Raw genomic sequence first — 143,647 nt, 5'->3', positions numbered from 1 at the left:
GCATATTGCCGTCTTTGGAATGTCTTCAGGAGCTACTGGAATTTGGTGATAAGCCTTGGTTAAGTCCAAGGTCGAAAAGATGCGGCAATTCGCGAGGTGATGCGCAAAGTCATGGATGAGTGGAATTGGATATCGGTCAGGAACAGTCTGTGCATTTAGTCTTCTGTAATCCCCACATGGGCGCCATTCGCCGTTTGGCTTAGGGACCATATGCAGTGGGGAAGACCAACAGCTGTTTGAGGGCCTGCAGATACCCTGTTGAACGAGTTGTTCAAACTCTTTCCGTGCAATTGCCAGTTTCTGAGATGGTAGAGGACGCACCTTCGAGAAGATCGGGGAACCAGTAGTGATAATGTGGTGCTGCACATTGTGCTTCACTGGTTTGGAGAGACTACAGTTGGTAGTAATCTGGCTGAACTTTTGGAGAAGTGCCCGAACACGAGAGTCGGTAATGTCTTCTAAAAGAACGGAAAGATTATTGCCTGGGTGAGATACCATATGTCCCGACGTATTAAGGTTGGTCGTGGAATCTATAAGAGACTTGTTTTGCAAGTCCACCAGCAATCCATAGTGACACAGGAAGTCTGCGCCTAGTATGGGGAAGCTGACATCCGCCAGGATGAAACGCCACGAAAACGTCCTACGCAAGCCAAGACTCACGTCCACTTGCCTATACCCGTACGTGTTTATGCGGGAGGAATTTGCTGCCGCAAGTTTGAGCGGTTGAGGGAAAAGTTGATGATGCTGGGGTACGGGAAGAACCGAAACCTCCGCACCCGTGTCGACGAGGTAGTTGCGCCTGCTGAGGGGGTCAAAAATAGTTAGGCGACGTGGTGCTGCGTTCTGGGTGGCCGCCGCCAAAACCCCCCGCGGACCTAGTTTTTTGCGGTAGAAGAGAATCTACACGGTAGCGTACATCTTGTCGCTTTATCCCCGAATCTGCGGTGGTACCAGCAAATCCCTGGGTCCGTGGACTGTCTTGACGACCTGCTACCTGATCGCCCTTTTCGGATGGCAGACCGCGAGCGTGCTCGCGATCTGGCGCCCGAACGCTGAGCGTCCAACGTCGCCCTCATCTCGGCCATACTGGCTGTTAATGCAGCAATCTCGCGCCTCAATTCACCCACCTCATCCGACGGTGGTTGAACGGCCGCCAAGGTTGGGCGTACGTACACCTCCTGAACCTGGTCGGCCGTCGCTGCCAGTTCCTCCAAGGAACCGGAGACGCAAGCGAGGATCGCCTGGGTGCCCTCCGGGAGCCGACGCAGCCAGAGCGACTTGATCAGGTCTTCGCCGATCTTACTCCCACCCAATTGCCTCATTTCACGAAGCAATTGGCTGGGAGTTCGATCACCTAAGGTTAAACCTGCCAGCAAGTGGTCTAATTTTGCCGACTCGCTTGCCGACAGGCGCCTGATCAACTCGCTCTTGAGCTGCACATACGATGTCGACTTCACCACGTCGGACACCAGAAGTATGGACTCTTCGTCCAGGCCGACCACCGCGTAGTTGAAGCGGGTCGCGTCCGATGTGATGCCGGACATTTGGAATTGTGCTTCCAAATGCACGAACCACAGTTCGGGGTTCCGCCGCCAAAACGGAGGAACGCGTACGGCGAAGGCGGTCACTTGCGGGTTCGATGGGCCCGCCGCGTCCCTATTGTCAAAAGACATCTTGTTTCACGAAAAGTACGAGATTGAAATGCAAACGCGGTGAGTTTATTCTGAAACGCGGTGGACTTTACACCGACACGGCAGGCCGCACCCACAAATGCACGCACGAAACGAAAAAAAAAACGAAGCGGACGCTATCCAGCGCAGACCAAAAACACCGCCAATGAGAATGGAGGACTCGCGATGTTAAACACCTGCACGCCGTCTCTTGCAGCGATTTCAATTTTTTTTTATTACTATTATTTTTTTTTTTTTTAAACTGAATCAATAATTTCACTTAAATATAAATGAATAATAACTTCTCTTAAGAATAACTCCTCGTTGTTTGTCGGCTGTAGCTGCAGCGTTGGCGGTGCTGGGGACGTCCGTTTGTTGCTGTTGTTGATTGTTGTGGCAATGATGACTAGTCCGGTGCGTGAAAGGTGTTGTGCAGGAGGGCGTGCGTACGGGAAGTCGCGTGAAAATCCACTTCTGGTGATGGTCCGACGTGTGTCGCGCAGTACACTGTGTAGAGAAGGTTTGTTGATGGGGATGATGATGTGCTTGAGTTTTTCAATTATATGACACCTCGTGCACAGCATTGAGGAATTGAGACTTCTGCATTTGGAGCATATCGATCTTCTCGATTTGTTCTTGGACGTAATCCACTTTCCGTTTGAAGTAGTCTTTGGAGTCTTGTAGAATTTGTAGGCCACGAAGGAGATGGCTAGCAGGCCAATGGTAAGGACGATTCCTCCGATGAACGAGGGTCCATCGAAGTGGCGGCAATTCGGAGGAGGCTTGACCGTGGTTGTTGTGCTGGGACTAGGAGGCGTCATTGGGGTTCTTGGAATTGGCGTTGTTGAAGTTGAGGTGGTCGAAGTGCTAGATGAACTTGAGGTAGTTGAACGTTAGGAAGTTCCGGGGTCACCAATTAAGTAATCCAATTACTTTTTATTTTAATAATTTATTTACCGTTAAGTAATTAACACCACTTCTCATTTCAACAAATCTTTATAAATATTTAAGATATTTTAAATTAACAATTCATATGTTATTTTCATTAATGTACACTTAACATTACTTTTTAATTCAACGAACTCAAAAAGACTTCTCTGTTCAATTCCCAACTTGATATCTATAATTTGTGACAGGTCTCCTAAAACAAAATCATTCATCGCACACTTTTTTGAGATCTTCCACTCCCTTGGCGTGCCACGCAAAGTGGATAGATCCGCGCCATCTATTTGCTCGCACTCGCAACATTCGAAATAAATTTCGAATGCTGCGAATCCTGCCGCGCCACATGATCATGGCGTGTTATGTGTTAGTCTAACGCGATATATCATATTTACCTTCATTGCCGGGAGCCGCTGGTTTATGGTCTTTTGTAGTCGGCCAGCACTCAGAACCGTAGAGGCAACAGGGCGAACGGCACTGCGGTAAATTTAGGACTTGGGACGTTCATTGATGTGCCAGTCACAAAGAACGCCACATCATCAAAGTTGCACTGGTACATGCAAAAATTTCACAACACAGTTCACCATTGGTAGAAAACATTCTTCTTTTTCTTCAGCCTTTGTCCCGTTCACAAGCGCGGTCGGCTCGTCGTGATCGGTTTCGCCATTTGGCTCTATCGACTGCCTGATCTGGGTGCAATCTCGAGGCTTTTGAATCCCCATCCAGCGTATCAAACCACCGTTGTTTCGGTCGTTTACCATCGACTTCGATGTTCAGAACAATCTTGGCAAGTGAATTCTCGTTAGCACGAATTGTGTGACCATACCATCGTAGACGCCTCTCTCGCAACTTTTCCACGATCGGTGCAACTCCATAGCGATCGCGGATATCCTCATTTCCGATGTGATCAAAACGTGTGAAGCCACTAGTCCAACGAACATCTTCGTCTCCGAGGTATATAAATCGCTCAGTTCTAACTAGGTTGCTGTCACTGACAATGATAGTGCCAGTTTCATTGGGGTCGGCCATCAAAAATTCTGCTTTCTTCAAATTCAATCGTAGACTGCGCTGCATCTGGCGATTATTCGCCTATTGGACATATTGCTTGAAATAAACTTTACTGAGACGCTAGAAAAACATAATCGGCATAAAGCAATGTGAAGGGTGCGGGACGTTGGATGTCCTATGTGACAGAAATAAAGAGGAATGGCAAGGGCGCGCTTCCTTAATGAACACTGACGGAGACACCAAGCAGCTTTGATATACCTGCTCCACTTCGAACTTTACTCTTAGGATTGTGATAGTTTGTGATGAACTTGTGTGGAACACGATTGAGCAATCTTCTCCAGATTCAGAAACCCAATGCAATGCTGATCGTGATGTGTTTCAGTGGATAAGCGTGCAGCGTATATAGCGTCAATAGTTCCACAGTTTTTGATAAAGTTGGCTTGGTTCACCGTTATTTAAACGATGTCGCAAAAAGGGTTTTCAAGAACGCATTATTGCCCTACCTGTTAGACCCAAACGCGGAGCCTTTGGATCAGAAAGTGAAAGTTAGTTTGTTCCAATTGATCCAGTTCGCCATCAAGTGGATGGCGGACTCAGGGCTCCCTCAATTCCAAACAAACATTATTTCAGCTTCGGCCGGCTTATACCAGAAATATTAGTCAATTTTTGCTATGGATATAATTCGTACCCATAACGTATTTACAGATTAATATAAGAGAATAAACAGCATCTAGTAACCACTTCGGTCGCTTTGTGGATTCTATGTTTCTTGAATGTTCATAATGGTCGACAATCGCGTAAGTAGATCACTTCTTTTCTTTTCTAAAAAAATCACCATTATTGGCTTTGTGGCGGACTAGTGCATTGTTGTTATTTCAAGGGTTGTTTGATTCGCAAGACAATGGTCGATATTGAGGTGCAAAGACCACATAGAAAAGGGCTTTGCTATTACCGGCGAGGAGAAAATAATAACATCTTATGAGAGTATAGTCGATTTGTATTTTACTGCTCCTATTATAAAATGTAAGTGAATCATGAAAGTAGTGCAACACACTTCCCTGTTAGCATTGATACGGAATGCTTAAACCACTAAATTTTTGGGCGAGTTGCTATCAATGGCATTCCAAAAACGCTGTTTTATTCAGATTCAGAGACAGATCGCGTTACATGAGGTAATCATGCTAGTTTGAATGAGTTGCTCGAAATCAGCTTCGTTATGGGGAGCTAGGAAAATATCGTCTGCATAAAGCGTATAAAGTGCTGGATTTTCAATGTCCAGTGTGACAAGTGACAAGTGTGTGTGACAAGTCGATAAAGGCATGGACCGCACCACATTAACTAACCATCTCCACAAGTTTCACATTCGCCAAAAGAATCAACAAAATCTCGCCGTAGACGAGTGATCGTGTCTCTAGACCAATATAAAGCAAAACAAGTCGGGAAATCGGAACAGTTTTGTGTATTTCTTTTTTAAAGACAATTGAGTGTGCATTTGTCCCATTATCACGTAGCACTAGCATATGTGAGAATATCCACTTTCAGGTGATATTGATATTCAAAGTCTTGAATTTGCAAAGGAGCGACAACTTTGACCTATTATAACTTTATTAGTAATAGTGCGATTTCCAACAAACTTACTGCAAAATTTAATGGTGCTAGGCTAAACTTAAGGGGGGCTGGCTTTACAGCCAATTACTAAAAACTATAGTAATACACTATTAACTTTATTTGGACAGATATCAGTATGGAGGGTATTTCGGAGCCTAGACACTATATAGTGGTAGCCTCCTAATTTTTTTTTCAGATTTTCTGGTTTGGTAGTTTCTAAGAATGGGTTCATTAAAGAAATTATCACTTTCGTCCCCCTGCATTCTTCACCTTTCCAAAAAATTTTGTCCGGCTTGGGAAAGTACTAATCGAGATCTTTCATTTGATACCCCACATGACTATATTTGGTGAGAAAAAATTGACACCTCCCTTTTGCCAGCTAGGAAAGTTTTTGGCCAACAATTTACTTCAATATTATCAAAAGTTGACTAGAATATATCTTCGTAAATTCATTTTTGGATTCTCTTGTATAGCCTGTAAGACCGCGTTTTGTTCTTTGATGCTGATTAGTTCTTTTCATCCTTGAAAAGTCGTTCTTTGGTGACGCGATAGTTTATTTGCAAGTGCGAAGATCAATGATAGGTCTTAGGGAGACAGTTCTACTTTCTTTGAAGATTACGGTTTTGGATTTTCACAAATTAAAGGATAGTTTGAGATTTTTGCGCTCCCATGGATTATTGATTCAAGACCCACTCTGCGTTCTTCTCTGTATAACCTGTCGCTATGACCAAAGAGTCATCAGCCTACTGGTGCATACTGATGTCAACTGAAGAGTTGACATTTCCCCTATTAAAACTTGGATTGCTCATACGCGTTCTTTACATCCAAGACCGCCACCGACCAAAATGTGTTTCTTATTGGCCTTGGCAATCGAGATATAAAGAAGAGCTTCATTTAAATAGGGAGATGAACGAGCGCGCTTGCCTGTACACGTGGTTGAATTTGGGTAAGGAATTTAAGCCCTCAATAAAGGCTATTATTCTGGTCTTAACCATTTCGGTTAAGATTTTAACAAATATGATGATCGTTTAGATATTTTTCATTTTGGGAATGGAAACAACCCTTGTGTCTACCCATCCCATGGGCGATTTCAATGCATCCAGACGTTATTGAAAGCTTGCAGGAGGACTTTTTTGGTCTAAGGCTTAAATCAGTGGAGGTGTTGATAAGTGATATAATCTATACCAGATAATGATTGTTTTGTGCAAGACAGCATTGAACTCTGCACTTGTGAAAGAGATCTGAACAGACAGTGCCCGAAAGGTACATGCACGAGTACCTGAAGTGCTATTGGAGTAAGATATCCCTTGTTGTTTTGGTTCTTTTCTTCTTCTTTTTCTTCAGCCTTTGTCCCGTTCACAAGCGGGGTCGGCTCGTCGTGATCGGCTTCGCCATTTGGCTCTATCGAATGCCTGATCTGGGTGCAATCTCGAGGCTTTCAAATCCCCATCCAGCGTATCAAGCCACCGTTGCTTAGGTCTGCCTTTTGGTCGTTTACCATCGACTTCGATGTTCAGACCAATCTTTGCAAGTGAATTCTCGTTTGCACGAATTGCGTGACCATACCATCGAAGACGCCTCTCTCGCAACTTTTCCACGATCGGTGCAACCCCATAACGATCGCGGATATCCTCATTTCGGATGTGATCTAAACGTGTGACGCCACTAGTCCAACGTAGCATCTTCGTCTCCATTACCGCGAGACGCCGTTCATTGTCTTTTATGGTCGGCCAACACTCAGAACCATAGAGAGCGACTGGACGGACAACATTGCGGTAAATTTTAGATTTGAGACGTCGATCACAAAGGACACCAGTTGTGGAACGCCACTTCATCCAGATTGCGTTAATGCGTGAAGCAATTTCATAACGCAGCTCTCCATTGGCTGATAGTGTTGACCCGAGGTATTTAAATCGCTCAGATCTGGGCAGATCACTGCCGCTGACAGTGATTGTGCCTGTTTCATGGGGATCGGTCGTCAAAAATTCAGTTTTGTTTAAATTCAATCTGAGACCGTGTTGCATGAGGCGATCATTCCATTTTTGAACAAGTTGCTCGAAATCATTTTTGCTATCAGATGCTAGGAAAACATCATCTGCATAAAACAGTGTGTAGGGCGCTGGACGTTGGATATCCCGTGTGACGGTGTCCATAACAAGGACAAAGAGGAGTAGTGAGAGGGCACTTCCTTGATGAACTCCAACAGAGACACGAAGCGGTTTTGATACACCCGCCATACTTCGAACTTTACTTTTCGGATCGTGGTAGAGCAATTGAACCCAGCGCACGAGTTCTTCTGGCACGAAGTGTTGTCGTAAAGCATACCAGATGAGTTCGTGTGGTACACGGTCAAACGCTTTCTCTAGATCCAGAAAGGCAATGTAAAGAGGGCGATGCTTCTCACGGTGTTTCTCCATGAGTAACCGCGCAGCGTGTATTGCGTCAGTAGTTCCGCAGTTCTTGACAAATCCGGCTTGATTCACGGTTATTTCAACGATTTCGCGAATACGGTTGTCAAGAATGCGTTCAAAAATCTTCATGGTATGGGAAAGTAACCGGATCGGACGGTAATTTGAACATTCTGCTGGACTACCTTTCTTTTTCCATATTGGTTATCCCAAACATTCTCCACTGGTGCCCTCCTGCTGCTCAAATCTCTCACATTACAGACCTATCACAAAGAACGCCTTGCTTTTAGGCACTTTTCCCTCTTTATTCAGTTGTCCCGCACCAAGGCAAAATACTGTTTGGCTCTGAAAATGGATTTCAATTCCGCACTCCACTATGCCCTATGGAGGGATCTTCTGTCGCTAATGTTGAAAGCAGACCGAGAGATTTGCTTTTGGATGCAAAGGGTCAGATTTTCTAGATTTGATTAAAATTGGAGAAAAAAATATATCGGCTCGACTGCGCATGTTGGAGCCGTAATCCGAGTGGCGCAATGAAGAGGAAAAAGCCACGACGGATCGCATACTCAAGTTAGAAGTTTAGGATTTCAGGATTCAACCTTTCCTTCGCATCTTTAAGGCGATATTAGTTGAGGATGCCTCTTTTATTGTGGGCGAGTCCTACGGAGCATTCAAAAGAACATCAAAATATCAAAATAGGGATTTCTAGCAAAAAATGTATAGGAATTAAAATTCAACAGCGTCTCCACCGTTAGTAGAATTTTTTTTTCTTATTCAGCAAATAGCGATATTTCAAGAACAACGGGTTCCCTTCTTCAGTGCTGGGTATATAACAAGTTGATATTTGCTGAATAAAAACAAAAAAAATCATTCTTCTTTGTTTGGAATTTGACAACGAAATGAGAGAGCTACTTTGGAAGCAGCCGAAGTTCCAACCTCAACTATCCAACCAAATGATGCATATCTATTCGTTCTGCTTTCCTACAAAGAAGACGATGACTGAATCACGACAAAATTCGCGCAAATCTAGTCTTCACTGTTTGAAATCAGAAGTTGACGAGGTATTGCGGGCAACCAGGCACAGCCTCACACTACAAAATCCTCGTTCGAATTGAATACCCGCCACCAAACAACATCCTTCCAACAATGAAAAAAAGACGTCTCTTCAATTCATCATGAGTTTCGAAACGCCAACACCTTAACTTTCATGTATGACGCTAGCAGCGAGGACGGGCACGCAAAGCACCAAGCAGCAGTCCTCTGTTGCCGGCCTGATATGCACTCTCTTCGCTTCTTCAATCCGACACAGAAATAAAAATGTTTTATTTTCTCTACTCTTTTCAAGATTTTGTGTAAAACAAAACCCTATTAAAATCGACTTACTATTTGTCTGCCTATCACACGCATTTCTCTCTAAAATGGCTACACCGATTCAAATGAAATTTAGTGGATATATGGGAGCTATGAAATCCCACACATACAGTGAGAACATAAATTTGCGTGTAGTTTAAAGGGGAGTTCCCATACATGCAAAGGGTGAAATTTAAAATCTTTTTTCAACCCAATGTTCCTGAGTGGGGTATCAAATGAAATAGCTCAATTACTACTTCCACAAGTAGATTTTAGTTTCAACGTAAATTGCAAAATGCGCAAGGAGGGGAACAAAATTTGCACATTTGAGGTGTGGCAAGACACATTTTCGAAAACTGCTCAACTCGAAAATCTAAAAACAAGTCGGAATACCGGAAGCTCGCGCTAATAATAGCTGGGTTTTCTTCAAACTTAGCCAAATTGTGCCTTATATTAGCCTTTACTCCCATGCCAAATTTTCTACCTCTACGATGGACATAAGGGGCCTGCCGGGTAAATTTCTAAAATGTGGAAACATACTATTAACTTTATTTGTGCAGATATCGGAACCGGATATATTTTGAGGCCTAGATTTCGCAGAGATGCATCACCGCGATTTTTTTTTTCCAAATTTTTCGGTTGGATAGGTTCTGAGAACGAGACCTGTTACACTTTTCGGGAGTCATATTTTGAACTGTCACTCCTCTACGCATAATCCGATATCAACAATTTCGAAAAGTACTAATGTAGCCCTTTCATTTGATAATTCACTTGGCCACATTCTGTGAAAAAAAATGTCCACCCTCCATTCACATGTATGGAGAGCCCCCTTAAACTTAACACAAAATGGCGCCACTTGCTATATCTAAAGGGGACAACAGACCAAACGCTCTCACCATTTTTCGTGACAATCGATGCAGCCGTTTCCGAATAAATCGAGTGTGACAGACATACAAACAGACAGACAGACAAAGAAACATCGAATCGATTCTAATAAGGCTTTGTTTCACAAAAAAACTTTAATAAATTCGAGAAGATGCGTTTATGTGAAATCTAGGCCTCAAAATGTATTCCACTTCGACATCTACTCAAATAAACTTAGTAATAGTACATTACCACCTTGAAGTTGACTGAAAAATCCCCCTTAAGTTCATCCTGGGATTACCAGCATGCAACAGCTTAGAAGACAGTATCGTGCACAATACTGTAAAGTTTCATAGAAATCTGGCTATCAATATGGCTATTATCGAAATTATAGCATTCCAAACTTATCAATTTAGCGCGATTTAACTGCATCTTAATCATCATAATTAACGAGAATAATTGACATTCAACTGAAATATTGAAGTTCCATTTATGAAGAACGTAAGAATCACATTTGCTAAAAATGTTTAACTCCTAGTGTATTCGTGAAATCGTTGAAATAACCGTGAATCAAGCGGAATTTGTCAAGAACTGCGGATCTACTGACGCAATACACGCTGCACGGTTACTCCTGGAGAAACACGGTGAGAAGCATCGTCCTCTTTACATTGCATTTCTGGATCTGGAGAAAGCGTTTGACCGTGTGCCACACCAACTCATCCGGTACGCTCTACGACAACACTTAGTGCCAGAAGAACTCGTGCGCTTGGTTCAATTGCTCGACCACGATCCGAAAAATAAAGTTAGAAGTGTGGCGGGGGTATCAAAACCGCTTCGTGTTTCTGTTGGTGTTCATCAAGGAAGTGCGCTCTCACCACTCCTCTTTGTTCTTGTTCACACGTTCCCGTCAAACGAGACGTCCATCGTCCAGCGCCCTATACACTGCTTTATGCAGAATATGTTTTTCTAGCGTCTAATAGCAAAAATCATCGCGAGCAATTTGTCCAAAAATGGAATGATCGCTTGATGCAACACGGTCTCAGATTGAATCTGAATAAGACTTAATTTTTGACAACCGATCCCCATGAACAGAACATCTACGGGGACCAATATAGACTCGGACCACTATCTCGTTGGCTGGTGCTCCGAGCTCGAATTACGACATCACCTACAATCCCCTCTGACAATCAGGTGAGAGTGAATACTGAAGCCATCCACAACACAGCCCTCCGCGACACTTGTAAGAGGGAAATGGATGCCGCAATAACCGCAGTCAACAGAGGACCTGGAGATGAAGCATCAACAAATGATCTTCACAATCACCTGAAGAACGTTATCATTAATACGGCCAGAAAGACACTTGGCCCCAGTCGCAAGAAAAGTCGAAAACGGCTGGTTTGACGATGAATGTAAGCTGGCAACGGAACAGAAGAATGCTGCACACCGAGTAATGTTGCATTCCCAAAGAACGCGGGCACGCGCAGAGATTTATCACAAACTCCGTCGAGCGGAGAAGCGACTTCACAGACAGAAAAAGGAAACCTGGGAGAACCAACATGTTTGTGAACTAGAAAAATACAGGGAGCAACCGCCCCAGGCGCGGAAATTTTACCGACAAGTCAGCAGGATGAAACCTTATACACTTCGATGGTCATCCTGCCGAGACAAACCTGGAAATCTGATTTCCGACATAATGAGCATATTGGAGCGATGGGTTTAGTATTTTGATGAACTGCTCAACTAACCAAAATATCGGCGAGTTGGAGGTCCAACCAACTGAAGACGACGGACGAATGCTGCCACCACCAAGCATAGAAGAGACAGTTCATGCAACTCATCGGCTTAAAACCCATAAGTCGCCAGGAGCCGATGGAATTACAGCGGAATTGGTTAAATATCGACCATCTGCAAGCCGCCTATGACGCCTATGTACAAGGCCATGAGAGAATTCGGTATCCCAACAAAATTGATAAGACTGACTAAACTGACCCTGACCAATGTGCGAGACCAGATAAAAGCAGCAGAATCACTCTCGAGACCATTCAACATCAACAAGGGGATACCCAATCATGCGTCCTCTTTAACCTGGCCCTGGAGAAAGTGATTCACGATGCCAATGTAAATGCGAGAGGCACCATCGTCTTCAAGTTCACCTAACTACTGACCTACGCTGACAATATTGACATCACGGGAAGAACAACCCGAAGTGTACAGTCTACCTTCATCCAAATCGAGCAGGCGGCGATTGTCGCCAGATCTTGGGCTGCACATTAATGAAGGCAAGACGAAGTACATGGTGGCAACGTCAGGGCCAAAACCAAAAGAACGAACAACATCGAATCGCACTGGTCAAACGAAAACAATGAAGATAGGAGACTACAACTTTGAGACCGTTAAAAATTTCTCTTATCTAGGGTCGAAAATCACAACCGATAACAGCTATGACGATGAAATCCGCGCACGATTGTTGGCTGCCAACAGAGTCTATTTCACCTTACAAAATCAGTTTCGGTCGAAACGTCTTGCCATAGTGTCAAAGCTCTTACTTTGCAAGACTATGGATCTTGCCAGTCCTTATGTATTCCTCGGAGACTTTGGTTCTTAGCAAGAAAAATTGCGAACTCTAGGCCGCGTTCGAGAGAAGAATCCTCCGAAAAATTTTTGGCCCCCTACATGAGCGTGGACGATTCCGTAGTCTACCTAACGACGAAATCTATGAGCGGTACGACGACCGTCTAGTTGTGGATAAAATCCGACTCAACAGGTTGCGGTGGGCGGGTCACTTAATTGGTATGGATGAGGATGATCCACCCCGGAAAGTCTATAAGGGCAATATTTATGCTCGAAACTGAGCGATTTAAATATCTTGAGTCAATGCTATCAACCAATGGAGAACTGTGTCATGAAAGTGCTTCAGGCATTAGCGCAACCTGAATGAAGTGGCGTTCCACAACTGGTGTTCTTTGTAATCGACGCATGATCGTACGAACGTCTTAAATTTACCTCAATGTCGTCCGTCATGTCGCTCTCTATGGTTCTAAGTGTTAACCGACTATAAAAGACAATGAACTGCGTCTTGCGCTAATGGAGACGAATATGTTGCGTTCTACTAATGGCGTGGCACGCTTTAATCACATCCGAAATGAGAAAATTCACGATCAATATGGGGTTGCACCGATCGTAGAAAAATTGCGATAGAGGTGTCCTCGATGGTATGGTCACGTAATTTGTGCTAACGAGAAGTCATTTGACAAGATTGGTCTGAACATCGAAATCGATGGTAAGTGATCAAAACGGCGGTCTAAACAACGGTGACTTGATACGCTGGATGGGGATTTGAAAGCCTCAGGATTGTATCCAGATCAGGCTTTTGATAGTACCAAATGGCAAAACCGATCACGACGAGCCGACCCCGTATGTATGTACATACGAAACTGTCATGCGCCCATCGCTCCTCAGATAGGGAAACACAAAACCTCTTATAGCTTCCGGTTTCCCCGACTTGTTTCTTGCTTGGAGTCAGAGTACTTGCAGAATGCAGAATGTATTGGGGACGGCCAGGCATAACACCTCACTACATTCCTCAGCTTCTACCAAATTGTCGTAAAATATCATGGTCTTCCTCGCCACAAGAGAGAGAAAAAATGAGTTTTCGAACGTCGAAAGCTAAGAGAAGAATAATAATTCACGTATAAATGCAAAGAGAGACAATTCCCAAAAGTTAGGCACGGCCTTTTAGCCTCCAACCAATTAGATGCGTATTCCGAATGTTAAGATCTTAAGCGAAGCTCTCTTGCGAGACCTAAAGCCTCAAGCAACAACTCGAAGGTAGTTTATTTCCCAGACAGCGCCTGGACACATCTCCAACGATATCTGAGAGGCCTTTCTGATGAAGTCCATATTTCAACCTCAAAACAATACCAAACACACAAGAATTACTAGTCTTTCATGGGATACTACTCAGGAAAGGATAGGAAATTCTACTCTACAAGGTAGGATGGAAATGAGACTAAGAAACGTTTGTTTCTGGGAAAAAAGCTTGGAATCTAAGGTTTCAAAGGTCAAATGTATCTGCAGTCTAACCGGGAGCAAAATTAAGAAATGAATTTGCCTCTAAATAGCACAAAAAGTCCAATGCCGGAGAAGGATATCTTCAAGAGGTTCTATTAATTCGAACTAGCCTAAAACTGACGAATGTTCGGACCTACATTGGGCGCCATTTATGAAATTGCAAGATTTTTAAAAAGACCACCAAAAGTCGGCCGAAGTCAACTAAAATGGCAGAGCTGGAATTGATTGTGAAAGTCGGCCCACTACTAATGCACCCCTCCCCCCATTTGTGTGCCTAGCTAACACGGCTAGGCGGCAGCTAACCCGGTAGGCGTGCAAGTTCGTATTGACGAGCCACTTCAGTGGAGAAGCAGCTCCACCACATTTTTGGGCGAACCTTCTCACTCAATTTCGCCATTTCTTTTGATTTTTGGAATAGCTCTGACCTCTTTGTGGGCTTCAGACAACCCGAATGGCATTTTAGTCACTACGCAGTTTCACAATTACCTTAAAGACGTTACTCTAGGGGAAGCTCACTAAATTATCAAGAAATTACTATCCTCAGAACAGCTCCGAAGAGTCAGATGACAGCAACTACAGAACGACAAGTAACGTAGGAAGAAATACTCATCAGGAGATAGCAAATAGCGACCATTGTGCAGGAAATTTGTCTTCCCTGGCTTTTTATGTACCAAAAAAAATAGAATGGAAACAAGTCGAATAGGAATATGAAGAACAGTCGTAGGGGCTGTACTCGAAGAAAATCTCGATCCAATAAGATGGGGTGATACCTGGAAAACTGCATATACCGTTCCTTATTTTGTTTCTGTGCGGAACAATTGGATTAGTGAGCTCTCCAGGGCAGAGCTAGCATTGAAGCAGCTCCCAGATGACTGGTAAACCTCCGAAAAGTAGATAATTATTCAATTTTTGGTTGCAACTGTTCTAATTTCTACAAAATAGGGAACTCGAAAAACTGCGAAGCTACGTATCACCACTTTATCGAAACAATATCGCAACAGGGGACCCCAAATCATGCCTTCCACCATTGCAAAAGGATACCACCGCGATGAAAGTAGGAAAACAGATCATAAACCTCTACTTACCTCTAATTCCTCGATTACTCGTTCAAACTGGCCCTCGGAGATTGCCGGTACACCGCTCAGTAATCGTTCACTGTTCACCAGCTTCAGCCAGACCTCATCGACCTGATCAAGATCGTAAGAGCACGCCGACTCCGCCAGTGCAGGTGCATTCGACAGAAAGTGTTGTTCGGACGAGAAGTTCTCGTCCTTCGTGATTCTTAGGTATTTATTTTTCGGACTGCAAGCGAAAGGGAAAACACAGTTGAGAGCGACTTGAACCACTGACAAGTGGCATAGGCATAACTTACAGCTTGAAATCGTGGCGCGTGACGGCAATTGGGCTAGAAAGTTGCTTCACGCTCGGCTCTGGAAGCGAGTCCGGGTTGACGGGCACTTGCACGCCTCGCTCCCACTCTTGCTTCCATTGGTCTACGATCACCCAGTACTCGTCCGTTGATAGGGGCTCCGAGTCGGGAAGCTTCATAGCACTAATAAGGTCTTTCCTGTAGATAGACGACGGGGTTAGGACCAATTGGCGCAATTCGTGTGGCAGACGTGGCCAGCTGGGGGAACCACAGTGGATTCGGAACTTACCTGAACAACTCGGCGGGAGCCTCGGACGAGTTGCGGTTGTAGATTTGGGGCCCGGTAATGGGGCGCGCTTGCCACATGGTAGACGACGATGAGGAGGCCGCCGAAGACAGGTTGGGCTGGACACCAGCCGACACGACGGGGATCGTCGTCGCGCTCGTCGGCACTTCTTGGTCCGCGTCGCCGTTGGACGTGGTCGGCGGCCGGCCCTTGCGGCGCTTCGAAGGCGGCTGTTGCGTCTGTTGGTGCGCATTATTCTCGTTATCCAAACGATTTCCTCTCTTACCCCGTTGTGACATTTCAGTAAAACAAACGCATCAAAACGCTCCTTTGGCTTAATTCATCCGTTCAGAACGAAACGAAAAACTGTAAACAGCAGCACCACCGTTCGCTTTAAACATAACAAATAGGCATGTGTCGTAAATATAGTGTCATTCTCCCGCGATTCGCGGAACGCACCGTCACTTGCATCAACCTCCGCGGTGATCCCGATTCCCAGCACTCTCGACGCAGCGTGAAATGTTTTCGGTCACGATCACAACACCAACCGCGGATTTCGCGCAATTGACCCGCAGGAGCATCGGAACATCCAGCACCGAGCAGTGCCCAACAAGGTCCTGCCCACTTTGGCCGTAAGGTCGTCGCCGTTCAGCCACCGAAATGTCTTCAACAAGGCGACGTCGGACGACACAGAAACAGAATCCCCCCGTGCAAGTTTCACCCACTGTCAAAACTTCTCCGCTTAAATTCTCTCAATCAGTTTGTAAATTCCTTAAGTAAATGTTCGCAAAACCTTTTCCAGGCGTCTAATTTCCTTAATATCGTCTTGCAAAATGCACACATAGCTGTCAAACTTTTTGTTCAACAAATATAAATGGTACGGAGTAAACAACTCAGAACTCAAGTGATCCCCGCCATAGTTCGTATCAATTTCTAATCCGTTTCCGTACGTTTCCCGTGTAAATCATAACGAATGGTGTTCCGAGCGCCTTTAACTGAACGGTTTTCACGTTTCCAATGCACAATTTGCCCTAATACTTTTTTTAAACTTGTTGTTATCTTATTTTTAATATTTACTTTACAAGACATAGACGACCGCCATTATTAATTCGACTCCATCTTTGCTCTCGACTTTTGCTCAGTACGATTGCATGCACAGAGGTGGCGCCCGTGTCGTCGGTTGGTAAATTGTCGGGGCAGTTCTAAATTTTTCATAAATTAATTTCAAAAAAAATTAAGCAAATCAATATTGCTTTGATCTCTCACAACAAAGCAGATCAAAGCTAATTTTTTCCAACAGCATGGATTCGGTTAGAATACGGCTCAGCGGGTACGTGGATCGGAATAATTCCCATTATAAAGAATTTATCTCCCACCACACTGAATTTGGTTCAAAGATATTTTCATGTTTTTTTCAATCAAAGCAACTGCATGCATTTTCATTGAAAATTGCATTTTCCAAAATTAAAACGTAGATTCCTTTCCCTTGCCACTACACATTCCTTCACTCATGCCGTCACTTTGCCGGTAGATGTCGCTTAGTGAAACGAATGATTTCTAATTCCTATTGGAAAGAAGAAGATCGAACGTCAAAGCAAACTGCACAAAGCGCTGTGGGGGTTCTTAGATTTGTCTGTGTTTTATTTTGATTGCGAAACCAAGTGCAAGTGCGAAAATTCCACTCAAACACTGGGTGCCTCGACACAGCTCGGGAGTCTGGTATTGCTTGCGAACGTGCAGGATGACATCGGCCCAGAAAGGTAATTCCGATTGCTCGTACAGTAGCAGCAGCAGCATCGAAGAGTACAATGACTGTGACGACAGGCGGAGGCGAATATTCAAGAATAGATCAAGGTAACGTCTGGCTGCCCGTCCTACTTTTTTTTCCGTGCCCGACCACTGCAATCTGCCAGTCTGACCTCTGTTAACGTCCACAGGAGCTACGTTCAGCAAAAAAACAGCGCATCGGCCTCGTCATCGCTTAAGCCGCAGTCGAGTCAACGGTCAATGAACTTTGGGGCCGGGTCGTCGCAGGCCGACAACGAGGCTGCAGCCTCGACGTCATCAACGAAAATGCATGCCTCTTGCAGTAGTACACAGCAGCTGATTGGCGATCGAATAAACCTGCTGGTTGATAACACGCGATTTGTGATAGATCCAGCCTTGTTCACCGCCCACCCCAACACCATGCTCGGCCGGATGTTCAGCTCCGGCCTGGAGTTTACGCACCCCAACGAGCGCGGCGAGTACGAGGTGGCCGAGGGCATTTCCCAGTCTGTTTTCCGGGCAATTCTCGAGTATTACAAGAATGGCGTAATCAAGTGTCCCCCAACCGTGTCCGTGCCCGAACTAAAGGAAGCCTGCGACTACCTTCTGATCCCCTTCGACGCGACCACAGTCCGCTGCCAGAATCTCAGTAAGTGTGCAGATATCCAATTGTGCTTCGATATTTTTCTACTGACTTGTATTCCCAAGGAGGACTTCTACATGAACTAAGCAACGAAGGTGCTCGTCGTCAATTCGAAGTTTTCCTGGAGGACTTGATTCTGCCGTTGATGGTGGCATCCGCGCAGCGAGGCGACCGCGAGTGTCATGTCGTAGTTCTGCTGGATGACGACGTCGTCGACTGGGATGAGGAATATCCGCCTCAGATGGGGGAGGAATATTGTCAAAGTGAGTTTCAAGTTGATTGATTGTATGTCGGACGTGTGGGTGGTTCCTCAAGTTGTCAAAGTTGTCACAAGAACTGTGTCAAGTCGCGAGAAGTTATTTGAACGTCGCCGATCAATTTTCGCATTAAGAAGTCTTTCAAAGTGATACTGGGGCGCGCTTTGATGAGAGTGTTGAAGGCTGGGCGCAACTAAATTTCAAATAAAATGTTTCAAAATTGCTAGTTACACGTAGGACTAAAATCAGAGATCCTGTGATGAAACAATTGGACTAGAAATGATGAATAATCTGAAGATTTACTGAATACTGGGTTTGAATAAAATAAATACGTTGCAGCGTGCAGCGCCGTCAGGCTACGTGAATCCGGATGCTGGACAGGAACATCCTAGACGAAGTACCTCGGGACATCTAAGCATTCCCCTCGGACTATGCCACACGCAAGCTGAACTTCACGACAAACTTTGCTGTGGATTTTCCAACCAGGGCAAAGTTTGAGACCGGCGGCGTGTTACAGGGTTATGACTCAGTATTCTTTACCGATGGATCAAAGATGGGCTGTGGATTCGGCGCGGGGGTTTTCTCGAATACACACAGTGTATCCAAGTCGTATGGTCTGCCAGGTTTCGCCAGTGTATTCCAAGCGAAAATACTGGCGATATTGGAAGTCTGTCGATGGCTGGAGCGAAATGCGAGCCCCAAGCGTAACATAGCCATTATGACCGACGCCAAGCGGCATGTCAGTGAGGACTATACTCACAGCGACCACCAGGCAATCTGCATAGAGATCAAGGGCGGATCGAGCTCGAAAAAGAGTTTTCGCAGAATGCCGGGTGGTATGCTTGGCTGGACAGTGAAAGCTTTCGAGGGGGACACGTTTTCCGCGGTGCTCAAATCCGACATATCCCTGAATGGTACCGCTGGAGAGAAAGCCACCCAGATCACTCGATGGGTGACGGAAGCATGCGATGCTACTATGCCCAGAAGGCGATTGCTCCCCAGGAGGCAACCCAACTACTGGTGAAACAACGAAATCGCAAGTTTGCGAGCCGCATGTTTTCGGGCAAGGAGGCTTTGCCAGAGGCTCAGGGGAAAACCCGGTGGCGACGGTCGAGAGGAGGCCCACAAGCAATTGCGTGGCCGCCTAAAGGAAGCCATTCGGAGGAGCAAAAATGAACTGCTTCAAACAGCTGTGCGACCATGCCGACATAAACCCTTGGGGCGAGGCTTACAGAGTGGTGATGAAAAGGCTGCGGAAATCACCCCAGGTGACCTGTCCGCGCCTCCTGAAACAGATTGTTACCACTCTGTTCCCTCACCACGAAAATAGGGAAAACCAATTTTCGTCCAGCTAAATGACGGCATAATATCGCCTGTAACTGTGCAGGAGCTGCGGGAAATATGTGGTAGGTTCGGTGACAACAAGGCCCCAGGTTTGGATGGCATCCCCAACCGAGCTTTGAAACTGGCAGTGAAGACTAGGCCCGACCTTTTCGCCAACACCTTGGAGGCGTGCCTAAAAGAAGGAATATCCCTGCCCAGTGGAAAAAGCAAAAGTTGGTGTTGCTTCCGAAGCCTGGCAAGCCACCTGGAAACCCGGCGTCGTATCGTCCTATCTGCCTGTTGGATACAATGGGGAAGATGATGGAGAGAGTCATCTATGCACTATCTAGCAATGGTTTGTCGGAACGCCAGTTTGGTTTCCGACGCGCCCACTCTACGGTGGACGCAATTGGCATGGTGGTAAACCTGGCAAAAGGTGATTTCTGGCGGCTGCTGTGCCGTGGTGGCGTTGGATGTGAAAAACGCATTCAACTCGGCCAACTGGAATAGAATTAAAGGGGCGTTGGCTGACATAGGTGTCCCCGGATACTTAGCGAACGCTGTCTCACCTCTGCCTTGGGAGCAGTGTGACGGAAACGACTCACAGGTGTTGTACGTTCGCTCTTATAATTCGTAAAACACAACAACGGTACGAATTATATTCAGCGTAAATCCGCCCATAGTTCGGGCCAAAACTTGGCCGGAGCTAGACAATTTCTTTTTAGGGATTGAAGAGTCCTAAGTCCGCATCCATTTAATGTCGGACCGGACCCTGGTAAGAAACCGTAGCCGTCTTCGTCCTAAAAAGAGGAGTCCGTGGACCATTTGGTCCGGTCCGGCAGTAAATGGAGGCGGACTTAGGACCCAGTATTCTGCCATGGGACTGAAGGAGCTCTCGTTTGTGGTCGAACCGCAACAACTGAGGAGGAAGTGAAAACTAATTTCTTGTGTAGAACACCTCATTTATCCAAAAAGCATTAAACATTTTTAAGGAATGCTGCATACCATTCACTACTGGGGCAGAGAAGGATTACAGCAGAGTTGTCACGGGCCTTCTCTCCACTCTTATATATCAAAGGCCGGCATTATTTGAGAAAACCTTCATGCAGGAAAAACCATGATTTTTGTAAACCCCAGGACCGTAATTTTAAACGTCAGAGATGCGATTTTGTTTTGCTGGCGTTTTATAGTCTCTCGCTCCTTACTAACTGCTACATCCCGGTAGCCTATGATCAAAACTGCACCCGTGCTGAAGACAATTGAGAGATACATATTTGATACCCAATTTCACCGCCCCCTTGACAATGATGAGAATCACCACTGGTGCCAGCTTAAGCTTTTCTTGTTCTACCTACTGCGATATAAATTCTAGGTCAGCCATCATTTTGGTTCCTCACACCGAATCTGTCAACCAACAGTATGACTTGGATGAAAAAAGAAGTAAGCATAATGGTAGAGCTACTTCAGCCAGCAATCTTCCCCCCGCTTTTACAACGGAACAAGTTCTATGGTGGCCTTGGGCACCTCCATTATCGCTGTACGCTCGACTGGCGTTCTTCCAAGCTCTCTACCGCATTCCTGGTTGGGTTCCCCCTTTTTTAAAAGGAATGCAACCAATTAACGCATTGTTCGGTGGACACTATCCCTGCTTGCTATTCTAAGTCTAACTTGCCTACAAACCCCACGGGATCGGAGAAGGTCCCGATTATCCTCCGGTTCAGCGAACTGTGATCCTTTTCCTTAATTAGGACCAGGTCTGTTTGCAAAAGTGCCACCCTTGTCTCTTCCATCTACATCATTTTTTTTCAAATACTGAAGAGGTACTCACTTTTAAATTTCACCCGAAATTGAGTCTGCAGAGCCTGCGCCTAAAACCACCGTTTTGTCGCAGGTAAGTTCTCCTTTCCGTCCACATTGCGTGCAATTGAATCGCTTAGGTTATCACTTTTTAATTTGGAAGCTTGTTCCACTACTGTTACGTGCAATACCGTGCAACTGACGAGTGGAACATTCGCTTAAACAGCCATCGATTGTAGTGCCGACCCAACATTCACTATTCTATGAGCTAGGGGGCTTCGATGTATAGGCAGGATACAACTGAGAAAACCTTCTCCTTTTTAAACAGACCTGGTCAATACTCTCTGGCAAATTTAAAAACGGACGCCTTTTTGAACTGGACAAAGAACCCGAGGAACCTATTGTGCTGAGATCTTTGAGAATCCAAATTTCTCCCTGTTGATGGAATGTGTACTCCCGTGACTGGGACTTACTGAAGAAGCTATTTGATCGAAGGTTAAGTCCTCCTCCAAAATCTGCTTAACTGTATCGTCTGTAATAGAAGTTCAGGAACGAAGATCGTGACACTGATTCTCTATTATTTGACGTCTTTCAAAAACGTTTATGCCACTCTTACATCTGAGTTTTAAAGAGTTTCAGCCTCGAATGGTGTTGAATTTCTGAAAGTTTGACTCCTTCTTAGGTCAAAAATTTTATAGTAATCCGTTGCACAACAGAACTAAGTGGGCATCATTAAGAATTGGTAGTGGACCGGAACAATTAGAGAAAAGCTTCTCCGGTTATTTTGGTTCACGACCCTTCCTTTTGGACTAAGCTCCTAACTTTTTAAAGAGACGACTTGCGGTTTCATTCAAGACAGAAGACAGGTCAACATCTGGGAACTACTTTGGCCATGCTGCTCCCAGGGCAGAGATGAGCAAGCTTCTGATGAGTTTTTTGAGCCTCTTTCCTGCATTAAGTTGATGCGGACTTAGGACCCCATCATTCTCAAAACGAATATTGTTGGAGTTTTTTTTTGGTCCACGTTAATTCAGAGAGAGCTGCGTTGATTAGTCGAAAGTGGCACTGTGTAGGTCATAAACTAAGGAAAGAAGAAGGCCCATTTTTAGGGAGGGTCTCAAGTGTTAATCAGGACTACTTCCTTCTGTATCTCTGGTTAGGACTTTCTTGGTGTTAAAAATTATCTGAAGTTCAGAAAGCTGTGAATTGAATTTTGAATAGGAGTAGTAACTGTAGCCAAATTAATTGAGATAAAAGGAATAAGTCACAGAAAATATAAACTAGAAGTTCAATTTTGCAGAAACATTCCATTCGCCACGAATAAAACCCCCGCACCAAACATTAAAAATCTAGTTGTACCATAAACGTCCTAAACTGCTTCCAAGACAAAATTGACTTTCCTTAATCTCTTCCATTGTATACTCAATGAAAATCCCTAGACGATTTACACTTCACCATCAACACGTCTCGTTCCCATTAACAGTAATTAAGTTGTACCGAATACGTGGCCAACCTGCTGTTTACAACAAGATGTATCTTTAGCACCAACATCAGATACGAAGCCATTGTCAAAGTACATCCTGCCAACCTGCCATGACACTCTCTCACATCCATTTCCCAAGACAATTTTTAGTGGTGGTCACACTTTAGGACGGTGAATAATTGATGACTGCAACTAATAATAATAATAATCGTTGGCACAACAATCCATATTGGATCAGGGCCTTGAAGTGTGTTAGAGCACTTCATTCAAGACCGTAACGGTACACTAGGAGGCAATGTGGTCAGCATTACGCTCGCCCGAGATTATTACCCTGATTTGACTCAGGTACTCATTCACAGCTGAGTCGACTGGTATCCGACGTCAAATCACGATACAAATCCCACTGTCGCCAGTGAGATTTGAACCGCGATCTTCCGTACGATAGCCTTGTGCTCTAACCACTCAGCTATCCGGACTGCAACTACGTGAGCAATTAATCATCGAACTCCCACTCAACACGGTGACTGCCATCGTTTGTCCTAGTCCCACTGAATGGTACCCTTGACAGGTTTCTATGGTCGAAACTAGAGGCTGTTTTTACCAATGTGCATATATACTTCAGGTATTATAACCAGAGTTTTTTGTCCTTTCCCTGGAAAACTCTACTTCCCACTGAAAATCACTCGTATCGTGTCGTTGGACTGGAGAAAAAAGAACGTTTACATGACCACCATCAAATCGATTTCCATATCGAGCCATTTCCAACAGCACCAATCTAAAGGCTATCCCGGCAGTCAGGGACTAGACCGAGGGACTCGGTGGAGAGTAGATGATATATATTTACCTTGAGTGGTAGTGAAATGGCCGATTCAATGGGAAAATAGTCTTTAACAAACTCCCTCGTCCATGTGGGCCCCAAGTATTCCCTTTACAACTGCATGGTCATGCTCGGTAGACGCATACTGTTGAAAACCGGTAGGAGCTCGAATATATTGAACTTTATGTGATCCTTTCTGATAGAATAGAGAATTCATTCAAGAGCACATAAACGTAAATAAATTTGTAGCGAAGTAAGAGTCATTTCAGTTTACAAAGTAATTGGGTCTGATTAGGATCAAATGGTCATTGGTGGAAAACCACCTCTCAGAGAGGACTCTCTGGTACGGGACGGATGAGGGCCCCAAAGAGTACATTGTCACAACCGGGGTACCACAGGGATCGGTACTTGGTCCCCTGTTGTGGAATATCATGTATAATGGGGTGCTTGCTCTTCCCGTCCCAGAGGGGACTACGATTGTCGGCTTTGCTGATGACCTAGCTGTGGTTGTTGCAGCAAAACACCCAGAAGATGTGGAGGTTTACGCAATGGAAACAGTGAGAGCGGTAAAGTCCTGGCTAGAAAAGGCCGGGCTGACCTTGGCGGACGCGAAAACGGAAGCGGTCTTAATAACGAAACGCAGGAAAAATAACACTGTAAAAGTGGAGGTCGGTGGACATACGGTCGTATCAAAGCCGGCTATCAAATACCTGGGGGTAATAATTGACACCAAATTGAGTTTTAGGAAACACCTAGAGTATGCATGCCAAAAGGCAGCCAGTGCCACCACGGCACTTGCAAAAATGTTGCCAAATATTGGTAGACCGAAACATTGCCGGAGGTTGGTGCTAGCCGGAGTGGTGCGCTCCATCCTGCTCTACTCGTCGCCTGTGTGGGCAGAGGCGCTGGCAAACTCTCAGAGACGGAAGCAGGTGAACTCGGTTTACCAGCGGATGGCTTTGAGGGTTTGCAGTGCTTTTAGAACCACATCAGATGAGGCAGTATTGGTGGTGGCAGGCATGATCCCGGTTGACATTCTGGCCAAAGAAATGAGTGTCCTGTACAATGCAAGACATGGAGGGGCATGCACAGCGTAGAAATGCGGCAAGGTCAGAGTCGCTTGATATCTGGCAACGCAGATGGGACGAGTCTACGAAAGGTCGGTGGACGCACAGGCTCATTCCCAATGTTAGGGTGTGGCTTGAGCGAAAACACGGGGAAACCAACTACCACATTACCCAGTTCCTCACGGGACACGGTGGTTGCTACAGGCAGTATCTGCACCGCTTTGGGTTGGATGATTCTCCGAACTGTCCCAGATGCGATGGCATACCGGAGGATCCAGAGCATGTGATGTTCCACTGCCCACAATTTGCGATGGAGAGAAGGAGCTTAAACCAGGTGCTGGGCAAGAGCGGGACTCCGGAGAGCTTGGTTACTGAGATGCTGGAGTCCGAGGAGAAGTGGCTTGCGGTTGGCTCCGAAATCATCCAAATGCAGGAGGAGTTGCTGAAGGAACAAAGAAGGAGGAAAGCTGCAAATAGGAGAATTTGGCCCGCTTATAATATAGCCCGATCACGAGAACTCCTGTGTCAGACACGTGCAAATGCACTCAAGATTATGGCGGTCTGCAAGGGGCACTGGCCCATAAGGGACCATGCCGCCAGGCTCGGCATACACTACAATTCACATTGCCGAAGCTGCGGAGAAGGAAGGGAAACCCTGTGCACTTTCTCTGCGATTGCCCAGCTCTAGCTATATTCAGGCTACGGACACTGGGCAAACCATTCTTTCGGGACCTCAGAGAGATTTCTGACTGCAGAGTGGGAGAGCTGCTTTCCTTCGTGAATGATACGGGCTGGCTGTGAAGATCCGAGCTGGCTAAACTCTGCCTCTCTGCTCTCATAACAGCACTCGCGATCTTAGGAGTTCGTGGTGTCAACACGGTGCACCACAGCGCTAATTGAGCCCCTCGGAGCGGCCATTGATATATATAGTGCACGAACTAAGGTTAGCCGCACTTACCATATTCTAAGATTTTGAGAAAAAACAAAAGACTATATGTCCGGATAGCTACGTGGTTAGAGCACAAGGCTATCATACGGAAGGTCGCGATTCGAATCTCACTGGTGGCAGTCAGATTTGTATCGTGATTTGACGTCGGATACCAGTCGACTCAGCTGTGAATGAGTATCTGAGTCAAATCAGGGTAATAATCTCGGGCGAGCGCAATTCTGACCACATTGCCTCCTAGCTACCATTACGGTCTTGAATGAAGTGCTCTAACACACTTCAAGGCCCTGATCCAATATGGATTGTTGCGCCAACGATTACTTTTTCCGAGTTATCACAACCTCGGCAGATTCCGGATTTTACCTAATACTAGCACTAAGTGCCAAGCATTTAGGCTCGGACGATCCTACCTATTTAAAAACTAAAGGGACGCTGGTGGCCGGTGGTAGGTTAATGGGAGAATCCGTCGAGAACTCTCCGTCACATCGAGCACGTATCCAGAATGGTGTACTTCTGCATGGTTTGAACCAGACTGTGCGAAAGTCCCAGAAAACCAAGGGAAGCCGTGAAGGATTTAGGTGCAACACCTGTATCTGACAATATTATGGAAACTACAACCACCCGCTCGAGACGCCAAATTTCTTTGATTTCCCGAACCAATGGCTCATTGTTCATCTTCTTCTCCACGTATTTCCGTTCAATGTTGCTATTATGGGGGATACCAACTTCTTTCGCTTATGTCACCGAAAACTGCACTGTCTGGACGCTCTGTTGGAGTTCGTTGAGAGATCTGAAAAAGCTCCGCTGGTTCCTCGCGTATATTGCATTCTGGATACGTCTGGAATAACTTTCGCCATACCGTCGTAACCGACTGCAGATAACAGAAAGTTTCTGCTTTAGTGTGTCCAGAATTTGAACTACGGGTGTCTCACTGGGGATGGCATAGTTCCGGTAAATCCCGTGCACTTCATTTCTCACCCGTCTGCTGGCATTGTCAGTGCTGATTTGAATCAGTCTAGCGATGTCCTGCCTTAGTGAGTCCCGCCGACGTGCCAGACGAATTTTCCATGGTGGATCTCTTTCGTCACTCAAACCAATGATACGAAAGCGAATCTTCTGACCGTGCAATCTGATAGCCGCAACTGCACCACAATACACAAGTGATTGATGATTGTGAACTATTATGACAAGGAGCCTAATCGTCCTGAAACATTACTTCATCAAAGTGCTCCTGCAGTGCTTCTACCGTCTGAACAAAGCAATCATCGATAACTTCTTTGTACTTTTCTGTGTTGACAGCACCGCCTTGAAATGAAAAACTGCCGATTCCTTTGGATGTTATGCATCCCCACATCATTACTGAGGGAGAATGGCATGAAGTTCGTACAACACACTGGAGGTCAAATCTCTCTCCTTTTCTTCTTCGCACTGGCGACGGAACTGTCGAATCCCAGCAAATTGAATTTAGACTCATCAAAGAACACAACTCGCCTCCACAGTCCAATCACGTCATTCCAATGCCCAATTCATTTTTTCGAGCATAGCCTTCGCTAAAATCGGCTTTTTTGCTAGTGTTCGAGCTCTGAGTCCTAATTTATTCAATCGTCGCTGCACTGTTCTCACACTAACACATTTTCCCCTTCCAGCAATTCAGTCCTGACCTCCGCCATCGTTCCATCTCAGGCAGGGTCTGCCTCGTCTTCTTTTTCTACCATAGATATTACCGTTAAGTGACCCATCCAAAGCCAAAATAGGCTCTGTTGGCAGCCAACAACCGCGCATGGATTTCATCGTTGTAGCTGTTATCAGTTGTGATTTTCGACCCTAGGTAGGAGAAATTATCAACGATCTCAATGGTTGGTTGGTTCTAATGGAGACGAGGATCTCCCAAATCACCATCTAGAGTATAACGTCATCGCTGTCTGGGTCGTTCGGTTCTCCGCATGTTGCTGCTGGTGATGGTGCTAGCGCCTTCTCTGTTGGGGTACGGTCATCAAAAACAAGCTGCTCGAGATCAGCTTTTTTTGTGAAATGTCAGGGAATCATCCTCTTTATAGAGTAATGTATAAGGTGTTGATGCACCGTGTAAAGCTCTATTCATACGATCCAGCAGCTAGCGTGTCCAGCACTGCACACTACAGACACAAAAAAAGTCTCATAAAAAATGGTTCATACATTTACTCTGAGAGTATTCATACGGCCATCAGGCGGATCCAGCACAGAGGGTGTCCACCATAGCATAAAACAAAAATATTCATTCGATCCAGCAGTCGGATCCGCAAAGACACAGCACAGGTCAGAATTCTTGCAAATAATATTTTTCCCCGGTGATAAAAAAATCGAAAAGTCATTCCATTGGTAGCGAAAAAGCATAGACATGTGCATCAGTTTTTTTAGTTGTTCCGTCGGAGATCAATCTATATCAAAATGAACCTGTAAAGAATTCAAGCATAATCTTCGCAAATACAAAGTGATTCCATCTATAGAGTGCAATGCAAACTTCGTCATAAAATTAAAGCCGGGAAATAAGTATTCTTGAAATAATAAGCAAAGATGGCTTTACGGTTTCTTACCAGGCCAGACGCTACCTCACCTCTGCCCTAAATTGACCGTAAATTTGCCCATACTTTAGGCCAAAGCGAATTTACGCTCAATATAATTCACAGTCGACATGACTGTTCTGCGAATTATTTAAAAGAGCATTTAACATCTCAGGGGTCGTTAGCGATTTTTAAACGGGTCGCTTACGATACGGGGTGTGACGTCCCCGAGGTGCCCGAGTAAGTAGTTTTGCCCCCTAGCTGGCAGCATACCTGCGTCCTAGGTAGTAGCCTCGAGAAAGCTTCTCGGTGAAGAGCGAACCGCGAATGACCGGTACACGTCGGGACACACTGGGAGTCTCCGGAGCCGTCGACAACTCTCTGTCGGCGTCGACGGGGTGATGTGAGCGTAGCTCTGCCAAGGTGGTAGTTGCGATGTGTATCAGGAGCCAGCCCCTTCGGGACCCTGGTCGGGAAGTGTGCATTGAACCGGTGTTAGTAGACCGCGTTGCCCCGAGCGAGCGCTGATCCGTCCGTGAATTCCGGGATCAGCTAAGCGTAGGTCAGGCCTCAGGGAACTGGGGTAGGGGCTGTGTCCCCGAGGGTATACCCGTTCTTGACTATTGCGGCCCGCTCCCTTGCACACGATGCGCTGGTAACTTTTTCATGGAGAATATTCTGAAAATTATAAAAAAAAAAGACGAAACAACAGACAAGGAGGAAGAGCTGGGTGCGTTTGGGCGGAGCACAAAGATGCGTCGCTCACCACAGCGACCAGTGAAAGAGGCAACGAGGGCTGATATACCCGATGAGACACCGGGGCGCCCAAATAAAGAGGAAGCCTCATCAAGTGGTGCGACTGACCGTGCGGGGATGGCAACTCCACTACCTTGCAGTGCCCCTGTCCTGGAAGTAAGCTCAGTGAGAAACGCTAGTCCTGAGCAGATGGATTTGGGCACAAATCGAGTGGAAATGCATTCGACCGTCCTCGCTAGAGCCGAAGAGGAAAGGCTCATCCGAAAGTGCGCAGCAGTGGTGAAGCGTATGCGGTCGGCAACGTTCCTTCAGAGAAACGTCAGCAAAGGCGTCAAAAACGGGCTGATGGAACTGGAGGAACTACTGGACCGCGTTTCCTTTTGTAGACGCACGTGGAGAGCAGCGGAAGACGATTGTAGAGCAGAAACAGTCGCATTCCCCGCTGAGAATGCTGCTTGCGTCAAACGGACCGCAGATAGCCCTCTGCAAAGTGAACAGGGGAAAAAGCGGAAAGAGGACGATGTGCCTGAAGGAGACTTTATCGAAGTAGTCTCCAAGGCCCAAAAAAAAAAGGCGAAAAAGGATAAAAAGAAACAACGGACTCCAGCGCCAGAGACACGTCTGTCCAAAAACAAGGAGGCTGCCAATCCAAAGCCAGTAGCGGAAAAAACGACGAAACGAAGAAGGACTAGACCGTCGGCTCTGCTCATTAAGCCGACGGAAGGCAAGACATTTGCGGAAGTCCTTAGTGAAATCCACTACAGGATGAAACCCGAGGAGAACGGAGCAGAGGTGTCCTCGATACGGAAAACGAGGAGTGGTGGAGTTCTCGTCGAACTGGGCCCAAAGACGACCAACAAGAGCACGTTCTGCGAAGCGGTCAAGGGGCTATTGGGAGAGAAGGCCCTTGTTTCTAGCCTAGAACCCATGTGCTCTCTGGAAATACGGGATCTTGACTGCCTCACAGAAAAGGTCGAAGTAGAGGAGGCGCTAAAGCGTGAATGTCCAGAGGTAACCAATGCCCGGGTAGCTATTACCTCTGTAAATGCTCGAGGCCAAAAACTTGCCGTGGTGGATGTCCCCGAGCAATATGCGAGCAAACTCCTTAACAGCGGGAGAATCAAAATCGGATGGGTAGTATGCAGGGTACGAATGCGGATAGTCCCCACCAAGTGCTACAGGTGTCTGGACTATGGACACACGTCAGCAGCTTGCAAGGGTCCGGACAGGAGGACAGCATGCCGGAGATGCGGCCAAGCGGGTCATCAAGCGAAGACTTGCAAGGAAAGCGAGAGTTGTGTTCTCTGCAGGGATCGTGGTGCGTCTGGCGAAAGCGTCGCACACACTGCGGGCTCGGGACGGTGTCCGATCTTCAGGGCGGAATTGGAGAGGGCTAGGGTGCGAACGCCATGATCCGCATTTTGCAAATTAACATGCACCGGAGTGCAACCGCTCACCAGTTGCTAGCGCAGTTCGCTGCGGAAGTAAATGCTGATCTAGTGCTGATTAGCGAGCAATACCGAAACAAGGACCCGTCCTCATGGTATCTCGACTTATCGGGCACCGCTGCTATCTGGGTTCGGGACGACGTTCGACTTCGTGTTCTTGCCGAAGGCCGGGGGGACGGATTTGCCTGGATCCGGTGTTTAGGGATAACGCTTTTTAGCGTTTACCTGACGCCGAATGAGTCGATTCCGGACTTTCAACGCCGGCTTGATGCTCTGGAGAACGCCGTTTCGAGCACGGAGGGACGAATCCTGGTTGGCGGTGATTTTAATGCCAGGGCTCTTGAATGGGGCATGCCTCAATCAGACTCCAGAGGGAAACGGATTCTGGAAATGGCGGCGAGAACCGGACTCGTAATTTTAAACACCGGATCCACGCCAACGTTTCGGCGCTCAGGTTGTGAAGGAAGCATTCCCGACATCACTTTTGCGTCGGAATCTCTGGCATCATCGGTGGACGGGTGGCGAGTCCTAGAAGACTTCTCGGCAAGTGATCATCAGTACATTGCGTTCGAAGTGTTTGACGCTACTTGCCGGCGAGCACCAACACGACGTTCCCCCTGCGTGTGGAATGTCGCGAAGGTGAACATCGGAAGGTTCGTCGAAGCTCTTGGAGCAGGTAGGGCCGCACTGGGGGCACTCCGGGGGTGGTGGTGTCGCAGCTGACACCGTCGTAAATTCAGTGATGCACCTGATAACGACGGCGTGTGAGGCTTCCATGCCCCGGAGAGGCCCCAGGCGCGACAAGCCTTCTATGTACTGGTGGACGGCGGAAATTGCCGACCTACGGAAGGAGTGTCATAAGCTCCGCCGTTTGGCACAACGTTTGTACGCCAACGAGGAGGCATGTGCCATAAAGGCACAATATAGATCAGCAAAAAGGAGACTCCGCAGCGCTATAAATAAAAGCAAAGCTCGCGGCTGGCAAAATCTCGTTAATGAGGTGAATGATGACCCGTGGGGACTTGGCTATAAGCTTGTCACTCGGAAAATCGGGGCTCTGCGGAAGCCCTGCATACTGAGCACCGACCAGATGGACCGCATTGTGCGGGCATTGTTCCCCAGACACCCTGTACGGGTTGATGTAAACAGCGCGGAAAGCCTCGTGGATTGCCCCCTTTTCACAATGGGAGAACTCGAAGAAGCGGTTCTCACTATGAAAAACAGGAAGGCGCCAGGCCCTGATGGCATCCCGGCGGAAGTTTACAAACTGGTGTTCCGCCAACGGCCAGAATTGCTGCTCGAAGCGTTCAACGCGTGCTTGAAGGAGGGCATTTTTCCTTCTCGCTGGAAAGTGGCCAGACTCGCGTTAATCCGTAAGGGTAAAGGAGATCCGGAGCTCCCGTCTGCATACCGACCGCTGTGTATGCTTGACACGGCCGGAAAAGTGCTCGAGAAGCTCATCAGGGGTAGACTCGCTGAAGCGATCCGTGCTGCCGGGGACTTATCCGCAAGGCAGTTCGGGTTTAGAACAGGGAAATCTACAGTGGATGCTGTTATGGAGGTCGTAGATGCGTTTAATCGAGCCGGGGCGCACAGCCGCCGATCTCGACGGATAGTGCTCCTCATAACGCTTGACGTCAGAAATGCCTTCAATTCCGTAAGATGGACACATATGCTGGGCACACTAGAGAACTCCTTTCACGTGCCAAGCTATCTCTTGCGGATATTGAGGGATTATCTGAAAGACCGCTCCCTGTTCTATGAGACGCTAGAGGGCCAGAGGAGGATGGAAATCACGTCGGGAGTAGCGCAGGGATCCATCCTAGGGCCGGACCTCTGGAACGCATCCTACGATAGTCTGCTGAGACTCGATATGCCTGAAGAGTCGCGCCTGGTCGGTTATGCAGACGACGTTGCGGCACTTGTTGCCGGACGCACTGTTGAACAGGCGCAAAGCAGACTTGGCATATTGATGCGACGGGTAAGCGGATGGATGACTGCTCACGGTTTCAACCTTGCGCTGGAGAAAACCGAAGTAGTCATCCTGACCAGAAGGAGAATCCCGACCTTGCGTCCCATATCGATCGGCGAGTTGACTATAGAGTCAAAACCAGCGGTTAAATACCTTGGTTTAATGCTCGACTCGAAGATGAGCTTCTTCGAGCAAATCAAAGCAGCCGCGGACAGGGCTGCAGCAGGAGTCGCGGCCTTGAGTCGGCTAATGGCGAATGTGGGCGGCCCTATATCAACTAGGAGACGTCTCCTCATGGGAGCAACGCAGTCCGTCCTTCTCTATGGTGCGGAGGTATGGGCTGATGCCCTTGACAAGGAGGTGCATCGTAAACGCCTAGCTCAAGTGCAGAGGCGGGGAGCTTTGCGAGTGGCGTCTGCTTATCGCACTGTCTCCGAACCGGCTGTGATGGTGATTGCGGGAGTGATCCCCGTTGCCCTCCTTGCCAAGGAGCGCAAAGCTATCTATCGCCGTAAGGGCGAAAACTTACGAGAAGTGGTTGCCCGTGAAGAACATCAACGCACCCTTAATGAATGGCAAGTTTCTTGGCAAAATGAGCCAAGGGGCAAGTGGACTGCGCGGCTCATCGACAAATTAGACCCATGGTTGAACAGAAAGCACGGTGAGATTGATTACTTCCTTACCCAACTTCTAAGTGGGCATGGAGGTTTTCAGTCTTACCTGCACAGGGTTGGGAAGGCGCGATCTCCTGATTGTGTGTTCTGCAATAGAGTGCCGGATGACGCTGAACACATCTTTTTCTCTTGCGAGAGGTGGGATGGCCTCCGCCAGCAGCTTTATGCAGACACAGGGGGGCTCTCTCCAGACAACATTGTCAGAGAGATGCTGAAGAGCGCTGGCAGCTGGAATCGTATTGCGCATTATGTTCGGGCTCTTCTTACAACGAAGAAGATTGAACTCGACCGGCAGAGGGATCGGACGGTAAGGGGTTCCCTGAACTAACAACTCCCTTCCTCCCCTCCCCTCCCGTTGGTGAAAGGAATTCCCTGACTTGAAGGCTCCCAAAGCCGGGAGAGCGGGAGGGCTAGCCCGAAGTAATGTGTCAAACGGTTCCAGGCTAGTTCTCTGATGACAGGGAGGTGTTTAGTTGGTAGTCCGCCAGCGTGCTTTTGCGGGAGTCCAACACTCTGTGCGTAAACGCATTCACCTACCCTACTCCAAAAAAAAACATCTGCAAACCGCTTCGGTGACGCTGCTCCCAGGGCAGAGGTGAGGCGACGTCTGACGAGTTGCCTCTGCCCTGGTAAGAAACCGTAAAATCATCTTCGATTATTATTTTTTGAAGCTTGGGTACTAAGCACAAAAATGGGGGTTCGTGGATCAGAAAAAGAGGGGATAAATTGCTCCCCATTTAGATAGGTTCGGCTTCAAGTGGATGCAGACTTCATCATCATTAATGGCGCAACAACCGGTATCTGGTCTAGGCCTGCCTTAATAAGGAACTCCAGACATCCCGGTTTTGTTCCGAGGTCCACCAATTTGATATACCTAAAAGCTGTCTGGCGTCCTGATCTACGCCATCGCTCCATCTTAGGCAGGGTCTGCCTCGACTTCTTTTTCTACCATAGATATTGCCCTTATAGACTTTCCGGGCGGGATCATCCTCATCCATACGGATTAAGTGATCCGCCCACCGTAACCTATTGAGCCGGATTTTATCCACAACCGGACGGTCATGGTATCGCTCATAGATTTCGTCGTTATGTAGGCTACGGAATCGTCCATCCTCATGTAGGGGGCCAAAAATTCTTCGGAGGATTCTTCTCTCAAACGCGGCCAAGTGTTCGCAATTCTTCTTGCTAAGAACCCAAGTCTCCGAGGAATACATGAGGACTGGCAAGATCATTGTCTTGTACAGTAAGATGCGGATGCGGACTTAGGATCCCTCAATCCTTAAACAGAGTATTCTTTGTTTCTACAATACATGTCTGACACGCTCCCTGCTGGGTCATATGAATACTCTCATAGTAAATGTATGGAACTATTATTTTGGATCGTTAGCTTAAGTGTCCAAAACAAAACAAAAAGAAAAGACGAAAGCGCGCTTCCTTTATCACCAACAGAGACGTACGATTTCCCTCTGGCACTGGGTGTTATCGCAGTGCCTGCCAGATGAGTTTGTGGTGCGCTGGTAAAATTGAAGAGCGAGAAAAAGTACGATCCCCGTCCTTTTGTACTTCCTTTGCTGGTTGGGTGGAATCAATTTAATATTTCCGATTCTGATGCAATGCCAGATAAGAAACGTGAAATTCCCTACATGGAGTGAGAGGGACTAAAACGTCCAGAATCCTGAGCCTGCATGGTCAACTTTTTTAAGATGGCAATTTTAACCCATCCCAAGTCACTACAAGGCGCCTAGCATCATCTCCCTGGGTATTTACTTCCATTTTGGCGAACAAAAGAGTTTTTACCGGCAAATTGAAAGGCTCTATCTAAACGGATGACGACGAGTAGTTGCATTTCATCAAATTCCCTGCTCTCTAACTCCTAACGTAAGCTTTGCGCGGCTTACAATGGAAAATATTTATAAACTTAAGATGTAAAAAATGTAAATGCGCTAAGCGCTACACAATTTTTAATACAAGTATGAAGACTTCAGTCAACACTTTTAAACCCAGAAATCGTACCTGAAGCTGCCTTAGTAACATAAAACCGCATTAATAATTTTTTTTTAAATTTTCTAGCGGTAACAAGTACGGCAATGCATCGCTTTTTCAAATACATCGAAAACCGCGATGTAGCCAAGCAAGTGATGAAAGATCGTGGACTAAAGAAGATCCGATGTGGAATAGAAGGATATCCAACGCATAAAGAAAAGATCCGAAAGCGACCAGGTGGCAGAGCTGAGGTAATTTCCAACGACAAAACACCCATTTTCCATTCACTTGTTACATCTCAATTTCAGGTAATTTACAGCTACGTGCAAAGGCCCTTCATACACATGTCTTGGGAGAAGGAGGAGGCTAAGAGTCGGCATGTGGATTTCCAGTGTGTTAAATCGAAATCAGTAACTAATTTAGCAGAGGCAAATGCAGATCCCCCTCTAGTTCTGGATGCAAGTATGATAGCGACTCACCCCTAAATTTTAAACCATGGATTCTAGGAAAGTTTTCTACTCTAGGTGGCAATCCCATACCGCCGCCTCCAATTCCCATTGAACAAGAAATTCGACCCGCTATTGGCAACAATGATATCGAGGAAAATGCAATCAATGGAATTTTAAATGATCTCGAACCAAACGCACAAGCGGAGGAGTGAACCCAAGAATAATAAGAAATATCGCAATTAAAAAATCGAGCCCCCACATTCTAGGTTGAAGACTTCCGCCATTTCCGAATTTTTATATTTCTTTTATTAGCTTTTTTCTTTTTTTATTTGATTGACGATAAAAAATGAACAACAAAATAAGAGAAAACGATCAATCACTCAAAGAGAACATTTGAACATTTCACGGTGATAGTAAATTTCGATGATCGGATGTCGATGTGTCCCATCCAAGTGATCGCTCAACTGCCATCTTCCACTTTGTATATCTCATATCGCGTTCATCTTCAGTTATCTGCGGTTCGTAAACCAAATCCATTTCGGAACCAATCAACGATTCTAAATTGAAATTCGATATCGCATAATACGCTGCTATTGCTGCTCCCTGTTTTCCGTGTGTTGTGTGGATGTATATTATTGGATAAAATTGATATATGATATTTTAATAAAAACGATTTAAATAAATTATACCAAACAAATAAAACATACCAGCGCTGTCGTTTCAACCATTGCAGGCTTGATCACACTCAATCCGATAAGGTCCGCTTGCAGTTGCAAGAGCAGCCGATTGGCGGTCATACCGCCGTCAACTTTGAGCTTCGCCAGGGGAACGCCGCAGTCACTGTGCATTGCCTCGAGAATGTCGCGAACCTGGAAGCAAACTGCCTCGAGAGCGGCACGAACTATGTGGCCTTTTTGCACTTCTTCCGTGAGACCACATAAAATTCTGGAAAGTAAAATATTAATTGTAATCGAACGAAATCCGTTAATATATAGCTTACCCTCTGGCTTCCTGATTCCAATAAGGTGCGTATAAACCACTGAAGGCCGGAACGAAGTAAACATCTCCACAGTTCTCTACGGTTTTCGCGATCTCCTCGGCTTCACCGGATGAATCAATGAGGCTCATGTTGTTTTTCAACCACCTACGAAAAATTCACGTGCGGATCATTTTAATAACGACTTTTTCTAGCAATATCTACCCAATTGCCGCCCCAGCTATCGCTACACTGCCCTCCAAAGCATAAACTGGATTAGCATCCTTCCCGAATTGATATGCGACCGTAGAGAGCAATCCGTGTGACGAGCTAACAGGGACATTGCCCGCGTTGTACAATAGAAAACAACCCGTTCCGAATGTAGCCTTTGCACAACCGGCGGTGAAGCACTTTTGACCAACTAAAGCTGCTTGTTGATCGCCGATGCAACTGCAGATTGGAACACCCTATTAGGACTTTCAATTAATTACTATTTCTCTATCATTTGTATTTGCCAACCTTCAACGATGTCACTTCCATGTAACCATAAACCTCCGCACTCGATTTCACTTGTGGCAAAATGTGTCTAGGCAAAGCGAAAAACTTCAGAAGATGCACGTCCCATTGAAGTGTTTCGATGTTAAGTAACATTGTCCTGGATGCATTCGTCACATCTGTTACATGGACACCGCCATTTGGTCCACCAGTTAAATTCCAAATAAGCCAACTATCTACGGTTCCGAAAAGGCACGTTCCCTCTTCCATCGCCTCTTTAATGTCTGGTATATTGTCCTTAAGCCAGCGTAATTTCAGAGCTGAAAAATATGGTGATAGCGGCAATCCACAAAGAGGTTTCAAGTAGTTTTTGTTTCGTGAGTGATTTGGAACATTGTCCAACAACTGATCAACAGTTGTCGATGTGCGCATATCCAGCCAAATGATTGCATTGTGCAGTGGCTTTCCTGTATTTTTGTCCCATACGATTGATGATTCGCGTTGGTTTGTTATTCCGATCGCGCAAATATCCTACGATAAATAATTATATTTTCTGTTACTATTGGGGATGATGTTAGCATGTTTTTATTATGAGAGGCGTCTACTCTAACACATCGTTCAATAAGTCCCGGGACTAGCGTAGAAATGACGCTAATAATGCCCTTTATATACCAAGGTTCAGAAGTACCAACCTTCAGATAAGATGTGTCAAAATTTGATGTAATTCGAAACATAACCAAGAAAGCTATAGTGGTTGAACTGACGCTACCTTTGCAATCGTGAAAAAATGGACCAAAACGAGTTTCGTGTGTTGATAAAACATTGTTTTCTAATGGGGGAAAAACACTGTTCAAGCTCAGCAATGGCTTGAAAAACGTTATCCGGACTCTACTCCATCGAAAACAACCATTTGTCGGTGATTTTCGACGTGAAACGCGGTTGTGCTGATACAAATGATGCGGAACGTTCGGGTCGGCCAAACGAGGGAGTAACTCCCGAAAACACCAAGCAAGTGTTGAAAATCGTGATGGGTGACCGCAAAATGAAAGTGCGCAAGATAGCTAAGATGATGAACATATCAACTGGTAGTGCATTTACTATTTTGCACCAAAAATTGGCTATGAAAAAGGTTTTTTTTCAAATGGCTGCCGCGTTTGCTCACAATGGAACAAAAGCAATAACGTATCAATGATTCGAAGAGGTGTTTGGCACTGTTTACTCGCAATAAACAGGAGTTTTTGCGTCGATATGTGACAGTGGACGAAACATGGATTCACCATTTCACTCCGGAGTCAAGTCGGCAGTCAGCTGAATGGCGTACGACCGGTAAAAGCCGCCCGAAGCGTCCAAAAACACAACAGTCGACCGGCAAAGTGATGCGAATGGTATAATTTTCCTTGACTACCTCGAAAAAGGAAAAACCATCAATAGCGACTACATGAAGAAGAAGAAAGTCATCTTTCATCAAGACAACGCACCGTGCCACAAGTCAATCAAAACGATGACCAAATTCAACGAATTAGGCTTCCAACTGCTTCCTCATCCTCTGTACTCGCCGGATCTGGCCCCCAGCGACTGCTGGCTCTTTGCGGATCTCAAAAAGATGCTCCAGCGAAAAAGATTTGGCTCAAATGAGGAGGTGATCGCTGCTACTGAGGCTCATTTTGAGCCAAAAGACAAATCGTTCTACAAACATGGCATTGAAAGATTAGAGAAGCGTTGGAATGATTGTATAACCCTTGAAGGAGATTATGTTGATGAATAATAAAGAATTTTGCCGATGAAATGTTGTTTTCATAGTTAGTCCCGGGACTCATTGAACGATGTGTTAGCATTGAAAGTTAAGAAAAAAACATCGGTTTTCTGAAGAAAGTCGATAAAACTTTACTGAAGACATCAGGCCCAACATATTAATGCTTGGTAACGTGGACCCTGGGGTAAGTAAGGTAAAGTATAAGTGGCCACTCCCAGGAGCCCAATGAGCGGTGTGTCGTTTTAATGCTACAAACTCCCTAACACTGCAGCTATGGGACGGATAAGAGGAACAGAATCTAGTCGTATCAAATCTCCAGAGCCAACCTATGGCTAAGAAAGTATCTAAGAGTATAGGAAAGTATCTAAGAGTATTCGGCCCACGGGAGCCTAACGCTCTGAGGAGCTGCCAAAGTGAAGCGCGGCCTAACCAGTCCGACTGCCCGCTCAATCTCTTCTAAATTTGTATGCCGGGGAACTCAGAGAAGGGTGACTTTAAGTGTGACGTCCAGGCTGTTCAGCGCATCTCTACATTGCCCAACCAACCTAAAGAATAAATCCACTGAGAACTAGGTCTTAATGATGATGTCGGCCAGAACGACCGGATTTGGCTCCAGCTATCAACAGGTCTCCAATATCGCCAAGATCCCTACTTCCTATTCACTAGTATATCCTGGAAGCCCGTGACACTCGGGTATATTATGCATATCCGAGAATACTCATTGGGTAAAGAACGCCTTACTGCAACTTCATAACACATGACGACCTTCCACTCTGCATAGCTAGTTAGTTAGTTAGTTGAGTTAACTGGAGGGAGCCGCAACTCCGAGCACTCAGGCCATTATTAGGCCCATTGTACTATCCCCGTAGTTGCCTATTCAATGGTTTCCCGCCTACGGTGTTCGCAGGCTTTAGCGAGTCTAAGAACATTCTCCAGAGGCAGAGAGTGTGCAGATTCTTCATTGAAGAAAACCTTGCCGAGGTATCTTCGTCTGAGATCTGAGGATGCCGGGCAGCTGCATAAAAAGTGCAGGGCCGTCTCCTCCTCCTCCTCACATTGGCTGCACACAGCCGAAACCACTACCCCAATCTTTTCCATATGGTAGTTTAAGGGGCAGTGTCCCGTCAAAAGCCCTACTAGGGTTTTCATGTCGGACTTCTTAAGAGACAACAAAAATGGCGCTCTAGTGGCCCTAGGCTTCTTCACAAGGATTTTCGCTTGCCGGCAAGAGTCCAAATTTTTCCACTCGGTTGCGTGAATCCTTGCAATTTCACCCTTCAGAGTAGACTTGACAGTAGATAGTCGGATTCCTAGAGCCGGTTCTGGCCCCACCATTGTGGATCCAGACCCTCGGCAAGCTAGTCTGTCAGTCACCTCATTGCCGGCGATGTTAGAGTGCCCCGGCACCCACATCAGGAATGTTTCGTTCAGTCGGTTGTTGCCATTTAGCGCTGATAATGCCGCCCGACTGTCGGAACAGATTCGAATGGTGCGACCCCTCCATTTTTGTCGCAGACATTCTTCTGCTGCCAATGAAATGGCATATATCTCCGCCTGGAATATGGTCGTCATTTTTCCGAGGGGTCGGGCCAGTTCTATAATCGGATTCTCCGAGAACACCCCTGCACCTGATCCATCCTCCATGACTGACCCGTCGGTGAAGTTTATTAGGTCTATAATCTGAAAAGACTCATGGCCACTTGCCGACCATTCTTCTCTTTCGGTGATTACGACAGTGTATGTCTTTTCAAAGGCTTCAATAGACTTCTGGCCGACCGATATGTGGATTTTTCTCCTCTCCAGCATGTGAAGGATCCAACTGATTAGCAGCGGTTCGATTCCATGCTGTCCCGCCGCATCACAAATTGCCGCAAATGAGGCATAATTGAAGGCACCTTCGATGTCCATGAATGCGCCTAAGGCGTATTCTTTTTCAGACATCGCCTTTTCAATTTTTGCCGTAAGTTCATGGAGTGCTGTCTCCGTGGATTTGCCTTTCTGGTAGGCGTGTTGCCTATGGTGAAGTGGCCACTTGGGAATGTGTGTATCCCTTATGAACCGATCTACTACTACTACTAGTCCTTTTAAAAGAAAGGACGTTAGGCTGATCGGTCGAAAGCTTTTTGCGTCTGTGTAAGTGGGTTTTCCTGGTTTGGGAATGAACAACACCTTCACATCCCGCCATTTAATTGGAATATAAGCGTGTGCTAGGCATGCGCGATATATATTCCGAATATGTAGACCCAGGGCATCCATTCCTTCTATTACTTTACTAGCGCAGGGATGATGCCATCCGGACCTGCAGACTTGTATCTATGGAACAAGTTAAATGCCCATTTCACTCGCTCCAGTGATACTACTTTGCATGCCAGATTCCAGTCTCTCGGTTGAGGGCTGTATGCACCTGTTGGCCCCGAGATTAGATTTTGGATGCTGCCTGGGAAGTGTACTTCAAGCAAATGATTTGCCGTTTCTTCATCGCTTTCTGTGTACTTCCCATTCTGTAAACGTAAATAACCCAGTTTCTGGCTACGTTCTTTGACCAGAATCCGCTTCAGCTTTAAGGTTGCCTCAAGAGAATTAGTCTCTTCGCAAAAGCGTCTCCAAGATGATCGTTTGGCCAATCTTATGCTCTTCTTTAGAGCCTTCTGTGCCTCTTTATAGCGATTCCAGCTTGTGCTTGATTCACCCTTCAGATCACGATTGAGGAGCATCCTTGTCGTTCTCCTCTGTTTTTCCAAATCCGAGTTCCACCATGGTGTTTTACCCTTCTTTGGCATCTTGAGTGGACAGCTTTCTTTGAAAGCTTCTCTCATGCTAGTTGTGATCATCTGGGTTGTCTTCTCAATTCCAGCAATGGATTTGATGCGCTTCCCAGGGATCGTGATTCGGGCGCTCAATTCTGTTTGATACATTACCCCATCTGTCTTCCTCGGATTCCGAAATGGAGTGGGTGGAGGTGGATCCATGCCCATAACGAAATCAATGCGTCGGTGATCCGAGAGTGTGATATCGTTTGATACTCTCCACTCTCCGATCAGAGCCGCGATGTCAGGAGATGCCACCGTGATGTCGATGACCTCTCGCCTGACCACTTTGAAGAAAGTGGGTTCATTACCCACATTTAGGATCTGCAAATCAGTTCCTACTAGATACTTCAGTAGTCTCGATCCTCTTGCATTGATGTTCGAACTTCCCCAGCATATGTGGTGAGCGTTGACATCACATCCTGCTATTACCCCCATGCCTCTACTTTTGGCATATTGGATAGCTCTGATGAATGTTCCACTGGGAACGTCTTCTGCGTCGTAGGGGAAATATGCAGAGCACCATAGTATCTCTTTATCTCCCTGTTGACTTTTTATGGTTAGCTTAGCCGATGTGGTGTCGCCATCACATAGATCGTTAACCAGGTTAGCCTGGAAGTGCGGGGTCGATCGCTTCCATTGGCATACAATAGGTCAGCATGTTGGAAGTTTATATATAGCTAAATTCGCTTCAGGGTTCAGGTTGCGTCTTAGATAATGTGTTGGAAACACCGATAGTTTCCGTGATACTTCACCTAGACTGTTACTATGACTTTACTGCCCAGCACTCACGGGGTCTGATCACAATAAACGATTGATTGTATTTAATATGAAGTTCCAAGGAGAGGGAGTATAGGAGTGCATTAAGGGCATCTGTCGGATAGGATTACAGAGCCTCAGTAGCATTAAAATATCTAACTAGTTCCAATGATACTTTCTGTTCGGTACCGACCACCACTTAATATAATTGTACGTTAAGATGAACCGTGAATGTGTACAGTTTCTCGGACTGGAGACCCCATTCCCTTATGATGGCCTAGTAGGCTATGCTTAATATCCAATTTAACTTAGGGTCCAAAATGACACCCCACACCACAGATGCTTTACATTAAAGTGTGACAATATTTGTCCGTTTAGAAAATCGAGCTGGAATTCAGATACCTTTATCTCGATAGAAATTAGCTTTAGCTTCGTTTTGGTTGGATTTACGTATCGTGATGCCACCAAGCAGGGAAACATCCCTGACATCAATATCACCAAGTTGTCACCGCGCTCTTGTCCAGTATCCGTAGAATTTCATCCATCACTATTTACTACCCTACACGGAAAACAACTTGTTACGAAGCCACAACAGGAGCCTCGGACAGGACGAATTTTAAAACGACGGACCCGGCAACGACAACGGAATAACGATTTGCGCATTTTCTCAAGGAACGTGCGCTCCCTGTACAGAGATGAAGCTGCTGAGCAGCTAGCCGATACCCTGTCCCAATATAGGGCTGATATAACAGCGTTGTAAGAGATGAGATGGACAGGGACCGGTTTCCTGGAGAAGAGCCACTACACCATATATTATAGCGGTCATTCAGTAAACCATGTGCTCGGAGTAGATTTCTTAGTCAGACAAAAAATGAAACCTACTGTTATCGGCTTTGAACACATAAGCGAAAGGCTATGCACTCTGCGCTTGCGAGGCAAGTTTAGAAATATAAGCCTCATTAACGTTCCCGCCCCTACAGAGGAGACTGCAGAGTCGGAGAAGGATACCTTCTACGAGGCAGTAGAACGAACCCTCGAAGCCTGTCCCAGATATGATATCAAAATACTTGGGGATTTTAACAGCCAAGTAGGGAAGGAGCCCGTATTCAGGCGATACGTTGGCTCCCATAGCTTACACGAAAAAACAAATGATAACGGACTGCGGACTATTCAATTAGCAGGGTCACACGAAATGGTTGTTGGAAATACCTGGTTTGCGCGGAAAGCGTTCCACAAACATACGTGGGCCTCTCCAGACGGGACCACTTTCAACAAATTGACCACGTGTTGATCCAACGCCGCCACCTCTCAGCCTGATGAATGTCAGAACATATAGGGGGCCAATGTAGACTCGGATCACTATCTCGTTGGCATGGTGCTCCGAGCTCGAATAACAATACCACCTGGAATCCCCCCTGACAATCAGGTGAGAGTGAACACTGAAGCCATCCACAACACAACCCTCCGCGACATATAAGAGGGAAATGGATGCCGCAATAAGTGCAATCAACAGAGGAGCTGGAGATGAAGCGTCAACAAATGATCTTCACAATCACCTGAAGAACGTGATCATGAATACGGCCACAAACATACTTGGCCCCAGCCGCAAAATGAGTCGGAACGGCTGGTTTCACGATGAATGTAAGCTAGCAACGGAACGGAAGAATGCCGCATATCGAGTAATGTTGCATTCTCAAAGAACGCGGGCACGCGCAGAGACTTATCACGAACTCCGTCGAGCGGAGAAGCGACTTCACAGACGGAAAAACGAAGCCTGGGAGAAACAACAAGTCTGTGAACTAGAAAAGTACAGGGAGCAACCGCACCAGGCGCGCAAGTTTTACCAACAAGTCAGCAGGATGAAGCCTTATACACCTCGATGCTCCTCCTGCCGAGACAAAGAGGGAAATCTGATTTCCGAAAGAATGGGCATATTACAGCGATGGGTTGAGTACTTTGATGAGCTACTGAACAACCAGAACATCGGCGAGTTGGAGGTCCCGCCAACTGAAGACGACGGACAAATACTGCCACCACCAAGTTTAGGAGAAACAGTCCGTGCAATTCATCGGCTAAAAAATCATAAGTCGCCAGGAGCCGATGGAATTACAGCCGAATTGGTTAAATATGGAGGCGACTAGTTACACCAAGTGGTTCATCAACTTGTGCTCAAGGTATGGGACAGCGAATCAATGCCTGACGATTGACAACGAGGCATTATCTGTCTCATACATAAAAAGGGAGATATCACACAGTGCAGCAATTATAGAGGTATCACGTTGCTGAGTACCATATATAAGATATTCTCCACTATCTTGCTAGGCCGGATAGTCCCATACGCCCAGAACATCCTTGGCCCATACCAAAGAGGCTTCACTCCAGGCAAATCAGCAACAGATCAGATTTTCTGTCTGCGGCAAGCGATGGAAAAACTGTTGGAATATGGACAACAGTTACACCATCTGTTCATCGACTTTAAAGCCGCCTATGATAGCATAGCCAGGGTAAAACTGTACACGGCCATGAGAGAATTCGGTATCCCGACGAAATTAATAAGACTGACTAGGCTGACCCAGACCAATGTGCGAGGCCAGATAAAAGCAGCAGGATCACTCTCAAGACCATTCGACATCAACAACGGTCTACGACAAGGGGATGCCCTATCATGCGTTCTTTTTAACCTGGCCCTCGAGAAAGTGATCCGTGATGCTGAGGTGAATGCAAGAGTTACGATCCTCTTCAAGTCCACCCAACTACTGGCCTATGCTGACGATATCGACATCATGGGAAGAACCAGGGTCGAAAATCACAACCGATAACAACTACGATGATGAAATCCGCGCACGGTTGTTGTCAGCCAACAGAGCCTATTTCAGCTTACAAAGACTGTTCCGCTCGAAACGTCTCACCATAGGGTCAAAGCTCTTACTGTACAAGACTATGATCTTGCCAGTCTTCATGTATTCCTCGGAAACTTGGGTTCTTAGCAAAAAAAATTCCGAACTCTTGGCCGCGTTCGAGAAAAGAATCCTGCAAAGAATTTTTGGGCCCCTACATGAGGATAGACGATTCCGTAGCCTACATAACGACGAATGAGCGATACCATGACCGTCCGATTGTGGATAAAATCCAGCTCAATAGGTTACGGTGGGCGGGTCACTTAATCCGTATGGATGAAGATGATCCCACCCGGAAAGTCTATAAGGGCAATATATATGGTAGAAAAATAATACGAGGCAGACCCTGCCTAAGATGGAGCGATGGCATAGGTCAGGACGCCAGACAGCTTTTAGGGATATCGAATTGGTGGACCTCGGCGCAAAACCGGGATGTCTGGAGTTCCTTATTAAGACCGGATACCGGTTGTTGCGCCGTTGATGATGATGAGTTCCGCAGTTCTTGACAAATCCGGCTTGATTCACGGTTATTTCAACGATTTCGCGAATACGGTTGTCAAGAATGCGTTCAAAAATCTTCATGGTATGGGAAAGTAACCGGATCGGACGGTAATTTGAACATTCTGCTGGGCTACCTTTCTTTTTCCACATTGGAACAGTGGTACTTTCTTGCCAGTCAGATGGTGTTCTTCCTTCCTGAATAACCCGGTTAAAGAATTCACTGAGCCACAGTGTTGGGTCCCAGCTCTTCGCTTTCCAGAGCTCAGATGCGATGTCGTCAGGTCCTGTTGCTTTCCCCGATTTCATTTGTTTTATTGCCTCCTCGACTTCAGTTGCGCTGACTGGTGGAACTGCTCCAAATGTCGGCAATGATTGTGGAAGTGGAGGATGAGCAAATTCTTCAGTTGAAATCTGCTCGAAGTGCGGCTCGACGGTTGGTAAGCAAAGTACCGTTCTTGGCAATAACACAACAGAAGTGTTCGATATCCTGTGTGCGTTCATCACGGCTTTTAGCAAGTCGATACAGATCTCTCTCGCCATCCCGAGTGTCCAGTTTATGGTAAAGATTTTTGAAATGATTCGCTCGGGAGACAGCGACCGCTTTCTTTGCTTCCCGATTGGCATTCTTATAAACTTGCCAATTAGCAGGCGTTTTATCGTCGAGAAATTTGTGGTAGAGGCGTTTCTTTTCACGGACCTTCATTTCAACATCATCATTCCAAAGCCTCGGTTGATGTACCGCTTACCCGGCTTGGTGACCCCGAGGGTTGCAGAGGCCGCTTTGTGGATCGTGTCTTTCATTTGGTTCCATGATTCTTCCACATTCGTAATGGTTGGCAATCGTATGAGTGAGATCGTTTCTTCTTTCTTCTCACCAAATCGCCACCATTTAATGCGCGGCGGGCCAGTGCGTTCCTCACGCCGCTTTATCGGTGGCTTAATTCGCAGGACAGCAATCAACGGCCGATGTTGAGGTACGATGGTCTCATAGGGAACGACTTTGCAATCAGTGACAGTGGTAAAATGTTGGCGTCTTATGAGAATATAGTCGATTTGCGTTTTATTGTTCCCACTATAAAATGTGGGAAGATGAGACAATCGTTTGATGAACCATGTATTCATAAGTACAAGGTCACAGGTGTCCGCAAAATCGATTATACGCTCGCCACCTTCATTGCGCGCTCCGAACCCCTTTCCTCCATGGCACCTGTTACCGTTTACCTTTTCACCCACATGACCATTAAGGTCGCCGGCAATGATTATGTAATCGTCAGTAGGCACGTGACAAGTCTTTTCATCGAGAAGTTGCCAGAAGGCATCTTTTTCGGCATCAGGTCGGCCTGTCTGTGGTGCATACGCGGTGAAGAAGTGAATAGTGCGATCAGCTGATATAATGGTGAGCTTCATCAGTCGATCATCAAATCGTTCGGCTTCTTTAATGGCATCACGGAAACCCTCTGAGATGGCAATGCCAACACCATATTGAGTGTGTGGGTTACCAAAATAGAGAAGTTTGTAGCCATTTTTACCGCGTTCGCATTCAATGTCGCAGCTTTTGGCACCAGACCATCGGGTTTCTTGCAGAGCGCAGATGTCAATGCACCTTTCCCGAAGGGCTCTTGCGAGTTCCTCGGCCTTTCCAGTTAGGGTACCAACATTTAGCGTGCAGACACGTATTTGTTTTGTGCGTTATGTGCGGACTAACTTGCTTACGTCCTGACGCCATCCATGCGTCAAGAACCCTTGCCCATTTCTCGACAGGACCGAGGCCCGTTCTGCCGCGTCGACTGAGGTGGACGCCCTAGCATTTCTCCGAGGCTTGTAACTCAATCCGATCATCATGTTTGTAACGACATTCTATGCATTTTCTTGGTCGACCTGTCGCGGGGCCTGTCACCAATTTGTAGTAATGAAGCGTGAGGGATCAAAGCGCTCAAAGGACCCCCCCCCCCCACATTCCCGAGCCTGGCTAGCACAGAGGCATGCAAGAACGTGTCGACCTAGCACTTTGAGGGAGCTTCAATCTTTGTGGGCGGACCTTCACGGTCAACTTAGCCAATTTGTTTAGATTTCTGGGATAGCTCTGCCCTCTAGGTCGTTATCGGTCACTCAGGATGATCGACCTGATCTTCCTATTTCCACTCAACCATTACAAATGGTAGTTGTGGTTGCGGAGGCCTTGTGGGCTCAATCGTGGGATCGCGCCGTACAACTCGGGTTCCGTATCCCTTAATAGCGGCATAAGTGTTAGGCAGGCTTCTCATCCACTGGTGTGAATGCTGAACCTGCACTCAACATAAGCCAGTACCGCTGTGCTGATTGTGGTCATCAAATCAATCCGTGTCCAAATGAGGACCATGGGATTATGACTACACGACAGCTACCCACGTTAAATCCCCAGGACCTAGATGGCTTTGTACACCTACAAAGCAGCCTCTACGATCTTCAACGCACCTTCGGCGAACAGAACAAAACCGTCCGATCGTAAGGACCATAATCACGTTTGCGTTTCAATAGCATTTCGGTTAGCTAAGCGGAAAGGAATTAGGGCGAATGAATTAAACTTTTACGAATTTTAGTGACCAATTTCTTCCTTGATGGAAGAGTTAAATGTGAGCATTCCAATTTGCAATTCCTGAATTTAACAAGAAATTGTAAACGGGAAAGTAATTTTTTGGACAATTTTTAGGAACACACGGGAGCCAGTTCACCAGCAAAATCATCTGCTTGAAGTAACTGCCGTCAAAGAACCCAAATGGACTTTAGACAGTCTTCTGACTAGCCCACGAATCAGAGCGTGAGAATCAAGTCAAAATTCGGAAACTTCGCAATTAAAAATTATTGCGTGGGATAAAGGGCGTAGCGAAGAACAATCAATTGAAAACTATATCACACAGAAAGTCTGCTGTCTAAAAATAACCAGAGTCACGTATGCCTGCCGCCAATCTATATGTGAATGAAAATCTAAGAGATGTGATGTGATGATGGGAAAATGTGATTCCGATGTTGCTTATTTCGTGGAAGGTTGTCCCGGAACACTTGACTGGCCATTTTATCAGTGATATTCACCCTAAATGGAGATCGTATTTTAACGCAGAGTTGGCGGAAATAAATGAAAAGTAAATCATGAAAGAAATTACCTCTTTCCGGCCGCCCAATTCTTCCAGTTTCCTCAAAGCGCCTTCTATGCAGTTCAGAACAACGGTCAGAATCTTTTCCGGGTCCTGTTCGACCCAACCTTCTTGTGGATAGATCTGCGGAACTTCCTCTTGATGATGGCACACCACTTCGAAACTTTGGGCTTTGAATATCATAAACCGTGCGGAAGATGTGCCCTCGTCGATTGCACCAACAAGTGGCCCGAATTTACCTTTTCCCGCCGTCATAGCTCAAAGAATTCCAAACCGTCTCACTGTACGCTTGAATAGGCAATTATGGTGGACAACACTCAAAACTCGAAACTCAAAGGTCCAATGGTCTCTATTCGTCAAATAGTTAAAATCCGATTAGCTGCGCCGATTAACTTTATCATACAAATTGCTGGCTTATCTACGAATGCAGGTGAGTCGTATTATCAACACGGAGAGGGCAAAGATGCAATTTCCCCTCTCCAATTTCCAAGTCCGAAAATTGCGTAAAGAGGAATGTCAAAATAAGAACGCAACACGTTCGCACAGCACACAGTGATCAGCTCATAGAGACGTGAACAGACCTTTGCCGAATGGTGTCGGTGGAAAATTCCCAAAACAGTTCCCCAAGGGAAACTCTGTGCGATTAAAGTGTCACGCTGTCTGGGGAAATTTACAGTATGTGAGTAAAGAGTGATTTGAACGTGAGAAATGTATGAAAAGAGAAATTTTTCTTTTCCAAACAAAAAGAATTCTTCATTTTTCGCTCATTTTGCTTTACTTCCGGAAGCTAGTTTCCACTTTTATAAAAAAAGATTGAGGAATAGCACCACGAAAAATTGGAACCTAATAATAATATCTTCGCCGTAGCCTGCCGTAATCCTGGCTGTGAAAGAAGCAAGGGTAGATAGCTATAGTACAGGGTGCGGTAGCATAACTTCCTTTTTTCAAAACTCAATAAAAACTATTGTATGCATCGGAAAATATTTATTTATTTTTTATAATGTAGGTACATGTCTAAAGTTTTTATTTACATTGTTTTGAAGATCAAATCTGTTAGGTGACGTCCCCCATTCCCCATACATTGCGTAAACCGATTTCTGGCGTTTGTCATGACTCTTGTTAGCATAGCAGGTGTTATGTTGGCAATTTCTTCTTGGATGTTGGTCTTCAAATCTTGTAGGGTTTTTGGACGGTTCACATAAACACGGGATTTCAAAAAACCCCATAGAAAAAAATCATAGGGGGACAGACCGGGGAGCGTACCGGCCATTCCAAATCGCCTCTAATTGAGATAAGGCGCTCTGGAAAGTGTTCCCTCAAAACAGCCATAGATGCTCTTGAAGTGTGTGCTGTTGCACCGTCTTGTTGGAACCAAGTGTCCCCTAAATCCAAATTTTCTAGCCGTGGGAAAAAAAATTCTGTAGCATGTTTACATACCGGTCCGAATTCACTGTCACTGTAACCTCATTTTCCTCAAAAACCCAGGGACCAATAATTTCAGCTGACGAAATTACACACCACACTGTGACTTTGGGTGAATGCAAAGGCTTTTGATGCAATTCTCGAGGGTTGGTGTCAGCCCAGTAGCGCATGTTTTGTTTGTTAACCGACCCACACAAATGAAAATGGGCTTCATCGCTAAAAAAAACAATAGCGCCCTCGGGAACGACATCAAGAAGAAGCTCACACGCGTTCATCCGAGAATTGAAGTGACGTTCTGAAAGTTCCTGCACTATCGCCATCTTATAGGGATGAAAATGAAGATCATCACGAAGAATTCTTCTTACAGAACGATCGGATAGTCCAAGGGCAGATGCGTGTTTGCACGCAGAACGCCGTGGCGATCGCAACATTGACGCTCTCACTGCTTCAATGTTCTCAGGTGATCTAACGGGCCGAGGGACTCCAGTTCTTCCTTTTGTCGCACTTGCAGTTTGTCTGAATGTAGTGACCCATGTAACAATTGATTTGCGGTCTGGGACGGGAGCCAACGGGACTAAATTAAAGCGATTCCGAAATGCACGCTGTTTTGCAATAACCGAACATCCGCTTGAAAAGTAAACCTCAACGGCAAAGGCACGCTCCTCACTATTCCAACGCATGATGGCGACTGAACCGTGTCGGGACAAAACTTTACAGTATCCCCTCTTGAACGAGACCACTAGCGCTCCGCTATGACATCAACTAACTGAGTGGCGCGGATTTTAAAAAAGGAAGTTATGCTGCCGCACCCTGTATAAATGGCTGAAGGCCACCGCAGCGTCTCAGGTACAAGCTGAGAAAAATGTAAGAACTTTATATTCTTCCAGGTTACTCACTGAGGAGTCTATTACAACAATTAGTAGTAGTTAAGTGTAAATTGCACACCCATTAAAAAAGGAGACGCCTAGGCTTACGACAACCAGGAATATAGCTCCACCTGCTTCGACATAGTCTATGGCGATCACTTCAGCAAGTTTGCATAGGCAGCAGATGAAATGAACTGAGGAAACCACAATGGTAGGGGCAGGTACAACATCACACCGCTCCTTGTTGCACCAGAGATTCAGCAAGCATTTTCGTAAGTACGCGCACATGGCTATGTGCCGCATTTAGAAAAGTGGCAAAATTGGTCGTGCGGTTGGTCTGCTCCTAAATACAACTTTATTGAAGTAGGACGTCTGTACTAGTCAGATTAGGAATGTAAGAAAAGGGATCTTTGGACACTTCAGTCCCTCTTACGACATTACTAAAGTATCTCACATGCTCTTTAGGGAGTTCATAAGGGCGCACAAGAGCTTGAAATACAAAACGGTGATATACCCGTGAAATTGACACGAATACAAAGCTGGAACATTGGAAATTAAAATAAAAAAGCACGACCACGTACATGGAGCTAAAAGACTCGTGGCGAATGTGCTGTAGTCTGTATAGCGAAAGTCACTCTAGATGTGTTCAGAATGTAACGTATATAATGCCACTAGGCTGGGCCTGAATTTTGCGGAAGTTATTGAGGAAGAGGCTCGATGAGGAGCAAACAGCTCGAAGAACTGGAGAGGTCTTCATCTGAATCACCAATACACACGGTCGGTTGGCACATAACATAAATCAGGTTATTAGTCCGACGGAGAAATTTCAATCCTTCCTTACTGCGGGGATTACCTATCTTCTCCCTAAAATGACACGGCATAGGATCCAGCAGACACAAGACCGATTACTTCATTACCAACCCTCTACAAATTCATAACGTCCGTTATAAGTGGAAGGGTAAATGTGCATCGCGGCACCAACAACATACTGTCCGGAGATCAGAAGGGCTACTGAGTTGAATTAAGGGGTTGTAAAAAGCATTTCATTATCGACTCGGTAGTTGAAGGGTGGCAACTACAATATAATATATAGTCGTTGGAGTGACAATCCAATTGGATCTGGGCCTTGAAATGTGTTAAAGCACTGCATTCAAGACCGTAGCGGTACACTGCAAGATTACAGTACCCTGTAGGATGTAATGTGATCAGCATTCCGTTCGGTCTTGATTATTACCATAATTTGACTCAGGTACTCATTCACAGCTGAGTCGACTGGTATCGGACATCCATTCCACCGCCACTAGCATTCCATATGACCGGCAACTAAAGGCCAAAAAATCTCTTTAGTCGTTATGTCGATTACGTAAAGGCTTTTGATAGCGGCCCTCATCGATGTCCTACACCGCATTGATCCCAAACTAATAAAGAGGCGACTGTCATGAATGGCGACATACCACCTTGCCAATATGTTCAGCTGAGGGTTCGAACACCTCAGAGCGCACCCCCATACGGATAGAAATTTCCAAGCGGGCTCATAGCTTCTTCTTTGGTCTAATATGGCACTGAACCTCCTTTCACGGCTTCTGAATGGTGCTAGTGAGTATGGCTACGCAGTCAAATATAGCCTACGTGCTAAACACAGGCTGACGCAATTAATGTATTTATATAACATCAAGTTGTATGCTGATATTGATGTGAATCTTAAGAGTTTGTTACGAATAGTGTGCTGCGCTGTGCTGTGGTTTTCGGATGGGATTCGGTCTAGAAAAAGTGACATACCACGTTATCAGTGCGTACATCTGAGGGTGTTAATACCTCAGAGGCCATCCGTATACGGAGGGGCATCTTCCAGGGGGATTCGTCGAGTCCCCTTTGGTTTTGTATGGCACTGAACCCCCTTTCATGGCTACTTAATGATGCTAAAAGGCATGGTTTTGCAATTAAATACGTGCTAAGTGCGAACTGACACACTTGATGTACTTGATGACATCAACCTGTATGCTGGTACTGACGACCATCTTAGAAGTCTGTTGCGAATAGTTGAAATGTTCAGCCGTGATATTCGGATGGAGTTTGGATTAGACAAGTGTCGAATCCAAGCGATCCGCAAAGGTCATCACAAGCCGCATGTCGGACATAACATTGATGACCTCCACATCGAAACTATGACTGAGACAGACTTCTAAAAGTACCTAGGAATTCTGCAAGGAACCTGCTCGAGTTGGTGATCTGAGGGATTCTCTGTTGTCCGAATTCCTGCAACGTGTAAAGCTGGTACTGAAATCGCATCTCTCGGGGAAGAATAAAATAAACGCATTGAGTGCATACGCTATCCCTTCACTGGCTTATACATTCGGAATATTGCCGTGGTCGAAGACCGATCTGGAAAACGTTCATCGGTGGATACGGACTACTATGTTCTAATTTCGAATGTATCATCTAAAGTCTGCCGTGGAGCGGATGAACCTGCCTCGTGATAAGGGCGTGGTTGACGTGGCGGCACAACATCATCGCCAAGTCGACTCGCTGCGCGCTTATTTTTACAGCAAACAGCAGGCGAGTCTCTTGCATGCGGCTGTTTGTGGGCTGAATCCACTTAACTTGAAGGATCGATCTTTCAATCCTCTGAGTGGGGAGTCAGACCAAAAGAGGATCGATGAATGGAAGTCGAAGGCAATGCACGGTAAACATATGAATTGTCTTTGGCAGCCATTTGCTGATTTGCATTTGTCGAACAGATGGATGTGTGCTTGGGAGCTCTTTGCTGAGACGGAGGGGTTCATGTGTGCCATTCAGGATAGCGTGGTTGCCACCCGAACTTATAAAAAGCTCATCATGAAAGAACGGGTGGAGAATGACCAGTACAGAATGTGTGGTTCGGCGTTAAAGACGTTGGACCATCACATTTTTGGCTGTACTGTTATGAAACTGTTTTTTTTTTTTTTTTATGGATGGAGATGGAAATCTTAGAAAGACGCTGCTGGGCCAGGTTGCAGCAGTGTGTCGGATTCACACCCACTAAAACCACCCCCACTCTTCCGCCGCTCCCCGCGGGACCACCGTGAAGTATTACTTCGCGGGGGAGGCTCTGGTTCGCTATACCAGCTCGTCCATGTCGCGTCTCCGTCGCGCCGCCTTCCGAGCTCGGTCCAACTCCAGGAGTTTTGTCTGCACCACGGCTACTGCCTCATTTACCGCCATCCAGGTTTCCTCCGACTTCAACATCTCTTCCACCAGGTTGGGGGGCTCGATGTCCGCCCCTAAGATGCTGTTCAACCTCCTTTTCTGCTGCAGAAATCTGGGACAATGGAACATAACGTGCTCCCGGTCCTCGGGTGTAGCACCGCATTCAGGACAGTTGGGAGACTCGTCCAACTCGAAGCGATGCAAGTACTTCCTATAACCACCGTGTCCCGTAAGGAACTGTGTCAGGTGGTAATTCAATTCTCCGTGCTTTCGGCTGACCCATTTCTCGATACACGGAATCAATGTATGGGTCCACCGGCCCTTGTCGGAGTTATCCCATCGTTGTTGCCACTTGCCACACAACTCTCTCCTGATGGCTTTTCAGAAATCCGCAGTCACCTCGGCTGGATTTGCCTTCCGTTTTTCGTAGAGCCAGTGTGCCTCGCTCGCTAGAAGATCTATAGGGATCATTCCTGCGATGACACACACTGCCTCCGTCGACGCCGTCCTAAATGCGCTGCACACCCTTAACGCAATTGGCCGGTATGCCGAACTTATCTTCCTCCGGTTGACAGCGTGGTTCAACGCTCCCGCCCAGACAGGGACCGCGTATAGCAGGATCGACCTCACCACTCCCGCGATGAGTAACCTGCGACTATACTTCGGCCCTCCCACGTTAGGCATCATCCTTGCAAGGGATGAGCTGGCATTTGCTGCCTTCTCTCGCGCATAATCCAAGTGTCCCTTGAAACTCAGCTTGGCATCGATCATCACCCCCAGGTCACCTGGATGGTAATCGTGTTGTTCTTCCTACGGTTGGTAATGAGGACCGCCTCCGTTTTTTCGTCCGCCAGGTCCAACTTGACCATTCGTAACCATGACTTGATGGTATGAATGGCTTCATTTGCATAAAGCTCCACGTCCTCGGGATGCTTTGCAATTGCAACTACCGTCAAGTCGTCCGCAAAACCAATTAGCGTTGTCTCCTCCGGCACGCGAAGGCCAAGCACTCCGTCGTACATTATGTTCCACAGCAGCGGTCCCAATACAGAACCTTGAGGCACACCTGCTGTCACAATGCACTCCTTCGGCCCGTAGTCCGTCTCGTACCAGAGAAGTCTGTCCGAAAAGTAACTCTCGATGAGCCGAGCCAAGTAGCTAGGAACACCCAGTTTGGCGAAAGCGCCCTTAATCCAGCCCCAGTTGGCTGAGTTAAAAGCATTTTTGACGTCCAGCGTCACCAGAGCACAGCATTTGCCCATGGCCATTGCATTTCGAGCCAATTCCACGACCTTTGCTACTGCATCGACCGTAGAACGGGCTCGCCGAAACCCATATTGCCGCTCCGAAAGACCACCCGTAAGCTCGATGAACGGGAGCAGCCTGTTTTATATCACCCTCTCCAACATCTTCCCCATGGTGTCTAAGAGACAAATAGGGCGATATGAAGAGGGCACGCCGGGTGGTTTTCGAGGCTTCGGTAGCAAGACCAGCTTCTGCCTCTTCCATTGGGCGGGAAACACTCCTTCCGCCATGCACGATTCGAATGTGCTTGCGAACCACCTTGGTCTGGCCTTGACTGCCACCTTCAGAGCCCTGTTCGGAATTCCGTCCAATCCCGGGGCCTTGCTGTCCCCAATACGTCTGCAGATTTCCCAAAGTTCCTCTTCGGTAACATCAGGGATCGAGAAGACGTCCTGCTGAGCTGCCAGTTGGGGTTCTCTTTCGTCCTGCTCCTGCTGCGGGAAAAGAGTTGTAATTATTTGCAACAAGAGCCGTGGGCATGTCACCTGAGGTGATTTTCGCCCGCGGATCTTCTTCATTACAACTTGGTAGGCTGTACCCCACGGATTCGTATTAGCCTCCATGCAGAGCTTCTGGTAGCATTCCCGCTTGCTTCTCCGAATGGCCTTCTTAAGGTTGCTTCGCAGATCCCTGTATTCCTCCTCACGCTCCTGGTGCTCCGGCCTTCCCCTTGTCTTGTGGGAAAGTCTCCTCGTTCGGAGACAAGAGGATCTCAAGGCAGCGATCTCCAGTAGTTTGGCCTCTTGCCGTGGTGTAAACGTCGTCGTGGCATCGTAGCGTCGCATGATTCGGTTACACGCTGAGACAACTGTGTGACCCTTTCCACCGCTGTTCCATCCGGATCATGGGCTCCCTCCAATGCGGCCAGGAATGTCTCCTCGTCGAAAGCTCCGATAGACCAGCCAACCGCCTTAGCCTTTCCACCTCCAGAGCGTCGTTGACTGCTTCCCCGGTTCCCAATGCGGAGGAAGATGGCCTGGTGGTCACTGTGGGTGTAGTGCTCACTCACTTGCCAAGCCATCTCCCTCACTAGTGAAGTGCTAACAAATGTCAGGTCAACGATTGAACCCGACTTGACTTCCTGAATGGCCTGTCTTCCGCACGCCTAGATTGCGGCGTTGCCAGACGCATCCACCGCCCAAGTCGCACCGCCGTAGTTTCTGTACGGCTCGCAAATAACCGCAACATCGACATTCGACTCTCGAATGGTTTGCGAGAGCAGGTCCAGAGCTACCTCACAGTGATTGAGATTGATTTGTATCAATCTCATTTGCCTGTGCGGTTCAGCTCCCTCCTTTATACCGGACATCTGCTGCTTCCCGCAATATGCCGGCCGTCCACGCCCTCTTTCCCACTACATAACATACACCGTGGATCTCCGGTGCAATCTTTGATGAGGTGGCCCTCTTCCTCACAGTTATGAAACTGGTACAATACATCACCAGGCATAATGCTGTATGTAAGGTTATTCATCAAAACCTTGCATACAAGCATGGGCTGATCACGGGAACATGTCCGGTTTACCGATATGAACCCCAAGCAGTACTTGATAGTTCTGCTTACAGCATGTATTGGGACCGGCAAGTTCTGACTGATCGCCATACCGCACACAACAAGCCTGACGTACTGTTAGTTGACAAGACGGGTCGCTCCGCGTATGTTATTGATGTTGCTATCCCCCATAATAGCAACATTGAACGGAAATGCATGGAGAAGAAGGTGAACTATTAGCCACTGGCTCGAGAAATCAAAGAAATTTGGCGTTTCGAGCGGGTGGTTGTAGTTCCCATAATATTGTCAGCTACAGGTATTGTACCTAAATCCCTCATGACTTCCCTTGATGTCGTGGGACTTTCGCACAGTCTGGTTCAAACCATGCAGAAGTACACCATTCTGCATACGTGACCGATGTTGCAGGGAGTTCTCGACGGATTATCCCATTGACCTACCACCAGCACCTCTTTAGGTTTTAAGTAGGTAGGATCGTCCGAGCCTAAATGCTTGGCACTTCGTGCTAGAATGGGTAAAATCCAGCATCTGGCGAGATTGTGATAACTCGGGAATAATAATAATAATCGTTGGCGCAACAATCCATATTGGGTCAGGGCCTTGGAGTGTGTTAAAGCTCTTCATTCAAGACCGTAACGGTACACTACAGTACACTGTAGGAGGCAATGTGGTCAGCATTGCGCTCGCCCAAGGTTATTGCCCTCATTTGACTCAGGTATTCATTCACAGCTGAGTCAACTGGTATCCGACGTCAAATCACGTTACAGATCCCACTGGCACCACTTAGATTTGAATCATGTTAATCCCGTAAAATTTATATTTCCTTGTTTTCACTTTAATAAATTTTTGATTAAAAGATTGTGTGTTAATCCGTCTCTGTGTGATGACTTAATTGGCGCAGTATATCTCGGTTAAAATTCGAGCTTCATTATGGATTCTGCATACAACTCAGTGAAGTATTTTTTGAAGCCTTTCTAAGAAATAACGTTTGTAATTAAATTAATGTTACTATTTACGTCTGTTTTATGCCATTTTTAAGTTTTGATGTTGGAGTTATTAACAAACACCAAATTAGCAATCAACGGATCTTCCCCACAAACTTTCGCCCGATCTTATGACATCACTCAACCGATAAAAATTATAACGGCTGTCAAAATTCACAAATGACGTAAACACACCATTGGAAAGCAGACGAAAAGCACTTTCTATGAAGAACAAGAACAATAGACTGGTGCGAATCCACTCAAAGCGGAAAGTTGAATAAAATCGAAACACAAAAGAGAGACGATAATAATCGAATGCAATATGGCGTCCCGTCAGTGTTGTGCTGTGTCGTGGTACGTATTCAACATTTTTCCGAAAATAATCAATTGAATTAGGATTTTAACGTGCCCAAAATACTCCCATCTTGAAGAAAATCATTTCCCATTCGCTAATTTGTTACGGTCCAATGAAATATTACCGCGAAAACTCTGTAAAGTCGATAAAATGCCGTGACGAAGTGTGTAGAGTTGTCAAAAATTTATTCCGGCCCGTGGTAATTTTATTCTGAAATATGTCAAAAGAAAGTCGAGATCGGTGCCGAGTATTTAGTGAATAGTTGGCGTTTGGAATGTGAGAAAACAATTCTTTGTGCCACTGGTCGAGAAATGAATGTGATTCCATGAATTTCTCCGGTGAAAAAAATTGCGTAGTCCTTTCATATACGGCAACGAGACAAAAAAAAAATCAAAGCACAATGGGTGTAAATGGGGTGCCCACCGACACCGCTGCCAAATCGAGGAGAGAGTCCGTTGTGTGTGCGTTCTTTGGCTGCAATTGATGCATTTCTAGTCGGACAAATCGCAACTAGCCCACGTCGGGGTGAAAATAAACACGAGCCGAATGCAGGCCTTTTGAATGGTGTCGGCGGTCCCGTTAGAGCGTGAATTGGCGGCGACAACGACGACTAGAAAATAGAAAATGATAAACGTCACGAAACCGAATCGTTTTCAGTGCGTGGGGTCGCCGATCAAGCTTTTCGATGTCACAGAAAATTTTCCTACGTGCTAGCGCTTGTCGTGGATGTGCTCCTCCAGCTGGAGGAACTGCTGCGGTCAGAAATAGAAATGGGGCCCCGGCGCGTTGTTACCGCCTTGTGTTGATAGTCGGATGAGAAATGCTTTGGTCTAGTAAGAAACCGGAATTTTGTGGTGTTTTTGGAAACTGCGGGGAGCCGCATACGAATTGCGTGTTGCTCGAGCCGCGCCGCTAATTATTTCTGTCGTGGATGCAGGACGACCTGCCGGGGAGGATTTTTCACAAATTCAAATTGCACTTAGTCCTGAACACTTCACAAAGAGTAACCAATTAAATTTCAAATGAGAGCAATTCAAATGTTCTGCCAAAGTTACGTTAACCCCAACATGCAAGTCATCTCGGATGATCCTTACTCTGCCTTTACCGATGGGTGCCTTTGGCTACTAATCCTGGGAGTCATTTGAACAAAACGCCCTCACGGCTCCGAATCCCCCGATCAGAATTATATAAGGAACTATTGGGAATTTGACGTCTATCGTGAGGTGCGAAATCGTCATGGGAATCAGAATGAGCCTTTGCAGTTTTTGTTTTGGCGTCGTACATTATTGGTTGGTCCCTTAGTGGAAAGATTGTGGTAGTTGTGGCTGACACCCACTCCCCGACGAAAGTTCGTAAGTTATTACGACTCGGGGGGGATGCTTGCTGACGAGCACGACTCAGCTCAAGGCTCTATGCGAATATGCCTACACAACAGGTACCAATGTTAGAATTCAGCGATAGTCGTCGTCCTTGTCCATACAAAATCTTTTCTCAGAAAGGGTGTCATTGAGACGAAGGTACACTAATAAAATTCATATTCATTGGAATTCTTTTGGCCAGATTGCCCACCATTATGTTCCAAAATATGCAATTTCAATTGCAAATGGACCCGGTCCGACTTTACATTATTTTTGTGTCATAGAAATTTAGTTCATCAGCGTCCTTTCATCTTAATTTGGAGATCGATCAAGGTAACAGTGGTAGGTACGGAGTGACGTTACTATCAAGGCTATATCCTATGATAGGCGGCTCTAGGTGACGTATAGATTGTGTTTCAACTGTTACAGTCTTAAAGTAGTCGTAGTCGAAAGTTATTGTAGAATTGCTTCCGTCCTCTAGTGAAAATTGCGTCATCAATCGCAAGAAAAAGTATGGCTGAGAGGAAGCCACCTTTGAAGTTCAAGCCCCTCAAACGTTGATAGTAGTATAGTAGCCGCTCGAAAATTAGAAACTTGCGAAAATTAGAACAAACAATCTACACGTGCCGCTCCGCAGTTAGAATCAGTGCTTCTGATTTCCGTTTTAGGGAGCCTTCAAGTCAGGGAATTTCTCTCTTCCAAAGGAGGGAAGAGGAGAATAAAATGATACTTAGAAGAATCCTCTGGAATCCGGTCCCTCCAATAATCGTGCTTAACCTCTTTGCAAGAATATACCCCCGAACGTAGTGTGCAATACGGTTCCATCTGAGAGTGCTCCTCAGACCTCTCTGATAATGCTGACCGGAGCGAGCGCCCTTCATCTGCATAAAGTTGCTGGCGAATCCGTCGTGTCGTCTGTAATCTAAAGCAAAACGCACAGTCAGTTATCTTCCTACCTTCCTAATCTTGTCCAGGTAGCATGGAAAGTCCTCAGATCCGCCTAGAAGGTATGTATTATTATTCTAAGGGAAAGTCGCACCGCGTCCTTGAAGAACTATTGTTCCCCTTTTACTGGTTATAGTGTACCTATGGATCATAGTATCTCAAGCAGGCCTATGACCGTCATGAACTTTAGTATGTTCCCTACTTCCAGATCTTTCAGCTTTGCATCTGGTATTAAGTGTTCTCCCAGATCCCTCGACCTACTTTGCACAAGTGCCGGACACTGTTCCAGGACGTGTATAGAGGTTTCCCGCCCAGTATAGTTCCCTCAACCGTTCCTCTTCATTTCTTAGTGTCATAGCCATGAAGCCGTTTCCGATTCTACAGAAGGGTTATGGTCTGTGTAAAGGCGGCCTTCCAACCCAGCATGGCCTGGAACCCAAAGTATCCAGATCTTGTTGGACGAGCCGAGTGTATTCAGTCTCTCAAGACATTCCCACATCAGTTTAGAGTTCACCTGGTTGGATATAAGTGCCTTGATAGCTGCTTGGCTATCGGTGAGAATAGCTATGTTCTGCCCCCTATAGTTCCTTTGCAGATTAAAGAAGGTACATTTGTCTATGGCGTATATTTCCGCCTGAAATATGCTAGTGTACCTGCCCATTGGCTCAAAGCACATTTTCCTTGGACCAATGACACCGGCGCTTGCTCCCTCTGTTTTGAGGGATCCGTCAGTGTACCACATCAAACGTTACAAGGAGCACTAGCCGAGATCGACGATTGTTGCCCCACCTCGATGAACAGTATCCACAACTGACAACATTTCCTGTGGAACTCGCATCGCTTAACATGAACTGTCTTGTCATCTTTTCATAGAAAGGACTGCCTCTTCCAACTATTTCATATTAAAAAATGGAAAATCCTCGGTAGGGGTCCATATAGAATTATTTCCACACAATTCAGTCCTGTTCGACATTAAGTAGAAACGATTTCCGCATTACCTCAATTTTTTTTTTGACCCGGTTTGTTACCCCCGGTGTTCACCTTTGCGACATTCTGCTCCTGATTCCGACGAAAAAGTTCCATCAAGGATGCTTCGTTTGCAGCTTGGGCGTCGGAATGGTGGCGTGGATGCGATAGTTAAAATAACGGCCCCGTTCTAGCCGCTATTATCAGGCGTTATCCTGACGTTGAAGTCACCAACTCAATCCTCCTTGCGGAAGAACTGTTAAAACTTCTGGATCAGGTAGATCGAGTGGCACAATACACAATGAAAGATCCCTGAGTTTCTTAGAAACTAAATGGAACTCCGGTCGAAGATTGAAATGACGACATTATTGATCAAAAGTTAAATTCATCGTCTAACTGCGATCTGGAGGACTAAGAATTAAATATATGGGTTTCTCACGCATAAGCAATTTATTTTGCTAATGGTTTGCTTAGCTCGATTGAGCACAAGTAAATGTTAAGTTAGTTAGTTTAGTTTAGTGGGGGAGCCACAGTTTCAAGCACTCGGACCTTTGATAGGCCCATTGTACTGTCCCCGGAGATCGTCTATTCATCGATCTCTTGAGACGGTGTTCGCAGGCTTTGGCGAATTTGAGAACATTCTCCAGAGACAGAGAATGCGCAGACTCTTCTTTGAAGAAATCCTTACCAAAATATCTTCGTCTGAGGTCTGAGAAGGTTTTTCTCCTCGCATTGGCTGCATATGGCCGAGATCATCACTAAAATTTGCTACTTTAAGGGACAGTGTCCCGTTAAAAGCCCTACTATGGTTTTCATGTCCCACTTCTTAAGGGTCAACAGAAAAGCTGCTCTAGCGGCCTTGGGTTCCTTCACAAAGATTTTCGCCATTCGGATGCGTGGATCCTTGCCGTTTACCTCTGCAGAGTAGACTTGACAGTAGATGGCCGGATGCCAAAAGCTGGTTCTTGCCCCACCATTGTGGATTCAGAACCTTGGCGAGCCAGTCTGTCAGCTTCCTTATAACCAGCGATGTTTGAGCGCCTTGGCACCCACATCAGGAATGTTTCATTCAGTCGGCCGAGATTCAGCAGCACCTGATGAAAACTCCACACCAACTGGCTTGATATGTTGTTGCTGTTTAGTACTGATAATGCTGCCCGACTGTGGGAACAGATTCGAATAATGCGGCCCCTCCATTTTTGCCGCAAAAATTCTTCTGCTGCCAATAAAATGATATATATCTCCGCCTGGAATATTGTCGTCATTTTTCCGAGAGGTCGAGCCAGTTCCATAATCGAATTTCCAAACGAGGCCACATCAAGGATTGCTATTTCCTGATTTGGATGCTTGCAATTTTTTTCTGTGGGAATACCTAGAATCCGAAGTTTACAACGAACCAGGAAGCCCTCAAGACCAATATCCGGGCCAATACAAAAGACTGATGTGGAGTATGAAATGAAAGGTCTCGATTAATACTTTCCCAAACCGATATTAGTTTTGATAGTGGTTGCAAAAGCGAGGAGTGCGAGGGTTCGGACCAACGAAAATATCTGAAAAGAAATATAGTGGCCTATGCCTATGCCTCTAGGCTTCAAAATGCTCCCCATACTCATACCTATCTAAATAAAATTAATAATATCGTATTACCATATTTATTAGTATATTTTCTAGAAATTGGTTGGGAACCCCCTTAAGTTCATCCTTGAATCATAAAGTTTTGCAGTAATATAGGCTATTTAATAGAGCATGATACTATCAATTGTTTGGTGGAGATCGCACTATTATTAACAGAGTTGTAACAGGTTAAAGTTGTCACTTTTGTGAAAATATCTGGCATTTAAGGACTGCCTATATCATACTAAAGTCAATGGTTTGGCAAACTAAATGCATAAACATTACGAGCTAGGGACAAATGCCCGTTTAAATATGCTTATATAAGCAATACACAAATGATTTCAAGCAAAAAATGGGATGACGGAATTTTTTGCATCGCACACTATATAGGCGATAAGTCCGAAGAATCCTCGCCTAATAAGGTTTTATACATTTTAAAATTACCGTTGCCGATATACTTCACATCAAACGTTTAAAGTTCTCAATGATTCCATTGATTTCCATTTTAGGTGCATTCCCTTTGTGATTAGTAGCATATTGATCCATCCATAATCGATCTACCAAGAACTGTATTCAACAGCTTTTTCTTGATCTAAACAACTAATCACATCACGAAAACCACACCTTCTACTTCTGCTTTCGTCTCGCTCAGAACCGGGGTCGGCTCGACTTAATCGGTTGTGCCATTTTGCTGGATGAAGTCAAGATGTTCTCAAATCTCCATCTAGGATATCAAAAGCCAACTTTGTTTCAGCCAGCCGTTTGGTTGTTTTCCCTTGATTCCGGAATTCAGACCAATCTTAGCAAGTGAGCTCTCATTAGCGCGAATAATGTACACTGGCCCAACGCAACATTTTTGTCTCCATTATCAAGGGCCGTCGTTCATTGTCTTTTATATTCGGCCAGCACTCAGAACCATAGAGGGTCACCGGGCGGACGAAATTTTGGATTTGAGACGTTCGTTAATGCGTCAATCACAAAGAACACCTGTTTTCCAAAACCACTCCATCCAAGTTCCGCTCATGCGTGAAGCATAATGCAGTTCACCATGATTGATAGCATTGATGTGAGATATCGGCTCGGCAAGCCAATGTCAGTAATAGTGCTTGTTTCAATGGAGTCGGTCATCAAAAATTTTGTTTTATTCAAACTCAGTCTCACATCGAATTGCATGAGGCGATCATTGCACTTTTGGACAAATTGATCGAGATAAGCTTGCTATGAGAAGTTTTCGAAAACATCATCACCATGTATAAAGCGCTGGACGTTGAATATCTCGTGTGACAGTGTCGATAACAAGAAAAAAAGGAGTGGTGGGAAAGCAACACGTTTGTTAACTGCATATGCAATTTCGGATCATCCATAAACAATAAATTATTCGAAATAATAAAAACTCATTGTTTCTTTTTCGTTGGTATGAATATTTATTCTTGCAAATACCGATATTTCGGGAACCACTTGTTCCCTTCATCAGTGACAGTCTCCGATATTTCGGGAACCACTTGTTCCCTTCATCAGTGCTTAACAAGTTCCCTTCATCAGTGTTTAACAACAACTTGTTAAGCACTGATGAAGGGGACAAGTGGTTCAAGAACTTGTTAAGCACTGATGAAGAGAGCAAGTGATTCCCGAAATATCGGTATTTGCGGTATAAGCTGTAAACACTAAAGTGAAACTCAGCAAGGTATAAGTAAAACCTATTTCCAACCTTATAAGTAACATCCTAGACAAACTATGTCAGTTCCTTTCCACCACACGCAATCCGATATTGAATTGGAACTTTGCTTGTGGCTTTCCAGTCCGCTGGGGACTTCGAATCTATTCACCTTACTTAAAAGCCGCTGATTTCAGTTGACTATGTCACAGGGATCTGACCATCCTACAATAAGATTCGATCGCGAGAGCTGTTGTACCAGACACGCGCAAATGCATACAAGATTACGACGGTTTGCATGGGACGTTGGCATACAGGGACGATGCCACCAAAGAAAAAATTATGAACGCCTCAGGAACTCGCTTTTCGATTCTTCAGCTGTAGCTAGAATCAGACTACGGACACTAGGTGAACAATTGTTTTGGGACTTCATAGAGGTACTCTGGCGTTTCTACACTATAACTTCAGCATATTTTGCTTTCAAAATATATATAAAAGAAAAAATAGATCCCTGGAAACTGTACAGGGGAATTTGATTCACTCGGTTTATTTATTTGTCTGTAAGATTTATTCCAACAGTGTATTTTCTCATACATGGTTTACTATTACAATTTTTCTACAGCTCATATTCTGGGAAATGTAATCTGACTGGCCGCTGTCTTGAAATTATCACAGTTGACTTTTGTGTAGATTTATTCTGTCCGCATATGTATATTCGGCAGCACACGTTTAGGTTTCAAACGATTGTTTACTACTAAACATTGTGTAGTTCAAGGTTACTTTTGAGCTGTATATTTGTGCTATGATTGAATGATTATTTTATGCTATTGAATTACTTTACTTTTGAAGATATTTAAGCATGGTTCTGTAATACATGTTTGATCTTATATAACTTAAGGGGTGTGTAGCTTTGAGAGATTTCAGTATTTTGCAATATGTCTGCTCGACTTTTAGGCATCCTCCATGCTTAAAATATACCTAACTAACACTGTTCTTGTCGCTGTTTTCTGATATGTTTATCTATTCTAACACACTTTATTCCTAGCTGTGTTTTCTCAACGGATATCGAAAACCCAACTAGCTCCCTTGATCTTTTCAAACAATGTTTCATCAGTGAAGATAGAAAGTTATATTAATCGTGTTACCTTGAATAGTTCTCTCTATGCAAGAACGTATAGGAAATCCTTTGCAAAAAACTTTTTTTCACTCACTATAAACAATTAAATCTTCTTTTTCTTCAGCATTTGTCCCGTTCACAAGCGGGGTCGGCTCGTCGTGATCGGCTTCGCCATTTGGCTCTATCGAATGCCTGATCTGGGTGCAATCTCGAGGCTTTCAAATCTCCATCCAGCGTATCAAGCCACCGTTGCTTAGGTCTGCCTTTTGGTCGTTTACCATCGAATTCGATATTCAGACCAATCTTGGCAAGTGAATTCTCGTTTGCACGAATTGCGTGACCATACCATCGAAGACGCCTCTCTCGCAACTTTTCCACGATCAGTGCAACCCCATATCGATCGCGGATATCCTCATTTCGGATGTGATCTAAACGTGTGACGCCACTAGTCCAACGTAGCATCTTCGTGTTCATTACCGCAAGACGCCGTTCATTGTCTTTTATGGTCGGCCAACACTCAGAACCATAGAGAGCGACTGGACGGACAACATTGCGGTAAATTTTAGATTTGAGACGTTCGTTGATACGTCGATCACAAAGGACACCAGTTGTGGAACGCCACTTCATCCAAGTTGCGCTAATGCGTGAAGCAATTTCATAACGCAGTTCTCCATTGGCTGATAGCGTTGATCCGAGGTATTTAAATCGCTCAGTTCTGGGCAGATCACTATCGCTGACAGTGATTGTGCCTGTTTCATGGGGATCGGTCGTCAAAAATTCAGTTTTGTTTAAATTCAATCTGAGACCATGTTGCATGAGGCGATCATTCCATTTTTGAACAAGTTGCTCGAGATCATTTTTGCTATCAGATGCTAGGAAAACATCATCTGCATAAAGCAGTGTGTAGGGCGCTGGACGTTGGATATCCCGTGTGACGGTGTCCATAACAAGGGCAAAGAGGAGTGGTGAGAGGGCACTTCCTTGATGAACTCCAACAGAGACACGAAGCGGTTTTGATACACCCGCCATACTTCGAACTTCACTTTTCGGATCGTGGTAGAGCAATTGAACTCAGCGCACGAGTTCTTCTGGCACGAAGTGTTGTCTTAAAGCATACCAGATGAGTTCGTGTGGTACATGGTCAAACGCTTTCTCTAGATCCAGAAGTGCAATGTAAAGAGGGCGATGCTTCTCCATGAGTAACCGCGCAGTGTGTATTGCGTCAGTAGTTCCGCAGTTCTTGACAAATCTGGCTTGATTCACGGTTATTTCAACGATTTCGCGAATACGGTTGTCAAGAATGCGTTCAAAAATCTTCATGGTATGGGAAAGTAACCGGATCGGATGGTAATTTGAACATTCTGTTAGGCTACCTTTCTTTTTCCATATTGGAACAGTGGTACTTTCTTGCCAGTCAGATGGTGTTCTTCCTTCCTGAATAACCCGGTTAAAGAATTCACTGAGCCACAGTGTTGGGTCCCACCTCTTCGCTTTCCAGAGCTCAGATGCGATGTCGTCAGGTCCTGTTGCTTTCCCCGATTTCATTTGTTTTATTGCCTCCTCGACTTCAGTTGCGCTGACTGGTGGAACTGGTCCAAATGATTGTGGAAGTGGAGGATGAGCAAATTCTTCAGTTGAAATTTGTTCGAAGTATTCTCGCCATCTATCCGTTGCGGCTCGACGGTTGGTAAGCAAAGTACCGTTCTTGTCATTAACACAACAGAAGTGTTCGATATCCTGTATGCGTTCATCACGGCTTTTAGCAAGTCGATACAGATCTCTCTCGCCATCCCGAGTGTCCAGTTTATCGTAAAGATTTTTGAAATGGTTCGCTCGGGTGACAGCGACCGCTTTCTTTGCTTCCCGGTTGGCATTCTTATAAATTTGCCAATTAGCAGGCGTTTTATCGTCGAGAAATTTGTGGTAGACGCGTTTCTTTTCACGGACCTTCATTTCAACATAATCATTCCAAAGCCAAGTATCTCGGTTGATGTACCACTTACCCGGCTTGGTGACCCCGAGGGTTGCAGAGGCCGCTTTGTGGATCGTGTCTTTCATTTGGTTCCATGATTCTTCCACATTCGTAATGGTTGGCAATCGTATGAGTGAGACCGTTTCTTCTTTCTTCTCATCAAATCGCCACCATTTAATGCGCGGCGGGACAGTGCGTTCCTCACGCTGTTTTATCGGTGTCTTAATTCGCAGGACGGCAATCAACGGCCGATGTTGAGGTGCGATAGTCTCATAGGGAACGACTTTGCAATCAGTGACAGTGGTAAAATGTTGGCGTCTTATGAGAATAGTCGATTTGCGTTTTACTGTTCCCGCTATAAAATGTGGGAAGATGAGACAATCGTTTGATGAACCATGTATTCGTAAGTACAAGGTCATGGGTGTCCGCAAAATCGATTATACGCTCGCCACCTTCATTGCGCGCTCCGAACCCCTTTCTCCCATGGCACCTGTTACCGTCTGCGTTTTCACCCACATGACCATTAAGGTCGCCGGCAATGATTATGTAATCGTCAGCAGGCACGTGACAAGTCTTTTCATCGAGAAGTTGCCAGAAGGCATCTTTCTCGGCATCAGGTCAACCTGTCTGTGGTGCATACGCGGTGAAGAAGTGAATAGTGCGATCAGCTGATATAATGGTGAGCTTCATCAGCCGATCATCAAATCGTTCGACTTCTTTAATGGCATCACGGAAACCCTCTGAGATGGCAATGCCAACACCATATTGAGTGTGTGGGTTACCAAAATAGAGAAGTTTGTAGCCATTTTTACCGCGTTCGCGTTCAATGTCGCAGCTTTTGGCACCAGACCATCGGGTTTCTTGCAGAGCGCAGATGTCAATGCACCTTTTCCGAAGGGCTCTTGCGAGTTCCTCCGTCTTTCCAGTTAGGGTACCAACATTTAGCGTGCAGACACGTATTTGTTTTGTTCGTTGTGTGCGGACTAACTTGCTTACGTCCTCACGCCGTCCATGCTCAAGAACCCTTTCACATTTCTCGACAGGACCGGGACCCGTCCTGCCGCGTCGACTGAGGTGGACGCCCTAGCATTTCTCCGAGGCCTGTGACTTAATCCGACCATCATGTTTGTCACGACATTCTATGCATTTTCTTGGTCGACCTGTCGCGGGGCCTGTCATGTAAGATATTAAATAACTAAACTAAAAACATATTTACAATCCTGAAAATTCGTGGAACTAGGAAAAGAGTAAACGTTTCGAAAACTGGCACGTTAAAATCCTACTCGCTTTCGATTTCAAAGTTATTTAATTTCCAATATTTCTTTCAGCTTGTGTAACTAAATCTTCGTATAACATCACACATTTCATCAATACTACGTTACAAACTAATAATCTGATTTTTAGAAACAAACCAACAACCAAACAACACTTTGAACCAACAGCAAGTGGGCGGAGCTCGAAAACCAATACACAAACTCATTGTCATAAAAAAAAAACAAAAACAAAAAAAAAAACTTTTCCTCCCTTTCTCTTACTCTCTCGTCTTCTTCTGATCAATCATCATCAAAACAACAACAAAGATACGTAGATGTGGATGAAACGATTCTAGTTACCGGACACACATTCAGAACTTTATATTTTTTCGATCAACAATCCTTTTTCTTTAATGAATTCAAACTAGTTTTAAAAATGATAAAGATATCACATGAAATGTTCCAAAACAATAATCATCAATAGCATAAAATTGTACGATTGAAGTTTTTAAACGAACGCTTCCGTTCGAGCCATCGAAGCGGCGGCGACCAAGAGCAGCAAGCAACCAACAACAACCACATCAGGAATAAGTTTTCACCTAGAATTCTAGCGCCAAAAAAAAATAAACATTAACAAATTTCATATAAAGTCCACCTTTTTCATAACAAAGTATAAAGACGTGATCGGTAAAGCAAAAACAGCAAAGCGAACAGTGAAAGTTTACAAATTTAATAAATCTACCAATAAACTTAGAAAAAATACTACAAGTTAAAATACAGCACTCACTTACGGCTATCTGGAAAGGATACACAGCACTTGAAATCATCCCAGTTTCGTTTGTTTAGTAAAAAAGTTTCGATAAAAAAAAAACCAAAAAAAAACAGGAAATCCAAAAGAAAACGTGAAAATAAACTTGAAAACCAAGAAAAGTGTAGTGGCAGCAGCAGCGGCGAACAATATTTATAAGTTACACTAAAACGAACCGAAATGGAAATAAAAAGAGTACAAAATATTATTTCAAAGCAGTGAACATAAAAACTTAGTGATCGCAAATTCTATGAAATAAACTAAAATATCTCGAATACTATAATCAATTCACCAATTTAAAACTGTATATAAAGAAGCTTAGGAAAGGACAGAATATTGATAACAATAAAAAGTAAAAAAAAAATACTTAAGGCATTTTTATAGAAAATAAAAAACTGATTATAAGGAATACTAAAAAAATTTAACACCTGTGATAGTACTGTAAATTTACTAAAATACATATGTATATGAATACACACACAAATAAAGAATAAAGAAAAAAAACAATATAAAAACAAATTGAACGAAAGCGTGATATAATAATGGACTTGAAACATTAAGATTTATATGTAGAAAACTTGAAATATAATGGAATATACAAAATTAAGTTGAACCCGTGAAAGGAAGTAATCGGTAAAAAAAAAGTTTTCATTAATAAGTATACATATATGTAGTTGTTTTTTTAAAAAAATATATTTTTAAAGTTTATATTAATTGAAAAATACAAAAAAAAATGTTTATAAATCAATCGACAATATAAACAATTACGAACTTTGAATGAAAGTGTAATCGAATCGAAGGAAGGTGAAGCTCATCACGACGACGCGTTGCGAGCAAAAAAAAAAAGTATAAAACAAAGAAAAAAATTGCATTAAAAGCCCGTAAACACTGCACTGTCCGCCGTTAAGTCAAAAATAGAAAATATAAAAACTAAAAAAAAAATCAATCCAAGTTTATATCTATTACTCTTGCGTGCAGATTTCTGTTTCCAATTAAACTTGAACAGAACATTTTTTTTACATATATTAAATATATATCTCATCATAATCATTATATTATACTTCGCTGAGAAAAAAATCGTATTATAATAGGCATTGATAAGACAATTATAGAGAAAAATCCAATAAAAAACGACACACGTTCACTCCAAATACGTACAACGAGATTCACGCACTATGGGTAGTCAGCCTAATAACTATCGCAATGGAGAAGGTATGTAAAATGTGTTCTATTCCTATTAAGCATGTTTTTATTCTTTGCTCTGCTTTTATGTAGTTCTTTAATTTTATTTTCTGTTTTTCCACTATTTTTTTGAGATATCTTTGGTTAGCGAATCTTCATCAAATTATATTTAAGGGGGTCATCCCGTGCCGTTTTTAAGGTTTTGTGTAAAACAAAATCTTATTAAAATCGATTCAATGTCTGTCTGTCTGTCTGTCACACGCATTTTTCTCCAAAACGGCTAAACCGATCCAAACGAAATTTGGTGGACAGATGGGAACTATGAAATCCCACGCATACAGTGAGTGGCATAAATTTAGGTGGAGTTTAAAGGGGGGCTCCCCATACATGCAAAGGAGGGATTCAAAAATTTTTTTCCCCGGATATAGTTGTGTAGGGTATCAAGTGAAAGGTCTCGATTTGTACTTTTCGAAACTGACATTAGTTTTGGCATAGATTGCAAAGTGCGTGAGTAATGAGTCAAAATGTACGCACTTGAAGTCAGACAGGACTCATTTTCGGAAACTACCCAACCTAAAAATCCGAAAAAAATCAGGGTGGTGCGCCTAGATGAAATCTAGGCCTCAAAATATGTCCCATTCCAATATCTGCTCAAATAAACTTGCTAATAGTATATTACTACTTTTTAGAAATTTACTGAAAAACCCCCCTTAAATTTGTGGCGCGGCAGGATCTGCAGCATTCGAAATTTATTTCGGATGTTGCGGATGCGGACGGGTAGATGGCGCTGAACGCGGAAACTCTCCACTCACTCGTTTTCAGAACGCACCGGGGGAGTGGAGAGCCAGCGGTAAAAAAATGCCGTTGGTTGGGACAGTAAGGACCGCATGGAAATAAGTCGGTCTCTTCTGTATCCAACCGTGGCGCGGAACACTTCGACTCGCGTTTTCCTCGTAAAGTCAAAATATTATAATCAAAAAAATAAGAGTTAAATAGTTAAAGTAAATCAAGTCAAATCATTACAAGTCCAACCTTTTCTTTGCTTTCGATCCGATCTCGACTTTTCTATTTACTGCCCTCGACACCCAAAAGTTATTACGAAAATTCCCCGGGCATCTCACAAGAGCGAGCTTGTCGTGCGAACGGACAATGTTCGATTCCAACAGTGAAGATTAATTAAAGTGGTGACCCCGACGTGATCTGAACACGCAACCTTCTGATCTGGAGTCTCGGCGGGTTGTACGAAGGCCGAGTAGGACGAGATTGTGATGCAGACGCGGTGAGTTTATACTGAAACGCGGTGAAATTTACACCAACACGGCAGGCCGTACCCACAGATGCACGCTACCTTGCAAATTCGCGCCTACCACAAAAAACTAGGTCCGCGGGGGGTCTTGGCGACGGCCACCCAGAGCGCAGCGCCACGTCGCCTAACTATTTTCGACCCCCTCAGCAGGCGCAACTACCTCGTCGACACGGGTGCGGAGGTTTCGGTTCTTCCCGTACCCCAGCATCATCGACTATACCCACAACCCCTCAAACTGGCGGCAGCAAATTCCTCCCGCATCAATACATACGGGTACAGGCAAGTGGACGTGAGTCTTGGCTTGCGTAGGACGTTTCCGTGGCGTTTCATCCTGGCGGATGTCAGCTTCCCCATATTAGGCGCAGACTTCTTGTGTCACTATGGGTTGCTGGTGGACTTGCAACATAAGTCCCTTATAGACCCCACAACCAAACTAAATTCGTCGGGCCAAATGGTATCTCACGCTGACAATAACCTTTCCGTTCTTTTGGAAGACATCTCCGACTCTCGTGTTCGGACACTCCTCCAAAAGTTCAGCCAGATAACTACCGAGTGTAGTCTCTCGAAACCAGTAAAGCACAATGTGCAGCACCACATAAATACTACTGGTTCCCCGATTTTCTCAAAGGTGCGTCCTCTACCACCCCAGAAACTGGCTATCGCGCGGAAAGAATTTGAACAACTTGTTCAACAGGGTATCTGCAGGCCCTCAAACAGCTGTTGGTCTTCCCCTTTACATATGGTTCCTAAGCCAAATGGCGAATGGCGTCCCTGTGGGGATTACAGAAGGCTAAACGCACAGACTGTTCATGACCGATATCCGATTCCACTCATCCACGACTTTGCGCATCACCTCGCGAATTGCCGCATCTTTTCGACCTTGGACTTAGCCAAGGCATACCACCAAATCCCAGTAGCTCCTGAAGACATTCCAAAGACGGCAATATGCACACCCTTTGGACTCTTCGAGTTCACCCGAATGACTTTCGGATTGTGCAATGCGGCGCAAACCTTTCAAAGGTTCATTCACTCAGTCCTGCGAAACCTCGATTTCTGTTTCGTCTATTTGGATGATGTTTTGGTCGCTTCTTCTACTGAGTCTGAGCACTTAGCCCATCTCGAGTGCATTTTTCAACGTCTCCTTGAGGCCGGTTTAGTCTTAAACGTTGAGAAGTGCAAATTCCTTCAAAAACAGGTGAGATTCCTCGGCCACTCCATTTCCTCTGAAGGAATACAGCCCGACCCAGACAAGGTGCAAGCAATCACAAGCTTCCCGCGTCCAAAAACAGTGAGGGAGTTGAGGAGGTTCTTGGGCATGCTAAACTTTTACCGTCGTTTCCTGCCCAAGGCCGCCCATCACCAGTCCGTTTTGAACGCGTACTTGTCTGGCCCCAAAACAAAAGACACGCGAGAGATTGTGTGGTCTGAAGAGGCTGTCTGCGCGTTCAATAAATCCAGACAGCAACTGGCTGATGCTACACTTTTGGCATTTCCTCATCAAGATGCACCCCTAGCCGTTTTTGTTGATGCCTCTGACATCGCAGTAGGTGCTGCCCTTCACCAAAAGGTGGACCAAGTTTGACAGTAAAGACGCGGCAGGCCCATCGGACCCACAAGTGACCGCCCTCGCCGTACGCGTTCCTCCGTTTTGGCGTCGGAACCCCGAGCTGTGGTTCGTGCATTTGGAAGCACAGTTCCAAATGTCCGGCATCACATCGGACGCGACCCGTTTCAACTACGCGGTGGTCGGCCTGGACGAAGAGTCCATACTTCTGGTGTCCGACGTAGTGAAGTCGGCATCGTACGCTCAGCTCAAGAGCGAGTTGATCAGGCGCCTGTCGGCAAGCGAGTCGGCAAAATTAGACCACTTGCTGGCGGGTTTAACGTTGGGTGATCGAACTCCCAGCCAATTGCTTCGTGAAATCCCACCCAATTGCCTCAAATTCACCCTAGGACTTCCGAATTTTGTACCAGCATAGGGGACAATATTTCGTATATATGTGCTAAATTTCATGGAAATCAGGCAATTAACGCCAAAGTTGTAGCAGTTCAAACTTAGCAATTTCGCGCGAATTTACTGCTTCCAAAGCCATGCAAATCAGATGCTGACGTCATAATTACCCGGAATAATTGACATTCGCGTGAAATATTAAAGTCGCATTTATGAAGAATCTACTTATTTGCAGCACTTTTTAAGATTTTGTGTAAAACACTTATGTGAAATCTAATCATCGAGAGATGTCCTACTCCGGTATCTGCTCAAAAAATTTACTAATAGTATATTATCAACTTTTAGAAATTGATTAAAAAACTCCCCTTAAGTTACTCCTAAGTGTACTAAATTTTGCACCGACATAGAGGACAGCCTCGTGCATACACATGCCAAGTTTCATGAAAATCCAACTATTATTGGGAAAGTTATAGCAGTTCAAACTTATCAATTTCGTGCTAACTAACAGCATCCTAAGCCATATAAATAAGATGCTAACGTCATAATTAACGAGAATAATTGAAATTCGAGTGAAATATTAAAATTCCATTCAAGAAGAATCTAATTTTGCTTAGCCCTTTTTAAGGTTTTGTGTAAACACAAAACCTTATTAAAATCGGTTTACTGTCTGTCTGTTCGTCACACGCATTTTTCTCGGAGACGGTTATAGCGATTGACACCAAATTTGGTAGAAAGGTGGGAACTGTGAACGCTCACGCATATAGTGAGTTACATCCTTTTACGACGAATTTAAGGAGGGGTCCCCATACATGCAAAAGGGGGGTGTAAATTTTTTTTTCATCAAAGATAGTCATGTGAGGTATCAAATTAAAGGTCTCGATTAGTACTTTTCAAAGCCGGTCTTAGTTTTGACTTTCACTGAAAAGGTGGGGAATGCGGGGGGTTGAAAGTGGTCATTTTTTTAACGAACCCATTCTCAGAAACTACTCAACCGAAAAATCTGAAAAAAATCAGGGGGCTGCCACTATATGGTGCCTAGGCTCCGAAATACCTTTCATACCGATACCTGTTCAAATAAAGTTAATAATAGTACATTACTGTAATTTTTAGTAATTGACAGGAAGACCCCCCTTAAGTTCACCCTAGAATCACCAAATTTTGCAACAATGTAGGCTACGGTATTGATCATGATCCTGCCAAATTTGGTGAAAATCGCGTTATTACTAACAAAGTTATACTAGGTCAAAACTGTCGCTCCTCTGCAAATTCAAGACTATGAATGTCAATATCACTTGAAAGTGGCTATTTTCACGTAATATATGCATATTTTACGTGCTACGTGCTAATGGGACAAATGTACACTCAAATCTCTTTATAAAAGAAATACACAAAACCTTTCATATCTGAAGCGTCAAGCTTCCGGTTTCCCGACTTGTTTATATTTGATGTTGGTTAAATTGTTGGCATTTGCTAATAATGTTAAACTCAGAGTGTGAAGCGTTTGACCATTATCAACACAGGGCTTTCAAATGATTTATTTAAATCGCTTTCTAGAAAATAGAGGGCAATGGAATTTTTGACTATATTACACGGAGCTGTCGTGCACTCCTCGCTCCTCACATCGTTTTCTTTTTCTTCAGCCTTCAGTTCACAAGTGGGGTCGGTTTGTGGTGATTGGTTTCGTCATTTTATTTTATCAAATGCCTGATCAGGATGTAATCTCGAGACCTTTAAATCCCCATCCTGTGTATCATACGACCATTGTTTTGGACGGCTTTTTGGTTGCTTACCATTGACTTCGATGTTCTGACCAATACTGGTTGTTGAATTCTCGTTAGCGTGAATTATCAAACTATAGAGAGCGGCAGACGGACGACATTGCAGTAAATTTTAGATTTGGAACGTGCGCTGATACGTCGATCACAAAGAACATCAGTTGCGGAATGCCACTTCATCCAGGTTGCATTAATGCGTGAAACAATTTCATTACCCAGCTCCATTGGCTGATAGCATTGACTCGAGATATTTAACTCGCTGAGTTCTGGCAATGGCAGTAACCTGCCCTTCGAGATATTTAAATCGCTCAATTCTGGCAATGCCCAGAACTGAGCGATTTCAATATCTCGGGTCAATGCTATAAGCCAATGGAGAACTACGTTATGCTCCTCACATAGGGAAACACAAAACGTTTTATACCTGAAGCGCCCAGCTTCCGGTTTCCTGACTTGTTTTTGCCTTTTTTGAAAAATTATTTTGGAGGACTGGATAAAGATAGAAACGTGATTTTTTCACCAAATGTTTACTGATATCTCTAGTATATGTGATAAATTTCTCGACTTGATATCGTAGCTAGTTTTCGGAATACGTGTCAATTTTTGCACCCATCTCCAAAAAAGGTGTTTTTCTGCTGCCACGCTGGAGGGCGCTGTGTTCATCTCAGGGAAAAAAACTAAACGGCATTTTAATGTGGACAATATTCCACGGTCCGCAAACTAGGATAATTAGAAAATATTAAAAGGTAAATTTTTGGTGGGCTTTTAAACTTAATTTTTTGGATTTTGGTGTTTTTTTACGGCTTTTTTATGAATAAAAACAAAACGACCCATCCGATTGCAATTATCCTAGTTTGCGGACCGTAGAAATATGCATTAAAGAAGTCGTGAAAATTTCAAAGAATTTGGTTGGATAGATTTTGAGCTATGGTGGCAGCCGATTTTCAAGATTCAGTTTCGAGAAAAACGCATTTGAAAATTTAAATGTGATTATTAACAGTAAAATTTTAACTCACTATTAATCTGCTATACCTGGTCCATAGAGAGCACCCTCCGTTTCTTCAAAAAAGTCTTATAAGGCCGATTGTTGCCCTCTGGTTTCAATTCTGGCTCTTTTAACGAGGTCAGTCGATCCTCGTTCGGACCGCCAAATTCGCGCATATGTGACCAACTTGACATCCCATTGTCACTAGAACTTTGAGAATGCCATTGAATCCTTCATTGAAAATAATTACAGCCAGAAAAGTAGCTATTTCTACGTCCTTGGCCCCAGAATGAAGGTGTTTAGGAGCGAAAGTCCAGATCAATGCATTTAACGACTCATTGTTATTCTGGGTCTCTGCTCCTAAACATCTGTTCAAGAGATCATCTCGTGACAAATCTTCGTAGATTGGTTTGATGACTGTTTGAACTTCTTCAGTCAAAGGTGCCTTCTCGTGGTGGAAACTATCCAGTTCTCATTTAGCTTCCGCTTTGTACCATTTGCACCAACTGTCCTCGTCTGCTGGACAATTCTGAAGCTGAGGATTTTCGTCTGTAGAACATTTATGGAAGAAAATTGCCCAAATTTCTTGCTTCATTCCTTCTATCGAATTTGCGTGTCGACGAATAGATAGCCCAAAAAATGTAGTGAGGTCATTAATAACCTTATCAGTAAGTTTTCCAGCCACTTTTCCACCAATGCCTCTGTGATTCTTCTTTGCATTTCTAAGCCGCGTTCCCATTCTTTTCTCGACATGTCCTACGCATTCCTTTTTCACTACTACATATATTTTATTATTTGCAGAAATACCAGAGAAAACTCCAGCAAAATCCAATATACAATATACAAAACTTGTCGCAATTGGAACATCTATGTTCATGCTTGCTAAAAGTTTCTTTGCTGATGTTGATGCGAAGTCCTTTTTCTTCTCTGATAAGTATCGATTCCCATGAAATACTTGTTTTTTAGTGCGAGCATGACGTTGAACGTTAAAGCGATTTCCCTTCGTCCGATCCATTTAAAAAAATCACTGAACACACAAACAGCACAATACTTACAACAAAATATAACTGAGTATAGCTTGAAAGCCTTTCAGTGCTCACTCTAGACTGGATTATCCTTTTTATTCCAAACAGCAGATAAGTGTAGACAATTGATTGGTTTTCCATCTTTTTATATTTATACATGTGTTCGAATTTATAAGGCTCAGGTAAAAAACTACCAGGTAAAAAAAGATTCGATGCTCTTTCTCATCGAGTACTCTAGCCGCGGCTGCAAACTCCTTACCTATTTAACACTGTAATTTCTGAACGACTCGGAATTTCGGAAAATCCCTTTGCCCACATATTCTCCACTATATATAGATACAATTCATGCAAGAAAAAAATCGATTTCTCCAACCCAACACACGGAGTGACCCCCTTAAATTATCGGAAAATGAGGAATGATTAGGGGATCAATATTACAGGATATGATTTCGAGCGAGTCCTTGCGCGGAGGAAACAGATGATTATCTCTGGGGAGGAGATCTAGAGAATAATACAAATGCTCGGGAAGTTCCAAGTCCAATTTACGAACGACAGCCATCAAAACTTCCGCTTCGGATGTACATAGATGCGTTTATCTAATGATTGATGGTTTCCCGTAATATTCTTGTCTGATCTGCGAAGTGGGCGCTGGTTATAGTGGCTCTGTCTACTACTATGCATCCCAAAAATAAATACTAAAACCGTTACTGATAAGATATCTTCCGATGAATGGATTAGTTTATGTTGATATATGGCTCCTACACAATCAACTGGACTTTGGTCCCGTAATCAAAGCGATGGATTCAGGTCTTTTTCATGGTCAAGAACCAAGACGAAAGTCGGTCCCGATCAACCTGGGATACCTCATGATGTGATTGATTCTTTTCTTCTCTTATTTTTGATATCCAACGAATGGTTACTTTTTCATGTGGTTATAATTTTTTCGAGACTGTCATCTCTATGATTTCGATTGAATGATTGTTCCCTGGCCAAGCCAAGGGGGTCATCCCGTGTGTCGATTCCGCGGAATCGATTCTTTTTTGGGCATCAATTGTATTTATATATAGTTTAGAATATATGGGCAAAGTGATTTTTTGATATTCGGAGTCGTTCGGAAATTATAGTGTTAAACCCGTAATAAATCACATGCCAGATTATGAAGATCGCCGTAATAAAGCGCGTATTTATCGGTCCGAATGACGTTCAAATGACATCGCTAAAAGGGCAAGAGTTGAAGTCAAGGCTGTACATGTGTTTCTTCAAGAAAACTAAAGTTTATGGGCTAGGTATAGCAGATTAATGTACAGTAAAGATTTTATGAAAAAAGAACCAAAAAGCTGACTGACGGTTTCGTCCAGGGCAGAGATAACTCATCAGACGCTGCCTCACCTCGACGACGTCAGTCAGCTTTTTCGTTTTTTTTGAAAATTTGGGTTTAACTCAAAAAAGAGGAGTCCGTGCAACAAAAGAGAAAGTAAGTTGCTTCCCAAGTGGTCCGGTCGTCACAAAGTTGGTGCGGACTCAGGATTCCCAGCATCCTCAACAAACATAAGATTTTATGGCTAAAAATCACATTCTACTTTTTAGATGCGTTTTTCTCGAAACTGCATATTGAAAATCTGCTGCCACCATAGCCCAAAATCTATCCAACGAAATTCTTTGAAATTTTCACGACTTATTCAGAACATATTTCTACGGTCCGCAAACTACGAAAATTGCCATTCATTCAGTAGTTTCTTTATTCATTAAAGAAGTCTTAAATAAACACCAAAAGTCACAGAAAAAAATGTTAAACAAGGCACCAAAAATTTAGCTTTTAATATTTTTTAATAATCCTAGTTTGCGGACTGTAGTTAAGTCTGCACGTTAAAATGCCGTTCACTTTTTTCTTTAAGATGATCGCGGCGTCCTCTAGCGTGGCGGCAGGAAAACACCTTTTTTGGAGATGGGTGTATAAATTGCTCTGTATTTCAATAATGAATTATGTTATCGGGTTGGAAAAATTATCACGCATGCTCAAGATATCAGTAAATATTATATATGGTGAAAAATTCGTATTTGTATCTTTATCCAGTTCTTCACAAAAAAATTCTTAAAAAAGCCAAAAAAATGGTCCACACACGGGATGACCCCCTTAAGTTTTCCTTTTTCTTCAGCCTTTGTCCCGTTCACAAGCGCGGTCGGCTGGTCGTGATCGGTTTCGCCATTTGGCTCTACCGAATGCCTGATCTGGGTGCAATCTCGAGGCTTTTAAATCCTCATCCAGCGTATCAAGCCACCGTTCTTTAGGCCTGCCTTTTGGTCGTTTACCATCAACTTCGATATTCAGACCAATCTGGCCAAGTGAATTCTCGTTAGCACGAATTGCATGACCATACCATGGAAGACGCCTCTCTCGCAACTTTTCCACGATTGGTGCAACCCCATAACGATCGTGGATATCCTCATTTCGGATGTGACCAAAACGTGTCACGCCACTAGTCCAACGTAACATCTTCGTTTCCATTAGCGCAAAACACCGTTCATTATCTTTTATAGTTGGCCAACACTCAGAATCATAGAGAGCGACAGGACGGACAACAACGAATGACCCCCCTTTAAGTAATATTGTCAATTATAAGACAACATCAAATGACCAACCATTGATCCTGTTGACTTTGTGCATAATCATGTGCCGCTTGTGCAATCTATTCTAAAGTGGTGAATTTCAGTGATTATTCCGTACACATTGTTCAATGCCCCCTAACGTAACACGCACCTATGACATTCCATGATCCATCTGCAAAGAAGCTAAATCATCGCGGCCGGAGCTTTTAAGATTGATAATTTATTCACATAAAAAGTTTGAAATTCCTCCATTTTTTTAAGTATCTACAATTGATACAGCCTGGCAGCTGGAGCAAAAATAACAAATTGCCAAACTGCATAAAAAATTTTAAAATTTTCTACGAAACTTATTTTTTGGAAATATGCATATTTTGGCGACTGCAAAATCGTTCTATTTATACTTACTCTCCTAGATATCGCGATGGTGATTAAACCCTCATTTACTCTTTCCTCTTGATTACTAGCCTCGCCGATGGAACCGATATTATAATTTTGTACACGATTGCGCCTAGTGATGAATTTGAATAGCCAGGGGTAACCATTGCCTTGATGCCTATTGAGAATTTCAAAACTATTCTCCGTTTGATCCGGAGTCAATTTGGTGAACACTTGCCATTGGAGCGTCTTCTGTTTGTTAATCAAGTTGCTGATGGTGTGGTTGGAGTATCCATTCAATCCGGCGACCTCAAAAATATGCATTACTCTTTACCTTACCTCCGAGGGAATGGAAAGAATTAGCATCCTGTGGTAGAAAAAGGCGACTTTCCGCTGATAAGCTTGGTTCGAAGTGGTGGAGATAACTCGTTTGGTGCCTGTGGATTTCCAGGTTCACTTTCTTTTGCTCGTCAATAGTAAGTCCAAGAAAGGTAATCGACCTTGCTTTTTCACCTCCAGGGTGAACTCGATATTGTGGTGCAGTTTATTGAGGAAGTCGAGCGTTTTTCCCCACATAATTTTTCTTGATAGCATCAAGGGCAGATATCCTCCACGTACCTTTTCCAAAACCTTGACATCCGATCGCCCGCAGCTAACTTCGCTTCCATGTTGGCCATGAAGATTTCGTTGATGAATGGGGAAGGGGGTTCCTCTCGGAGGGAGTGATGAAAGAGGCGAAGCATATTTTTGAGGTCGCCATCCGAACCCAAGCAGTGAGGAAGGCAAGTAATCGACGAAATATTGGCAAAAAATAAGTTTTCTAGTGAAGTTAAAAGTTTCGGATTTTTATTTATATTGACATACTATGTTGTGCAATAAGTTTTGCGGTTCGGTAAGAAAAACATAATTTTATGGTTTGAAATACACTTTATTATTCAGTATAGTCTCCGTGAACATCAATACACTTATCCAACGAAATTCCAATTTATGAATTCCATCCCTGAAGTGAGAAAAACGCTTTTCACGCATCAATTTTTTCAAGTCTAGAAAGAGTTGGATGTTGCTAGGGGCCAAATCTGGTGAATACGGTGGATGCTCCAACAATTCGAACTTGAATTCATGGTTTGAAATAATGAAAACTTGTTTTTCCTATTCGCTAGTGTTGATTTTTATTTGCAAACACCGATATTTCGAGAACCACTTGTTCCCTTCATCAGTGCTAACTTAGGTTGATTAAGTTAGCACTGATGAAAGGAACAAGTATAAGCCTTGTACGACCACGTTCAAATTCAACAACCCATGTTTCTACTGTAATAATTGAAGGCGAAGAGCCATTATATACTTTTTTCCTAAATTTCCTTTGCCTCTTTTAAACCTCCCAAAATAAAAATTCAACCACTGCACAATACTTGGTCTTTTCAATTGTTAAAAACATACTGTGAAACGTCGATAGTAAATGGCTTGTAACCAAAGAATGAATTGACAGAGTGAAATGAAACTTCACATACGTTCATATGAAGAGTGTTCCAATATAATAAAAAAAGTTTGGGCTAGTAGAAACGCCCTCTCTTATCGAACCGCAAAATTTATTGAACAACCTAGTAACTTTACTTACCCGCTCTAAACAGAGGTTTTTGTTAATCTTCAATCTGATCTCGCTCCCGTACGCCCTTTAACAGGACAAAATACGGGGCCTCTGCAATAGTTAACGGAACGTAACATAGTGGTTAAACCCTCTAACATCGATTCTACTGCCGACGAAACATTAGTTCCTGCCATTGAATTCTATAGCCAATCTTCATATGATTGTGTTGGCTTACAAGTATTCACGCTCCATTCTATTTCTTTTATTGTTTTTTGTGTGCACTCCCATTTCCTTGCCCCTTCCACCTGTATGATGAATGGTTTAACAGTTTGTCTGCACTTCTTACTGTCATGCTCCCCTCTTTCCCTTTCTTCTTCCACAGCGAATTTAACCTCCCCATTTTCAATTCACCTGGTCATTATAGTTTTCATTCAACTCGGAATCGTGTATTAGCTAGCTTAACGTGCGACTCTCCAAACTTCCTTCTTTTCATCCATCCAACTTGGTTCGCTACATAAATTCATCAAAGCATTCGCCTTAAACAAACACTACGGGAGAAGTTTTTATCTTCTAAAAAATGTCACTGATCTGGCTAATTTTAAGGTTCCGCATTTCTTTGTAAAATCAGTTATAAAAATCGCATATAAGCGCTACTTGATCGACGTTGAGGCCTCTCTAGCTCACGGGTGTTTCAAGCTGTTTTGGTCACACATGCACAATTTTCCCTACTTCCGTCAATTTGATTGATTCCACTGCCAATTCCGCACATCAATTCTTTGGTTTTTTCTGTTTTCACTTCTTTTCACCTTCCTTAAGTTGAGACTGTTTTCAGTCACCCCTGTTCCTCGGCTTTTTTGGTTAAGTTGTTGAATTACTCATTGAGAAACTTGATATCAATATTAAACCTGGTCCCAAATACGCTTCCAAACTTTTCATTCTCTTCCCCTATGCTTTCTTTTCAATAAAAGCCTGTGAGAGAGCTACTTTCGTCACCTTTGGAACAGGAACCTTATCATTTCTAATCCTATCAATGCTTATTCTCTTGATTGATGATTGATTGATCGCGCACTTCGGTCACCACAGCCAAAGAGCAGCATGTTTTTTTTAAAAACAACGATCTACTATTTCAAACCTTCTCGATCTTACCAACTTGATTGCTAAATATCTTAATTCGCAGATGATGCATCCCCACACCCCGTCAAGCGTTTACTCGGCACATCCCTTTTTCAGTTTTCTCATGACTGTTCCTGCGACCCAATGAAGTCCTTTGCGGTAGCTCTATACGAGAACTTTCCTTCCTGTGTTAAACTCTCTTGTCTTTTGGCTATTATATTGTACGTCTTGGCTCTATTGTAGCCTCCTTCATTACTCGCCATGCCCAATGGGTTTGTCTAATCGTCCGTTATTCATATTCTTGGAAAAGTTGTGTCATGATTTTAGTCTTCTCTTCGTTTATTTTTCGGCCAACTTCACTCTTTCGTCCTTTTGCACTCTTTCGAATCTCGCCAGGATATTCATATCGTCTTTATATCCATTCGCTTCCTACATTCTGCATATTTTTGTATAAAAACACATATTTTGATGCCATTTCTTCGTTGCGGAGCTTTTCAATATCGAACCTGATAGCTCAGGTGAGCATACTACTCACATTATTCACTATCTGGCGTCAACGTTTTGCTCTGCTGAAATAAGGGTCACTGTCGCAATTTGCCGCGTGATATGATCGTCCGTCAAAGATGAAGCTCGTTGACGTGATCAATTTAGTTGAACGTCGTCTCATCTGGAGAGGCGCATGTTCTTTTATGAGTCCTGCAATGAGGGAAGCAAGTCGATGAGATTGTTATAACACATCGTTCTATAAGTCCCGGGACTAACTATGAAAACAACATTTTATCGGCAAAATTCTTTATTATTCATCAACATAATCTCCTTCAAGGGTAATACAATCATTCCAAACCTTCTCTAACTTTTCAATGCCATGTTTGTAGAACGATTTGTCTTTTAACTCAAAATGAGCCTCAGTAGCAGCGATCACCTCCTCATTTGAGCCAAATCTTTTTCCCTGGAGCATCTTTTTGAGATCCGCAAAAAGCCAGCAGTCGCTGGGAGCCAGATCCGGCGAGCACGGAGGATGAGGAAGCAATTGGAAGCCTAATTCGTCATCGTGGTCATCGTTTTGATTGACTTGTGGCACGGTGCGTTGTCTTGAGGAAAGATGATTTTCTTCTTCTTCATGTGTGGGCGTTTTTTCGCTATGTCGGCCTTCAAACGATCCAATAACACCATGTAGTAGTCGCTATTGATGGTTTTTCCTTTTTCGAGGTAGTCAATGAAAATTATACCATTCGCTTCCTAGAATACGGACCCCATCACTTTGGTGGCCGACTGTTGTGTTTTTGCACGCTTCGGGCGGCTTTCACCGGTCGTACGCCATTCAGCTGACTGCCGACTTGACTCCGGAGTGAAATGGTGAATCCATGTTTCGTCCACTGCCACATATCGACGCAAAAAATCCTGTTTATTGCAAGTAAACAGTGCCAAACAGCTCTCCGAATCATTGATACGTTGTTGCTTTTGTTCCATTGTGAGCAAAGGCGGCACCCATTTGGAAAAATCCTTTTTCATAGCCAATTTTTGGTGCAAAATAGTAAATGCACTACCAGTTGATATGTTCACCATCTTAGCTATCTTGTGCACTTTCATTTTGCAGTCACCCATCACGATTTTCAATACTTCCTTGATGTTTTCGGGAGTTACTGCCTCATTTGGCCGTTCCGAACGTTCCGCATCATTTGTATCAGCACGACCGCGTTTCAAGTCAGCATACCACCGACAAATGGTTGTTTTCGACGGAGTAGAGTCCGGATAACGTTTTTCAAGCCATTGCTGAGCTTGAACAGTGTTTTTCCCATTAGAAAACAATGTTTTATCAACACACGAAATTCGTTTTGGACCATTTTTTTCACGATTGCAAAGGTAGCGTCAGTTTAACCACTATAGCTTTCTTGGTTATGTTTCGAATTACATCAAATTTTGACACATCTTATCTGAAGGTTGGTACTTCTGAACCTTGGTTTATAAATGGCATTATTAGCGCCATTTCTACGCTAGTCCCGGGACTTATTGAACGATGTGTTATTTCTGCTGCAAACGAATTCTATACAGTAGTTCCACTGTGGGCCAGCCCGTTTCCGTTTTTCGCATTGATGTCACCAACTACTATATTCACGTTGTTCGAGGACAGTGAATCAAATACTGACTCATGGAGGTTAGAGAATTCAATTTCCGATGGACCAATTCTTTCGCTGATTGGTTTGAAATTTGTGATGATGTGGATGAAATTCTTGTCGAAGACAAAAGCTATGACAGGCTATTAGCCTATTACAATGGGGAAAACGCACCGTTCACTTACTCGTCTGGTGCTGTATTGTGCACACTACCCTTCAACCCTTGATCTTATCAGTGATAGTATTTTTTCACATTCACTACATCACTCACTTTGCCAAAGAACTGAACAGATTTGGTCGATATTAGTGCAATATGCGCACCCTGTTCAGTTTAATCTTTTAGTCGCTAAGATATATTTGTAATTTGTGCCAATTCTCGCATTTCGGTATTTACAAAGAAGATGTAACCGCAAACTATGCTGAATTGCATGCTCTCACTAAACCTGTATTCGCAGGTCTCTATGCAGACCCTGATTTCGAACGTACCAAGGAGCGTCTATTATGCTTCTTAACACTTTATTCTGAAAAGTTCGAAAAATTCCAAGTTAGTTTGTTGATTACAGCTCCGTACATCCATATGAGTCTTAGAATCTGCCGATGAAGTTTGTTGTCGATAATGAGCTGGGAATTCTTCCCTAACAGCAATTACATCTGGTTGCATAGCAATTAACTCTTCCTTCTTAGAATGGGACTTTCCAAATAAGCTTAGCATCGAATGCATACCTAATATCTTCGATTTGGTTTTCCAAGTCCCGGAAGTAATTGTTCTCAATTTTTTAGACTGCACACTTTGAAGAATTTTAATGTTGGATGAACGATCAGATCCCCAAAGTTATGCACCATAAGTCCTTATCACTGCTTTATACATCAGCACTGAATTCTAAGTGTAATTTCTGTCTAGGTGTATTCCTAGTTATTTAACCTCCTTAAATTGAGGAATGAATATCCGCCGTTAAGTTTGACTGGGAGACATGTTAATTTCTTCAATGGGAAGGTACCTAACTGCCCTTTTTGTTTCGTTGACTTTGATTTTCCAGTGTGTCAACCATTGCTTAACTTCTTTATAGATTCCCGATGACTCTGGGATTAGAATGTGTGAAAAGTGTCACCATATCGCTGGCAAATGTAGGATTAAATAGCCGCTCATTTCTGAGCCAGCAGGTTTTGCAGGTCTGATTCTGAATTTTCCAAATCAAATTTCGCATTTTTCAAACAATTGCAGATTTTTCCAAACTGACTTCAGAATTTTCCATTTCAAATTCAGATTTTTTCATTTCAAAATCAGAATTTTGCATTTCAAATTCAGAATTTTTTCAATGCTCTGCTATAAGGTTCTATACCAACATTTTATCACTGGTTAAGGACTAAGTTTATGTAGTGAGAGAAATTTGGGCTGCCTATCAATTTTCCGTCATTGTTTGTTTTCGTGGTCTGGGAAAAAATGTAAACTCCCCACTTGTCCTGTTTTACAGGACTCCTAGATATGAAATTCTGTTCTTGTGACTGCAATTCATTCTGCCATTTCGTGTAGAACCTCATTAATGTTTGTCTGTATCTTGGGAATTCCTCTCGATTGTCAGGAGAAGACTTCCCAAGTATAAGAAGTTTAAATTGTGGGGTTGCTAATTACTTTCAAACCTTTATCCGGAATAAGGCAAACGTCTGCAGCACCTGAACTGCTAAAGGATGACGAGTGCAGACCAATCTCATACAATCACCCTCCTTATCCACTGATAAAATGTTGGTATAAAATCTTATAGTAGAACATTGAAAAAATTCTGAATTTAAAATGGAAAATTCTGATTTTGATATGAGAAAGTCTGAATTTGAAATGGAAAATTCTGAAACTGATTAGGAAAAGTATGAAGTCAGTTTGGAAAAACCTGAAATTGTTTGGAAAATTCGGAATTTGGTTTGGAATATTCTGAATCAGACTTGCAAAATCTATATAAAATTAAACAGATGATGGAGGACACTACCTAGGGGTATCCCCGTTTTGATATTAAATTCTGCTGCTTGCATAACATCAGGGAATACGGCCGAACATTACTTTCTACCTTCCAAAGCACAGTTTATCTCGAAGGTTATCCGATGAACTTGTTTAACAGTTCCATGTTTACTCCTGAAAACGAGCGGGTGAGGAAAAATAATTGTTATCGTAGGAGGAGGAGGAGTTTCTTGAATAATTTTGATAGCTAGGGGAGCAGACTTATCTCGTGCATAGGAAGGACGTGATGCGTGTTGGATCTTTACCTTCCCTCGGGATCATCGACATTTGCGACAATTTCCTGGATCATTTTGCCAGTAATAAGGTGAAAATGAGGAGCCCTTTTAAGATAAATGTGGTCTTACGAGAAGTTAGCACTGCGGCAACTTCGGTATGATTGGGATGCATCTTAGGGAATCGAAAGTGGTAATTGTTCTTCCGTTAGCTATGAGTTTGGTTGAAAATAATAATAATCGTTGGCGCAACAATCCAATTGGACTAAGGCATTGAAGTATGTTAGAGCACTTCATTTAAGACTGTAACGGAAACTACAGGATTGCAGTACCATGTAGAAAGCAAAGTGGTCAGAATTGCGCTCGCCCGAGATTATTACCCTCTTTCGACTCAGGTACTCATTCACAGCTGAGTCGACTGGTATCCGACGATACAAATTCTGCCACCAGTGACATTTGAACCGCGACCTTCCGTACGGCAACCTTGCGCTCTAATCACCCAGCTATCCGGTTGAAACACGCTTCTCAAATGATGAACAAAGATTGAACTTTTCTCGGCATCACACCTCGTCCAGCTGTCGTCCCAAAATTGGTCATTGCTCTCCAAAGGAAATAATTCGTCGTTGGAAAAGGCATTAGATTTTCAAAGAAGCATTTTAGATCTTCATGTTTCTGCCTTTTCAACGCTTCTTGTAACTCTCTTAACTGCTGTCAGGTTCTTCGAATTTGGCGATCTAAACTGTGGCCATGCATATCCCAAGTGTCGTTTTTTCTTTATAAGCTAGTCGATTATTTGTGAACATTTTGGAGGATCTAAAACTGGACACTGGGATTTCGCCGTGAAATGTTGGACAGCTAAGGTTTACCCTTTTGTGAAGAAATCTACAGCGGTAGGGACTGGTTGGAGATTTGAGGATGCATGAGAACGAATGATAAAGTTTAGATTAAAGCAGGATTATATAAATAGTCGATTTTTTTGTACTCCCTGTCCTCCCGAAAGGTTTAGCCTCTAGGCGAGGTTAGTCTCGACCCCGAGTACGTGTATTTGGCATTGAAATCTTCCGCCATTTAGTCTGGTAGTAGTAAATCATTGCATTCTAAGTTTATGGGTTTTTTTTTAGTAAAGTATTTATACAATAGCATGGGTTCATGCTTCCTGGAAAATCCTTGAATCAAAGGATGCAAAAAACTAGATCTTAACTAGAAAAATTGTTTGAATTCTTCAAATCAAGGCTGCTCAGATCATGAGATGTATTTTTTTCCTCGTAATAATGTAATAATGAACTTTAGTTTAGGAGTTTAGTTCTATTCATGAGCAACTACTGAATTGCACAAACAACTGGAAAATCCTATGATTGGTAAAAAAGTAGATACTTTGTCTAAATTCTCTATATATTCTATCAAAATAATTTTCCGACGAAAATTAAGTAATGCACGTTCACTCTTTTATGATTTAAATTCAATTTATTTGATTTGATTTAATTTGTTCATTTGTTTTATTTGAATTGCACTTATCGTTTTCAAATGTAATTTTAGTGTAACGTATTCGAATATAATTTCTGTAGAACAGTTGAAACTTATTCACTGCGAGACGTTTGCTCAAGATAACACACGCGACAAGAACAATGGAATATTGATAGAGAATTTATCTTTTTTACCATTGCAGAGATTTACGATAATGACAATTTCTTTAACTCTCTACGTAGTTCATTTCCTCCAATTGGCACTTTTACTTTAGACTCTCCCAATATTGGTCAACCAGCGCCACAACCACTCTTCGATGGCGACGATTCAACGATATTTTCCGGTAATATGGCTATTACGAACGGACTCAATACAACCGGACCATCATCTTCCTTTAATGCGAACATGAACGATTCAAATCAGGCAATCCGAGAGACTGGTATCATTGAAAAATTATTGGTAATTAGCTTTTAATTGTTCGGGCTGTGCACGAAATGAGTGTGAAGTGTGGTGTTAACTGATTAATGTTTTTTTTTTCAGCATTCTTATGGATTCATTCAATGTTGTGAGCGGCAGGCTAGGCTTTTCTTTCATTTCTCGCAATTTAGTGGCAATATCGATCATTTGAAAATTGGCGATCCCGTTGAGTTTGAGATGACGTACGATCGAAGGACTGGAAAACCGATTGCTAGTCAAGTTACGAAAATAGCTCCAGAAGTGGTAAGTTTTCTGTTACAATATATACAACGGAAATCCCTTCAGCGACCCAAACTTTTATGGGGCTTTTTTTTGGAGTAGGGTAGGTGAATGCGTTTACGCACAGAGTGTTGGACTCCCGCAACAGTATGCTGGCGGACTACCAACTAAACACCTCCCTGTCATCAGAGAACTGGCCTGGAACCATTTGACACATTACTTCGGACTAGCCCTCCCGCTCTCCCGGCTTTGGGAGCCTTCAAGTCAGGGAATTCCTTTCACCAACGGGAGGGAAGGGGAGGAAGGGAGTTGTTAGTTCAGGGAACCCCTTACCGTCCGATCCCTCTGCCGGTCGAGTTCAATCTTCTTCGTAGTAAGAAGAGCCCGAACATAATGCGCAATACGATTCCAGCTGCCAGCGCTCTTCAGCATCTCTCTGACAATGTTGTCTGGAGAGAGCTCCCCTGTGTCTGCATAAAGCTGCTGGCGGAGGCCGTCCCACCTCTCGCAAGAGAAAAAGGTGTGTTCAGCGTCATCCGCCACTCTATTGCAGAACACACAATCAGGAGATCGCGCCTTCCCAACCCTGTGCAGGGAAGACTGAAAACCTCCATACCCACTTAGAAGTTGGGTAAGGAAGTAATCAATCTCACCGTGGTGTCTGTTCAACCATGGGTCTAATTTGTCGATGAGCCGCGCAGTCCACTTGCCCCTTGGCTCATTTTGCCAAGAAAGTTGCCACTCGCTAAAGGTGCGTTGACGTTCTTTACGGGCAACCACTTCTCTTAAGTTTTCGCCCTTACGGCGATAGATAGCTTTGCGCTCCTTGGCAAGGAGGGCAACGGCGATCACTCCCGCAATGACCATCACAGCCGGTTCGGAGACGGTGCGATAAGCAGACGCCACTCGCAAAGCTCCCCGCCTCTGCACTTGAGCGAGGCGTTTACAATGCACCTCCTTGTCAAGGGCATCAGCCCATACCTCCGCATCATAGAGAAGGACGGACTGCGTTGCTCCCATGAGGAGACGTCTCCTAGTTGATATACGGCCGCCGACATTCGCCATTAGCCGACTCAAGGCCGCGACTCCTGCTGCAGTCCTGTCCGCGGCTGCTTTGATTTGCTCGAAGAAGCTCATCTTCGAGTCGAGCATTAAACCTAGATATTTAATCGCTGGTTTTGACTCTATAGTCAACTCGCCGATCGATATGGGACGCAAGGTCGGGATTCTCCTTCTGGTCAGGATGACCACTTCGGTTTTTTTCTGCGCAAGGTTGAAACCGTGAGCAGTCATCCATCCGCTTACCCATCGCATCAATATGCCAAGTCTGCTTTGCGCCTGTTCAACAGTGCGTCCGGCAACAAGTGCCGCAACGTCGTCTGCATAACCGACCAGGCGCGACTCTTCGGGCATATCGAGTCTCAGCAGACTATCGTAGGAAGCGTTCCAGAGGTCCGGCCCTAGAATGGATCCCTGCGCTACTCCCGACGTGATTTCCATCCTCCTCTGGCCCTCTAGCGTCTCATAGAACAGGGAGCGGTCTTTCAGATAATCCCTCAATATCTGCAAGAGATAGCTTGGCACGTGAAAGGAGTTCTCTAGTGTGCCTAGCATATCTGTCCATCTTACGGAATTGAAGGCATTTCTGACATCAAGCGTTATGAGGAGCACTATCCGTCGAGATCGGCGGCTGTGTGCCCCGGCTCGATTGAACGCATCTACGACCTCCATAACAGCATCCGCTGTAGATTTCCCTGTTCTAAACCCGAACTGTCTTGCGGATAAGTCCCCGGCAGCACGGATCGCTTCAGCGAATCTACCCCTGATGAGCTTCTCGAGCACTTTTCCGGCAGTGTCAAGCATACACAGCGGTCGGTATGCAGACGGGAGCTCCGGGTCTCCTTTACCCTTACTGATCAACGCGAGTCTGGCCACGGAAAAATGCCCTCCTACAAGCACGCGTTGAACGCTTCGAGCAGCAATTCTGGCAGTTGGCGGAACACCAGTTTGTAAACTTCCGCCGGGATGCCATCAGGACCTGGCGCCTTCCTGTTTTTCATAGTGAGAACCGCTTCTTCGAGTTCTCCCATTGTGAAAAGGGGGCAACCCACGACGCTTTCCGCGCTATTTACATCAACCCGTACAGGGTGTCTGGGGAACAATGCCCGCACAATGCGGTCCATCTGGTCGGTGCTCAATATGCAGGGCTTCCGCAGAGCCCCGATTTTCCGAGTGACAAGCTTATAGCCAAGTCCCCACGGGTCATCATTCACCTCATTAACAAGATTTTGCCAGCCGCGAGCTTTGCTTTTATTTATAGCGCTGCGGAGTCTCCTTTTTGCTGATCTACATTGTGCCTTTATGGGCTTAGTACAGATCTTGTCGTACGAAATTGATTATACGCTGTAAACCATTAGAGTGGTGAGAAGGGTGACTGTTCTGTCGAAGCGATAAAATTATAGAAATCAGTTTTGTCGACCGACGGAAACATGACAGTCTCGACAATGTCACGCCAATTTTCACCATTTGGTCTGTGAGCATAAACGATTTTAACCGCTAATGCATGAGACTCACCTGACGGAAACCCCCCATCTTATAGAGTCCGCTCCACTTATTGTTGTTTATCAATCAATAAATATGATGCAAAAATTGTATTATTAAAATTACGATTAGAATACAAAGAGCACGCAGACAGAGCTGTTGAATAAAGGAGAAAATTGAGGAAACAAGTGGATTCCGGACCTTGAAGCCTCTGAATTTCGGTACTCTTCTCTTGTACTTTAACTTTAAATTTCTATGGTGCGGTCGAAACCTATTCATGCGACGTTGAAGTTGGTTCAGTCAATCTAGATTAGTATCGGCTTAGCGACTATAGTTGCAATGATAGCTGTGGAATTTTTCATTGTCTTGCGTTATCGGCGTTTAACAAGTCGGTGTGAGTAGCAGCTACGGTATCCGCATAGTGGCTATCTTTAACAGAAGTGACTCCCTTCCTTAAGCGTTCCTTCTGGCAGCACAATGGTGAAGTTCCGCAAACCCTCCTTCAACACAAAAAGGGCAAATATGGAAGTATTTTCGCTCATCGGTTGTTCGGGCTGGAAAAAGAATTCAGAGACTACACACGAAGTTAAAACTACCCAGCGGTTTGCTTGGCGCACGACGCAAAACGTTGAAAACGAGCTTCCCATGGTAAAAGCTTGTTGAAAATAGACGAGCGACATTCTGCTTCTGTTCAAGGACGTCTCCGACCGCCACATCAGACGCTTCAGTAATCAGGGCCAAAGGTCTGTTTGTCTCATACTAGACTAACAATGTGGGGCTAGTCATTCTTTCGCAACACTCGTAGAATGCTCGTATAGTGGAGTCAGTCCAATTGATCGACACGTTATCATTTTTCGACTACCTGTGCAATACATCGCTGGGTCGGCTTGGAAATACTCAGAATTTTGAACGAAACAGCGGTGGTAAATCAGTGCTGCGGAGTATCTTCGGAGCTCCTTCAACGGAACTGCTTGCGGAAAATTACTACTCGCGACGCCGCGCCAAAGAACACCTAAGGCTAACTTTGCGAAATTATTCACAAGACCACGGCTCTTAAGTCAATCAAAGAGCATGCGGACTTTCCGATCGAATCAAAATATCATCGACATACACAACGCAAAAATCCAGCCCTCTTAATGTCCCGTCCATAAATCGCTGGTGGGCTGAGTGGCACTTCGTAGCCCAAACGTTATCACCGAAAGCTGTTTTGAAGATGTCACTTTGGCAATCCGGGTCTGGTGGAAAGTCCTCAACGTCAGGTTAGAGTCGGTGGTAACAAGATGATGTTGCACCGAGAAGCGTGGGCTGTAGTCCTGGAAATCAAGCAGGTTAAAATTGGGAATTTATCAAGCATCTTAAGTTAATGCATTTGCCTAAAGACTGCGCAAACTATAGCCACTCGTAATCCTTCGGATAATTCACCGGTTGACAGCTTGATGGTGCTCTGGTTAGTAACCCAAAAATTACGGATAAAATCAACACCAATAATAGGCCAGGACATATTGGTCACACAAAAATTACAAAGCGGATTCCGCTGGAAGCCTAAATTTACCGAACGTCCCGAAAATATCTGCTCCGGTGTCGACAAGGAACAAGTAGATAGAACATGTAAGTGGCTTGGCCGCTGAGCGCTGTCGATTGCCGCTTTTGACAGCGTCGGCATTAGTTTTCTGAATCCTTCAACTACGCAGCCCATCTGTACGGTGATTTACACTTGGTGGTTCGTCTTCCGAGCCGCGCCTGGTAAAAAGAACCCGTTGGGGAACAGTGAATAAGCATAGAACGGGAGGGAATCTCAGTTTACTTTAGAATCCTTCAATTGGCAAGGCGATTTTGGGTACTCAATAGCTGCTATCCACCACTCAGACACCCTCGAAGCGCTCTTCAAACACAATATGCGCAAAAGTCGAGAAGGCCAGTCAAAAGTTCCTGTAACCAACGGTGGGAGAAGTTTTGATTAAATCCGCAACATGAGAAGGGAATTCCAGGTCGAGCTCGTAAATATCTAAATCGAGTTGAGTCATGGCACCCGTGTGTCCGGGATTGCGCCTCGACCCTTGCGAACCAAATCTTTGGTCTAGATGATCAAAATTGTGACAGCTTAAAAGCTGCGTGAGGCTAATCGCCGCGTCCCTCCAGAGTATTCACTAAATTCCCGTCATCCAAAGATATGTTTTAATGCGCACAGCTAATCGAAATGCATTCCATTTTTATATTGTCACTGCCAGTGCCTCTCACTGCACGTTGCGACCAAAGTAAAAACTCTCTTTCGATGCTAGAAAAATTGGCAATAGGCGATATAGACAAAACGATATATGTATAGAGAAAAAAAGCAAATGAGTTGGTTCAACATTTTTTGATATAATAATAATCGTTGGCGCAACAACCCATGTTGGATCAGGGCGTTGAAGTGTGTTAAAGCACTTCATTCAAGACCGTAACGGTACACTAGGAGGCAATGTGGTCAGCATTGCGCTTTTTTGATATAGCGACTGTTAAATACGTCTGACCCCCTTTGGTCTCACATCAAGCATCAGTAGACTCTGGTCCACTATCAGAACCTTCACTCTATTCAACATGAGCGGAATACTGTTATGAAATTCGCAACAATGCAGTTAGTGGCCACAAGAAATGCAATTGGTTATTTCAACAAGGGATTTCAGGGAGATTCGCAACTTAAAAACTGATCAGCCTCTGTCTCAGGCCAAGTGTCCCAGCTGCAGTAGGCGGAGGCAGTATTAAAAGTCATCGTTTCTAAGCTAGTGAAAATGGTTGGTGCTTTGCATTCGGATGGTAGGATTAGATTACGGTCGAGATCCGCCTCCTGAAAAGGACGATCTGGTAGTGGGTCGTAACAACTCTCCTCAAGTGCCGGGGTATGCTGATACCACCGAAGGTCCACCGGGAAGGCCATGAAATGTGCCAACCCCTATAAATTTTTGCCCTAAGAAACTAGACTTGCCAGGGTCTCTGGCGGCGGGTACCTGAAACGCATCATTATGTCGCCTAACAATTTTTGACCCTTTGAGAAGGCTCACTACCTTATAGATATAGGCGCTGAAGTCTTAATTCGCTCCACATCTCATCGTTTCTTGCAAAAATCCACCCCCCATCAATCGATCCTCAAAGCTTATCTGTCTGTACCTAAAACCTAAGACTTCCGTCTGATTGCATGTCCCCAGAGGCTGTCCAGACATTTGAGGCTACCAGGCAACAATTGAACTGAATATGACACACATCCATCTTCTCCGGACATTTCAGTGAAAATTTGTTTGATTTGTTCGAAGTTCGCCCGGAAAGATTTTGCAGAAATTGCGCAATTCCATCAGCTGCTCTCTTGGATGATGTCTGCAATGCCTCACCTCATGAGTTTGCGAAACTATCATTAGATTTTTCGAGAGAGTAAGGGCCTTGCACAGCCTTGAAATCTTTCTTTCACCTTGCAGTTCCTTAGGGTGTCTTTTAAAGGTGTTTTGTTTCCAATCTTTTGCAAGACGCTAGGAGTTCCTGAAGTTTAACCGTTCCTCGTGTCTATTGATTTTTTTTCCTGGAAGAAACTCCAGCCATGGTTAGAGACGGGGGTAGCACCGCCAAGTCGAAATGGACTTGCCTGGATGGTGAGCAGTTGAATAGGTGGAGGAACCATTTCCTATTACCCAGAGCGCCGGAGAGATGGTGCCACCCTGGTCAAGTGGTTACCTCCGCGCGCGTCTCCTGGACTATGGTATGTAAAGAGATGCAGCTCCGGTAAATGTCAACAAACCACGGCACAACCCTTTCCTGTTGCTTCTGTAGCATGACTAGCATTATGCCATCTGGCGCTGGAAATTTATATGCGGAGAAGCTGTTTAAAGCCCAACCGATCTTATCCTCGATAATTACCGATTTGATAGTCTCAGCTAGCCGCAAACCCTCCAAGCAAGGTTCTGACTCACTCGCTGTCAGGAAAGTGCCTTTGAACCAGCAGTTCCAAGGTTTCACTAGAAGATTCTGACTTTTTAAGAAAGGATGGGCTCTTATGTTCCTCGGACAGAATCTTAATGAGCCTCGCAGATTTACTGGTGCTTTTAATGTTATGGCAATAGTGTAACCAAGACCTAATGGCCGACTTGAACTTCTTCAGGCAGTCCTTGTATGGCTGCCAAGATTTATGCCTGTAGCACATGTTGAACATTTCTCTGGTCAGCTTCCTGAGGCTGGAGAGATCTGCATTGCACCGAGGTGGCAGTGTCTTTTTGCTGTACTTAGTAGGTCACGAGATTTTAAAGGCGATCTTTGACTCCAGTTTGTCTGTCGTGCCAATCTTACCAATTTGCGCACAGGAAAGTTTTTCTTAATTACTTGACCAAACTTTCTCCAGTCGATCCTCCTGGGGTCTCTGCGGCGAGATCTAGACTGAAAAGTATCCAACTGTGATCTAAAAAGGATCTCTAGTCAGACATTCTCCAATCCTCCAGCCTAAGAATCCCCTTGTCGGTTATTAGGGTGATATCAAGGACCTCCTCCCAACCGTCACAGTTCCCCAAACTGGGGAAATAGAAATTTGGTGTACTACCCTGGTATACACCGATAGATTTGAGGTAATAATAAAATCAAAGAATGACTCACCTCTCCCGTTGATTTCCGAGCTACCCCAAAGTGTATGCCTTGCATTGGCGTCGCAGCCTATCAATGGGTTGGCCTTCTTTGTTGCTATGGTGTTCTTCAGATGTTCTAGTTCTTCTGGCGGAGCTGATCTGTCGTGAGCCATGTAAGCGAAGGAAATATACAGGTTCTCTGCCCCCGCCTAATCCAGCTTGACCACGGCTAGGTCGCTGGAACTCAGGTCCGGACACAGAAATACGTGCAGACTCTTCCTCGCGAGAATACATGCTCTAGATCTGTCCTGATCAGCGACTCCTGTGCTGTGGAGTAAATTAAAATTTTTGCTTTCTAGCCCTTTTATGATTCGTTCGCTTCCGACCCAGGGCTCCTCTATTAGTGCGATGTTGATGTCTTCCTCTAGGAGGAAGATAAGCAGATTAGCTGAGGCGCACTTCGAGTACTGCGATTTATCTGTGTTATCCTAAGCATCTGCTTGCGTGAGAGTCAGTCCCCGTCGGACCGTCGATCGTCATCTCCTCCAACAGCTCGTTGGTGGCGTCGATTGGATCTAGGTCGTCATCCGGAACACTTTTACCTTTGCGTTCCTGATTCCCAACCCCATTTTATAGTCGACCTTTTCCAGTGCCTCCACGCACTCTTCGTTTATACGGAGTAGAAAAGGTTGTCGGGGGTTCCCCATCCTTGAAAATAACCCAATCGTCCATGGGGATCATGGGGTTTTGAAGGAGCAGGGATTGGACGAGCTTGTCTTTATCCATGCGGATCTTCGGCAAGCAGATGCGACCAACCGGTCTCCTGGAAATCTCGTCGTAAGGGATGACATTGAACTTTACGTTCTCCCAGGCGTTGCTGATTTTAGCGACGCACGAACCGAGAAAGTCCCTAGAGAATAGGTCCTCGCAAGCTATAACGAGGAGGAATCAAAGTAGCGTATGAATCCCGTGTGTTTGCCTTCGGTGTCCAGGAGATGCTCAATGACCATCTCCGACAGCCTGGCCTCAACACTGGTCCACACCTCCGGCGCTAGTTTGCCGCTAGCGAAATTACCATCCGCCAGCGCCACACGTAAGTGGCCCCTGGCCACTTCGCTGAAGGGTTTCGCAGTTCGTGGCCCGTTGACTGATTGTTGCTGCGTATTTTTCTTTAGACATTGCTTAGCGTCTGAGCTTTTGCCCATTCTGCTCCGCTTGTGATCTTGCTCGTCTTGAGATCCATTGCGTTTCAGAACGATGGGCTTCGCCTTCTGCTCGTCTACCAGGCGTTTGCTGTTGTATTCTTCAATAATTGCCTGGTATTTAGTGAGCTCTTTTTAATCCCGCTCGTCGACATTACCGGCCTCCTTATTCTTAGCAATCTTGCTGAGAAAATGCATGGTCTTCTGGTACTGGCTCTTGAGCAGTACACCAGTGGACGCTTCTTGGTCGTTTTTCGGTGACTGACATTGTTGCCGATTTTCACTTTTGAAGGATCCCCCGACGTCAAGAGTTTCAGGTAAGGAGTACTATGTCTGGTACTCGCTACACCCAGTTTGACGGCAATGGATTCCAGGCTGGAAACTACTAGTCCGTTTGCCGCCTCGCTCCGGGAGGTCCCTGCGGTTGGTTTCGGTACAGCGGTGCTACGGCTGGCACCAAGTGTACTACTCTCGACGGCTACTGTCTCCTGGCTGGATGCCAGCAGCTCGTCCTCCGATGATGCGTCTAGCATCACCCCCTCTTCTTCTATCGTCAGTTTTTTTATTTTTAAAATTGAGTTCATCTCTTCGTCCCACGGGTAGTCCAGGAAGAATGTCCACCCTAGCTAGCCCGGCCACCAGGCTAAGGGTCTTATTTGAAACTGAATGTGCCCAAGGTATTCAGAGTTTGCATACTAAAGATCAAGCTCCCCATTGTTCCACCTTGGCTTGGGGTCCTATTCTCCAGTGTAATGAGGACGATTCCCGGGCTGTTGCTTCGGTCCATCCCCCCGCCAGATCTGCTTGCCCCTAACATATGACCAGCAGACAAGCAGGTCCTCGTCAGTTGGATGAACCTACTCTTGGCCCGTCCGAAGACTTGCCAGACCAGGCCGCCTCCGGCTCCTTCTTCTGGACTTGTTAATTTTTTAAACTCTTGCAATGCAAATTCATTTATGTTCAAAATTCTTTCTTCACAAAGGTACTATCGGAAGAGCGTGTGACCGGTACGGTAACAACTGAATTGCGATCGAGTTCGACAAGTAACGGATCATCGAATGAAACGACCGGGCGTATTAGCTATGAAAATCGTGGAGAATGTTTCTTTTTGCCCTATACCAAAGACGATATTGAAGGCAATGTAACGCTGAGCGCTGGTGATAAAGTCAGTTTTCAAATTGCAACAAACCAAAGGTAAGCAGTGACTTTGTTTACTTCCATTGTCCGAAAGAGCACCAACGACTTTTCGATGGTTTAAACCATTTTTCAGAGGAAATTTGGGTGCCTGTCATATTCGACTAGAGAATCCTGCGCAACCAGTGAAATATCGTGGCGTAGTTTGCTCAATGAAAGAGTCTTTTGGATTTATTGAAAGGGCCGATGTGGTTAAGGAGATATTCTTTCACTTTTCGGAGGCTGAAGGTTCGGTTGAGTTGCGACCAGGCGATGATGTCGAATTTACGATTCAAACACGAAATGTAAGTGGTATTGGTGATAGGCTAATATCTGAAAACTCGAAAATGAATTGTTTGATAACTCAGGGAAGAGAGTATGCTTGTAACATAACTCGCTTGCCACCGGGCTCCGTTATATTCGAAGACGTCGACTCAACCATCTATCGGGGACAGGTGTTAAAGCCTCTAGATCGCGACAGTCCCAATCGGCATAATAATGATCCACTCCCTGGTCGCATACGATATCGTGCTCCTGATTATTCGGAAGTAGAGGTTCCTTTCGGCGATAAAGATCAAGTAATTATTCTAGAGACATCATTTAGACTGTGTTGAGTTTATTAATGCATTGTCCTTTCGATATTAGAAAGGGGATTTCACTTTACGGCACGGCGACTGGGTACAGTTCCTGTTGGCTACCGATAGAAGGGATCAATTGCAACGAGCAACATCAATTTCGCTTCTCGATGAGACTTTCAAAGTGTCGGGAGAGCGTCGTGAACAGGGCGTGGTGTCAACATTGAAGGATGGCTTTGGATTTCTCCGATGCGTTGAACGGAATACAGGATTATTTTTCCATTTCACTGAAGTTCTAGATACAGTGAGTTGTGATGCACTGTCGTGAATAGATAGTTTCGTAAAATCATTTTCGCATATTTGTAGAACCGAGAGATTTGCGTAGGCGATGAAGTCGAATTTACAGTAATACAAGAACCGAGGCTAACTTATGGGAATAATTCGAGATTAAGTGCGATTCGTATCAAACATCTTCCTGCGGGTACGGTTCAATTTGAGACTTTAGTGGCTAGCAACGTTGAAGGTGAGTTTTGAAATGTTTGCTGGTCTGTTGGGATGAACATTTGTATTTTTCGCGAACACAGGTGTGATCACACGGGAAGCACCTAAGAGCCCAGTTAAGTCACAAGATAGGGTAGAGGGAGGAGTAATTAGCTATGCTCAAGGTGATATATTAAAAACAATAATGTATTTCTTAAAAGACTGCGAAAAACCACCAAGAATGGGAAATAACGTTCGTTTTGACATTTGCTTGGTAAGAATTTTTTACCGTTGATAAAATGGGTGGAGCAATATGAACATAACTTTTTGGAAACTGCAGGTAAAGTGGAATAAAGAACTGATTGCCGTGAACGTTGTCATAAACAATTCAACTAATAATCAATCCGCTAATCCGGAATTCATAACAAACGGCCAGAATGGCTTCACCGTTGCGAAAGAGGAGACTGTGAATCCCGACAACAACAACATGCTGACCAACACATCCAACGGAACAACATACAAGGGATACATTGCTGTACTCAAAGAGAATTTTGGATTTATCGAGACTGCAAATCACGACGAAGAAGTATTCTTCCACTTTAGTAACTTCGCGGGAAATCCAAGTTGGCTAGAATTAGGTCAAGAGGTTGAATATAATCTTGCACGAAACGGAAACACGTCGGCTTCGGGAAATTGCTTGCCAGCGGAGAATGTGCGAACATTACCGAAAGGATCGATTAGTCACCCAGCTGTGTTGGATACTGTTCACAATGGGGTCGTGGCTCGACCTCTTCGATGTATAAATCCAGACCAACAAGATTATGCTGGACTCATTGAGGTTTTAGATGAGAATAAAACTGTCGTTTCGACTCACGAGTTTGGGATCACTAGCTTAAACAATAAACGAGATCTTCTACAGAAAGGTGATATAGTTACATTTAAAGTAGATGAAGCGGGACGAGCAGCTGACATAACAGCCGTACGACAAAAGAAACGTGCAACAGTCGATTCAATCCGCGGCCAATTTGGCTTTCTCAATTATGAAGTGGAAGACGGTAAAAAGCTCTTCTTTCACATGTCCGAAGTACAGGGAAATGCAACGTCTTTGCATCAAGGTGATACTGTCGAATTTTCTGTAGTAACTAATCAGGTATGGATTTGAATTTTGCCCACTCCACAACCCTCAATTAACAAGAAAATGCATTTTCCAGCGAAACGGCAAGTCTTCTGCCTGTAATGTGGTGAAAATTAACGATAGGCCAGACAGGTTAATTTCCAGGTTAAAACTGAATTCAATCGACGATTCGGTTCCACGTTTAATAGTCATCCGCGCTCCAAAAGGTCCACAGGGCAAAGGCTTTTCCTTGCAAGCTCGTACAGCAAGAATTCCAGGTAATTGGTGGATGGAGTTAACCATTGTGACTAAGCCAGCGATCATAAAACCATCTCTCTTCTCTATCTCTCAACAGGCGTAGTTTAATGGCGAAAGAAAGCAACAATAAGATCATGATGATGACGCAAACCTTATAATATTACGCTAACATTCTTGGCACTAAATACAATTTTAATTGCTAAAATAAAAATAAACTTGACATCGATACATAAAAAAAAAGGAACAAGAAAAACATGAAAAAGTCAGTTTTTTTTTTAATTGAGTGGATTTAATTTTTTCTTTCAGTTTATTTTGTTAGTAAAAAACATGTATAAACAAATACACGATAAAATTGGATCGATCAGTTACAGTTAAAGCATTGTATTCAATAACTTTTACTATTCGAATAAACCAATATAAATGAAATCGAGAAAAAAATGAACTTACATGTTTTTATGCTATCCTTCCTTACAGCGGAAAGGAGACCAATGCACTCCTCCAACAATAATAGAGTTTAGTGCCGGAGTGCACTAAATCGTGCACTGAGTGAAATACTTTCATACGGAAAACAGCCGCAATATATACGGCCTGGGTCCCTTTTCAGTGATCTCGCAGCAAATGTAGGAAGACAAGCCGAAGATAGGAAACTCCTTGCATATGTATTCGGGGTCCAACTGCATGTTTCTGAAGAACTGCGTCATTCTTCTGGGCCATAGCGATTCCCAAAAAAATAAATCCCGCTAGGACGTTGACCTCTGATATCCGGGTCAAAGCGTCAGCGATTAAGTTGTCTTTACCGGACACATGCTGAATGCTCGAAATAAACTGGTTAATGAAGATTAAGTGCCGTAGTTGGCGAGAGTTCGCTTTGTCGAGCTTTCTCTGGACGGCACATGTGAGGGGCGTATGGTCCGTGAATAAGGTGAACGGCTTACACTCAAAGGAAAAACGGAAATATTCGATGCTCAAATATGCGGCGTAATCCACGATCGTGAGTGCTGCAATTCCGATGAGCGCTGCCGGTTTTGATTCACCTTCTGGTGGAGAGCAACGCCTACTGTGATGTCTGAGGCATCGATGAACCCGACTAGGGGTACATCCCGTTGAGGGACTGCAGAAGTGTAGCATCTTAACAGCTGCTGCTTGGTGGTCTCAAACGCCTAGACGGCTTCCAAAGACTACACAACCTCCAGCTATTACTTGGCTTTTAGGCCTAAACAAGAAGGAATTAAGGGGGTCATCCCGTGTGAAAGCCGTTTTTTTTTGCCTTTCCTTGAGAAATTATTTTGGAGGACTGGATAGAGATAGAAACGTGATTTTTTCACCATATGTTTGTTGATATCTCTAGTATACGTGATAAATTTTTCAGCTTGATATCGTATCCAGTTTTCGGAATACGTGTCAATTTTGGCACCCATCTCCAAAAAAGGTGTTTTTCTGCTGCCACGCTGGAGGGCACTGTGTTCTTCTCAGGGAAAAAAAACTAAACGGCATTTTAATGTGGACAGTATTCCACGGTCCGCAAACTAGGATAATTAGAAAATATTAAAAGGTAAATTTTTGGTGAGCTTTTAAACTTATTTTTTTGGATTTTGGTGTTTTTTTACGGCTTTTTTTATGAATAAAAAAAAACGACCCATCCGATTGCAATTATCCTAGTTTGCGGACAGTAGAAATATGTATTAAAGAAGTCGTGAAAATTTCAAAGAATTTGGTTGGATAGATTTTGAGCTATGGTGGCAGCCGATTTTCAAGATGCAGTTTCGAGAAAAACGCATTTGAAAATTTAAATGTGATTATCAACAGTAAAATTTTAACTCTCCATTAATCTGCTATAACTGGTCCATAGAGAGCACCCTCCGTTTCCTCAAAAAAGTCTTATAAGGCCGATATTTGCCCTCTGGTTTCAATTCTGGCTCTTTTAACGAGGTCAGTCGATCGTCGTTCGGACCGCCAAATTCGCGCTTCATTACAGCGGTCGACATAAACCTGACATATGTGACCAACTTGACATCCCATTGTCACTAGAATTTTGAGAATGCCATTGAATCCTTCATTGAAAATAATTATAGCCAGAAAAGTGGCTATTTCTACGACCTTGGCCCCAGAATGAAGGAGCGAAAATCCAGATCAATGCATTTAACGACTCATTGTTATTCCGGGTCTCTGCTCCTAAACATCTGTTTAACAGATCATCTCGTGACAAATCTTCATAGATTGGTTTGATGACTGTTTGAACTTCTTCAGTCAAAGGTGCCTTCTCGTGGTGGAAACTATCCAGTTCTCCTTTAGCTTCCGCTTTGCGCCATTTGCACCAACTGTCCTCGCTTGCTGGACAATTTTGATGCTGAGGATTTTCGTCTGTAGAACATTTATGGAAGAAAATTGCCCAAATTTCTTGCTTCATTCCTTCTATCGAATATGCGTGTCGACGAATGACTAGCCCGAAAAATGTAGTGAGGCCGTTAATAACCTTATCAGTAAGTTTTCCAGCCCCTTTTCCACCAATGCCTTTGTGATTCTTCTTTGCATTTCTAAGCCGCGTTCCCATTGTTTTCTCGACATGTCCTACGCATTCCGTTTTTACTACTACGTATATTTTATTATTTATAGAAATACCGGAGAAAACTCCAGCAAAATCCAATATACAAAACTTGTCGCAATTGGAACATCCACGTTCATGCTTGCTAAAAGTTTCTTTGCTGATGTTGATGCGAAGTCCTTTTTCTTCCCTGATAACTATCGATTCCCATGAAATACTCGTTTTTTAGTGCGAGCATGACGTTGAACGTTAAAGTGATCTCCCTTCGTACGATCCATTTAAAAAAATCACTGAACACACAAACAGCACAATACTTACAACAAAATACAACTGAGTATAGCTTGAAAGCCTTTCCGTGCTCACTCTAGACTGGATTATCCTTTTTATTCCAAACAGCAAACAAGTTTAGCAAATGATTGATTTTCCATCTTTTTATATTTATACCTGTGTTCGAATTTATAAGACTCAGGTAAAAAACTAACATGTAAAAAAAGATTCGATGCTCTTTCTCATCGAGTACTATAGCCGCGGCTATAAACTCCTTACCTGTTTAACACTGTAATTTCTGAACGACTCGGAATATCGGAAAATCCCTTTGCCCACATATTCTCCACTATATATAGATACAATTCATGCAACAAAAAAAAATCGATTTCCCCAACCCGACACACGGGATGACTCCCTTAAGGTGGGACTTCTGGTGAACCACTTTGGGTAGGAAACGACGGTAGTAGTTACCATGCCCAAGAGCATTCTGAAATCTTTTACCGTCTTAGGCGACGGAAAGCTCGCGATCGCTTGCACCTTGCTTGGGTTACGTCGTCAGGGGTGATGAAATGGTCTAGAAATTCCAACTGCGGTTGGCTAACTGGGTCATGGTCAGGGAAGTGTTGAAAAATGCACTTGAGATTTACCAAATGCATGTTGGAGAGACGACGAGAACATCATCCAAGTAGACGAAACAGAAGGTACATAGTGGATGAATCTATTGAAGGTTTGCACCCCATTGCACAGGCCAAAAGTAATCCATGTGAAGTCAAAGAGTCCGAAAAGTGTGCATATTGCAATTTGGAATATCTTCGGGAGTTACCGAGATATGATGGTTTGCCTTAGCGAGGTCCAAGATCAAGAAAACATGGTAGTTTGCTATGGAGGGATAGCGATTCGGGGTCATCTGAGTATTCATGCATCTATAATCTCCACAAAGCCACTATTGGGCTTGGGGACCATATGAGTGCTGTTGGAAAGTTTGCATATACCCTCGTTAAGTATTTCTTCAAACTCTTTCCTCGCAAAAACGAGCTTCTCGGGTGGTAAAGGACGCTTCTTCGAGAAGATTGGAAAGCCAGTAGGGTTGATGTGGTGCTGAACATCGTGCTTAACTGGCTGGGAGATACTACATTTGGTAGGGATGTTGCGGTATTTTTGGAGAAATGGGCGAATGCGTGGGTTGGCAACGTCCTCACAAATTATGGAAAAAGTGTTGTATGCGCAGGAAAGAAATTTTCCCTGACAACCTAAGAGAGGTTGTGGGGTCTATCGTAAACCGATGCTACATATCCACCAGCAGCCCGTAGTGACACAGCAAGTCTACGCCTAATATGAGACCAGAAAGACACGCGACAGAAAAGTTCACATTTACTTGCCTGTAGCCGTAACTTGTGATGGGTGTGGAGTTAGCTCCCGCTAATTTCAGCTGCTAAAGGAAAATGTTACATCGACGTAATTTTCCTGGCCAACAGTCATCCATGGCCCTCCCACGTTTGGCATCATCCTCGCCAGGTACATCTAGCAGCGGATGATTTATCGCAAATATACTACACGTGCTGCCTATAGCTGAGCTTCCTATCCATCACCACCCCCAAGTACATGATGGTCGGCTTGAAAGTGATGATATGATTCCCGATTCTAATACAGGCGTAATTTCTCTTCCGGCGCTTAGTGATGAGCACCGCTTCTGTTTTTTTCCTCCGCAAGTGTCAGACCAGAGCTCTCTAGCCAACTTTTAACAGTACTGATTGCCTCGCTTGAGTATAACTCAGCATCTCCGAGATGCTTTGCGACAACAACCAGCGCTATGTCGTCAGCGTAACCCACCACTGTAGCCTCCCTCGGAAGAGGAAGATTAAGTACATCGTTGTACATGATGTTCCACAGTAGTGGGTCCAATACAGAGCCCTCCGGAACACCCGCGGAAACAACGTACTCCTGAGGTTCGTCATCAGTGTCATACCAAAGCAGATCTCCAGCAGCTCGTCTTTGGAGACTGGTGGAATTGCCGTCACATTCAGAGGTGGTTGGATGTGTCGGTGCTCTCTTCTTGCTGGGGGAATAACCCCTGGATGATTTTCAGCAAGAGGGTGGGACACGTGATCTGCGGAGATGAACGACCTCTGAATAGTCCCATCACGATTTTATAAGCACTCCCCCACGAGTTTTTGTCTGCTTCTGAACAGACCTCCTTAGCTTGAGGGTTTTGCGGGCTGTTTTATAGGTGCACTCTTTCTGCCCCTAATCGACTCTACCTACCGCCCTCTGAGCCGCTCTTCTGGCTCTGTGGTAGGCTGATCGAAGGACGGTCAGTTCATCATTCCACCAGTAGTTTGGTCTTCTACTGGGGAATGAGAGACATAGACGCATCACGTGCTTTGGTGATGCATTGAACCACATGGACGGCTCTTTCCGTAAAGGCACCTGCTTTATCAGGTTGATCTAATCACACCTCTATGAAGGTCTGCTCATGCAAAGATTTTGCAGACCAGTCTGAAATCTTTTTCGGTTTCGGGCATGACAGCTCTTTGCCCTGTGGCTGGACACATGTCTCAAAGAAGATTGCCTGGTGATCGCTGTGGGGGTAGCGTTTGCTAACGCACCAGGATATACCACGTGCCAGCGCAGTGCTGACAAAGGTCAAGTCTACAACCGAACATGACCCCCCTTTCTGAAAGGTGTTTTACAGCACCTTCGTTGGCCTCGTTCTCTGCTTTAGGACCCAAGCATTGAAATCACTAGCAATCACCTTTGGACTTCACCCCCTTGCGTCGAGAACAAGATGATCAAGCATTTCCTCGAATTCAGACAGTGTCAAACATGGTGAGGCGTAGCAGCTGTATATATAAACACCACTTGTTTTCGCTCACACAAAGCTATTGGCTGCCTGCCTTGCAGTACATTGTATGGCCTGTCGACCGCAAGCCCATATCGCCGCTCCAATCGAATCTGTGACCCATATGCCACCGTGACGGTTTCTATACGGTTCACCTATGATGGCAATTTCCATCTCAGATTCGAACATGGTCTGCTCAAGCAAATCCTGAGCGACCCTGCAATGATTCAACTTTATTTGAATAAACCTCATTTTCTCATTGCAGTGAGCTCCTTCCTAATTCCGGACATTTACCACTTCCGGCAATATGCCGGCTATCTTTTACTTCGCACAATAGACATTTGGCGTCCCTATTGCGCTCTCTGGCAATATGGCCCTTCTCCCCACACCTTCTGCATCGATCAGATCGATCAATGCTACTGGTACATGCCTTCGCGAAGTGCCCAAGCATGCGGCATTTAAAATATATCTTTAGTGAAGTTTGGTCTCTTAAACTGTCTGCTCCAATCCAAATCCTTCCAGCAGCCAACAACATCTGCGTTGTCTCCGCTGGTACTCGTATTGTGGTCGTTTGAGTACCACCATAGGTTTTTCGTAAGCCCACAAAAGACTCCTCTGTAAGTTCTTTCAACTTGAATTGCTTCTTCAGAGCAGTACAAATTTCTCCTTTCGATGTCATTACATTGAGATCCTTACATTGTATATAGATCTCATGCTTTTGGGCACGCACCGCGGCATTCTCCCCTAGTGAGGTTTTGACTTGAGTGCGAAAGTCATCAGTTTTGCCTACGCTGGATTTTTTCAGTTCCAACATAAGATCCCCTTTCTGAGTTTTGCGAATTCTGTTCACATTTCCGCTCAGATCTTTTAGGTCGAGATCAGCTTTGACCTTTTTGAGTATCTCCGCGTAGGACATATTGCCCTTACTGGAAATAATAATCGCAACTGGACGAGTTCGCAATTTTGTTTTCCGTTTCGCTTTTTTGTTGGTAACTTTAGTCCATCCATCGTTTTCGTTCGTGTTGGGCTTCGCAACGCTGGTCGAGTTTCCTACATTCGCTGTATGCTTTCCTCCTTCTGAACTATTGGTACTGGTTTTCAGAATGTCCTGTCTGTCGTTTATTTCGCCGTGATTCGATGGTAGCACGGTTAGGTGTCACTTGGGTCGCTTGTGACACTGTTGGCACAGCGGGGTTCGGCGTATCCTTATTATTCTTTTCCTCCATCTGCGATATATTGTAGAGGAATCTAATATCCCTAACCATATTCTTTATGGCTTGGTGAACGTTGTGCTTGTCCTTGATAAACTCAGACAGCTCAACTATTTTTGCCCCAAGCTGGGTGAAGGCTAATTCCTCCGGATTGGGACTCTGCTCCCTATAAGCCCTGGCAGGGTTACTCCTTTTATACACTCCTTCACTTTTGGCGTTTATTGACCTTGCCTGCACCTTATCCTTCACCGTCTTTGATATTGGTGGAGATCTCATAGTCGACGAGCTTCTTTTGGATGGATCCCTTTCTTGGTCCTGGAGTAACTCCTGCTGTCGCGCATCTTGAGCATATCCGGTGGGTGTTATCACAGGTTTTATGTGGAATAACCGCAGCTATCAAATACCTTGGACATGAAGCATCAATAACTGACCTTCACAACCACCTGACAAAAAGTAGGAGCGGCTGGTTTGATGGTGACTATAAGTTGGCAATGGAACAAGCACGCGTATAGACTTATCGCGAACTCCCCGTGCGGAAAAGTGACCTCATACATCTGGGTAAACCCACAGGCTGTAAACTCTAGAAATACCGGAAATAACGACACCAGACGTGGAAGTTGTATCAACAAGTCAGCAGGATAAAGTTATGTTCAAATCTGAGTGTAATTATGGGGTGTTTCCAACGATTAATTATCTCAAATAATAAAAAACTTGTTGTTTCTTTTTTCGTTGGTGTGGATATTTATTCTTGCAAAAACTGATATTTCGGGAACCACTTGTTCCCTTCATCAGTGCTAACAAGTTTCGGTTATGATCAAGTGTTTCTTATTTATAAGCGGAATACGACCAAAAATGTACAAGGAATGAATAGCTCCTGATTGCAACTACTATATGTGATGGAGGTCAGGACTGCGAGTGGCAATTACCCTTGTCAAATGTTGCTTGATAGCGATTGCTCCGGGCCAATTACTTCTCTGAAACGATTTAAAACAAACGCGTGAGTTGTTACCACTGAATACCATTTATGAGTTTATTATTTCGTATTTATACATAACAAATTGCTTATTATCATTTAGAATACGATTTCACTTGTTTGATTAATTTTCTAATTTGCTTACTTATTTTCGTTATCGATGAGAACGGCCTCGACTGCAAATTTCCCGGAAACTAAGCAAAATTGTATTGTCAGCAATTGAACTATCAATTGCCTGTAATTGATCTTTTGGAATTTTTTCTAGACTCGATGAGGTCCATGTTATGAGAGAGTCATTAAAGGTTATTCCATCCACTGTAAGCCTACTTTCCTTAAAATATACCCATCGATTCTAGTGGTCCAAATCGGTATTCGTTAACGGAATATTCTGAACGCACATGCCAATGAAGGAATTCTTCCCCCAGCTCAACATAAATCCTAAATAACTATAGTGGTCCTAAATCCCCCAATGAGGAGGGGAGACAAAAGGAAATAAAGTACATCCTCGAAACAGCAAAGGAAAATTTATACAAAATGTATACATTGAAACACCGTAAACCGTATTCAAAAGAAAATGCGCCAGACTTCGTGAAAATAATTTTCCATATACTTAAACAAGTCGGGATACCGGAAGCCGGGCGCTTCGGGTATAAGGGATTTTTGTTCATCTTATGTGATGCACGATATTTTCCATTCGTACATAGCTAAGAATAAAAAATATTCCATCATATTTTGCCAAACTCCATGGATCATATATGTACATACAAATCAATGACAGAAATACTGTGTTCACCCTAAATAAACATTTGCTAAAAATAGGGACTAACGGTTTCGTCTAGGGCAGAGGCCACCCATCAGACGCTGCCTCACTTCTGCGCTGGGAGCAGCGTGACCGTAAGTGGCAACAGGTGGAAAAATACGTCAAGGGTGCGAATTATATCCAAGTGAATTGGCCAATAGTATGAGCCTAAGTTAGGCGAAACCTAAATTATTGTTTAGGATAGTGGTTAGCGAATTTAGCGCGCTTATTTCTTCCCGGAGAGATATGCATCTTTTGAGTCACCAACGCGAACGTCGGTTTCTTACAGAATTCTTAGGTACTTGTAGAGTTCTCTCTCGGTGATAGTTTGGATGCTGAGGTCACCAATGCTATTTTCATTTTATGTTATGCATTTATTTCTATGTAGTCAACATTCTCGAGCCTGCCTACCTCAAAAGCGTGCAAGCAAATGTCGACGAGACACTTCAGTAAAGCTGGATTTCAGTGCTGACAGAACGTTACGGTTAATTTCGTCATTATCTTTAGATTCTGGGATAGCACATTCGTTTCGGTTGTTCATGGTTAACCCGAATGGTCATTTGGCCAACTCCCGATTCAAAGCTCATTTGACTAGCTCCCAGTCATTACGTGTCATCATTAACAATAGCATGCTGGTCCCAAGCCCAGGTAAAGGAGGAGGCTTTGAGTCAACATATTTTGCACTATCCTCAGTAGTAGCGAAAGCTGCGACTTGAACGCGAATGCGGTAAAAATGGCTATAAACTTCTCTATTTTGGTAGCCCACACACTCAACACGGTGTTGTCATTGCCATCTCAGAGGGTTCCCGTGATGTTATTAAAGAAGTTGAACGATTTGATGACCGGCTGATGAAGCTCACTATTATATCAGCTGATCGCATCGAATCGTGGAACCAAATGAAAGGCATGATCCGTAAATAACTCTGCAACTTTCGGGATCACCAAGCCAGGTAAGCGGTACATCAACCGAGATACTTTGAAATGACGATGTTGAAATAAAGGCCCGTTCAAAGAAACGCCTCTACCATAAGTTTCTCGACGATAAAACGCTGGCCAATTGGCAAATTGATAAGAATGCCAACCGGGAAGCAAAGAAAACGATCATTGTCACCCGAGCAGTTCATTACAAAGATCTCTACGATAAACTTTACCCTCGATCTGCATCGACTTGCCAAAAGCCGAAATGAATGCACGCAGGATATCGAACACTTCTGTTGCGTCAATGACAAGTATGGTACTTTGTTTACCGACCATCGAGCCGCAACGGATAGATGCCGAGAATATTTCGAGTAGATTTCAACTGAAGAATTTGTTCATCCTCCACTTCATCCGTCAGCACAACTGGTGCTCACAAGTGGCGATGCGGCAGCCCTGTCGGCCGAACAAAAACCAAAAAGCCGAGGAGAACCTCCATAGTGGTGGTACCAGGAGACGCTGTATAACATTGGTTTGCCGGCCATGATGCAATAGGCGAATGCTCCACAGGCCTAATGGGGGCAATCAGATCCGAGTTTGCACGGGGACTCATCTGAAGTGGTCACGAAACCGTACCAGGGGTACCCTGGAAACCGGGATAGTCCCTGAAGTCACATACTTCGAGAGAATTCTTGTTGTATGTGCGTTCAGCTTCATGGAGGTTGTGGTTACATTCAAGCGAACAGAGACCTTCGGGCCTCGACGTAGTGTTACGTTTCAACACGGGAGCCGTACTGCTCAGTTTGGTGGAGATTTAGGTAGATTTTGCATTCACCAGTATCAATACTGAGTCATGCACTTGGTATAGACTGGTACCGTTGTAGCTTGTCGCAGCGGGGTTCTTATTGTGGTCACAAAATCAATCCGTGTCTCAAGAAGGCCGTGGGATTAAGTCCCCGATACATCCCCACGTACAACCATAGAGACGTAACTGTCAGCGCGACTGAAGTCGAGGAAGCAATAAAACGAATGAAATCGGGGAAAGCAATAGGACCTGACGACATCGCATCTGAGCTCTGGAAGGCGAAGAGTTGGGACCAAACACTGTGGCTCAGTGAATTCCTTAATCGAGTTATCCAGGAAAGTAGAACACCATCTGATTGGCAAGAAAGTGTACCACAGTTTCAATATGGAAAAACAAAAGTAGTCCAGCAGAATGTTCAAATTACCGTCCGATCCGGTGACTTTCCCATACCATGAAGATTTTTGAACGCATTCTTGACAACCGTATTCGCGAAATCGTTTAAAAATGCAACCGTGAATCAAGTGGGGATTGTTAAGAAGGTGGAACTACTGACGCAATACACGTTGCACAGTTACTCATGGAGAAACACCGTGAGCAGCATTGCCCTCTTTACATTGCATTTCTGGATCAAGCGAAAGGAAGAAGAAAAGAAAAGTTCAAAGTGTGGCGGTTGTATCAAAACCGCTTCGTATTTCTGTTGCTGTTCATTAAGGAAGCGCCCTCTCACCAATCCTCTTTGTTCTTGTTATGGTCACTGTCCCACGGAACATTCAATGTCCAGCGCTCTATGCAGATGATGTTTTCCTCGCATTAAATAGCAACAAGTCGGAATACCGGAAGCTTGCGCTTCGGATATATAGGTTTTGTGTTCATCTTATGTAAGAAATTTCAACGCACATTTTTCTATCCGTATATAGCTACAAATCCAACATATTCCTTCATATTTTTCCAAACTACGAGACTACGAGACATACGTACATATTACCGCCATAGATATTACGCTCACCCTAAACAAACAAACTGCCTATTTCCGAATACTGTACACATATATGCACGTATATAAATTGATCGCACCTATATTTCCGATTTACTTCTTATATCTATTTGAATTAGGCACTACCCGCAAAGTTCATTAACACGCATATATTGTATCCCTTCATACACACATGTCTGGTTGACAGATAACTAGAAAATTAAAACAAAATAATTCTCTGCGACCGAATTCATAAGAACTCATTTCGTCGTGGTATTGACGAATTGATATGTGATGATGACGTCATGCAGGTTGTAGAGTGCACGAGATTCACAAAAAATTGTAAAGTTTCACCCCCTATAACTTTGTTAATAATAGTTGGATTTTCTTCAAACTTGACCGAATTATGCACCATGTTCTTCATTACACCTATGCTAAATTTTGTACTTGTGCGATGAACTTAAGGGGGGTGCCGGGCAAATTTCTAAAATGTGGAAATGTGGCAGATATCTAAACCGGATATATTTTGAGGCTTAGATTTCATAGAGATGCACTACTGTGATTTTTTCAGGTTTTCCGGTTGGATAGGTTCTGAGAACGAGACCTGTTACACTTTTTGGGGGTCATATTTCGAGCCCTCATTCCCCTATGTTTCATCTAACATCAAATATTTCGGAAAGTACTAATTGAGACCTTTCATTTGATACCCCACATGGCTACATTCTGTGAAAAAAAATTTTGCAGCCTCCTTTCACCTGTATGGGGAGCCCCCCTTAAACTTAATACAAAATGGCGCCAATTGCTGCATGTAAAGGGAACGGCAGATCACATACTCCTACCAATTTTCATGACAATCGGTCTAGCCGTTTCCGAATAAATCGAGTGTGACAGACAAACAGACAGACAGACAGACAGACGGACAGACAGACGGACAGACAGACAGACCGACAGACGGACAGAAAAAAAGACTCCAGGACCGGATGGAATTCCTAACATTGCCCTGAAAGTAGCCGCCAGGACAGCACCAGATATGTTTTCCCAAGTTTTCACGGCATGCCTTAGGGAAGGAGAATTCCCCGAGCAATGGAAGGTACAAAAGCTAATACTCACTCCGAAGGCAGGTAAACCATTGGGTGACCCCTCCTCATATAGGCCGATATGTCTGGTCAATACCATTGGCAAACTATTTGAACGAGTAATATATAACAGACTGCTCGCTGTTGCGGAAAAGGAAGGAGGCCTTTCCGACAAACAATTCGGATTTCGTAAGGCAAAATCAACAATCGACGCAATCAGCATGCTGACTAGCTTGGCTCAGGCTGCAATAGAAGAAGGAAAATGCTGTGCAGTAATAACCCTCGACGTAAAAAATGCGTTCAATAGTGCAAAATGGAAAAAAATCATCGAGGCACTCGTCAAGATACAGGCCCCGAAGTACATTGTACGCATTGTGGTCGAGTTTCTCCTTGGGAGAAGACTTTACTGCGACTCGGACGATGGGGTAAAAATATTCCCGACAACTTGCGAAGTGCCACAGGGTTCTGTCCTGGGTCCCTTGCTGTGGTATGAATGTACGATGGAGTGTTGACGCTACGCCTACCGGACAACGTGACAACTATTGGCTTCGCCGATGATATCGGAATAACGGTGGTTGCAAAGCACCAAGACGAGATCGAGATCTATGCAAATGAGGCGATATGGGAGATCAATTCCTGGTTGAGAAATTCTGGCCTTTCACTCGCCGAGCATAAAACAGAAGTAGTTCTCATTAGCAAGAGAAGAAAGAACACAACTGTGAAAATCAAAGTTGGCGGAAAAATAATTTACTCCCAACCATCGCTCAAATACTTGGGAGTAATTATTGATAGAAGACTCAACTTCAAAAGACACATTGAGTATGCCGCAACTAAAGCGTCTTCCATCGCTACAACGATCTCGAGGATACTACCGAACATTGGTGGGCCAAGACAAAGTCGACGTCTTCTGCTCTCCAGGGTAGTCAGCTCCGTGCTACTCTATGCAGCTCCAGTTTGGGCAACTGCTCTGAATAACAAAGTGAACTGCCGAAAATTGGGAATGGCGTATCGGTTAAGTGCACTCCGGGTATGCAGTACATATCGGACAACATCAGGAGAAGCAGCATGTGTACTAGCAGGGATGCTCCCCATAGACATTTTGGCGAAAGAAAGTCGGCGACTCTACGACAAAACGTATGCAGCTGGAGAGTCTAGCGCATTTCGACGGCAGCTGGCACGGTGGGAATCTATCGAACGGTGGCAACAGCGATGGAACGAGTCCCAAACTGGTCGTTGGACATACCGCATCATTCCGGATATTCGAAGATGGTTTGAACGAAACCATGGGGAATTAAGCTACGAGTTAACACAATTCTTGAGTGGACATGGAGGTTATCGTGCTTATTTACATCGATTTGGTCACGACGAGTCTCCATGCCGACCAAGATGTGGTAACGTGGCTGAGAATGCGGAGCATGTCATATTTGATTGCCCCAGGTTCACCGCGCACCGAACAAGAATGGAAGCGGTCGCACACAGGCGTTTAACACCCGAAAACATTGTGGAGTTTATGCTGGAGTCAACGGATGCCTGGAACCAGGTTGTAAGGGAACTGCAAACTATTCACCAACAGCTTAGGCAGGAAGAGCTACGACGAAAACAGGGAAGGGAGAGAACCATAATGAGCCGCAGTTAAAAGCTGATCCAGTCCCGCGACGCAATACTTGATAGGAGTTTCGTGGGGAGAGTGGAATGAGAAGGAGGTGGTTTTAGTGAGTAGAAGTTTCACATAACTGCGTGGCAGGAGCCAGCAGTAGGTTTTGAACCTTTCCACCTTTCAACGCCAAAAAAAAAAGACAGACGGACAGACATCGAATCGATTCTAATAAGGTTTTGTTTCACACAAAACCTTAAAAACGATATCGAGTAACTTGTCCAAAAATGGAATGGTCGCCTCATGCAACACGGTCTCAGATTGAATCTGAATAAAACTGAATTTTTGACAACCGATCCCAATGAAACAGGTACAATCACGGTCAATGGCAGTAACCTGCCCACAACTGAGCGATTTAAATATCTCGGGTCAATACTATCAGCCAATGGAGACCTGCGTTGTGAAATTGCTCCTCGCATTAGAGCAACCTGGATGAAGTAGCGTTCCATAACTGGTGTTTTTTGTGATTGACGTATCAACGAACGTTTCAAATCTAAAATTTACCGCAATGTCATCCGTCCTGTCGCTCTCTATGGTTGAGTGTTTTTTTTTTGGGAGTACTCCCGCAACAGCACGCTGGCGGACTACCAACTAAACACCTCCCTGTCATCAGAGAACTAGCCTGGAACCGTTTGACACATTACTTCGGGCTAGCCCTCCCGCTCTCCCGGCCTTGGGAGCCTTCAAGTCAGGAAATTCCCTTCACCAACAGGAGGGGAGGGGAGGAAGGGAGTTGTTAGTTCAGGGAACCCCTTACCGTCCGATCCCTCTGCCGGTCGAGTTCAATCTTCTTCGTAGTAAGAAGAGCCCGAACATAATGCGCAATACGATTCCAGCTGCCAGCGCTCTTCAGCATCTCTCTGACAATGTTGTCTGGAGAGAGCTCCCCTGTGTCTGCATAAAGCTGCTGGTGGAGGCGGTCCCACCTCTCGCAAGAGAAAAAGGTGTGTTCAGCGTCATTCGCCACTCTATTGCAGAACACACAATCAGGAGATCGCGCCTTCCCAACCCTGTGCAGGTAAGACTGAAAACCTCCATGCCCACTTAGAAGTTGAGTAAGGAAGTAATCAATCTCACCGTGCTTTCTGTTCAACCATGGGTCTAATTTGTCGATGAGCCGTGCAGTCCACTTGCCCCTTGGCTCATTTTGCAAGAAAGTTACCACTCGTTAAGGGTGCGTTGACGTTCTTCACGGGCAACCACTTCTCTTAAGTTTTCGCCCTTACGGCGATAGATAGCTTTGCGCTCCTTGGCAAGGAGGGCAACGGGGATCACTCCCGCAATCACCATTACAGCCGGTTCCGAGACGGTGCGATAAGCAGACGCCACTCGCAAAGCTCCCCGCCTCTGCACTTGAGCGAGGCGTTTACGATGCACCTCCTTGTCGAGGGCATCAGCCCATACCTCCGCACCATAGAGAAGGACGGACTGCGTTGCTCCCATGAGGAGACGTCTCCTAGTTGATATAGGGCCGCCGACATTCACCATTAGCCGACTCAAGGCCGCGACTCCTGCTGCAGCCCTGTCCGCGGCTGCTTTGATTTACTCGAAGAAGCTCATCTTCGAGTCGAGCATTAAACCAAGGTATTTAATCGCTGGTTTTGACTCTATAGTCAACTCGCCGATCGATATGGGACGCAAGGTCGGGATTCTCCTTCTGGTCAGGATGACTACTTCTTCTACTTTCGGTTCTGAGTGTTGGCTGACTATAAAAGACAATGAACGGCGCGCCATAGCTCGTAAAATTGATTTCCTTTGATCGTATTGAATTTTTAAATGCCTTAGCTGCGAATTTCAAGTGAACTGTAACGCTCTACCATCCAAATTCCATATGTATTTCTTTGATTGGAATATAGAACTATGTAGCGTACTGTAGCTATCTCAGGCTGATTTCATAGAGATAAAAAATACAAAATCTAAGATGCGATACCAATATGATTGTAACAAAGAGACATTTGCTCACATTTCCACGCTATTCCAACTATAGACTGCAGTCAACCATGTAACATCGAGTAATCTTTGTGATTTCGCTTTATTTAGAACTTTCACAACTTCCTATTTATATTTAGATATGGCTGTTTTTTTTCTAATACACTCCATTTCCTAATTAGGAGAATGCCCGTATTATTCCCTGTTTCATTGTCTAAGCGAAACGTGCTATATCAATCATTTTTAATAAGTGACAAAAAAACGGAGATAATGTTCGAAGATGTAGTGACTTTAGATGTTCAATTAGTTAATACTTTAGATGTAAGGTGATCCCGATTCGTGGCCGAGTAGCTTTCAAATCAGGAAGGGGTAAAAGTTATTGCATTCCTTGATAAATATAAAAGATTTCGGTTGTTTATAAATATGTGCAATGATCAGCCCAATGGCTACCATGATTAATACCACTTCCGCAAATAATAGATCATATAGGAAGCTAACCGCACACCAACAACAACATCATCTAGAATATAGACATTCATGAATCTTGGCATGATCATGAAAAGCATCGTTTGTCTCGTTTCTCTTTTATTCTTCCTCAAACCAACGAAATAATGTTAACTCTTATCGCCTATTATTTGCCCTTCCTTATCACTTCGCCGCTGTTGGTCTTTTGTCGATGATGCCTCCAAGTGCATTTGCTGTCCAATTGCGTATGAATTAAGTTGGTGGATTGTTGCCTTCCGTCGTATCACTTACAAGTGGAAGTGAACAGTGTAAAGTCTAAAATCGAATCATCTTCTAAATCGAATGTCTCAACTGGTTAACGTGTGAAGTTTTCAAGCCGCTCACGTTGAATATGGTTCCGCTTGCTAGGCCTGTGATTCTTCTATTATGTTTAATCGGTAAATATTGAATTCGAGTGTTCAGTGATCTAATGAATAGCATAAAGGTCTTATTGAAACCCTTTCCGAATTATAAGTTCTAGTGGCTGTGGTGCGCTCCTGTGAATTGGATCAGACCCATAATGGATGTCGCATCGAAAATAGGGGTTGCACGTGTGCATTTGGATGCAAATCAGACTATCGATATGCAACTCGGCAGGAATGTGAGGATGCTTTAATGGTAGGTGTCATACAACATGGGGTTGTCTACTTGGAATCAAACCAAAGCCATTCACTAGAGGGCTTAATATCAATGTTGAGTAAATGTGGTTTTATCTGTCTGTCACAACATAACTTCTTCTGATAGAGCTAAATGAAAACAATCTTAGATAAGCTTCAGAGAATGAATAGATGGGTAACGGACATTTTTTTTGTAAAAGTTACATCCTCTGATTAGCCCGCGCTTTCACTGCTTCTCCTCTGGACGGCAGTTAGTATTATAATCAGTGAGTTGAATGGCCAATTTCCAAATGTAAAATGATCATTTGCACGCGACACAACATCGTCTTAATTAGTTTCACAGCGGTCGACGGTGTATTATCAATTAAGAACTTCCTCAACAGGGAGAAATGCGATTGTTCAATTCAATCGCTTATTTTTAAGTTTAAGAACGAATAGAATATTGCGGAGATATATTTTCCTTCTGACTTAGGCGGAATTTCTCATTATTATATCAAACACTCATATAAATCTTATCATAGGGTACATCCGACGACATATGCGGTAGACGACCGTGTCTGCATGGTGGATCATGCATACAAATTTCACAGAAACCTGGATATAAATGTCGATGCGAGGGCACGGGATTCTGGGGTAGTCGATGCCAAAGACGTATGACCTACATTTGTGGTTTGTTTTCTAATAATTTTCTAATGTTCATTATCCTCCCAGAATGTCCAACATCAGAAGATCCACTGCCAGCACAACTTCCGTACGAGTGCATTATTATTTAAGTGATTCGATCAGGTACAACTCCCCCATTCATCCGCTTTGCATTTTCGAACCGGATAACATACGCGCGTACAGAGCCTACATATAATTAAAACTTCCGCGCTTCTGCTATCTCTATCTTGCTGCCTCTGCACACAATTCGCTGGCATTATGCGTAGTCATTTCTACATATCTTGTAATATATCAGTAAATTGTAATTAAATTTTCATGTAGGTCATCGACCTGATCTGAGTTTTGACGCGATTGTAAAGCAACGAACAAAGTGGGATGATTTTCTTGTTGCATTATTTTTTTTTTCTCTCTAATTAGGAAATGTAATTATATTATTATCTTATGAATAAAAACAGATTTATTTTTAGCATATACATACATTTTTTTTCGATCTTAGCATAAGCGGAAAAATTGTTTACTTGCACGCCCGATAGGAATTTGTCCTCTGCTTCGTAGTCGTCGGATCGCTTCGCGGAGGTATTTGGGTTGAACAGCTCCCGTGTCTCCTGCTTCTTCCATAACATCTAGCGCTGCAAATAGAAGAGTTTGAGTTTTAACATTTTATATCGAACAATTTAGGCACACATATTTTAACAAGTCGGGAAACTGGACGCTTGACGCTTCAGGTATAAAAGGTTTTGTGTTTCCCTATGTGAGAAGCCCCATTCTTGAGAGTTCAGCCGAACGCAGCAGACGTCTTTGGACAGCAGCAGAGTGGTAAAAGTTTTTGAGAATTTCTAATTACAAATTTATTTTCTTTTTACAGGAGTGGATATCTTTTCATCATCATCAACGGCGCAACAACCGGTATCCGGTCTAGGCCTGCCTTAATAAGGAACTGCAGACATCCCGGTTTCGCGCCGAGGTCCACCAATTCGATATCCCTAAAAGCTGTCTGGCGTCCTGACCCACGCCATCGCTCCATCTTAGGCAGAGTCTGCCTCGTCTTCTTTTCTACCATAGATATTGCCCTTATAGACTTTCCGGGTGGGATCATCCTCATCCATATGGATTAAGTGACCCGCCCACCGTAACCTATTGAGCCTTTTTTTATCCACAAACGGACGGTCATAGTATCGCTCATAGATTTCGTCATTGTGTAGGCTACGGAATCGTCCATCCTCATGTAGGGGGCCAAAAATTCTTCGGAGGATTCTTCTCTCGAACGCGGCCAAGAGTTCGCAATTTTTCTTGCTAAGAACCCAAATTTCCGAGGAATACATGAGGACTGGCAAGATCATAGTCTTGTAAAGTAAGAGCTTTGACCCTATGGTGAGACGTTTCGAGCGGAACAGTCTTTGTAAGCTGAAATAGGCTCTGTTGGCTGACAACAACCGGGCGCGGATTTCATCATCGTAGTTGTTATCGGTTGTGATTTTCGACCCTAGATAGGAGAAATTGTCAACGGTCTCGAAGTTGTATTCTCCTATCCTTATTCTTCTTCGTGTTTGTGTTTGACCAGTGCGGTTTGATGTTGTTGGTTGATTCGTCTTCGGTGCTGACGTTGCCACCATATATTTTGTCTTGCCTTCATTAATGTGCAGCTCAAGATCTCGCGCCGCCTACTCGATCTGGATGAAGGCAGTTTGTACATCTCGGGTGGTTCTTCCCATGATGTCGATATCGTCAGCATAGGCCAGTAGTTGGGTGGACTTGAAGAGGATCGTACCTCTTGCATTTACCTCGGCATCACGGATCACTTTCTCGAGGGCCAGGTTAAAGAGGACACATGATAGCGCATCACCTTGTAGTAGACCGTTGTTGATGTCGAATGGTCTTGAGAGTGATCCTGCTGCTTTTATCTGGCCTCGCACATTGGTCAGGGTCAGCCTAGTCAGTCTTATTAATTTCGTCGGGATACCGAATTCTCCCATGTACAGTTTCACCCTGGCTATGCTATCATAGGCGGCTTTAAATTCGATAAACAGATGGTGCAACTGTTTTCCATATTCCAACAGTTTTTCCATCGCTTGCCGCACAGAGAAAATCTGATCTGTTGCCGATTTGCCTGGAGTGAAGCCTGATGTTCTGGGCGTATGGGGCTATCCGGCCTAGCAAGATAGAGGAGAATATCTTATAGATGGCACTCAGCAACTGCTGCTGCACTGTGTAATATCTCCCTTTTTATGTATGAGACAGATAATGCCTCGTTGCCAATCGTCAGGCATTGATTCGCTGTCCCATACTTTGAGCACAAGTTGATGAACCACTTGGTGTAACTGGTCGCCTCCATATTTAACTAATTCGGCTGTAATTCCATCGGCTCCTGGCGACTTATGATTTTTTAGCCGATGAATTGCACGGACTGTTTCTCCTAAACTTGGTGGTGGCAGTATTTGTCCGTCGTCTTCAGTTGGCGGGACCTCCAACTCGCCGATGTTCTGGTTGTTCAGTAGCTCACAAAGTACTCAACCCATCGCTCCAATATGCCCATTCTGTCGGAAATCAGATTTCCCTCTTTGTCTCGGCAGGATGAGCATCGAGGTGTATGTTTCATCCTGTTGAATTGTTGGTAAAACTTCCGCGCCTGGTGCGGTTGCTCCCTGTACTTTTCTAGTTCACAGACTTGTTGGTTCTCCCAGGCTTCATTTTTCCGTCTGTGAAGTCGCTTCTCCGCTCGACGGAGTTCGTGATAAGTCTCTGCGCGTGCCCGCGTTCTTTGAGAATGCAACATTACTCGGTATGCGACATTCTTCCGTTCCGTTGCTAGCTTACATTCATCGTCAAACCAGCCGTTCCGACTCCTTTTGCGGCTGGGGCCAAGTATGTTTGTGGCCGTATCCATGATAACGTTCTTCAGGTGATTGTGAAGATCATTTGTTGATGCTTCATCTCCAGGTCCTCTGTTGACTGCGGTTATTGTGGCATCCATTTCCCTTTTATAGGTGTTGCGGAGGGCTATGTTGTGGATGGCTTCAGTGTTCACTCTCACCTGATTGTCAGAGGGGATTCTAGGTGGGCTATGTTGTGGATGGCTTCAGTGTTCACTCTCACCTGATTGTCAGAGGGGAAGGTGGTATTGTTATTCGAGCTCGGAGCACCATGCCAACGAGATAGTGATCCGAGTCTATATTGGCCCCCCTATATGTTCTGACATTCATCAAGGCTGAGAGGTGGCGGCGTTCGATCAACACGTGGTCAATTTGGTTGAAAGTGGTCCCGTCTGGAGAGGCCCACGTATGTTTGTGGACCGCTTTCCGCGCAAACCAGGTACTTCCAACAACCATTTCGTGTGACCCTGCTAATTGAATAGTCCACAGTCCGTTACCATTTGTTTTTTCGTGTAAGCTATGGGAGCCAACGTATCGCGAATACGGGCTCCTTCCCTACTTGGCTGTTAAAATCCCCAAGTATGATTTTGATATCATATCTGGGACAGGCTTCGAGGGTTCGTTCTACTGCCTCGAAGAAGGTATCCTTCTCCGACTCTGCAGTCTCCTCTGTAGGGGCGTGAACGTTGATGAGGCTTATATTTCTAAACTTGCCTCGCAAGCGCAGAGTGCATAGCCGTTCGCTTATGTTTTCAAAGCCGATAACAGCATGTGTGATAAGTGTGGATAGTGTTAAGTTTTTGTGGGTAGAAAATAGTTTTGTTTTTGAAGAGTTTTTTCAGCAGAAATCGTAATGGAGACGAGGGCCCAGAAAGCTCCAGAGGTCCGATTACTATCGGACCAATCCCAAGAAAGGCTAATCGCCAGTCTGCAACACATTCTGGATGAAATTAACAAGCTAGCCGCTGCAAAAATTGAGATAGAGGAGCAGCGGAAGCAGAACTCATTTTTAAAAAAGCAGTAGTGAAGTTGGTACCCTAACTGGAAAAACGGAATAACTCGCAAGAGCCCTTCGGAAAAGGTGCATTGACATCTGCGCTCTGCAAGAAACTCGATGGTCTGGTTCCAAAAGTTGTGACATTGAACGCGAACGCGGTAAAAATGGCTACAAACTTCTCTATTTTGGTAATCCACACACTCAATATGGCGTTGGCATTGCCATCTCAGAGGGTTTCCGTGATGCCATTAAAGAAGTCGAACGATTTGATGATCGGCTGATGAAGCTCACCATTATATCAGCTGATCGCACTATTCACTTCTTCACCGCGTATGCACCACAGACAGGCCGACCTGATGCCGAGAAAGATGCCTTCTGGCAACTTCTCGATGAAAAGACTTGTCACGTGCCTGCTAACGATTACATAATCATTGCCGGTGACCTTAATGGTCATGTGGGTGAAAAGGCAGACGGTAACAGGTGCCATGGGGGAAAGGGGTTCGGAGCGCGCAATGATGGTGGCGAGCGTATAATCAATTTTGCGGACACCCATGACCTTGTACTTATGAATACATGGTTCATCAAACGATTGTCTCATCTTCCCACATTTTATAGTGGGAACAATAAAACGCAAATCGACTATATTCTCATAAGACGCCAACATTTTACCACTGTCACTGATTGCAAAGTCGTTCCCTATGAGACCATCGCACCTCAACATCGGCCGTTGATTGCTGTCCTGCGAATTAAGCCACCGATAAAACAGCGTGAGGAACGCACTGGCCCGCCGCGCATTAAATGGTGGCGATTTGGTGAGAAGAAAGAAGAAACGGTCTCACTCATACGATTGCCAACCATTGCCTGCTAATTGGCAAATTTATAAGAATGCCAACCGGGAAGCAAAGAAAGCGGTCGCTGTCACCCGAGCGAACCATTTCAAAAATCTTTACGATAAACTGGACACTCGGGATGGCGAGAGAGATCTGTATCGACTTGCTAAAAGCCGTGATGAACGCACACAGGATATCGAACACTTCTGTTGTGTTAATGACAAGAACGGTACTTTGCTTACCAACCGTCGAGCCGCAACGGATAGATGGCGAGAATACTTCGAGCAGATTTCAACTGAAGAATTTGCTCATCCTCCACTTCCACAATCATTGCCGACATTTGGAGCAGTTCCACCAGTCAGCGCAACTGAAGTCGAGGAGGCAATAAAACAAATGAAATCGGGGAAAGCAACAGGACCTGAAGACATCGCATCTGAGCTCTGGAAAGCGAAGAGCTGGGACCCAACACTGTGGCTCAGTGAATTCTTTAACCGGGTTATTCAGGAAGGAAGAACACCATCTGACTGGCAAGAAAGTACCACAGTTCCAATATAGAAAAAGAAAGGTAGTCCAGTAGAATGTTCTAATTACTGTCCAATCCGGTCACTTTTTCATACCATGAAGATTTTTGAAAGCATTCTTGACAACCGTATTCGCGAAATCGTTGAAATAACCGTGAATCAAGCCGGATTTGTCAAGAACTGCGGAACTACTGACGCAATACACGCTGCACAGTTACTCATGGAGAAACACCGTGAGAAGCATCGCCCTCTTTACATTGCCTTTCTGGATCTAGAGAAAGCGTTTGACCGTGTACCACACGAACTCATCTGGTATGCTTTACGACAACACTTCGTGCCAGAAGAACTCGTGCGCTGGGTCCAATTGCTCTACCACGATCCGAAAAGTAAAGTTCGAAGTATGGCGGGTGTATCAAAACCGCTTCATGTCTCTGTTGGAGTTCATCAAGGAAGTGCCCTCTCACCACTCCTCTTTGTCCTTGTTATGGACACCGTCACACGGGATATCCAACGTTCAGCGCCCTACACACTGCTTTATGCAGATGATGTTTTCCTAGCATCTGATAGCAAAAATGATCTCGAGCAACTTGTTCAAAAATGGAATGATCGCCTCATGCAACACGATCTCAGATTGAATTTAAACAAAACTGAATTTTTGACGACCGATCCCCATGAAACAGGCACAATCACTGTCAGCGGCAGTGATCTGCCCAGAACTGAGCGATTTAAATACCTCGGGTCAACGCTATCAGCCAATGGAGAACTGCGTTATGAAATGCTTCACGCATTAACGCAACCTGGATGAAGTGGTGTTCCACAACTGGTGTCCTTTGTGATCGACGTATCGACGAACGTCTCAAATCTAAAATTTACCGCAATGTCGTCCGTCCAGTCGCTCTCTATGGTTCTGAGTGTTGGCCAACCATAAAAGACAATGAACGGCGTCTTGCGGTAATGGAGACGAAGATGCTACGTTGGACTAGTGGCGTCACACGTTTAGATCACATCCGAAATGAGGATATCCGCGATCGTTATGGGGTTGCACCGATCGTGGAAAAGTTGCGAGAGAGGCGTCTTCGATGGTATGGTCACGCAATTAGCGCAAACGAGAATTCACTTGCCAAGATTGGTCTGAACATCGAAGTCGATGGTAAACGACCAAAAGGCAGACCTAAGCAACGGTGGCTTGATACGCTGGATGGGGATTTGAAAGCCTCGAGATTGCACCCAGATCAGGCATTCGATAGAGCCAAATGGCGAAGCCGATCACGACGAGCCGACCCCGCTTGTGAACGGGACAAAGGCTGAAGAAAAAGAAGAAGTAGTGAAGTCACCGGAAAAGTCAAAGCCTTCAGGACAGGAAAGTCCTAAGGCTAAAGAAGCCGAAAAGGGTACGATACCCGTGATTTTAAGGCAGCCATCAAAATGGCCAGCCATTGAGAAAGAGTTGAGAAAAAGGAAAATTAATATCCTTCACGCGAGGAGAATACACCTGGGAGTGAGAATAACTCCAGAGCAGCCGAGCGACCACCGGAAGATCACGAAATTTTTTAGAGAAAGTGGAATTCAATTCCACACATATCTTCTCCCAAAAGAGAAGAACATCAACATTATAATCCGGGGGCTCGAGGGAATAGCGCCCGAAGATGTGAAGGAAGACCTTGAGGATCAGGGCTTCCATCCTATAGAGTGTTTCTTCATAAAAATGAAGAACGGGGCCTCCAGACTATTAAAGGTGTTAATGCCGAAAAACGAAACCGGCATATACAATGTTAAATCGATCTGCCATCTGATCGTGAAAATCGAGTCCCAAAAACCGAGGACTTCGCAATCGCAGTGCCATAACTGTCAGCAGTTTGGACACTCTGCGAACAACTGTTTCGCCGACGCACATTGCGTTAAATGCGAGGGATCGCATCACTTTTCAAAATGCGAGAGGAAGCAGGAGCAGAAGGCAACCTGCACCAACTGCAATGGGGATCATCCAGCCAGCTACGGCGGATGTCCAAAAAATCCTAAAAATATTAAGAAAACCTTCGCCCAGATGGCGAAATCTAACTCTTCTCCACAGGTATCACAGGTAACACAACCAGTCAACAAACCGACAGGAAAAACTCCAACAGCACCGAAAACTCCCTCTTCCTCAGCGAACCCGAAGCCCGTACAAATGGATCAAGTGCTGAGCAGCATGCAAGCACAGATCCAAAACATGATGGAGTCAATGATGACCAAAATGATTCAAAACCTGTTTAGTTCGCAGATCCCTCTAGGCAACCAAACTAAGAACCACCATGGTAAGCATTAAGCTTAACATTATCTCATGGAACGCAAATTCCGTAAAAGGAAAAATGGGAGAATTGAAAGAATTCCTTTACGAGGCAGAAGTAGACATACTACTCATCCAGGAAACGTTCCTCAAACCAACAGACCCACTTAAAGTACCCAACTACGAAATATATAGAAACGACCGACTTACTGGCCGTGGAGGAGGAACCGCAGTCCTCATTAAGAGAAGCATCGAGCATCACCGCCTGGAAACACCACTCATCACTGGAATGGATGCTACAGTCATCGAGGCAAGGACAGGACCAGCTGATGTAAAAATTATATCAGCCTACCGTCCACCATAAGCAGATAATTTTTCAGAGGACCTTCAACTGCTACTCAACGAGGACAAACCGAATTTTCTCGCCGGGGATCTGAACGCGCGTCATCGAGACTGGGGAGCAACCCGAAACACCAAGCGGGGAGAGAAATGCTCACTTTCCTAAACGGAAACGGAGCAACTATTCACGCACCAGAGGAACCAACACATTATGGACGCAGCACGACCGGCACCATAATCGATGTGGCTCTTACAAAGAATTACAACAACCATATCACAATCAACGTGTTGGACGACCTCTCGTCGGACCGCAAACCGGTGCTATTTTCAATATACAACATATATATTGAAAATCCGCCGAAAATGATAAAAAGCACCAACTGGGACACCTACCGCCACATTCTAAGACAATACACCACAACCTCAAAACTAGAAACATTGGAACAGGTCGAGACAGAGATTCAAAACCTAACCGCCCAACTAACTTCAGCCAATCAGGAGAGCTCAACGGAGACAGAAGTAAACGACCAACAATACTACCGGCTCCCAAGAAATATTAAAGAAAGAATAAGGGAGAGAAATCGCATCAGAAAAAGAGGAAGAATGACAGGAGATCCCAATCTGAAAAGAGAAACGAATCGGCTCACTAACGTCATCAGAGATGACATTGACCGATTCAGGAACGAACAGTGGGAATACTTCCTCCAAAACTTAGAGCCGGGAAACAACAACTTCTGGCGGCTCAGCAAATATTTTAAAAGAGGCTCGAGAAGGCAAATGCCTACAATTCATGGTCCCAACGGCCTTGAATTCTATAAAGAGGGAAAGGCCGAAGCGTTCGCGGACACATTCGAACTCCAGTTCAGGGAGAACACCGCATCGGACGATGAATCTGAAGATGATTCAACACAAAGAGAAGACTGGAAACTGCAAACAGACCAGGTGGAAGTCCAAACCATCATCCATGGACTAAGCAGCAAAAAAGCCCCAGGATGGGATATGCTTACAAACGAGTGCATCAAGAACGCACCAAATAACATCGCCGAATCAATCACCGCAGTAATAAATGCAGTACTCCGTCTCAGAACATATCCAAAAGCATGGAAAAAGTCCATCATCATCCTTCTGCCGAAACCGGGAAAGAACCCAACCTTCCCACAGAACTGGAGACCCATCAGCCTACTTCCAACAATTGGAAAAATTGCAGAAAGGATAATACGGAGCAGAGTGCAGGATCAACTCAACGCGAGGGGTTGTGGACCAGGAAAGAGGGAGTAAGTTGCTCCCCATTTGGTCCGGTCCTGCATTAAGTTGATGCGGACTTAGGACCCCATCATTCTCAAAACGAATTGGTATTGATGTTGGGATAATTGAATTTCCAGATTTTGAACGACGCCTTAGTCAAAATCATCAACCCCCTCAATGACCTGCCCGTTAATATGAAAAAGAAGAATGCAATTACCAGTAAAAGGTGTTTATCTTATCTTATCAGTAGGACTCTATTCGTCCCCTCCAAATCCAGAGCCCTTTGGCCAATGTCCATGACTTGCTGAGAGAGTAAGCAAATGCCATAGCCCTTTGCCTTGTAAGTCATCCAGGCAGGGCAATATGAAAAACATCACCGATAACAAGAAAACAAGTCGGGAAACCGGAAGCTTGGCGCTTCAGGTATAAAAGGTTTTGTGTTTCCCTATGTGAGAAGCATAACGCAGTTCTCCATCGGCTGCTATCAGATATTTAAATCGCTCAGTTCTGTCAATGGCAGTAATCTGCCCAGAACTGAACGATTTAAATGTCTCGGGTCAATGTTATCAGCCAATGGAGAACTGCGTTTGAAATTGCTTCAAGCATTAATGCGGCCTGGATAAAGTGGTGTTCTTTGTGATCCGCGAAATCAAATTTACGGCAATATCGTCCGTCAGCCGCTCTCTATAGTTCTGAGTGTTGTTCGACTATAAAAGACAATGTAAGGCGTCTTGCGATAATGGAGACGAAAATGTTGCATTGCACTGGTGGCAGCGTGACACGTTTTGATCACATCCGAAATGAGGATATCCGCGATCGATATGGGGTTGCACCGATCATGGAAAAACTGCATGTGAGGCGTTTTCGATGGTATGGCCACGTAATTCGCGCTAACGAGAATTCACTTGCCAATATTGGTCTGAACATCGAAGTCAACGATAAGCAACCAAAAGGCCGGCCGAAACAAACGTGCTTTGATAAGTTGGATGCGGATTTTAAAGCTTCGCGATTACATTCAGATCAGGCGTTTGATAAAATAAAATGGCGGAACCGATCACGACGAGCCGACCCCGCTTGTGAATGGGAGAAAGGCTGAAGAAAAAGAAGAAGATGTGAGGAGCGACGAGTGCATGACAGCTCCGTGTCATATAGTTAAAAATTCCATTGCCCTCTAGATTTTAGAAAGCGATTTAAGTAAGTCATTTGATGGAAAGCCCTGTATTGATAATAGTCTTCATACGCTTCAGACTCTCGAGTTTAATATTATTAGCAAATGCAAAGAATACAAAACAACAGATACAAACACATACAACAGATACAAAAAAGGGGCAGGGAGAAGTGTCGAAAGTGAAAACGATGATTATTACCTTCTTTGATAGTCGTGAAATCGTCTAGAAAAAATTTGTTCCACCGCGGCAAACCGTAAATCAAATCAACTATCGCCAAGTACTCGAAAGATTGCGAAAACGAGTCAACAGGGTGCGCCCAGACATCGCTCGTAAGTGGATCCTTCAAGACGACAACGCGCCGTGCCACCCCGCCCTCAGCGTGTCCCAGTATTTAGCCTGTTAAGGGATCGCCGTGTTGCAATAGCCGCCTTATTCGCCCGATATGTCATCCTGTGACTTTTTTTTGTTCCCTAGAACAAAATCGGTGGTCAAAGGAACCCATTTTGAGTCAATTATGGACATCCAAGCGGCCGTGACGAGGGTACTCGCGGACATCCCATTCGAAGCGTTCCAGAAATGTTACGAAAAGTAGAAAATGCGCTGAAATCGCTGTATAGCTGCCCAAGAGGACTACTTTGAAGTGGATGGCAGAGTTGTAGAATAATTTTTAAAAATACGGTTTTTTACTTAATTGTCTAATCTTGTATGTACCCTTTTCAAACTTTAATTACATTATGAACTGCTCTACCAATTCTGATAGTATTTTTCGTACCGCCTCTCATAATACAAACAGATTTTTGAACTATCCTTCGCAGAGCCCGATATCTGCTATCACTGCCTCTCGAGGCTATGCCGGTCTTACAACGCCCTACAGCTTGTGTCCTGAGGTTATAAGAACTAAGAAAATTGCAGAATATCCACGATGAACATGAGGGCAAAAGTCTCCCAAAGCTTAAAGAAAAAGGGCGGATTCGGTTATAGAGTGCGGCCAGCACTGAAGTCTACACTATATCCCTCCCCCCCAAACATTTCGCAGCGTGACTCTCTACGCCAGCGCATATCGGTGGGACACCAGTAGAGTTGCGCTTGGGTGTTGGCAGCTTTGTATGGTCACTTTTCTTCAGTTTTTTGGGATAGTTTTTCCCTCATGTTCGCCCAAGTTTAATCCGAAAGTCACCAACGTATCGAACTGATTTGTGTGTGTGTGGTTAGGGAGAAGCTACAACTTCTGAGCACTCAAGCCGTGTTGACCCATTGTACTCGCCACCGCCATCTAAGGGAATATTTCGGATTCGGTAATGTATTGCAGGATTTCCTTTAATGGATGTGATGCTACCCGTCGCAATTGGAGAACATCGGCACCAAAGATATGATGCCGTATGCGTCCATAGGCGAGGGCACGTATCATCCTCAATAATTCCTATTCTGAACATATGCTCAGCTAGTGAATTATGACCTATCAGAATGCCCACAATACTCCTGCAAGTCCTCCTGCTTTTCAACAGAATAAACTTTGCGGTACGCATGTCTGGTCCTGGCAGAAAAAATTTGGTGTGTCGAGCAGCAGTTAGGCTCTGCCACCTGTCATTGTGGGAAGCTTCTTCCTAGTTTTTGAAGACAGGTTTAGCCAATGTTACTGATACTCCAATTGCTAGTCCCGGTCCCGGCATAGGGGATATTGACCCCTCTTTCGCTAAAGCATCCGAGATTTCATTTGCCTCTACGCCACAGTGACCAGGTACCCAGAGTAGTTCCACTGTATTGAATCTAGAGATAGAGTTCAAACGGTTTCTGCATTCCTGAACGATTTTCGAGGTCATCAAAGGACTACTCAACGCCCCCAATGCAGCTTGGCTATCACTGTAGATGGCGATGTGCCTGTCCTGCAACCGCTCGTCAATCACCCAGTTTTCCGCTTGGCTTGAAAAACCGTTGCATATTGTCCCGAAGGAAAAACCCACTTCTCGTTTTTATTTGAGAGGTAGACTCCGGCTCCCGAACCCTGTTGTTTTCGAGCCATCGGTGTAGAAGACTTCCGTACGCCACGCATTCCTTTGGGACTTCCCAGTTCACTCTACGCTTCAGAGTAACTTCATATCTTCTACCAAACAGATGTATGGGGACACGAGAATCGGAAGGCATTGTAAGAACTGGATTCAGTACTCCCATAACTCTTCCGATGTTCTGTGACCCCTACATCCGTTGTTTCCTCATAGATCTAATCGAATTAGTCTATGAGCTGTTCTCATTGCAGTACTTTGAATAAATATATCCAGGGGCTGCAAATTGAGTAGTGCATTTAGAGCTGCGCCGGATGCCGTGCCTAGACCTAGACACACAGTTCTTTGCAGTGCGGCTAGTTTACGGTGAAAACATTTTTGTCTCACCTTAACCCACCACACAACGGATGCATAAACGAACATCGGCCTAATGATAGCAACGTATAGCCACATTACCACATGAGGCCTGAGTCCCCAAGCCGAGGCAAAGGTCCTTCTCATAACTCATAAGCTGTGAGAGCTCGTTTCATCTTTACCTCCACATGTTTGTTCCAAAGGAGTTTTTTATCTAGAGTGACTCCCAGATATTTCATTTCTTCGGAGAGTTGAAAGGTAGTACCTCTCATCTCAGGAAGGCAAAGTCCATTCAGTTTTCTCTTTTTTTGGATTAACTGAAAGCCCATGTCTGGGGCACCAACTGTCTATCAAATTAAAGGAACGTTGTATATTTCTACACACCGTTCTAAGATCCCGATCAACAGCAAGCACAGCCACGTCATCAGCATAAGCTTGAGCATGTACTGGCAAATTTTGCAATTCACATAGTAGTAAGTTGATCAGCATGCTCCACAGAAGTGGCGAAAGCATACCTCCTTTCGGGCAGTCGTTCGTTGTTTATGCTGTCAGATAGCGATCGACACCCACCTCAGTGCACAGCAATCTCTGCGTTAGCATAGCATGGATCCACTTAATTAAAGCATCATCAACACCATGCTCTCTGGCGGCATCACAAAATTTTTGAAAAGGCGCACAGTCAAAAGCGCCTTCAATATCTACAAACACCCCCATCGCGTACTCACCATTCAAAGTTGCATCCTCTTTGTGACCAAAGAATGGAGAGCAGACTCACAGGACTTTCCACGCTGGTAAGCATGTTGGTTTTCATTAAGTGGGTGGGACTTAAGTGCGTTTCCACGAATGTGACGCTCCACCAGCCTCTCCAAACTTTTCAGCAAGAATGAAGTCAACCTGATTTGTCTGAAGTTCTTTCGATGAAATAGTCATCTTTCCCAGGTTTCGGTATGAAGACTACCTTAACCTTTTGCCAAGAGGAAGGCACGTAACCCAGAGCAAGACATCCTCGAAAAATATTTCTCAGAGGTTGCTCTAAGTGCTCCATACCCTCCTTTGGCATCGCCGGATAGATGCCATCCATACCAGGTGCTTTGAGTTGTTCAAAGGACAGTATAGCAGCTCTCACCTTTTCATGGGTAACAACCGATTTCGCAGTGTTCCAGTTCGCCTTGCATCACTTGCGTGTTGAAGGGGTCGCAAGAACCGTCAACTCTTCTTTTGCCACTTCTCTCACCCGTTCTCCCGGCTGGTGTCCTTCTTGTACTGAATCCAGTCTGCAGCTTTTGGAAATACCGTCGGGTTTTCTAAGAGAGTCAAACTTGACCGACTCATCCGCAGCCTTGAAGCCTTGAAGTTCCTCACAGTACGCTCTAAAGGAGCCTCGTTTCGAACACCTAACGAGTCTCTTATATTCACGCTGTGAGCTCCTGAAATTTAACCAGCCTTCGTTCTTATTACCATTGCAAGCACGGTTAAGAAGTCGCCTAGTTAATTTCCTGAGTTTTTGCAGTTCCCGGTACCAATGAGGAACCGTTTTACCGCTTTGACCTCGGGAAATAGGACAAGCCTCTTCATAGCACTCTAAAGTGTGCATTTCAGAGTTTTCAATTTATCTTCCAACGCCAAAGGAGTCGTTAGTCGCCTAGGGAACTGTACTTTATTGCCAACAAGTTCATTGAACTTTGTCCAAACAGTTTTCCTAGGGTTCCGTCTTTGTACTGCAGACTGTTCGCCCGCAATATTCAGATTGAATTTTGGGTATCGGTGATCTGACAGTGAGACCTCGTCTAGCACTCGCCAGTGTGTAATCAGGTAGGTAGGTAGGTATAAATGGCCACTCCGAGGAGCCCAATTAGCGCTTTGGTGCGCCGTTTTGATGCCACGAACTCCTAAGACCGTGACTGTTGTTATGGGAGCAGGGAGGCAGAGTCCAGCCGGGTCGAATCTTCAGAGCCAGCCCGTAGCATTCACGAAGGAGGTCCCCAAAGAATGGTTTACTCAGTGTCCGCAGCCTGACTCTAGCCAGAGCTGGGCAACCGCAGAGAAAGTGCGTGAGGGTTTCCCTTCCTTCTCCGCAGCTTCGGCAATGCGAGTTGTAAGGTATGCCGAGCCTCGCGGCATGGTCCTCTATGGGCCAGCGCCCCGTGCAGACCGCCGTAATCTTGAATGCATTTGCACGCGTCTGGCACAGGAGCTCTCGTGATCGGGCTATGTTTTAAGCGGGCCAAATTCCACTTGACTTGGCACAGCTTGTAAGCCTTCGCCATCTCAGGCCCGCGACTGCTAGGTAGTGCGAGTAGACTCGGCCCCCGACAGCCGCCAGCGGAACACCGGCTGTATTCGCCGAGGGACTGCCAATAATAGAGCTTTGCCTGGCCAATCCGTCAGCGCGCTCATTCCCCTCTATGTTCCTATGCCCGGGAACCCAGAGGAGAGTGACCTTGAGCGTGCCGCCTAGACGGTTGAGCGCGCCTCTGCACTGCCCCACCAGCCGGGAAGATGTCGTCGCTGAGTACAAGGTCTTGATGGCCGCTTGGCTGCCGGTCAGAATGGCCATGTTACGCTTGGGGCTCGAATCACGCTCCAGCCGTCGACAGACTTCCAATATCGCCAGTACTTCCGCCTGGAATACATTGACGAAACCTGGGAGACCATACGACTTGGATACACCGACTCCATAGGCCATTTTTGATCCGTCCGTAAAGAATATTGTGTCATAGTCTTGCAACCCGCCGCCGGTCTTCCACTTTGCCCTGATTGGAAGGTCCACAGCAAAGTTTCTCGTGAAGTTCAGCTTGCTTGTGACATAGTCCGTGGGGGATGTCAGATTTCCCGAGGTATTTCATCTAGAATGTTGCTGTGGCGGTAGGACTTCGCTGCCCAGCATCCGGACTCAGGTAGTCTGACGGCACTGCACGCTGCAACATATTTAATGTGGAGGTCTAAGGGGAGGAGGTGCAGGAGTACATTGAGAGCATCTGCCGAGCAGGACTGCAGAGCCCCAGTAACAGCTGCACATGCGGTTCTTTGAATACTATTAAGCTTCGTTCTATTGTATTTGTGTGTAATCAACTCTTAACACTTTTGAAGTACAGATTGTTACGTCAATTACTAATCGAACTGATAGATAAACTCAAACACTCAGACACAAGTTTATCTCACCTTCTTCCACCACTTCGCCGGCAAAAACTTTGGCAATTCCCGCCATTGCAATCACAACATTTTGAGATACCGAACAGCCGGTAATTGTCTGCATCAGTCTTTTAACGGCTGCTTTTGGGAATGCCGATCTTCGGTACATCTCATAGCGATCCAACTGATCTTCTGTGAAATTCGAAACAAGCACTCTGTAAAGGAGAAAATAGAATTAATCAAAAGTTCACTTTAGTTTCCATGGGCGACTTACTGCATCTTCTCGCGTTCCTCCTCTTCCAATTCCTTCTTTGTTTTCAATTCTTTTCGCTTCAGCATATCGCGTTCCCGTTGTGCTTCCTCTAATTGATCCAAAGTTAGTTTTTCATCGCCCTTTTCGTTCGTATTATCATTTAAAGTGTCCAAATCGTGAAATAGATCCTTCTGAGAATTGCTGTCTGCTTTGTTGTCGTCCGCGTATTGACTTTGCATGTCCTCAAACAGTTGCATATCGATCGAATCATCTTCATTTGACGACGAGCGACTGCCTGCTATCTTACAATCGAACTCACTCTCTAATATATTCTCCATTCTGAAAATTCCAGAAAGCACCACTTTCAGGTCAAGCCGATGTTTACGATTTCCTAATTCAACTTGACAGCTGAGAGAAAGTTATGTTTACAATTCTTTCTTTTCGTCCAGTCCAGACGTTTCGTTGTGATGACCGAATACTGATTCGTGGCATTGGACGAACCCATTCATTAATAGAAATTTCTGACTAGCAAATATTTTGACGTACAATGATTTCTGCGAAAAGTAAAAAGTAAAGTGTCTGCCCGACTTTATTTGCAACGATCTGGCGGCTATAGCGTGGATAAGTGTGTACTGAACGTTGTGATAGGGAAACGCTAACCATTTCGCTGTAAATTGTCGATTATTGCCCATCATAATGCAATTTGACATTTAACATGGCTGCTTTGTTAGAAATTTAGTCATTGTTGCCTTGGAAGAAAGCAAGAGAATAAGTCACGATAAGAGACTTTTACCTGTGAAAGAAATTAATCATTTAGGTTCTATAGTGATCGATTTAACCGTGGATAACGTAAGAAAAATGACGACAGCCGAAAACACAATTCGGTTCAGTGATCACACTCTAGACAAGGCGACAAAAGCCAAAGTTACACTAGAAAATTACTACAGCAATCTCATAACACAATGCGGGGAACGAAAGCAACGTCTCGCGAAACTGGAGGCTCAGCTCAAGGACGACACTCTATCAGAGTCGCAGAAACAAGAGAAACGACTCCAACACGCACAGAAGGAAACTGAATTTCTGCGGCTGAAACGCTCGCGCCTGGGGGTGGAGGATTTCGAAGCTCTCAAGGTACGTGTGGAATTTTCCGTTGCGATTTCTGGACAGAAAAGAAGATAAGAATTTGTTGTCATACAGGTTATAGGTCGCGGAGCATTCGGTGAAGTGCGCTTAGTACAGAAAAAGGATACGGGTCATGTCTATGCGATGAAGGTGCTGCGAAAAGCGGACATGCTGGAAAAGGAGCAAGTGGCGCACGTGCGAGCAGAAAGGGACGTGCTCGTAGAGGCCGACCACCAGTGGGTCGTTAAAATGTATTATAGTTTTCAGGTAAGACCCTGAAAGTTCTAGCTTCGACCTGATCTAACTTACAGTCTTCTGCCCCAGGATCCAATTAATTTATATCTAATTATGGAATTTCTGCCTGGCGGAGATATGATGACGCTTCTGATGAAAAAGGACACGCTCTCGGAGGACTGCACTCAGTTCTATATCGCCGAAACGGCACTAGCAATAGATTCAATACATAAATTGGGTTTCATCCATCGCGACATTAAGCCAGACAATTTGCTGCTTGACGCCCGGGGACACTTGAAGGTAAGGAAGAGCCCATTCCCCAAATTTAATTTGTTAAAACGACTCGTTTCAGCTTTCGGATTTCGGCTTATGTACAGGATTGAAAAAATCACATCGGACCGACTTCTATCGAGATCTCTCCCAAGCTAAGCCTTCAGATTTCATTGGAACATGTGCAAGGTAATTTGTGCTACTACACTTGATTGCGGCTCGAGTCTTAACCCATTCACTTTGATTACAGTCCCATGGACTCAAAACGTCGTGCGGAGAGTTGGAAACGTAACCGCCGAGCCTTAGCCTATAGTACTGTTGGAACGCCGGACTACATAGCGCCTGAAGTTTTTCTGCAAACGGGTTACGGTCCGGCATGTGATTGGTGGTCACTAGGCGTAATAATGTATGAAATGCTAATGGGCTACCCGCCCTTCTGTTCGGACAATCCGCAAGATACATATCGAAAGGTAATGAACTGGCGTGAGACCCTCATCTTCCCGCCGGAGACACCAATTTCGGAAGAAGCCAAGGATACAATAGTGAAATTTTGCTGTGAGGCTGAACGACGGCTGGGCTCTCAACGAGGCATAGAAGATCTTAAGTCAATATCATTTTTCCGAGGTGTCGACTGGGAGCATATTCGAGAACGCCCAGCCGCGATACCGGTGGAAGTGCGCTCGATTGATGACACATCCAACTTTGACGACTTCCCGGACGTTTCTCTAGAAATACGTAAGTTACCTTGTTGATCCCCCTCCAATCGCGATAATTAACATAACAAATCCTTTCAGCGTCGGCTCCCATTCCACAAGACGGCGAGATCCTCAAAGATTGGGTGTTCATCAATTACACGTTCAAACGTTTCGAGGGGCTCACGCAGTCGGTGAAAAAGTGAATTAGATAACCGCAATGTATCACAACAAACGCAAGCTGTAAACAGTCTAATTAAGATGCTTCTATATGTCGTCCAAAACCAACAAAACCTAAAGTAACTCGAGCGAAATGCAATTGGATATGAAACAGAATATAATAATCTTTTTTAGAGGAAAAGAAAAATGAAAAAAATTCTTATTTTAAGTAAAATAAAAGTTTAACATTAACAAATTCATTATTCTTATTACTAGTACAAACGAGGAAGATAAACACAAGAAAATTCTATATTTATTTCCTATTTTTAAATGAAACAAAAAAAAATGCTAGACGTAAATAATTGTGCTGCAGAGCGAGAAACGACGAGAACAAGTGCAAAAGGATATAAAAAAAAGTGATTAAGAAGTTGTTTGCTGACATCTCTTGCTTTATTTCATAATTTACAGAAGTTTGTAGATGAAAAATTTCGCAAATAAAAATTGTTTTGTTTTTCTAATTTATCTTGTGGAGTTTGTTCTTTATGGCAGTAGTCTTTGTTCCTCTTATCTCCTCTATTTTCACGACTTTTTCGGTCAGTACTAGTTTGTACAATGCCCAATCTTCTCCTGCAGATGTCGAACTTCCCCAGCAAACATAGTGGATGTTAAAATCGGTCCCTTGTGCTTATACAGGCGAGACCACTCCTTCTTCAATTTCCCAAAATTCAGCAATGATGGTTCGAAAGTCTATACACAGTTATGCTAGAGCAGCTCGTTGCAGAAAAAAACTGACGTCTAACTGGAGCTCTTAAGTGACACAAATAGAGTACTTTCAAAAACATCATGGAACACTTCCTTTTCCAATCTTCCTTATATATTCCCATTAAATTGAAGTTCTGTAAGTCAAACAAATCTTTATTTCTCATGAAGTAATAAATAAAATCAATCGAAAAGTACACCATTAGAAAAGGGAGATATTCAGCTATACAGGTCCGCAGTCTGTGAGGTCAGGCATCGATCGAGTTGCACGCACAATTGCTGGCCTCCAAACTCTCCAAATCAATGTAAGTTCGATCGCAGGCAATCTCCTCTAATTTAGCCCAAAAGCTGTAGTCCAGGGGATTTAAATCTGGGCAGCCTGAGGCCCATTCATCCGCGGTTATGAAGTCAGGAACATGCACCGCTAACGACTGATGAATTATCTTGGCTTTGTGAGGGGGGTCCAAGAACTCGGCTTTCCAACGAATAGAGATTCACTCAATTGCTCGACTACATCCTATAACATCTTTTCGTACACGCTCGCATTGGTTTTGACGTCGGCCTCGCAAAAATGAATACAGAAGTCGGATGGTGATCACGTTGGACTCGCAGAGTATTTTCTTTGGCTTCATAACAATTGTGAGCATACACTCGATCATTTTGTCGGGTGAATTTTTCCTCGGTGGTAAACATTTTTTCATCAGAAAATAGAATTTTGCGACCGAGTTCGCCGTATTTCCTTCAGTTTTGGCGTTAGCATACTGTTAACGCACCGCCGGTACGAACCGAAACCGAGATCTTCTCGTAAAATACGACTCATACTTCGAGTTGAAAAGCTCATTTCCGCCGAAATTCGTTTCTGTTTGCGGAGAGGATTGTGACGAACACGCTCACGCACAGCATGCACAACATTAGGGCGATGTACGGAGCGCGGGCTCATTCGTTCGCCGGCTGCTTTTTTAACAAACTATAAATCTTTTTCGGCGTATTCCCACATTGGTGCAACGCAATAATTGCGATTCCTTTTTCGTAGTTATCAAACTTCATGGTGTTGTCGTTCACGCGCTACTGACCTTCGGAACCCGAAAGTCTGACAAAAGTGGGGTATGGTTAAGTACTCTCCGTGCGCAGTGTTACCAGTTTCGGCGGCCTAGCATTTCTCGGTATAGGCATCGACTGACAGAACTTATGGCAATACTATATATTGTGGAAGTTAAAACAGATATTTAAGGAGTTATTCTAGTATTAAACGCGTAAAACAAGATACCATTTCAAAACTGTTATAAAAAAGAAATTATAAAAGATATCAATGCAGGAGGATCTGAAGCGGAAAACAGCCAGCTCTCTGTCGATTAAGATTTCGAGATGCTCTTTAATGCATTGCAGGATTATTTAGGTTATTATCTTTGCAACAGTCGTGGTCACGCAGATATGCCTCCAGTTTTGGCACTCAAACCCAGTGCTTTTCTGTGGAATCTTAACTACCATCCCCTTCTTCTCCTCTCTGGGAAAGGTATCGGATTCCTAAGAATTCCGTACAAATGGAAGTAGCAGATCTGAAGTAACTGCAGGTGCAGTCATAAACAACTCTGCCGATAGACCGTCAACCCCAGCGGCGCTACTTCTTTTGAATGCGTTGATAGCCGAGATGATTTCCTTTTTGCTTGGAGAAACAGCCCGTATTCATATGTTACGGTGCCTAGTCATTTCCTCCACACGAGGATGAACCTCACCGGATGTGATTCGGTTAAGAACCGTGGTGAAGTGTTCTTTCCACCTCTTCAGTTGCTCGTCATCGTGGATGAGAAGTCTACAGTTAACATCCTTCATAGGACTATCGAAAGATTTGCGACCAAATGCAAGTTCTTTCAAGATGTGGTATGTACTTCTGAATTCATTGGGTACTATGATTTCTCGGTATCGGAGTTCGACGAGCGAGTCGTGCCCGCCATCACTCACAGCGGTCAATAGAGCCTTCATTAACTTCCGTTCATAGATCCGCTTTTACGATTATGTAATTAGTCAGATCTTTTGATGCCCCTTTGAGATGTGCCTGACAATCTGGGCAGCATCCGAGAAAAGAATGTTTTTTATGGCAGCCCACGTTTCATCGATATTCTCAGAGGAGTTACTCAGTATATCTGCCGTCCGATTAGCAAGATAACTCTCACATTACCGAGCGACAGTTGGATCATACAAGCGGTCGAATTTGGTTGGTCGCAGCTCGCCAACCCGCCAAGAAGTGACGGACCCAACCCGCAAGCGAACGTAAGTGACCATCAAATGGTGACCCTCTCCTCCTCTCATCATTACCGTCACGGGGACCTTGTTTCCCCCAGAACCTATCTGAGGAAAGTGTTGTCAGAGCCCACTTAAGTATTCAGTTCACTCATCACCATCACATTGTCACCTTTAGAAAGCCTCCCGTGAATTGCATTTAATTGCTCGTAGAAAGCATCCTTCTCCACTATATCTGAAGTCTCCGTTGCATTGCACGGACCAGAATCGTACAGTCAAAAGTCTGTCAGAAACCGGCTCCGAGGTCAAGAGAGCAAGTGCGTCTTGTGGTTGCGGTCAAAAGCAGCCCAACACCGGATTCGCGTCTGTTACCATTTGGCTTTCCAGAGTACAAAAGCATATTGCCGCAAGAGAGAGGAGTACTCTCCAGAGCCCCACTATCTTACTTCGCTTGGACCCAGAATGTCCGTTGGAATTCCCGCTTGAGTTGAAGAAATTGAGTATTCTGAGAACTCTCGATACCACTGCCGACAAGCGTGCGTACATTCCACAAACTAACCATAGTCCGTTTCTAATAGGAAAAGGTCATAGCTGCGGGGTCAGTCCATATCTGAAGGGTTGTTAAGGTTTTGCTAGCAATAAAGATTCAAAATTTGTAGGTTGTTAGCCCACAAATTTATATCCCTTTTAGTCATTTCTTACGACAAACAGGGAAGACTTTGAGTGTATAGTTAAGCTCCAACTCACAGGACACAGGACAGGTTCTAAAAATTTCATGATCATAAAAATTAAAAAGAAAACAAAATGACCGCGGTAGTATCCAAGTATTGCAGGGTGGAGACGCCAAGAGAGCGACTCGTTCAGGGTAATACCCAGTTTTTCCAAGCGATCGGTAATCAATTCAACCAAAATACTTCTTTACTATTGATGAAAATCTATTGTATGCAACTAAATTATATATAGTTAGCGGGACTAAACCGTTCCTCGCGAGTCTTTCCGTTACTGCGATCTCCGCGCCAGTATCAAGTTCGCACTACTTGGCTGTCCTGGTCCTGGGCGGAGCCAAGGCGGATTGTCCTGGGCACGGAACAGCACAGCACTCACAATTCGGGTATAAGCAGGCGAAGGCACAACTTTTTACGGAGAGGTAACAGATGGTAGGTTTTTATAAATAAAATAATGAAATGATTGATTTTTAAAATTTTAAATGCTTAATGTAGATGTATGCTGCAGAAGGGAAAAAGGAAATTGGGAGAAGTAAAAATGTTTTAAAAATCGAAGAAAATGGGAGTGGACATTAGTAGATGCATTCCCTTTCTGATTGTGTTTGGAAAAGGCGAAGGAAGGACTGGACCTGGGTGGGTAAGTTAATATGCTTAAGGGGGATTTTCCCAATGCGTCGAATGCGGGGATTGTGTGCTCAATTATGTATGAGTCAGTCAGAAAATGGCGCGTAAGAGACAACATACCCCTTTTGTGATCCGTAAATTCGTAATTTTGAATTCAGAAAAAAAGTTTGTCAGAAGATTAAATATCAAAAATAATACCGATATAGAACTGGTTCGAAGGACTCCAACCCGGCTAGAAATATTGAGTGAAGATCCCTTTCTTCCACTCAAAAGACACCTCCTAAATCTACTGCTGATCGCAATGTAGACGTTCTGACTGCTCGTAACCTACCGGGCAGTTGAAACTCAACTGGCCTTGTTATAGGTCCTGAGTTCGAACAAATGTGACCAGGTGGTGAAGGTTGAAGAAATAACAAACTTTTCATTGTTATCGTTGCGGTTATCAAGACCTTTATTATCAGAGCCCACCGTCCCAATCAAATCAACCGTCATGATAGCAATGTTACCTAGAGAAAGCCTTTTTTGGATAGAATTGAGTTTTTCATAGAAAGTCTTTTTTTCCTTTGAATCGGGAGTCTCCTTTGATGCATAGCATAACAATATTGAAATCGTCTTCAATGTGGACTTTAATCTTGG

The 143,647-nt window shown here is 44.5% G+C and overlaps 7 protein-coding genes across 11 annotated transcripts in view; 4 read left to right on the top strand and 3 right to left on the bottom strand.

Moving 5' to 3' along the window:
- LOC119647844 (PHD finger protein rhinoceros) overlaps positions 1-16,684 on the bottom strand; it is a 31,163-nt gene extending 14,479 nt beyond the window's left edge. Inside the window, exons 1-3 of the mRNA XM_038049101.1 lie at positions 15,580-16,684; positions 15,294-15,488; positions 15,007-15,223 (exon numbers count right to left, since the gene is read on the bottom strand). Of these exons, the coding sequence (XP_037905029.1) occupies positions 15,007-15,223; positions 15,294-15,488; positions 15,580-15,875 (708 nt within the window). The 5' untranslated portion in view covers positions 15,876-16,684. The remainder of the gene's footprint in view (positions 1-15,006; positions 15,224-15,293; positions 15,489-15,579) is intronic.
- Positions 16,685-17,116: 432 nt separating this feature from the next.
- On the top strand, positions 17,117-35,778 carry LOC119649029 (BTB/POZ domain-containing protein 10). 2 transcript variants are annotated; one of them, XM_038050987.1, is made up of 6 exons: positions 17,117-17,430; positions 17,514-17,992; positions 18,055-18,249; positions 35,137-35,300; positions 35,358-35,511; positions 35,574-35,778. In XM_038050987.1, exons 1-6 carry the CDS (start codon positions 17,318-17,320, stop codon positions 35,708-35,710), a joined length of 1,242 nt encoding a protein of 413 aa, XP_037906915.1. In that variant the 5' UTR covers positions 17,117-17,317; the 3' UTR covers positions 35,711-35,778. The 2 variants fall into 2 exon arrangements, with proteins under 2 accessions (XP_037906915.1, XP_037906914.1); XM_038050986.1 differs by having other exon boundaries at positions 17,122-17,430; positions 18,052-18,249.
- LOC119649028 (glycerol kinase) lies at positions 35,759-49,282 on the bottom strand. Its single transcript, XM_038050985.1, has 6 exons — positions 48,827-49,282; positions 36,994-37,500; positions 36,700-36,941; positions 36,499-36,642; positions 36,206-36,443; positions 35,759-36,101 (listed from the first exon to the last, which is right to left on the bottom strand). Exons 1-6 carry the CDS (start codon positions 49,070-49,072, stop codon positions 35,901-35,903), a joined length of 1,578 nt encoding a protein of 525 aa, XP_037906913.1. The 5' UTR covers positions 49,073-49,282; the 3' UTR covers positions 35,759-35,900.
- A 9,011-nt stretch (positions 49,283-58,293) lies between these two features.
- LOC119649027 (cold shock domain-containing protein E1) lies at positions 58,294-102,887 on the top strand. Of its 3 annotated transcripts, none has more exons than XM_038050983.1 (13): positions 58,294-58,442; positions 69,398-71,342; positions 90,032-90,288; positions 90,370-90,549; positions 99,828-100,039; positions 100,116-100,323; positions 100,387-100,596; positions 100,664-100,897; positions 100,960-101,116; positions 101,178-101,347; positions 101,414-102,223; positions 102,285-102,465; positions 102,543-102,887. In XM_038050983.1, the coding sequence occupies exons 2-13, from the start codon at positions 71,306-71,308 to the stop codon at positions 102,551-102,553; spliced, it is 2,667 nt and encodes an 888-aa protein (XP_037906911.1). In that variant the 5' UTR covers positions 58,294-58,442; positions 69,398-71,305; the 3' UTR covers positions 102,554-102,887. The 3 variants fall into 3 exon arrangements, with proteins under 3 accessions (XP_037906911.1, XP_037906912.1, XP_037906910.1); XM_038050982.1 differs by having other exon boundaries at positions 58,421-58,442; positions 69,398-69,416; positions 69,474-71,342; positions 100,116-100,596; XM_038050984.1 differs by having other exon boundaries at positions 90,104-90,288; positions 100,116-100,596.
- A 7,168-nt stretch (positions 102,888-110,055) lies between these two features.
- LOC119647903 (transcription initiation factor TFIID subunit 11) lies at positions 110,056-136,671 on the bottom strand. Of its 2 annotated transcripts, XM_038049211.1 has the most exons (4): positions 136,210-136,671; positions 135,966-136,150; positions 120,731-120,841; positions 110,056-110,278 (listed from the first exon to the last, which is right to left on the bottom strand). In XM_038049211.1, the coding sequence occupies exons 1-4, from the start codon at positions 136,524-136,526 to the stop codon at positions 110,271-110,273; spliced, it is 621 nt and encodes a 206-aa protein (XP_037905139.1). In that variant the 5' UTR covers positions 136,527-136,671; the 3' UTR covers positions 110,056-110,270. The 2 variants fall into 2 exon arrangements, with proteins under 2 accessions (XP_037905139.1, XP_037905138.1); XM_038049210.1 differs by lacking the exon at positions 110,056-110,278 and having other exon boundaries at positions 120,691-120,841.
- LOC119647904 (neurogenic locus notch homolog protein 2-like) lies at positions 119,132-120,683 on the top strand. Its single transcript, XM_038049212.1, has 4 exons — positions 119,132-119,330; positions 119,408-119,550; positions 120,071-120,200; positions 120,261-120,683. Exons 1-4 carry the CDS (start codon positions 119,285-119,287, stop codon positions 120,320-120,322), a joined length of 381 nt encoding a protein of 126 aa, XP_037905140.1. The 5' UTR covers positions 119,132-119,284; the 3' UTR covers positions 120,323-120,683.
- A 59-nt stretch (positions 136,672-136,730) lies between the features above and the next one.
- On the top strand, positions 136,731-139,011 carry LOC119647902 (serine/threonine-protein kinase tricornered). Its single transcript, XM_038049209.1, has 6 exons — positions 136,731-137,319; positions 137,386-137,577; positions 137,635-137,844; positions 137,897-138,003; positions 138,065-138,549; positions 138,609-139,011. Exons 1-6 carry the CDS (start codon positions 137,047-137,049, stop codon positions 138,710-138,712), a joined length of 1,371 nt encoding a protein of 456 aa, XP_037905137.1. The 5' UTR covers positions 136,731-137,046; the 3' UTR covers positions 138,713-139,011.
- The last annotated feature ends 4,636 nt before the right edge of the window (positions 139,012-143,647 follow it).

Source organism: Hermetia illucens, chromosome 2 (genome assembly GCF_905115235.1).
Source record: "Hermetia illucens chromosome 2, iHerIll2.2.curated.20191125, whole genome shotgun sequence".
Classification (NCBI taxonomy): Eukaryota; Metazoa; Arthropoda; class Insecta; order Diptera; family Stratiomyidae; genus Hermetia; species Hermetia illucens.
The sequence above is the reverse complement of the archived record's forward strand: the minus strand, read 5'-3'. Positions and strand labels throughout refer to the sequence as shown.

What these genes read in the sequence shown, in the direction of transcription:
- LOC119649029 (XM_038050986.1), top strand. Translation starts at nt 17,318, where the DNA reads ATGACATCGGCCCAGAAAGGTAATTCCGATTGCTCGTACAGTAGCAGC. An exon ending in ATATTCAAGAATAGATCAAG is followed by an intron (nt 17,431 to 17,513) that starts GTAACGTCTGGC and finishes TAACGTCCACAG; the next exon opens with GAGCTACGTTCAGCAAAAAA. An exon ending in GACCAGGTGGCAGAGCTGAG is followed by an intron (nt 35,301 to 35,357) that starts GTAATTTCCAAC and finishes TCTCAATTTCAG; the next exon opens with GTAATTTACAGCTACGTGCA.
- LOC119649028 (XM_038050985.1), bottom strand. Translation starts at nt 49,072, where the DNA reads ATGACGGCGGGAAAAGGTAAATTCGGGCCACTTGTTGGTGCAATCGAC. An exon ending in TGGAAGTGACATCGTTGAAG is followed by an intron (nt 36,942 to 36,993) that starts GTTGGCAAATAC and finishes AAGTCCTAATAG; the next exon opens with GGTGTTCCAATCTGCAGTTG. An exon ending in ATAGCTGGGGCGGCAATTGG is followed by an intron (nt 36,643 to 36,699) that starts GTAGATATTGCT and finishes AATTTTTCGTAG; the next exon opens with GTGGTTGAAAAACAACATGA.
- LOC119649027 (XM_038050982.1), top strand. Translation starts at nt 71,306, where the DNA reads ATGGGTAGTCAGCCTAATAACTATCGCAATGGAGAAG. An exon ending in CTTTCGGCGATAAAGATCAA is followed by an intron (nt 100,597 to 100,663) that starts GTAATTATTCTA and finishes TTTCGATATTAG; the next exon opens with AAAGGGGATTTCACTTTACG. An exon ending in TTTCTGTAGTAACTAATCAG is followed by an intron (nt 102,224 to 102,284) that starts GTATGGATTTGA and finishes TGCATTTTCCAG; the next exon opens with CGAAACGGCAAGTCTTCTGC.
- LOC119647904 (XM_038049212.1), top strand. Translation starts at nt 119,285, where the DNA reads ATGGTTCCGCTTGCTAGGCCTGTGATTCTTCTATTATGTTTAATCG. An exon ending in TCTTCTATTATGTTTAATCG is followed by an intron (nt 119,331 to 119,407) that starts GTAAATATTGAA and finishes CCGAATTATAAG; the next exon opens with TTCTAGTGGCTGTGGTGCGC. An exon ending in AATGTGAGGATGCTTTAATG is followed by an intron (nt 119,551 to 120,070) that starts GTAGGTGTCATA and finishes ATCTTATCATAG; the next exon opens with GGTACATCCGACGACATATG.
- LOC119647903 (XM_038049210.1), bottom strand. Translation starts at nt 136,526, where the DNA reads ATGGAGAATATATTAGAGAGTGAGTTCGATTGTAAGATAGCAGGCAGT. An exon ending in GAGGAACGCGAGAAGATGCA is followed by an intron (nt 136,151 to 136,209) that starts GTAAGTCGCCCA and finishes TCTCCTTTACAG; the next exon opens with AGTGCTTGTTTCGAATTTCA. An exon ending in CGGCGAAGTGGTGGAAGAAG is followed by an intron (nt 120,842 to 135,965) that starts GTGAGATAAACT and finishes TTCTATTTGCAG; the next exon opens with CGCTAGATGTTATGGAAGAA.
- LOC119647902 (XM_038049209.1), top strand. Translation starts at nt 137,047, where the DNA reads ATGACGACAGCCGAAAACACAATTCGGTTCAGTGATCACACTCTAGAC. An exon ending in AAATGTATTATAGTTTTCAG is followed by an intron (nt 137,578 to 137,634) that starts GTAAGACCCTGA and finishes CTTCTGCCCCAG; the next exon opens with GATCCAATTAATTTATATCT. An exon ending in GGACGTTTCTCTAGAAATAC is followed by an intron (nt 138,550 to 138,608) that starts GTAAGTTACCTT and finishes AAATCCTTTCAG; the next exon opens with CGTCGGCTCCCATTCCACAA.